This window comes from Aethalodelphis obliquidens, unplaced genomic scaffold, assembly GCF_003676395.1.
Source record: "Aethalodelphis obliquidens isolate GAN/ISIS:26980383/991018 unplaced genomic scaffold, ASM367639v1 scaffold113, whole genome shotgun sequence".
In the NCBI taxonomy this organism is placed as follows: Eukaryota; Metazoa; Chordata; class Mammalia; order Artiodactyla; family Delphinidae; genus Aethalodelphis; species Aethalodelphis obliquidens.
The window spans coordinates 2,458,523-2,568,379 of NW_020838057.1; the positions used below are offsets into that span (position 1 = coordinate 2,458,523).

General features: G+C 50.3%; 4 protein-coding genes across 11 annotated transcripts in view; 1 reads left to right on the forward strand and 3 right to left on the reverse strand.

The window, feature by feature from the left end:
• Positions 1-5,204: 5,204 nt before the first annotated feature.
• Positions 5,205-22,582, reverse strand: ZNF444 (zinc finger protein 444). Of its 3 annotated transcripts, none has more exons than XM_027097314.1 (4): positions 22,477-22,582; positions 15,184-15,517; positions 10,667-10,751; positions 5,205-9,172 (listed from the first exon to the last, which is right to left on the reverse strand). In XM_027097314.1, the coding sequence occupies exons 1-4, from the start codon at positions 22,500-22,502 to the stop codon at positions 8,589-8,591; spliced, it is 1,029 nt and encodes a 342-aa protein (XP_026953115.1). In that variant the 5' UTR covers positions 22,503-22,582; the 3' UTR covers positions 5,205-8,588. The 3 variants fall into 3 exon arrangements, with proteins under 3 accessions (XP_026953115.1, XP_026953116.1, XP_026953117.1); XM_027097315.1 differs by lacking the exon at positions 22,477-22,582 and adding an exon at positions 22,305-22,446; XM_027097316.1 differs by lacking the exon at positions 22,477-22,582 and adding an exon at positions 16,118-16,895.
• A 14,474-nt stretch (positions 22,583-37,056) lies between these two features.
• ZNF787 (zinc finger protein 787) lies at positions 37,057-60,617 on the forward strand. 6 transcript variants are annotated; one of them, XR_003430921.1, is made up of 4 exons: positions 37,099-37,255; positions 50,506-50,594; positions 51,925-52,022; positions 57,329-58,004. XR_003430921.1 is itself a non-coding variant. In XM_027097313.1 (4 exons), coding segments are annotated over exons 3-4 (1,074 nt in total). In that variant the 5' UTR covers positions 37,107-37,255; positions 50,506-50,594; positions 51,925-52,021; the 3' UTR covers positions 59,925-60,617. The 6 variants fall into 6 exon arrangements, 4 of the variants coding, with proteins under 4 accessions (XP_026953111.1, XP_026953114.1, XP_026953112.1 ...); XR_003430922.1 differs by lacking the exon at positions 57,329-58,004 and adding an exon at positions 55,962-57,322; XM_027097313.1 differs by lacking the exon at positions 57,329-58,004 and adding an exon at positions 58,852-60,617 and having other exon boundaries at positions 37,107-37,255.
• A 3,662-nt stretch (positions 60,618-64,279) lies between these two features.
• NLRP5 (NLR family pyrin domain containing 5) lies at positions 64,280-93,156 on the reverse strand. The gene is made up of 11 exons (XM_027097335.1): positions 92,853-93,156; positions 89,912-89,989; positions 84,901-86,497; positions 83,708-83,875; positions 80,058-80,222; positions 78,151-78,321; positions 75,460-75,630; positions 72,774-72,944; positions 70,107-70,274; positions 66,788-66,958; positions 64,280-64,730 (listed from the first exon to the last, which is right to left on the reverse strand). The coding sequence occupies exons 1-11, from the start codon at positions 93,139-93,141 to the stop codon at positions 64,598-64,600; spliced, it is 3,282 nt and encodes a 1,093-aa protein (XP_026953136.1). The 5' UTR covers positions 93,142-93,156; the 3' UTR covers positions 64,280-64,597.
• Positions 93,157-103,697: 10,541 nt separating this feature from the next.
• The window catches only part of NLRP8 (NLR family pyrin domain containing 8), a 19,532-nt gene continuing 13,372 nt past the window's right edge, over positions 103,698-109,857 (reverse strand). The window contains exons 8-10 of the mRNA XM_027097228.1: positions 108,824-108,994; positions 106,966-107,136; positions 103,698-103,872 (exon numbers count right to left, since the gene is read on the reverse strand). Coding sequence (XP_026953029.1) covers positions 103,698-103,872; positions 106,966-107,136; positions 108,824-108,994 — 517 coding nt within the window. The remainder of the gene's footprint in view (positions 103,873-106,965; positions 107,137-108,823; positions 108,995-109,857) is intronic.

Below are 109,857 nucleotides of genomic sequence, written 5' to 3' on the forward strand. Positions count from 1 at the left end.
GTGTGTGTGTGTGTGTGTGTGTGTGTGTGTGTGTGTGTGTGTGTGTGTGAAGAACACCGGCATTATATGTGGAATTAAAAAAATGTTACAAATGAATCTATTTACAAAACAGAAATAGAGACATAGATGTAGAAAACAAACTAATGGTTATGGGGGTGGGGGAAGAGGGCGAGGATAAATTGGAAGATTGGGATTGACATATACACATTACTATATATAAAACAGATAACTAATAAGGACCTACTGTATAGCACAGGGAACTCTACTCAATACTCTGTAATGACCTGTATGGGAAAAGAATCTAAAAAAGAGTGGATATATGTAAATGTATAACTGATTCACTTTGCTGAACAGCAGAAACTAACAATTGTAAATCAACTATAATCAATTGATTTTTATTAATTAAAAAATTAATTTAAAAAAGCACTTCTCATGAGATCTTCCCTCTTGAAGAATCTTGAGGTGCCCAGTCTGTGGTTATGCAGATCTCTGGAGCATATTCATCGAGCATAACTGAGTACCTTTCCTGGCCACAACCAACATGAAACGAGAAATCAGCAACAGAGGAAAATTGTAAAGTTCACAAACACGTGGAAATTAAACAGCACATTCCTAAGAACCAAGGGATCAAAGAAGAGATGGAGAGGAAAGTCAGGAAATACCCTGAGTTAGGCTAGATGACAGATTTTTGTAACTTGCCCTGAAGGCTTCCTGAGAGATTACACCTCCCCACCCCCACTGTTACACCTAAATTTTCATGGGGCAGGCCGGGGGGCTTTTAAGGCCAAGGTATCAACAGCGACTGGTCCTCAATGTGCTCGTCCAAAGGGTGAAAGAATATGCCACCCCAAAATATGCCATATTCGCATCTTGATTACTCTGAGCAGTGGGCACCTGACACGAACAGCAAATGCAGGGAGAGACTTCCTCCCCCACCCCCCTCCCTCCACAAACACATTCTACTTCTGCTGGGAACACTCATTAACATCCAAAGGGACTGATTATCCACTGCATTTATTTACTATCTAGTACTTGAAGAAATGAGGTGGGAGGATTTAGCCTGCTCCCAACAAACAATATATTTAAGCATCTACCTTAGGATGAAGGTTGTAAATTGAAAGACACAGCAGAAACTTGGAGCAGGAAGCAGAAGGAACTGGGTTTTCTGTCTGCTGTCTCCTTCTATAGAATCCTGAGGAAAAAATAGGGAAGTAGAGATGGGGTGGATAGAGATAGGTAGGTAGGTAGGTAGGTGGATGATTGATAGATTATAGACAGATAATTGATAGTTGCTATATACCTGAAAGATATAGAGAGTGATGACGGATAGATGATAGATTGATAGATGATATATAGCTGACAGAGATGATAAATGGTAGATAGGTATAAATGAAAGATAATTGAAAGCTACACAGCTAAACAATAATATAAGACCTTAATTAAAACTGCTTCACAGACTTTTGTGAAGATTGAATGACTTAATGTTTAAAGCATTTAGAACCGTGCCAGCTACTTATGGAGTACTCAAAAATAGGAGATATGGTTAGGTAGCTACACAGCTAGATATCTGCATGGATGGATGGAAGGAAAAAACAGACAAAAAGAGAGAGGAAAAGACACAGAGTGTCAGAGAGAATATCTGCACCTAAGATTCATGCTGCTTCTAAGAGTCAAGGGAACAGAACAAATATTTCCAGAGCAATGCTAAGTGAATGATAAAACGATAGCTTCTGTATTGGACTTCTACTCTATGCCACGCACTGTGCTAACGTCTTTATTTAGGCTATCTCGTTCAATCTGAAAATAGCCCCATAAAATGGGTACTATTATGATCTCATTTTACAGAGGGGAAGTGCAGGTTCTAGAGTTGGAATAGTGTCACTCTCCCAGGGGTCAGAGACAAGATTCAGCCACAGCTCAGGTGCTCTTTGGCCAGCACTCCCAGCCAGTACATTGGACTGCATCTTGGGTTCCACTGTCAGCCACGTGAAGCAGGCAATGAGCGTCTCAGTACATCAACATCCCTATGAGTTTCTGATTAATTCTTTACTCGCAAATCCTAGAAGAAAGGTAACTCAGACAAAAGTTATACATATTCTGAGGTTCTTTTTGTTTTTAATTAATTTACTAATTAATTTATTTTTGGCTGCGTTGGGTCTTCGTCGCTACGTGTGGGCTTTCTCTAGTTGTGGCGAGTGGGAGGCTACTCTTCGTTGCGGTGCACAGGCTTCTCCCTGTGGTGGCTTCTCTCGTTGCAGAGCACGGCCTCTAGGCACGTGGGCTTCAGTAGTTGAGGCACGAGGGCTCAGTAGTTGTGGCTCACGGGCTCTAGAGCACAGGCTCAGTAGTTGTGGCACATGGGCTTAGTTGCTCCGCGGCATGTGGGATCTTCCCGGACCAGGGTTCGAACCTGTGTCCCCTGCATTGGCAGGCGGATTCTTAACCACTACGCCACCAGGGAAGCCCAGAGGTTCTTAATATATATTTACAAACTGTCTTTCAACAATAGGGTGCCAGTTTGCAGTTCCACCAACACTACAGACAGGTACCCATTGCACCTGGGAAGGTTACAATTTTGAGGGAAGGTTAGTGAGAGGAGTTGGGAAGGACCCAAGCATTGTTGGTGCAGAAGAAAGACCTAATTGAATTACTGAACCAGAAGGGAGAGAATTCTTAGATTTTTTAAAGAGGGATGGGTTGGTGAGGCTGCAAATCATGATATCAGAAGGGTCAAGATATCCAAGAGGTGACAGGATAGGAGCCCATGGTCAGGAAGAGAAATTTCAGGGTTGACCCTCCTAAGAACATTTCTGTGTGAATCTGGTGAATCAGAATGGAGTGGAGCCAAGGAGGCGTAAGAATGTTGAGGACAGCATGTGGAAAGCATCGCTGGTGCTGACGGTGCGTTCATGCCGGGGACTCAAGTGGAGTGATGCGGCGAGGAGTGTGCTGATTCGTGCTGGAGCTTGCGAAGGTGGGAGAGCTTCCTGCAGTTCGGAAGATGAAAACAGCCATGATGGGGAGTCAATGGAATAGTATGGCTTAGCCTTTAACAGGCAGTGGGCAGCAAGATGTGGAAATTTTTTACTTTAATTTTTTAATTAAAGTATAGTTGATTTACAATGTGTTAATTTCTGCTGTACAGCAAAGTGATTCAGATTATATATATGTATCAGTTCTTCTGAATATTCTTTTCCATTATGGTTTATCACAGGATTTTTTTTGGGGGGTGGGGCATATTTATTTATTTATTTGGTTGTGCCAGGTCTTAGTTGCGGCAGGCAGGCTCCTTAGTCGTGGCACGCAAACTCTTAGTTGCGGCATGCATGTGGGATCTAGTTCCCTGAGCAGGATCGAACCTGGGCCCCCTGTATTGGGGCGTGGAGTCTTATCCACTGCGCCACCAGGGAAGTTCCCCTATCACAGGATTTTGAATATAGTTCCCTGTGCTATACAGTAGGATCTTGTTGTTTATCCATTCTATATATGAAAGCTTACATCTGCTCACCCCAACCTCCCACTCCATCCCTCCTCAGCTCCTCCCCCTTGGCAACCACCAGTCTGTTCTCTATGTCCATGATTCTGTTTCTATTTCATACATAGATTCATCTGTGTCATATTTTAGATTCCACATATATGTGATATCATATGGTATTTGTCTTTCTCTTTCTAAGTTCACTTAGTTTGATAATGTCTAGTTGCATCCATATTGCTGCAAGTGGCATCATTTCATTCATTTTTATTGCTGAGTAATATTCCATTTTGTGTGTGTGTGTGTGTTTGTGTGTGTATATGTGTATGTATACATATCTTCTTTATCCATTCATCTGTTTATGGACATTTAGGTTGTTTCCATGGCTTGGCTATTGTGAATAGTGCTGCTATGAACATAAGGGTGCATGTATCTTTTTGAATTATAGCTTTGTCTGGATATATGCCCAGGAGTAGGATTTCTGGATCATATGGTAATTCTATTTTTAGTTCTCTGAGGAACCTCCATACTGTTTTCCACAGCAGCTGCACCTACATACATTCCCACCAACAGTGTAGGAGGGTTCCCTTTTCTTCACACCATTTCCAGCATTTATTATTTGTAGACTTTTTGATGACGGCCATTCTGACTCGTATGAGGTGATCCCTCATTGCAGTTTTGTTTTGCATTACTCTAATAATTAGCGATGTTGAGCCTTTTTATGTGCCTGTTTACCATCTGTATTTCTTCTCTGGAGAAATGTTTCTTTAGGTCTTCTGACCATTTTTTGATTGGGTGGTTTGTTTTTTTGTTGTTAAGTTGTGAAAAGGTTTTGTTTTGTTTTTTTTTGCGGTACGCGGGCCTCTCACTGTTGTGGCCCCTCCAGTTACGGAGCACAGGCTCCAGACGCGCAGGCTCAGTGGCCATGGCTCACGGGCCCAGCTGCTCCGCGGCAGGTGGGATCTTCCCGGACCGGCACACGAACCCGTGTCCCCTTCATCGGCAGGCGGACTCTCAAACACTGCGCCACCAGGGAAGCCCAAGTTGTGAAAAGTTTTAAAAGAGAGAAGAACACAAGGCAAGCTCTCGATGTTGAGTCAATGGTACAGAGATGCTTGTGGGGGAGATGACTCCTTCAAGAGAAGAGATGCAGAGAGTGGCTGCATCTCTCCAGCTTTGGCCTCCCTTGTAGGTGCACAGATACTATTAGTGGAATGGAAAAGGGGGTAGAATCTTGAAAAGTGTGGGAAAGGAGAGAGCATTCTGCTATTGGCTCTGCCGGGAATGCTCCTGTCAGATATGGCACAAGTGACTCTGTTCCTTCAGAGTCTGCAAAACCGTACAGTGAAAAGAAAATTTTTTTAATAGTAAAATAAAATGAGCTAAAATATCATAATAAAAAGATGGGGCCAGACCTTGTCATGACCCTGGCAGGCCGTGTACTTCTTGTTAACAACTCTGGTTACCATGACGGTTTGAGGAGGGCTGTTAAATGTTTTGATGGGAAAGCGGGGTTCTCTCTAAACAGACACGTGAATGATTTTGAATTTTACGTCTTCTGAGTTAGGCAGTTCTAAAAAACCGCTGCCCACGTGATGTGTGGTCCAGCCACTTGGCATTTGTAAAAATCTGCTCAGATTGAAAGTTGTAGACCCATACTTGTCTTTTCAGTCTTACCAGAGAATTCCCCTCACACACACACAATGAAGCAACAAACAGGACGTCCTTGTGCAGTTGGAAAACCATTTGCATGAAAGCTTTATTTCTCTTTCCTGCCTGAGAAAGGAGGTAAGAGAGATTTCCGGGGCGTCAGGAGACAGGCATCCTTCTTTCCCGTGGCTCAGCTTCGAGCAAGCACCTCTGTCCATTGTGCTGAATATTCCTGCATCTCCCTCAATCAGTTCCTCCTCATCTTGGACCAAAATCAGGGGATTACAATGAACCCTCTAAAGGACATGGGTGTGTTATTGTTGGGGCTGCGGGTCTGGATTAGGATTAAGACCCCTCTCCCTCTCCTGCCCGTAAATAACCCAGAGGTCAGTGTCATCCCAGTGCCCCCCACTTCCCCACTCCTGTTTTCACCACTTCACGCCCCAAAAAGAAGGGATTTGGGGAGTCAAGCTTCAGTCGTTGCCCTGACTCGAGAGGGGCCGTGAGGAGGCATCTCTGCATCTCACTGGCCGACTGTGGGATTGTGGTAGATTCCCTGCGGGTCTGTGGACCTCCATCTCCTCACTGGTTACCCGGGGAACCCATTGTATCTTGGTTTTTTTCCTGCGTTTATGGAATGTGTTGTGCCATTTTGTGAGTGGGGTGGGGGTGGTGCAAGAGATCTGATTATCTTTCTTTCATTCTCCCTGCTGTCACCGCCTGGAATGTTTCGAAGAGAGAAGGTCATGCTTCTGCGGATACTTCTAGTTCATTGCCTCCAGCTTTGGGTAGTATTCAGTAAAGTCATAATTATTGATTAAAAAAAAAATCTCATACCAATAGTTACCAGTGCTGGGTTGATGACTTATTGGGCTTCTTTACGACAGACCAGCAGGATGCAGCGCTTGCTGGATTAGGACTGGTTGAACCAGGGCTGTGTGGTTGGTGGGGAGGGATGCCGAAGCGGGGCTGCTGCTTAAAACTGGTTCATGCCGCACCAGACGGTCAACCTCCACACCTGGCTGCTCCTCTGCCAGACAGAATAAACCTGGTCCCCACACCCACCTCGCTGTGTTCGGGTTAACCTCTGACTTGGCAGGAGTGGTGAACCAACCCCTCTCCAAACAACTGTTAGCCCGACACAGTTTCATTTGCAAGGAGTTACAGGAAACTCGGGGAGGGGGGTGTTGTTGTTGTTGTTGTTGTTAACACTCTAGCATGATTTTATAAGGTTGTAGAGCTGAATTCTCACCCTATTTCTGGGTTTTGGACAACTTTTCCTGAACAGCGTGCGTGCACCTCCTCTGCCCCCTCTCCCAGGGTGGACGTCCGAACAGCCTTGCGAGGCACAGGGCTACACAAGTGCTCCTGTGTGTGGCCGGGCACGGGAGTTCATCGGGGTGGGGCGGGGGCCAGGGCGTGAGTCCACCACGGACGATGCTGACACGCTACAGAATCTGGAGTCCTGCCAGCTGGTTCTGCTTGCGCCCGCCTGCACTGTCAGCAGCAGGGCACATGCTTCCTACCGCCGTGCAGAGGGTCTTTCTGTTCCATTTCAGCCTCCCAGCTTCTCCTTCCCACCCTGACCCCGGCCACTGTGTGAGCCTTGGAGGAAGGCATGGCCCATCACCAGGTGTGGGAGCCAAGGTGGGACCAGCGCTCCCCAGCAGGCAGAAAGGGGGTGCCTGCCTGCACCAGATGGGGGTGGTACCTGCGTGGAAACAGGCGAACCTCCAGCTGTCAGAGCTCTTCATCTTCCCAGCTGTCTTCATCTTCCCAGCTGTCGGAGGTGTTTTCTCCCCCTCCAACCCCTACCATGCCTGAGGCTCATCCAGCACTGTGATCCCCAGTGACACAAAGGTGGAGGGGGTGGGACATCTCGAGGGACCGTCCACACTGATGGATGCAGTGTGTTGGGGTAGGAGGTCCCCAGACGGAGGTCAGGGTTGGAGGCTTAACAAGCCCAAGCCACGGTTGTGCTGGCGGCAGAGGCTGGGGCGCCTGAGCGACGGTAGGAGCTGGACTAAGTATTATTGCTGGGTGATGAGCAGACGTCAGGACGCCGGGGCCAGACACCCAGCTCAGATCTGTGACTGCGGCCCAACCACGCAGCCTTTCGATAACTTGGGCCCCTCATCTGCATGATGGGAGTAACCACAGTGCTTGCCTCCTTGGGTTATGACGATTAAAAGACCTGATGGCTTTAAGTGCTTGAAAGAGGGGCTGGCGCATGGCACGCTCTTGTCAGACCCAGTCTTCAGCCCCCAGCCCCGTGGCCTGACACCTCCACTCTCCTGCCTTGTGCTCCTGCCAGCTCCCTTGTGAGGTCCTGCAGCAGATGACGTGGCCTCTTGAAGCCGGCTTCCTCTGCTATAGACATGGCCACATGGACCTCGAGTGTGGAAGGACAGCCCTGCCACTAAAGGTGCCCTCGGTGCTCACTGCTTCTGCTGGCCTGGCAGTGCAAGCGTTTGCTGTCATTCCGTCATTTAGTTTCCAGAATGGGCCCCTTCTCAGGGGCCTGAGATCATGGAGCCTGGGAGCTGTTAAGGCCAAGACTCCAACCCAAGCCGTTGGGTGCTGGGCTGAGTCCGGCCTGTGTGCAGTGGAAGCAGGGAGACCTGCTCCTGGGGCAGTGAGTGGGCTCCATAAGGTGGCGTGTGCCTGCGTTTCCCCCACAGTGCAGACCCCCACGAGAACTCACCTCTGTCACCTCTCACGGGGTTCATCTCATCTCTAGGCTCAAGGACAAGGAACCAGCCCCCTGGGCCCAGGGCCCTGCCAGCTGGGAAGGTCTGAGGTGGGGCCCACAATGCCCCTCCCATCCTGGGCAGCTTGGGGAGGGCGGCCCCCAGGACAGAACGCAGGGCACTTGGGGTCTGCACAACTTATCAGTGGCTTTATTACTCTCCAGATGCTGGTGAACTGTCGTCTCCGACACGCTTCCCACGGGCAGGCATCTCTGTCCATCCCATGCCTTCTGGCTCGCAGAGAGACAAGCCAGACCAGGGAGCCCACTGCCAGAACCCAGGTCTGTCCTGGCGGAGCCGTCCCCGACTCCGCCCTGGGGGGTGTCTCCTGGGGGGGGTGCCTCCTGGGGGGAGTGTCCTGTCAGAGCCGTCCTCCACTCCGTCCTGGGGGGTGTCTCCTGGGAACAAGACCCAGTCCCCTTCCTCCAGCCTCCTCTAGACCAGGGGCCCCGCCTGCTGCTCCTGGCCAGTCCTGCCCCCCACCCGGGAGAGGGAAGGACTGCGGAGTCTCCTTCTATAGGCGGGAGAGACTGCGAGGACGAGGACGGCGTGAGATCCGAACAGGAGTGAGGTTTGGGACATAAAGTGAGAGTTGGTAAGGAACAGAAAGCTCTAGGGCACCAGGAGGTTCGGACAAAGGAGGGGCCGGTGGAGGAGAGAGACAGGGGGCAGAGGAGCCGGTGAGGGACGGGAGGGGTTGCACGGCGGGGCGGGGGCTACCCCAGCGGCCAGGGCGGGAAGGGACCCCCGCCTTCGGGGCCCGGCGCCGCCGCCCCGCCCGCGCCCGCCGCGCGCCCGTGGATGCGCTGGTGGCGCAGCACGTGCTCGCGGCGCCCGAAGCCCTTGCCGCACTCCCAGCAAGCGAACGGCCGCGCGCCCGAGTGCGTCTTGCGGTGGCGCACCAGGTGCTCGCGCCAGTAGAAGGTCTTGCCGCACTCGCAGCAGGCGTGTGGCTTCTCGCGCGCAGGCAGCGGGCGCAGGGCCGGACCCGGGCCGCCGGGGTGCGTGCCGCGGTGGCGCCGCAGGTGCTCCTTGCGCCGGAAGGCCTTGCCGCACTCGGGGCAGGCGTGCGGCTTCTCGCCCGAGTGGCTCTGCCGATGGCGCAGCAGGTGCGCCGGCTTCAGCGAGGCCTTGCCGCACTCGGGGCAGGACGCAGAGCCCGGGGCCGCCAGGAAGGCGGGCAGGCCGGGCGCCGGTGGGGGCGGTGGCGCTGGCTGGGGGCTGCCCGGCTCCTGCTTGTAAGGGCGCGCGGCCTGGGCGTCCCCCGTCGCCAGTTCCTCAGCCCCGGGGGCCGCGTCTCCTGCAGGCAAAGGTGCAGTCAGGGCGGGCGCAGGGCACAGCCGGGCGCAGGGCACAGCCGGGCAAGGGAAGGCCGCAAGGGCGGCCCGTGTCCTGCCTAGAGGGGTGGTCCCGGGGCAGGAGGGGAACACTTAATGCCAGTGAGCCCTCCGGGAGGGAAGAGCGTTGTCCGCCAGCTTCTGATTCATCCCTGGGTCCCCGTACCGCACAGGGCCTGGTGCAGAGTAAGTGCCCAATAAACGAATGGATGGGTGGATGGACGGGAGGAGGAAATCGATAGGTAGGTAAGTGGTAAATGAGAGTGTGTAGACGGATGTTGGAGTGGATGGATTGGGTGATGGATGGATGCGTGGGTGCACGGGTGGGTAAGTGGGGATGGATAAGTCGGGTGGGTGGATGAACCACACATTTCCTTTCTTCAGGTTTCCAAACTGCTCTATGGAATTCCAAGGAGATAAGCAACCTTTAGGTGTCACACGAGGACGGGTGTGATAAAAACCTGTTAGTCTCTCCCTCTGTGCCGGCACAGTGCCGAGCACGTTGGTGTGCCGTCTCATTCCACCCCCGCTGTGGTCCCCGTTGAGGGGCATAAGAGGGCACTGCCTCGGGTTCCCAGTCACCGTCCCAGCGCTGCTCCCTCTCCGACCCACGCCCCTCTGGAGGTCCACAGGCACCCCACCCGCCCCCTCCGACCCGGGCTCTACAGGTCCTGATGATGTCATCAGAAGGGCCCCCATCCTGACACCTCTACACGTGGCCTCAGAGATGATCCTCAGCTCCTCCGTCCTCTCCAGCCACAGCCCTGGCACAAGGTGAGCGCCACCCTCCCCCACCGGGTCTCGAGGCGCCTGAGTCCAGGCCGGCTACCAGAGTCACCTTTCTGCCTCTGGTGGGCATCCTCGGGTTTTGCCTCCCGGGTCTGTTCCCCGCTTTGACGAGATTCAATCTGATTCTCCCTTCCTCACCCTAATGCCTGTGGTCGGGGTGGAGCCAGCACCTTCCCCAGCTCCCGGCCGGGGCTTCGGCTCCAGGCTGGCCAATGAGAAGAGAGTCCTGCACAGTGGCTGGGTCAGGAGGAGCATGACTGCAGGAGGTCTCGCCACGCGAAGAACTGGGGCTCAAAGGCTCTGGGGTCAGGCTGCCGGGGTGCAACCCTGGCTTGGCCGGCACCCGAACCTGGGTGAGTTATTTCACTGCTCTGGGTCTGGGTTCCTGCAGCTACAAAAGGTAGCTGATGACGCCGGGGATCTCAAGGGCGGGCGCGGGATTCTGGCGAGCTGGCAGGACCACGCCTGGCGCATCATGGGCGCTCGCTGTCCTGTCTGACCCCCCACTCGCCGTGCCCTCCAGAGCACGGCGTGTCTGATTCAGCTCCCGTCCTGGTGCCAGCACGGGGCCTGGCTCACAGCAGGGATGTTCACTGGACAAATAAAGGGCGGACAGGAGAGGGCCCCCCGGGGCTGGGAGCGCTGTGGGGAAGGAGTGAGCTGCTCACCTGAGGGCGTTACCCCACCGTCTTCCTTTCCCACGCCGACCCCGGAGCCTTCTGCCGCATCCCGAGGTGCCCTCATTGCTGGTCCCTGAAACCAGAGATACCACAACCCCAACTGAGCAACCTGAGCCACAGCCTCTACTTCTCTCCCTCTCAGTCCTACCGCTCGCTCCGGGGGAAGCCGGCTGCCAAGCTGGAGGGTGCTCGGCCACCCCACGGAGAGGCCCATGTGGCGGGGACGGAGGCCTCCAGCTGACCACCGCGTGCGGGAGCCGCCTCAGGATCAGATCCTCCAGCCCTGGGCCAGCCTCCAGGTGAGGACAGCCCCAGTCGGTCTTAAATGCAACCTCGTGAGAGACCTTCAGCCAGCACTGCCCCAAACTCCTGACCCACAGAAGCTGCCTGAGATGACAAATGTTTACTGTTCTGAGCCACTAAGTTTGGTGCGATTTGTTACACAGCAGATAACTGATGCACCTGCTTTGAATCTTATTTTAGCTTTATAATGCCTTTTGCAAACTCCTCGACAAAATGCAGAAGGAAAACAGAGAAGCTACTTTTAACTCAGCAAAAAATAAAGGAAGTTGAGAAGGGAACTTCTCCCAGCTCAGCCGGTGGACAGCTCCAAGCAGCATGGCGCCAGCCAGACCAGTGGTTTAAAAAGCAGCTTCACACTACTCTGGTTCCCTTATACTCTTTCTCATTGTTCCTCGAGCCCATGCCTCCAGGAAAAGACCAGAATTCTCCTGGTGCTGATGAGGAAGAGCTGTCAGGGGTTACAGGCACCCAACCCCGCTTCTCACGTTTCACTTGTTTCAGTGCTTTTGGACCCAAGCAGCTATTAGGCTGCAGATGCCGACAATTCTGCCAGCTGGCGAGCAGATGGTAGGAAGCTTCCAGGGCCTTTTATGAAAGCTCGTCGTTAGGAATCCCTAAGTGCCCACCTTGTCTGGTGGTGGCGGGAGAATCCACGCGGTCACCTTGCTACTGCAGCACACTAATGTGGCTCAGGGCGTTACGGCAACGCAGGTGCTGCCACGTCACTCGCGTCTGCTGTGGCCTGGTCACTGCCACGTGCTCAGCTCCTACCTCTGCCCGGGGCCCCACCTGCACCTCCAAGCCCAGGCAACAGCAAAGGGCCAATGGTGTCCTGGGTGTGCCAGGCGCTCAGAGCCCCACGCTTCTGCACGCGCTCTTCCCTCTGCCTGGAGCCCCATTCCCACCCGTGCCCGGCCTGCCCTCCTACACACCCTGCAGGCCCTGGCCAAGCGCCGGCTCTGCCACCTCCCGCAGGCTCAAGGGCGCCCCCATCCTGGTACCCTCCACACTGCACTCCCAGCAGCTTCACCAAAGCGTGACACGCGTACAGTGAATGCACATGGTTCACGGCACACGACCCGAGTTCCACGTGCGTATGTGCTCGTGGCTTCGTGAGCTTCCCTGTGCACATCCGTAACCTCCCCCCTTCCCTCCAGCAGGGCAACCACTGATGGGCTTCCCGGCACGATACAGTGGTCTCTGTCTTCTAGGACTTCATGTTCATAGAGCCATACAGTAAATCGGTACTTCTTCGGGGGGGAGGGTTTAGTTTCTTTCACTCAACATCATTATTTTGAGATTAAGGAAGAAGGCCTACAGTTGTCTTCCCTTGGTTTTGGTACCAGGAAAACGCTGGCCCTGTAGAATGAGCTGGGACGTTCCTTCCTCTTCAGATGTCGGGAAGAGTTGGTATGGTCATTTCCCCCGCAAAAGGCCTGGTCGGCCTCCCATTGGAGCTGCCTGGCTCGCACGCTCCAGGAGGGCGGGGACTGGCCTGTCCCACTTCTGTGCTGACCCTGGCACCAATCTTTTTATAAACAGCAGCTTTATCGCGACATGACTCATGCCAGAAAACTCACCCACTTAAATTGCAATTCCCCGGTTTTTGGTACATTCCGTTGTGCAACCATTACCACAATGGATTCGAGAATATTTTTATCACCCCCAGCCCCCGTACCCCGTCCCTATCAGCAGTCACTCCCCATTTCCTCCCCGCCAGCCTCCGGGAACCGCTAATCTGCTCCCCGCCTCTATGGACCTGCCTCTTCTGCGAATCTCACGGCAACGGAATCATGCAACGGAAAGCCCTTGTGACCGGCTTCTTTCATGTTTTCCTCGTGTTTTTGATGTTCGCCCACGGTGTAGCCCGTCAGGGCTTCACTCCTCTATGGCTGAGTGGTGTCCTGCTGCGTGGACAGGCCGCGTTCTGTCGATCCACTCACCAGCCGGTGGATGTGAGGGTTGTTTTCACTTTTTGGCTGTTACAAGTGACGCTGACTTGCTACCACTCAGGTCGTATCGCATGCGAGGTACGTGTGGACGTGTTTTCACTTCTCTGGGTTCACACACAGGAGTGGGGCTGCTGGCCCACGTGGCCGCTCCACGTTCAACCCGAGAAACTGCCAGACTGCCCCCCACCGCGGCTGCACCATTTTACATCCCCACCACCTCAGAGGGTCCCGACCCCCGGAGCCTCTCACCGCAGCCCTCAATGGACACTGAGCAAGTGCACAGACAGAGGGATGGAGGTGTCCAGCCACCTGCCTTTGCTCCAATGGCTCAGGACATGCTCCTCGAGGAAGAGGGTCAAGACAAGGGCGTGCCGAGGTGTGGGGTGGGGTTGGCACGGGGCCACCTGGGTCCTGGGCGCCTCCAGCCACAGACCTGCTTGGGGGGCCCAAGCGAGTTACTTCCCACGGGGGGGTCAGTTGTGGGGGGAGGTGGGCAGCACATGGTCTCACCAGGAGACCCCGCTCAGACTGATGGACGCCAAGCTCCCAGCTCCCTGGCCTCAGTGGGGCCCAGTAACCCCAGGTGACGCCTGCCGGTGTGCAGGCAGGGGGGGAGCAGGACGCGGGCTGGCTTGCCCCGGAGTGGAGCCTGGGAAGCTGCACTGACCGGCCACCCTGCGATTCCCAAGCACACAAGCCTGGGAACTTTCTACTGCTGGGGGGGGGGGGGGGCCTGCAGGTGGCCTGCGGGCTCTCTGGTTCCGGGTCACAGGCACAGGATGTTGGACTGTGCCAAGGCTGAGCCCCATCCCCAGGAAGATGCTGGGCCAGGTGTTGGCACCCAGCAGGGGACAGAGGCAGGGATCTCAGGCCACAGGACATGGGTTCTGTCCCTCTCACCCCCCCCCCAACTGGCTGTGTGACCTTGGGCAAGTCACTTGACTTCTCTGAGCCTCATACCTTCATCTCTGAAATGGAGAGGAGGATAGCCTCCAGTGCCCACCCCTCAGGACTGCATGGGGACAGGCAGGCCATGCTGATAGTGCGATCTGGGGGAGGCTTGGCCCTGCTGTATCAGCTTGACCTTCAGACGGACCTGCGATTAAGGGCAGCCTCCCCGATTGGGAAGCCACGTCTACAGAGGCTGGGGAGGCCCCCTGGCTGGCAATACTCATGCTGTCCAAGTGACCCGCTGCGAGGGAGCTCCGTGAGGGTCTCCCTGCCCCATCCGCCTGCTCCCTCGGCCGATTTTAATCTGTGTCCTTTCACTGTGATGAACAGCAGCTTTCCTCGAGCTCTGAGTACTTCCCATGAACGACGGAACCCGGGGGTGGTCCTGGGACCCCCGAACTCTGCACACGCGAATCACCTGGTACCTGCCCAGTGCCCAGGCTTTTCCCTGAAAGGGCCAGGGGGCAAACGTTTTCGGCTCTGCGGGCCCTCTGGTCCCTGTCGCGACTGCTCAGCTCTGCCCCCGGGAGAGTGGATGGTGAGGCCGTGGCCCCGTGAGGCTGTGTCACACCACAGCCCCAGAGGCTGGCAGATGTGGCCCTCAGGCTGCAGTCCGCTGACCCCTGGGGTGCAGCCGAGGGCTGACCTTACCCAGAGAGAGGTCTGGCCTTTGCCCTCACACTGGGAGGGGAACCGCTGAGCCCTCACTCAGCACATCCTCCTGCCAGTGGCCTTGGTCCAACAGCGTAACTCATGTGAAGGCTCTGGGCCACACGGTATCCGCTCAGCCTTTCGCAGGGGCTGGAGCCCCAACACCTCCAGGCGCGGAGGTGCGGGGAGCACCCTGGTTGGTGATGCTTCCCTGTGTCTTGCACACGTTGTCGCCAGGAGTTGGCACCGCCCACGAATCCCCTGGGAGGAACCCTCCTGGACCCTGCCCTGCTGCCCCCTCCTTGGCTGATTTAATCTGTGTCCTTCCGCTGTGACCAGCCACAGCTGTGCGCAGGATGGAGCTCTGAGTCCTTCCACTGAGCTGTGAGACCTGAGGGTGGTCCCGGGGACCCCGAACTTGCACTGAGCATCAGGAGGGTGGGCTTGTGTACAGTCCCTCTAAATGTCCTCGCTGGCCTGACTTTCCCACCCGACTTGACCACACCCTGGACCTCAGGGTCCCACGGAGCCTGTTGTGTTTGTCTCAGTGTGGAGCTGAGGACCCCCGGCCCTGGGGAAGGCAGACGGCAGGCCCGGGGTGGGGGGACGCGGCGGTGCAGGCCCCTCCCGCCAGCCGCCTCCGCTCACCCAGAGCTCCTCCAGCAGGGCCACGGCCTCCTCCCCGCTCTGGGGCCGCCGGCTGCACACCCAGGCCTGGAGGTCAGCGGGCAGGGCGCTCAGGAACTGCTCCAGCACCAGTAGCTCCAGCATCTGCTCCTTGGTGTGCACCTCGGGCCGCAGCCAGTCCCGGCACAAGGCGCGCAGCAGGCCCAGCGCCTCGCGGGGGCCCGGGGCGTCGCCCAGGTGGAAGTGACGGAAGCGGTGCCACGGCGAGTCCAGGGTCAGGCCCTCGGCGGCCCGGCACTCCTGCTTCACAGGCTGGGCGGCCGGGGCCTCCATGGGGCCGGCGGGACGGCAGCGCCTGTCGGGGGGGGAAGGGTAGCGGTGAGAACCCAACTCCGACCATCCCCCGGAAGCCCCTGCCTCTGCCATGGGCATGGGGTCGAAAACCACGCTCCGTGCGCGCATGCGTGCGCGCCGCCCACGCCCACCCAGGAGCGGCGGCGGCGCCGCGCTCGCCGGCCTCGTGTGGCCTCCCTGTCCTCCCTCTAGCCCCGCAGCCTCCCCGCGCACCAAGATCTTAGAACGGATCCCGGCACGTAGCACATGCTCAAGAAAATGTGAGTTGTCACCACCACCATCGATGCCTGGTTACGTCCCAACCCACGTCCCCGAGGCAGACACCCTAGGATGCTTGCTCCAAAGCCCCCCCAATCTCTTCCTTACTAGCCAGTGTGCACAGAACTATGTCCGTCCGTACCCCCCACCAGGTTCATATGTGGAAGCTCTAACCCCAAATGTATTTAGAGATGGGGCTTTTAGGAGGAAATTAAGACTAAATGAAGTCATCAGACCGGGCTCCTACAGGACTAGCGTCTTCGTAGGAAGCGGAGATCTGTCTCCCCTGAGTGTGAGGACACCGCAGGAAGCAGCCGTCTGCAAGCCGGGAAGAGGCCCTCACCAGACACCGAGCCTGGCTGCACCTGATCCCGGACGCCCAACCTCCAGAACTGCGAGGAATAAACGTCTGTTGTTAAAGCTGCCTGGTCGGTGGTGGTGTCACGGCCGCCCAGCAGGCCACGACGCTCAGGGGCCCCCAATCACGTCTGCGTACAGGGAAACGCGAGAGACTGCAAGAGGCCCCCCTTATCCGTTCTCCCCATTCTCCTTTTCTAAGACCTGCGCCCCGGCGCCCCCAGGAAGCCGTGTGCCCTCCACTTCCTCCTCCCCTTCCTGAAGGAGGAAACAGACGTGCAGCGGCTTCAGTCGCGGGGTGACGCAAAGCAGTGGCTCTCGACCAGGGGTGACGTTACCCCGGGGAGGCACCTAGAAAGGTCTCGTTGTATGGGGGTGGCGGTGCTGCTGGCATCTGGTGGGTGGAGGCTGGGGGTGCTGCTAAGGACCCTACAGTGCACAGGACGGCCCCCCAGCAGAGAAAGACCCAGCCCCTAAGAAACCCCGGCCTAGAACTGTGGTCCTCGAATGGGCTGGGGACCCCTGGGATCCCCAAGATCCTTCCGGGGGGTACCTCGAGGTCAGAACTATTTTCCTAACACAGGTTCCCAGCCTCTTTCACTGTCATTCTCTCCTGAGTGTATGCTGGGGCCTTCCAGAGGCCACAGGCTGCGAGCAGAGGCAGATGGGAGAACCCAGCTGTTCAAGTCAGACACTGAGATGTGCAAGACAATGATGCCATGTTTCCAGCTTTTCGTTTGGGGAAACATGGTTATTTTTCATTTAAAAAGTGTTATTTTTAAAAAATAAATAAAATAAACTGTCATTTGCTGGGGGGGATAAATCAGGAGATTGGGACTGACATATACACACTACTATATATAGAATATATAAGTAATAAGAACCTACTGTATAGCACAGGGAACTCTACTCAATACTCTGTAATGACCTATATGGGACTAGAATTTGAAAAAGAGTGGCTATATATGCATGTATAATGGACTCACCTTGCTGTACACCTGAAACTAACACAACATTGTAAATCAACTACACACAAATAAAAAAAAATTAAGAAAAAAAGTGTAATTTAAATCTTAACATACGGAAAGTTGATTACTGCAATTTCTAAATGCATTAATATTTTGAAATTTTCTCAGCTTTAGTTTCTAACATGACACATACCAATAAATGTAATTCCTGTAAGCAAAAGTGCTTTGGGGGGGTCTTCAAAAAAATTTTAAAGTATAAAGGGGTCCTGAGTTTAAAACCTTCAGGAGCTACTGGCCTGCAGCCTGGGTTTTGCTTTGTCTTTTCTTGTTTGCTTGTTTGTTTTTTCCCACACTGTGTGGTATGTGGGATCTTAGTTCCCCGACCAGGGATTGAACCTGCACCCCCTGCATTGGAAGGGCAGAGTCCTAACCACTGGATCACCGGCGAAGTCCCTGCAGCCTGTTTGTTTAAGTCAAGTTTTACTGGCGCACAGCCATGCCTGTCTGCCACACACTGATGATCTTCTAAGACTCAAGGCTGGCCCAACCTCAGGGCCTTGGTACTGCCATTCTCTACCTCCATCTTTGCTCCGCTGGCTCCTTCTCACCTCTGAGAACCAGATGCCATCCTTCCCTCCTTGGACAGCCTCCCTGAATCACCTACACACCCTCCCCTGCAGTTACTGTCATGTCACCGTATTAATTTCATCTCAGCGTTTAATAAGATCTGGTCTTCCCATGTCTGGGCGCTGATTTCCCTTGCTAGAATTTGAGCGTTGCAAGAGGCCACATACACAGAGCCCAGCATGCTGGTTGGCACTGACAGAAAATTTATAGGATGACCGGTCCTGTGTAATCAGCATTATTGCCCCCATTTTGCAGATGGAGAATGTGAAGGCCTTGCCCCAAATCACCCAGCTAATAAGTGGCAGGGGCTGAACTCACACTGGCGTCTGTCTGGCCCTGGAGCTGGTCACAGCATCACCTTCCACCCACCCATCCTTCCATTTAAGGACTGACTAGCCCAGCAGCGGCAGGAAAGATTTCCCAGAAGACCTGGGCCAGAGCCAAGTCTCAAAAGAGGCAGAGAAGCCTGCTCTGTTGTGAGAAAGGTCCCTCCGGGACAGGAGTGGAGTCTCACCTGATTGAGTGAGGCCCTGGGAATCACGCTGAAGGGCCTTGTGACCTCAGGGACCCACGCTCTCAGCTGTCCAAGGTTAGCCCCTGAGGCAGGGCCAGACGGACTCTTCCCTGGGTCCCAGGGTCACCAAGCTCAGGGGCTGCTCCTGAGAAAGCACATACTGACTGATAAATAAGGTCACCCCATGCAGCCACTATGGAGGTTCCTCAAAAAATTAAAAATAGAACTACTGGGGACTTCCCTGGTGGCGCAGTGGTTAAGAATCCGCCTGCCAATGCAGGGGACACAGGTTCGATCCCTGGTCTGGGAAGATCCCATGTGCCACGGAACAACTAAGCCTGTGTGCCACAACTACAGAGCCTGCACTCTAGAGCCCACGAGCCACAGCTACCAAGCCCGTGTGCCACAACTACTGAAGCCCATGCGCCTAGAGCCCGTGCTCTGCAACACGAGAAGCCACCGCAATGAGAAGCCCGCGCACTGCAACAGAGAGTAGTCCCCGCTCGCTGCAACTAGAGAAAGGCCGCGCGCAGCAACAAAGACCCGACAAAAAAAAAAAAAAAAAAAAAAAAAAGAAGAAGTAATTAATTTAAAAAAAAATAGGTTAAAAAAAAATAGAACTACCGTTTGATCCAGCAATTCTACTTCTGGGTATGTATTCAAAGAAAACAAAAGTACTAATCTGAAAAAACACACGCACCCCGACGTTCATAGCAGCATTATTTACAATAACCGCCAAGACATGGAAGCAACCTAAGTGTCGTTGATGGATAAATGGACAGAGAAGATGCAATATATATATATATGTGTGTGTGTATATATATATATAAAGCGGAATATACAAATATAAATACATATATAAATAAATATAATGGAATATTATTCAGCCATAAAAAAGAATGAAATCCTACTATTTGTGAAAACATGGATGGACCTCGAGGGTATTGTGCTAAGACAAAATAAATCAGATAGAGAAAGGCAAATGTATAATTCCCCTTACATGTGCAATCCAAAAAAAACAAAAATAAAGCAAACTCATAGATACACTGAACAGATTGGTGGTTCCCAGAAGCAGGGGTGGGGGCGCTGGTAGGCAAAATGGGTGAAATGAATCAAAACTTACAAACTCCCAGTTACAAAAGAACTAATTCCTGGGGATGTAAAGTACCACTTGGCCACTATAGTTAATAATACTCTGTTGTATATTTGAAAGTTGGGCTTCCCTGGTGGCGCAGTGGTTAAGAATCCGCCTGCCAATGCAGGGGACATGGGTTCGAGCCCTGGCCCGGGAAGATCCCACATGCCGTGGAGCAATTAAGCCTGTGAGCCACAACTACTGAGCCCGTGTGCCGCAACTAATGAAGCCCACGCGCCTAGAGCCCGTGCTCTGCAACAAGAGAAGCCACCGCAATGAGAAGCCCACACACCTCAATGAAGAGCAGCCCCTGCTCGCCGCAACTACAGAAAGGCCGCGCGTGCCAACGAAGACCCAAAACAGCCAAAAATAAATAAATAAAATAATTTTTTTTTTAAAAAGCATTAAAAAATATGTATCTTAAAAAAAAAGAAAGTTGCTGAGAGAACAGCTCTTAAAAGTTCTCATCATCGGGCTTCCCTGGTGGCGCAGTGGTTGAGAGTCCGCCTGCCGATGCAGGGGACACGGGTTCGTACCCCGGTTCGGGAAGATCCCACATGCCGTGGATCTGCTGGGCCCGTGAGCCATGGCCGCTGAGTATGCGCATCTGGAGCCTGTGCTCTGCAATGGGAGAGGCCACAACAGTGAGAGGCCCGTGTACCGCAAAAAAAAAAAAAAAGTTCTCATCATGGAAAAAAAATTCTATAACTCTGTATAGCGATAGATATTAACTAGACTTATTGTGGTCATCCTTTTGCAATACATACAAATATCAAACCGTTATGTTGTATACTTGAAATGAATGTATGTCAATTATAGCTTGACAAAAAACAAGAAGAAACAAAGCAAAATACATCCACACACACAAAAGGCCCCTCTGCTGTGGAAAGCAACTCCTCTTATTCAGTGAGGGCCAGTGGCTCCAGCAGCTGCCACAGTGCTCTGTGCTGCCTCCATGAAAGCAACTGTAACACGCCTTTGTGTGTCCCGGTAGCATCATCCAGCCCCACCAGGCACCCTGGAGGCCTCAGGAGACCACCACGAGGCCTGTGTCTTACTCTGCCCCACCCGTCCCTCCCAACAGCCCTGCGACTTGGGGAGATGAGCCCCACTGTAAAGGAGGAGAGAAATGGACATGCAGAGAGTGACAGAGAGGCAGGATTCGAATCCAGAGCCCACGCCTGCTGCATTAACTTAATGGTTAAGAGGCAGGGCTCTGGAAGAACAGACTGGTGGTTGCCAAGGGAGTGGGGGAGGGATGGAGTGGGAGTTTGGGATTAGCAGTTGCACACTATTATATATAGGACGGATAAACAATAAGGTCCTATTGTAGAGCATAGAGACTATATTCAATACCCTGTGATAAACCATAATGGAAAACAAAATAAAAAAGAATGTATATATGTGTATAACTGAATCACTTTGTTGTACAGCAGAAATTAACACAACATTGTAAATCAACTAAACTGTAATAAGTTTTAAAAAACGCAAAAAAAAAATGGAAAAAACAAAGAGACACAGCTTCTGGAGCTTGCCTGCCCAGCTTCCGCTTTTAATTCAGCCATTTATCGGTGGTGTGACCTTGGGCCCTCTCTGGACTTAAATTCCCCACCTGTAGTACAGATCTAAGAGTAACTCCTTCCCCACAGGAGTTGCTAGGAGCATGAATTAGAAGAAGCCCCCATCCCACACAGAGTAAGCGTTCAGTGAAGACCTGCTGACCCACGCCTGGGCTTCCCACCCCTGCACTAGTGACATTTAGCGCTGGACAATTCTGTGTGGCAGACATCCTATGCAACCTACAGTGTTTAGCAGCATCCCTGGCCTCCTTCCACAGTATGCCAGCAGTATCTCCCCAACTGTGACAATCAAAAATGTCTCCAGAGAGTGCCTCGAGGTGGGAGGGGGGCAGGCACAGTTGACCCTGGTGGAGAACCACCGGTCCACTGAACAAATATTTACTCAGAGCAAAGGGCCCTGGAGCAAATCCCAGCCCTGCCCTCTCCCAGCTAGTCGTCCCAGGACAAGGTATAGAACCTTTTACACACTAAATCTCCCTTCCTGGGTTGTAAAATGGGGAGAGAAGTCATACCCAAGAGTAGCAGTAAGAATTCAAGATGTAAGAAAAACAAAGATGCTGAGAAGAGCACCCAGCTGTGCTAAGCAAGCCTTCAACCAGAGTTAACCTTTACTATTACTGTTACTTGGTGAGATGCTAGGGATATAGCTTCGATCAGAAGCACACACATTCAATCCAAGTATGAGGAAGAGCAGGGGTTAAAACAGCAAATAAAAGAGGGTGATGGGGGCTGACGGGGAGGAGGGCAGCCTCACACGTTAACAAGAGCAAACACAGCCTTGAAGCACTGCACGCCCACGAAATTAGTCCCTTGCAACAAGCTAGTGGGGGGGGGAGGGCACCCGAAAGAAAGAAAGAAAGAAAGAGGACAATTCAGCTCATCCTCGGGAATCTCACAACTCCACAAAAGTGAGACCCAACTTGTAAAGACATGCACGACGTGAACCACCTGCACCCCACCCACGTCTGGACCACGACCCTCCCCCAGAGCCCCTTCCAGCAAACCTCTTCGACCCGGTCCTTCCGGCGCCCCCGGACTCCTCGGCAGGGCCCAGCCCACCCGCTGCTGGAGTCCCCTCCCCCTCCCCCCACTTCCCGACCCTCCCCCACTACCCCTCCTCAGTTTCCAACTCTCCCCCGCGTTCTCCGCCTCCGGGACCCACAACCCCCTCCCACTTCCCGACCCTCCCCCTCCCGTTCAGGCTCCCCTCCCCCTCCCCTTCTTCTCGGGCCCCCTTTTCACTCCCTCCCCCAACCCTCCCGTTCCTTCCTCCTCCGGCCTCCAGCCCCCCTCTCCCCAAAGCTCGTCCAACCGGCCCCCTCCAATTCCTCCTTGCCCCCCTCGCTCACCTCACTCTCCCGGGCGAGGCCCCCCAAGCCCCCTCGCCACCTCGCACATGCGCACAAAGCTCACCAGGACTCCATGCCCCGGCAGGCTTTGCGCCAAACTCATCTGTCCCCCTCCCCCCAACACTCCCAGAAACCCAGTGGTCCTTTCCCCCAACTACCCCGCCGGCTTCACCCAGAACTACATCTCCCACGAAGCATCGCGGCAAAAGTGGATTCCCATTGGCTCTCGCCGTGGCGACCCACTCACTCCCGTCCCCGAATGGCTCCGCCAGAGCAGGAACTACATTTCCCAAGATGCATCGAAGGGCTGCCAGCGGCCTATGGGTCCTCGCAAACATGGCCTTTCAGAGCGCCAGGGTTTGGACTACATTTCCGAGAATGCACGAGTAGGTCTTCCCATTGGCCCGCGCGCGGGCGGGCCCCGGGCATGCGCAGACGTGCCGAAGGTGGGAGCCGGTGGGCGAAGGGAGAAGGAGGAGCCATGGCGGCGTTGCCGTGGAAACTGGAGGAGGCTAGAGGCTCCTGGCCCCCAGGAAATGGGGCCTCTGTACCCTAGGAGCGGGCGGCCCGGGCCTGAGTTCTACGCCAATCAGGGCCTGCGGGGTGCGTCTCCTTGACAACGGGTCGCGTTTCACCCCACCCCCACCCGGGCAGAAGCAGTGATGTCCGAGGTTGATGCGCGGTCTGAGGTTGATGCGCGATCCGAACGTAAGCCGGCTGCCGGCCTCAGGGGAGTGTGGGCCGGGGGCCGACCCAGGCGCCCTGATCTTTTCTGTGAGTCCGGCACGCGGTGTCTGGCCTCAGTTTACCCCCCTTTGAGTCGGGGAGGGAACTGCCTGAAAGTCCTCGACGTGCCCCCGTTGGACAGGGCCTCAGTCTCCCCATTTCAGCAACGGGAAGATGAGTTGGAGCTCCGTGCACAGACGGTTCCAGGCCGGAGGACGACCCAGGAGCCGCGTGGACCCAGGGCTAGTCAACGCCTGATCCACACCTCGTTTCCTCGGTGCAGGAAGGGTGAGAAGGACACTCCCCTCGCCCCCACCTCCACCGTCCGGACTGGTGTGCAGACAGGGTGTGACAGTGGCTGGCGCGTAACCATCATTCATTAGATGGACAATCACTTTTCCCCTGGTTTCACAAGCGGTCAGTGGCTGAGTCACAACCTCCTGTCCGAGAGCGGGTGAAAACCAACCTCCTCACTGATCTAACCAACCCTGGCCCACCTCTCTGCCCACTTCTCCCCTCTTGCCCAATGTGTTCCAGCCACAGGCATCTTTTCTGCTCCAGGAAAACACTGATCTTTGTTCCCACTCACTTCTGATTGACCACTTGACGTCTCCACTTGGATTTTTTTTTTTTTTTTTTTTTTTTTTTTTTTTTTTTTGCGGTACGCGGGCCTCTCACCGCTGTGGCCTCTCCCGCCGCGGAGCACAGGCTCCGGACGCGAAGGCTCAGCGGCTATGGCCCACGGGCTCAGCCGCTCCGCGGCATGCGGGATCCTCCCGGACCGGGCCACGAACCCGCGCCCCCTGCATTGGCAGGCGGACTCTCAACCACTGCGCCACCAGGGAAGCCCTCCACTTGGATTTTTTAAGGGACATCTCAAACCTTAAGGTGGGCAGAGGAGAATGTTTTGCCCCTCCCCCAGCAAAGAAGCTTGCTTTCCCCCCAGTTTTCTCCCCTCTTAGAAAATGAATCCAGGGGACTTCCCTAGCGGGCCAGTGGTTAAGACTCTGCGCTTCCACTGCAGGGCCACGGGTTTGATCCCTGGTCGGAGAACTAAGATCCCACAAGCGGCGCGGCACAGCCAAAAAAAAAAAAAAAGAATACAGTTCCATGGCATTGAGTACATTCACATAGTTGTGCAACCATCACCACCATCCATCTCCAAAACGCGATTCGTCTTGCAAAACTGAAACTGTCCACACTGACTCCCCATTCCCCCTGCCACCAGCCCCTGGCAGCCACCATTCTACTTTCTCCCTATGAATTTGACTATTCTAGACACTTCAAGTAAGTACGTGGAATTATACAGTACTTGTCTCTTGTGACTCTGGCTTATTTCACTTAGCATAATGTCCTCAAGTTTCATCCATGTCGTCATGGCAGGTGTCACAACTTCCTTCCTTTTTAAGGCTGAATAATATTCCATTGCATAGATAGACCACATTTTGTGTGTCCATTCCTCAGAAGGCGCCTCTTAAAACTTAAACCCTTGGATTTCCCTGGCAGTCCAGTGGTTAAGACTCCGAGCTTCCACTGCAGGAGACATGGGTTCGATCCTAGTCGGGGAACTAAGATACCGCATGCCGAACGGTGCAGCCAAAAACAAAAAAAACTTAAACCCTTGACTCAATCGGACCCTTTCAGACCCAGGATTCCTCTAGCTTATGTGGTGCCTTTGTGCAAATTACAAGAGGGCACCCCGCAGAAGGAATGCAGGGGCTTGGCAAGCAAATGTTCCTCTAACAGTGGTTCTCAAAGTCCGGTCCCCCAAACAGCTGCAAAGCATCCCTTAGCAGCCCGTTAGAAATGCAAATTCTGGGATTTCACTGGTGGTGCAGTGGATAAGGCTCTGTGCTCCCGATTCAGGGTGCGTGGGTTCTATCCCCGGTCGGGGGAACTAGATCCTACATGCATGCAACTAAGAGTTCGCATGCTGCAACTAAAGATCCCACGTGCCACAACTAAGACCCCAGCGCAGCCTAAATAAATAAATAAGAAATGCAAATTCTCGGCCCCCAACTCAGAACCTCAGGGGGCAGGCCAGCACTTTGTTTTAACAAGCCCTCCAGGGCATTCTTATGCTCCTCACGTGCATCCACGCCTCAGCCACACGCTAGAATAGTAACCACTCCTCAGGGTTCCTGTCGGGATTCACGAGTGAATACATGCGAAGCACTTAGGACACTGCCTGGCAGAGAGTAAGGCGTCAGTCGATAAACATTAGCTATTTTTCACTTTACCTATCATTGAGTCACTAATGAAGGCAAGCCCAACCTGGATGCAAAGTTGACCCCACCCTACCCCCAGCCCACCACCATGTAACGAACGAAACAGCTTATTTCACCACAGACTATCCTCTACTCATCACTTGTCCGATTCCTGTGTACTGGGCACTTATCATAAAGACAGCTCCTGGGCAGGCTCAGAGAATACAGGGGCAGACGGCAAACATAATCCGGGTCCATTCCGAGCTTCAGCATCACACAGTGGGTGTGTCCAGGTTCAGAACGCCCCCCAGCACCCCTCCGCGGAGATGCAACACCCTGGGTGGACCAGTTCATCAGTGTCTTCATCCGAGTTGGAAGTGACCTGGCACACAGAGTCCTGTGGGAATGATGAGGGCCCAATAAAGGGCAGTGCTTATTGGCCTAAGCCAATCAGACGCTCCCGTTCTCCTTGCCAGTAATTGGGGGAGGCTCAGATGTGTGACACCCTCTGACCAATGAGGCGTGAAGGCAGGTTTGTGGGGCACCTCAGGGAGAGGTTTCCCCAACTCTCAAACAGGAGGTAAGCAGTCAGAGTGGTCCTGCATTGTCTGGTCTGTGGGTGACACTTTAAGCGGCGGCGGCCGCCCTGAGGGGTGACAGTCGGAGATCCCACTTAGGATGGGAGGAGAGAGGGGGGAACCTGGTCCTTTTTTTCCCCTCTATTTTTGGTTTTTTGAGGAACCTCCATACTGTTTCTTCATAGTGGCTGAACCAACTGACATTTCCACCAACAGTGTAGGATGGTCCCTTTTCTCCACACCCTCACGGCATTTGTTAAATTGTAGTTTTGATTTGCATTTCTCTAGCAATTAGTGATGATGAGCTTCTCTTCATTTGTTTATTGCCCATTTGTATGTCTTCTTTGGAGAAATGTCTATTTAGATCTCCTGCCCATGAACCTGGTCCTTCTTAGCATGGTTGAATTAACCGACCAGACTCCTCTTTACCATCACATCCCCTCAAGCCTTTTCATGCCAAGCTGTCTGCTCTCGAAAGCAAAGGTGACAAAAGTCACACACACATCCAGGGCCAGTTCCCTGGAATTGCAACCTGTATGGTTGCCCAGGGCCCCACGCTCGGTTTAATGCTCTCCTGTGGCCATCTTCAAATTCTTTTTTTTAAAAAAATATTTATTTATTTATTTGGCTGTTCTGGGTCTTAGTTGTGGTATGCGGGATCTAGTTCCCTGACCAGGGATCGAACCCGGGCCCCCCTGCATTGAGAGCATGGAGTTTTAACCACTGGATGACCAAGGAAGTCCCCATCTTCAAATTCTAAATGCTTTTTTTTTTTTTTAACATGAGGCTCTGCATTTTCACTCTTCATTGGGTCCGCAAATTAAGTAGCCATTCATGTAACATCACCTGATGGTTTATGCAGTATCCACACACCACGGCTGTTTCTCCAGCATTAAAGTATACCATAGTTATTGGTGAGGAATAGAATGAAAGAAGGACTCCCTGGATGTCCTCCCTCCATTTCTTCACCTGGTAACATCGTACATCCCTCAGTGATCAATTCAGATGCTGCCTTCTCCAGGAAGTCCTCCCTGACTATGCCCACCGCAATAAACCTGGATGAAGGGCCTCATCTGAGCTTCCACGGTGCCCCTTCTCTCTCCACCTCATGCTTCAACTATGTGTGTGTGTGTGTGTGTGTGTGTGTGTCTGCCCTGCCGACCCTCTGGTGAGGAACTCAATAACACAGACCCAGTTGTTGCCAGCTCCCAGCTTGGGGCCTGCTCCTGAATGAGTAAATAAGCATGGGAGGAAAGTGGTTGTCACCCTTCTTCCCAGGCCCGAGGGCGAGAATTCCTTTGGCAGCAAACTTAGCCATACCCTATAGAAGCTCCTCGGCTCCTTTGTAGCACCAATGTAATTATTACTCAAAATAATAATTAACGTTTTCTCTTTGTATGGTGTTTAAAGCGGGGAGATCCTCCAGGGCCGGGAGGGCGTTGGGTTCACGTCTGGGTCTCCAGCCCAGAGCACCCGGGAGGCTCCCGTAACGTTTACTGGATAAACAGGTGATGGATGAGCCTGTGAACAAAGGAGGGGAAGAGTCCTGGGATGAATGGGTGGTGTGTCTGTGTAAGACTGCACCCCCCAGTGAGGGCTCCCGGGGCGGGGGGGCGTGGTGGGGGGCTGGATTTGAGAGTGAATCATCTTCACCAGGCCGCAGGTACCAGTCAAGGGTGAACAATGAAATTGTGAATGAATTGCTTAATGATGGGGTCACACTGCCCCCTTTATGTTAGCTCACCGGCACGCTCACCCAGTGAGAAGGCAGAGCAGATCAAAGCATCAGCCCATTTTACAGTCGGGATAAGTGAGGCTCTACGAGGTAAGTGCACTTTCCCCAAGTGACACAGCAGGAGAGAGGCAGGGGTGGGGCTGGACTCAGGCTTTAGGACCAGCAGTGGGTGTGGTGAGCCTCATCTGAGGCCATGGCCCAGCCCAGGGTGGGGGGCAGGTTCTCCACTGGCCTGAATACCCCCTTCCCTGGGCATGCCGACAGTGAGCAGGGCCTACAGTAGGAGGGAGTCAAACAGGCGTTTATTTTCTCACCGTTCTGGAGGCTGGAGGTCCGAGATCAGGGTGTCAGCAGGGCTGGTTTCTTGTGAGTACTGATTTTGGGTACTGGTTGGGGGGTAGCGCACTTTAGTGAGTCGGCGAGTTCACAGGTATGGAATCCACATGCAGTGAGGATCAACTCTTTTTCAAAAAATAATTTTTAGTTTCATTTGTCAAGAGAGAATCCCCACAAAAACAGGAAATAACATTCTTGTAAATATGAGATACAGGTCCCTGTGTTAAGCAGCCTTTTCCCAGTGCCACTTATTCTGGGATGCTGACTCCCCAGAGGGGACCACCGGAGAAGCGGGCTGTCTTTGTGAAGGTGAAGGGCCCGACCCTGGACTTAGATTGCCAGGTGGTAATTCTCAGCTCCTCTCTCCTGCGGCACAGGGTAGGAGGGGGGACACGGGGGCGGAGTCAGGGAGATGGGAATGAGAACAGATGCAGAGCCAGCAACCCAAAACATCTCATGTCCTGTGATATTGTCAGGAAAAACTGCCAGACAGAAATAAACGTTTATTTTTAAACGAACTCCTTCAGCAGCAAGAGAGCGTTCCTCATAACCTCATAACCATTTGAATTTATGCTGAACTTTTTATAGCTCCGGGAAACAACTCACCCCCTGAAGAGGAAAGTTTAATGGGTTTTATAGTTTGTTTACACCAACCAACGCCTCCTCCAACTCACATTAACTTTCTCCTGACGTTTTGTAATTGCCAAAGCAGGCTTCCCGTGAACTGAAATCTACAGGATCTTAATATAATTGTCCTATTCCGTAATAAGAATCATAGTATATTTCATAATTAAATGTAGTAAAAGCTCATTAGCTTTATACTTAAGGAGGTCTTTGGGGTTTTGCTTTATTTCTTTCTCTGGTCAACCTTTTTCTCCTTGGGTGTCAAGAGTTTTAGGAAGCGTGTGTATAGTCAATGTAGTCTCACTCGGGAATTTTTTTAAAATGTTTTATTTATTTATTTATTTATTTATTTTTGGCTGCGTTGGGTCTTCGTTGCTGCACGCGGGCTTTCTCTAGCTGCGGAGAGCGCGGGCTACTCTTCGTTGTGGTGCGAGGGCTTCACATTGTGGTGGTTTCTCTTGTTGCCGAGCATGGGCTCTAGGCACGCAGGCTTCAGTAGTTTTGGTGCACAGGCTCAGTAGATGTGGCTCGCGGGCTCTAGAGCGCAGGCTCAGTAGTTGTGGCACTCGGGCTTAGTTGCTCCGCGGCATGCGGGATCTTCCCGGACTACGGATCGAACCTGTGTCCCCTGCATTGGTAGGCGGGTTCTTAACCACTGCGCCACCAGGGAAGTCCCTTAATGTTTTATGATTCTTTTATTATTTTATTATGTTTTGGCCTAGCGTCATGCTGGGATCTTAGTTCTCTGACCAGGGATCGAACCCATGCCCCCTGCATTGGAAGCTGAAGTCCTAACCGCTGGACCACCAGGGAATTCCCCCGTCATTTGGATATTTTTATTTTTTAACAGATGTAGTTAGAAAAGCCTTTTAATGAGACACACATTTCATTCTCAAAGAAGAAATACACAGTTATGCTTTCACACTTCCTTTACAGAGGGAGTTGCCATGGTCTGAATATCCGCGTCGCCCCAACATTCATGTTGAAATCCTAATGCTTCGTGCCTTGGCGCTGGGAGGTGGGGCCCCTCAGAGGTAATTAGGTCATGAGGGTGGTGCCCTCAGATGTGGGATCAGTGCTTTTATAAAAGCGACCCCAGAGAGCTTGCTAGCCCCTTACACCGTGTGAGGCCACATCGGGAAGGTGCTGGCTATAAACCAGGAAGAGCGGGGCCCTCACCAAGAGGCAATCATGCTGCGGCCTTGATCTTGGACTTGTAGCTTTCAGAACTGTGAACAAGAAATTTCTGTTGTTGATAAGCCACCCAGCCTGCTGTGTTCTGTGATAGCAGGCAGAATGTACTGAAACAAGAGTGATACATTTATGTGTGTGTCCATATCTCTGTTTATCTTCCACATCTAGCACCCGCTTCGTGGGATTATTGTGAGGATTAGTTGAGATCACGTAAGTGAAGAGCACACCCGTGTCCCCCTGGATAAATTTTAGTTGATGTTGTCAACTCCTAGTGTTACCAACCAGGGTTCTAGGCCTACTTAATCAATAGAAACTGATCAGAGGCCAGACAAGAAATTCAGGCAAGGCTTTATTGGGGCCCCTGCTGCAGCAAGGGGGAGCGACAACAAACAACAGCTTCCCTTGCTGGCTGGCTTGCTGCGGGGGGAATTGTGGAAGCTTGTTCCTTATCTGGGGTGAGGGTAGGGGCGTGTCCAGGGGTCAGGCCAGAGGAGTGACTTAGGTGGTTTGCCCACCCCTCTGGTAGTGTTGTGTACAGGGGGCATGCTCAATACCTGCTTTGGGTCCCAACACCCTGTTTTTGCTCCTGGCTCTTCAGAAATGGCAGTTGGGTTTTTCGGTCTCTTTGTATCTTTTGTCCATAATTCTACCCTAACTGCACTTTCTTGCAGTTATTTTTAGTCCCATACAGTTTGATGTTTGTCCAGGTGTAAGCATTGCAGCACTGCAGCAAAGGGTCCCGGGTCCCAGCCTGTCTCACTTGCACAGTGATGAAGGTAACACGAGGAAATGCCTGTAAAGTACCCAGCACGCCCACCTGTTGCCAGCCCGGACCCTTCCTTGAGACCATCTTTATTCTCCTGGTACCCACTCCGTTGTCTCTGATAACTGCACCCAGTTTTCCTGGGGAGTTGAGTGGGCCATTTCTCCCCCACTCCCCTTCCCCCTGGTTTTGGGGAAGCTGGCTCCATTACCAGCTCTAGGAGTGATCATGTGACTCACCCCCTCCCCGGCCACTGTGATTGGTTCAGGCCACCCAGTCAGATTCAACAAAACAGAATGGAACGTTTGCCAGAACAAGTGAGAGAAAGGCAGGCACCAACTTTCCCACCTAACTTTTAGGGAAGTAAGTGTAGCTTGGAAACTGCTGGAGGCTACCTTGCCACCATGTGGATGCCTAGAGTGAAACAAAAGGGAGGGTAGCAGAGCCAAAAGTTAGATGGCAAGAGACTAGGCCTTGGTGACACTCTTTGAGCTCCTGGATCAAACCATACCTGAAGGTGTCTATATATATGGTTTTTTGTTTTTTGTTTTTTGTTTTTTTTGTGGTTCACGGGACTCTCACTGTTGTGGCCTCTCCCATTGCGGAGCACAGGCTCTGGACGCGCAGGCTCAGTGGCCATGGCTCACGGGCCCAGCCGCTCCACGTCATGTGGGATCTTCCCAGACCGGGGCACGAACCCGTGTCCCCTGCATCGGCAGGCGGACTCTCAACCACTGCGCCACCAGGGAAGCCCCTATATGGGGTTTTTTTGATGTTATACAAGCCAACACAATTTTCTCCTTTTTTTTGCCTTAAATCTGTTTGAACTGTGTTTCAATTTCATGCAACCTGAGCCCTAACTGTCATAGTCCTCCTAGTTTATGATCCGATTCCTGGGGATTGGAATCCTTGAGATCTGTGCAGATTGCATGGAGCAGCCACACACCTGGATCATAGAATTCTAAAGTGTTAGGGCCACAAGGGGCCTTCAAGGAAACCCCAAGCAATGACCAGAGTTTCAGAGCCTGATGGGTGTGGGATCGAATCTCAGTTCTGCCCTTGCTCACTGTGGGTTCTGGACAAAAAGGGGTCATTGTAATAATGGGGATGGCACAGGGAGGTGGTGGCGGGTGGCACAGGGGAGGTACCTAACCTGGTTGAGTCGTGAAGGACGAGAAGGAATTATCGAGACAAAATGAGGGAGGGCAACAGAGGTAGAGGGAACAGCTAGAACAAACATGTAGAAGTGGAGAGATGGCAGCACAGCTGGGAAATTTTCCAGTAGCTCTCTGTGGCTATAGTTTACTGTTCCCTTGGGGGTTGGGGGCGGCTGTCAGATGTGACTCTGGACGAGTGGGCCGGAGCCACACAATGAAGGGTCTTGGAGCTCAGCCAGCTCTGACTTCCTCCGGAGGGCGTTGGGGAGCTGTAGGAGGGCTTCAGACAGGGAAGAAATCGTCATTTCGGGGTGATAGAAAGCTGTTTCTGAGGCTGATATGGGGAGAGGCCGGAGGCAGGGAGGACAGGACAGAGCCAGGGGTGGGATTGTCCCCTCCCTCCCATGCACCCCTCAGCACCTGGGATGCACGGAGTAGGTGTGGAAATCTGGGGACGGCAGTGAAGCAAAGAGGGTGGATGGATGTTATAGGAGCACCCACCGTGTCTGCTACATGGGGCTGTCAGATTTAGCAAATAAAATTAAAGCATGCACAGTTCCATTTGCATTTCAAATAAATGACAAATAATTTTTTAGAAGTATCGAGACATTTTCTACTAAAACATTTCTCATCCAAATCTGACCGGGCATCCTGTAGTTTATGTGGCACTGGCCCGTTTCAGATTTTTACGTGGGTGAGAATCAACTGAGGATCAGGTTAAAAGGCTGATTCTGCCTCGGTAGGTCAGAGTGGGGCCTGGGATCCTGCACTTCTCAAAGGCTCCCGGGTGGGGCCGATGCTGCAGGTTGGAGACCCGCACTTTGAGGAAGTGTCCACACTACCTTGTGGGGGTGGAGAAGAGGATGACACTGTTAATCGAAACAAAGCCCTCAGCACTGTGTCCAGCCCATGACGAAACCCCAAGAGATGGTTCTCCTCAGCATGATAATTTGAATAGTGTGTGTGTGTCTCTCTGTGTGGTCTTTCTCTGTATCTCAGGGGACTTCTCAGCAGCTGTGCTGCAAACTCTCCACCTCCGGTCTGCCCAGGGCAGCTGCTCCTGTCACTTGGAGGAGAAGATATAATCAGGAGGACGTAGGAAGGGGGTTTGTAAAGGGCTCCAGCATGGGAGTGTTCCTTGAGCCCCTGCACCCAGGAATCCCTCTGGGTACAGCCCTGGGGGTTTACGTATCACTTCATTCAACACTGACCGATGCTTGCAATGCACAGAGTGCTGTGGGGGACTCGGGGCTCTTTTGGTTACAGTGACAGACACTCAAGTGGAAATTGCTGAGGTCACAAAGGGGATTTCCTGGGAGAAACTCACTGGAGGGAAGGCAGAGCTGAACAAACCAACCTCAGGAAGGTTAGGGGGTGTGGGGGGGGCACCTGAACTCAGCCAAGTCATCCTCTCTCTCCCCTCTTGCTTCTCCGTGCAGCTTCATTTTCTCCTCCTGCAGCCTGGCTTCCTGCACACGATGACAAGGCTGCCATCAGCTCCCAAGTCTCCCATACCCCACAGAGATAGACAAAAGCTTTTCTCAATTCCAAAGGGGAAAAATCCCAGGGAAGGCTGCTGATTGGCTGGCCTTGGGTCAGGTGACCACTGCTTGCTTCTTTCTTCGATCTCAGACTCCATTCTCTTCCCAGCCCCCGTGATCTTATCTGGTCCCACGGCTTTCATTTCCATCTAGATGCTGACGAATCCCTGAAGGGGAGCATTGGAACTGTTTTTTGAGCCTAGCATCCAAAAACCCTGAATTAGTTAGGGTGCGGGAAGCTTCCATAACTAGGAAACCCACACTTCTTAATCCATTAGGGCTGCTATACTAAAATACCACAGACTGGGAGGTTTATGAACAACAGAAGTTTATTTCTCACGGTTCTGGAAGCTGGAAGTCCAAGATTAAGGTGCCAGCATGGTTGTGTTCTGGTGAATGCCGTCTTCAGGGGTGTAAATGGTGGGCTTCTTGCTGTGTCCTCACATGGTGGAAGGGGCAAGGAAGCTCTCTGGGTCTCTTTTATAAGGGCACTAGTTACAATTATGAGGGCTTCACCCTCTTGACCAAAGACCCTCACCTTGTCTTGTTCCAAAGACCCTCACCTTCTAATACTATCACCTTAGGGTCTAGGTTTCAACACATGAATTCTGTGGGGACACATATGCAGACCACAATACCATACATTATAATGGTAAATCACAAGCTTTTTTCTCTTAAAACTTTTAATGATTGTAAATACACATAACATAAAACTTACCACCTTAACCATTTTAAAGTGTGCAGTTCAGTAGCATTAAGTACATTCACATTGTTGTGTGACCATCACCACCATCCATCTCCAGAGCTGTTTTCATCTTGCAAAACTGAAACTCTGTCCCCATTAAACTTTAACTCTCCATTCCCCCTCCCCTAACTCCTGGAAATCTCCATTCTACTTGACCTGTGAACTTGTCTCTGTGAGTGTGACTACTCTAAGTACCTCGTATAAATGGAATCATACAGTATTTGTCTTTTTGTGGCTTATTTCACTGAGTATAATATCCTCAAGGCTCATCCATGCCATAGCATGTGTCAGAATAGTCTTCCTTTTTTTAAGGCTGAATAGGGACTTCCCTGGTGGTCCAGCGGTTAAGACTCCTCGCTTTCAGTGCAGGGGGTGAGGATTTGATCCCTGGTCAGGGAACGAAGGTCCCACATGCCACATGGCAAAAAAAAAAGGCTGAATAATATTTCATTATATGTATATACCACATTTTGTTTATTCATTCATCAATGGACACTTAAGTGGTTTCCATCTTTTGGACTAATGCTGCTGTAACATGGGTGTACAAATTAGAGATTTATTTATTTATTGATCATGTAACAATTTGGATGGATATTGGGTATTGGGTGATGGAGATTGTCTCCATGAGATGGTTGTTAAAGGACCCTGAGTTTTGGGGCTACACCATTGCCTAGGGTTTTGTTATCCTCTCTATCCAGCTAACAAGAGGGGAAAGAATATGGAGCAGCCATGCTTGTTTTTTTTTTTTTTTGTCTTGTTTTGTTTTTGCCGTACGCGGGCCTCTCACTGTTGTGGCCTCTCCCGTTGCGGAGCACAGGCTCCGGACGTGCAGGCTCAGCGGCCATGGCTCACGGGCCCAGCCAGCCGCTCCGCAGCATGTGGGATCTTCCCGAACCGGGGCACGAACTCGAGTCCCCTGCATCAACAGGCGGATTCTCAACCACTGCGCCACCAGGGAAGCCCGGGATGCTTGTTTTTAAGCACCTTGGTGTGCAAATGGCCACTGTCACTTCCATTCCAGTCCTATTGGTGGTAACCGCTCACAAGTCCACACTTAGATGCCAAGAGGACTAGTAAATATAGTCCCTGTATGGGAAGGCACATTCCAGGAATAATTCCATACATTGGAAGGGAAGAGCAGGTTTTGTGGTGAATTAGCCATCTCTACTGCAACTCCATCCTGTGTTTGGGAAATAGCTCAATACTATTGCTTTGGCTGTCTTAAGAGAGACTCATAATTACCAATAGTTTAAATCAGATAGAAAGCAATTTCTCTCCTGTAACATCTCAGCCAGCACAGAGCTTCTTTTCCACAAAGCCATCAAGTGTCTGTCTTACCCGTTCTAGCTTGTTGCTCCACTATCCTCCATTTATGGCTTCCATCTGGTGATGCAAAAGAGCTGCTCTGGATCTTGCCATTGGGTCCTTAATTTAGTCAGCTGTTTCCCCCACCAACCAGAGAAGTTCCGAATGATCTGATTCAGAGGAGCACAAACGTGTGACCTTTCTTATACACAGGTATCGTGGGGGTGAAGTTCATACCCATATAAATAATTTGCATTATTGTTAATGTCATAGCCCTTTCCCTCCATTCTAGGATGCATTCAAAATTTTACCTATGTAGTATTTCTGAAGGTGAGACACAGGCATACCTTACTATTTACACTTAATACAGGACTTTGTTTTGTTTTTTCCTGAAAGGATATTATTAAATCAACAATGAACATTTTATGATTGATGCTGGCTGAGCCTTGAAGGCATACAGCAGCCACAGTAGTAGAAATAATACTACTAGTAAGTAATATTAATCACTACCATTTCCATTGAGAGCTTACTATGAGCCAGGTATTGAATTAAGCAAATGTACACAGATCATCTCGTTAAATTGAGGCTGTGAAAGGTGTTATTCAACAAGCTAATGACTTCCAAGCTTATGACTGTTTTGGTGATGACGATAAGAAAATAATTATAAATAACATCGATAAATCATCTGTTGCTTAGGTGACAACCAGCCAACTACAGACCCGGGAAAGGACGAGAGGGTCCCAGCCTGCAAGGACACTGTGGTGTAAATAGGAATTTGAAAAGCATATATTTACTAACAGAAACAGCTAACTAAGCTTACAAAGCACCCTCCTCACAAGAGGGGAGGTGGATCCCTAGCTGCTATGATTAATATTCTGTGACAGATACACTATTGATACTATGTATAAAATAGATAACTAATGAGAACCTACTGTATAGCTCAGGAAACTCTACTCAATGCTCTGTGGTGACCTAAATGGGAAGGAAATCCAAAAAAGAGGGTATATATCTATACGTATAGCTGATTTACTTTGCGGTACAGCAGAAACTAACACAACATTGTAAAGCAACTATACTCCAGCAAAAATTAATTAAAAAAAAATTCTGTTACAGGAGGCAGTTTGCACAGGCACGGGTCAATGCAAGTATTTGGAGCCAGCCCCACGGGTTCGAGCCCAGGCTCTGCATTCTCGGTTGTGTGACTTTCGCCAAGAGCCTTGATCTCTCTGTTCCTCGTATCCGCAAAACTGGACTGGGTACTCAATAGGACTTAATGTAACTAAAAGCCCTTGGAGGCAGGCGTGCAATGTTACTTTAGAAAGGAGGACACAGGCTCAAGAGATGGACGTCGACGCCGGGCGGCGCCTGAAGTGCTCAGTCCAGTAAAGAAAGGACCAGGGTGGCAGACGAGGGACCCCTCCGGGCACGCGGGCTCCAGCCGCTGAGAGCGGCGTCGGCAGGGAAGGGGTTACAACGATAGAGACGACAGGAGGACCATGGGTGGCATGAGCCGCCCTAGCTGCCGTCCTCACGAACGCCTCCCGTCCCGGGCTAGCGCCGGGAGCCGAATGCGCAGGCGCGAGAGCCCGGCGTGGGGGCGGGGGGCACCTCCCTAGACACCCGGAAGTCTCCGCCTAACGGGCCGAGCCCGGGCCTCCTGTCCTGGAAGGGGGCGGGGCCCGAAGCCCCTCAGAGCGCGGCGCCATAGAGCGTGGACGGAGGACCCTTGTCCTAGACGCATCCGGAAGTGGCTCCCTGGGGCGCCCGCTTCGCACCATTTAGTTGGGGGGGGGGGGGGTCGGCAGCTAGGGGGTTGCCGGGCTCGCCTTCCTAGAGCGGCGAGGACGGGGTGGAGGCTGGAGGTGGGGTGGGAAGGGGAGGGGGGAGCGGCGCGGGCGGAAGCGGCCAGGAAGGTCACTTCCGGCCTGGGCGCCCGTCCCCCTGACCCCAGGGTCTGAGTCGCCGCTGCCGCCGCTGCCACCATCCGCGAGGGAGGAGAGAGGAGGAGGAGTGCGGCGCGGCGGCCCCGGGACCGAGGAGGTGAGGGGAGGGCGCGGGGGCGGGGGGCATGCGCCGGGGGCCGGGTGGGCGCGCGCCTCAGGGCGCCGGGCTGCGGCCGGGGGGGCGGGCGGGGAGGCGGGAGGCGAGCGCGACTGGGCGGGCGAGTGCGCGTGCGCGCCGCTGGGGGGGCGTGAGTGGGCGCGCGGCCGGTGACGCGGGGCGGGGCGGGGGCACCGGGAGGGGCTGCGGGGAACGCGCTTGGGGAGTGCGAGTGCGCCGCTCCCGGGAGCGCGCCTGAGGCGGGAGCGCGCGCCGGGCCGGAGGCTCAGGCGAACGCGTCCTCCCTAGCTTCCCTGGCCGGTCGTGGCCGGAAGCGGTGGCGACTCCCGGGGGAAGTTGAGGCCCCGGTGGGGGAGGAGGCCGCGCGGGCCCAGCCTGCCTGACCGGAAACGGCGGCCCCGGGGGGCCCGTCGTAGACCCCGGCCTGCCCCCATTCCTTCCCACTTTCAAAGGAACTCGGTCCCGCTGTCGTCCCGGGCGGGCTGCGTGCGGCCTTTGATCCGGCCGATAATTACGGGCATTCCGGCCGGCGGGAGGCTCATTCATTCGCCCCTGCGCGGGCGGCGGGCAGGAAGCGCGTGCGCCAGAGGGGAAGTGATGGGCCAAGGTCAGGCACCGCGTGGCCCGCGGGGCAGGGCAAGGACGGTGGCCAGGCCCGATGGCCATCCCGAGGCCTCCCGGGCGCCGAACCGCGCCCCTGAACCCCAGCTCCCAGTCTCCGCCGTAAAGGGGGACACCCCAGTTCGTGGAAATGAGTGCCCTTCGGTCCCGCGGGGTCGGGCAAGCTTGGGATGGCGTGATCAGTCGGAAAAGTGAGCCACAGCGAGTGTGGACAGAGGCTGTTACAGAGCCGTTACCAATGCTTGGCACCAAGGACAGGGAGATGAACAAGGTCCCTGAGGGAGCGGGTAGAGACCTGGACAGAGGTCCGTGCCCCTCTCCTCCCCTCTCCACCCCCGTCCTCATCCAGGGGGCCGAGGGAGCCAGGGAAGACACCCAACCCAGCCCAATCCAGAGGGGCAGTCAGCGTTTTAGGAAAGGACTGACTTGGTTTGGGTTTTCCGTGTGGTTCCTGGTGCCCGGCCCTGCGTTGGGCAATGCTGAGGATCCAGCTAGGAGCTGGGTCTGGCCTCGCTTCTGGGGAAGCACAGTTGCTGTTGATCCTGGCTTACCTCCTAAGACTGTAAGCCTCTTTGGCTAAATGCAGCTGGCATTCACCTACCTGTCTCTGCTGTAGTCTCCTTTGTCCTCCTGCCTCAGCCACAGAGAACATTGAGATCAGATTCCTTCTAATGTTATCTCTTGTATTAGCCCTTTTCCTCCTGGAAGTCATCCAGGTCTGACCACCACCCAGCAGAGCTAGAGAACAGGGAGGGCTTAGCACCATGCTGGGCCCAGGAGCAGCACTGCAGTGTGTTAGCCCGGGGCTCTGGGGTCAGACTGACTTGCTTTCAAGTCCCAGCTTCACCGTTCATCACCTTTGTGACCTTGCGGCACAAGTAATTTCTCAGTTTCTACTTGAGTGAAACAGGGATAATAATAATAGTATTGATCTTGGCAGGAAGGTTCTTAATGCTTTCCTCTTAGAGCCAAAGCAGATCTCATGAAAGTGGGTGTAAAGCATGTGGACAGGCCTCTGGGGCCAGGCATTCCTAGGCCAGGCTCTGGCTCCATCTCTTCCAGCCCTGTGACCTTGGACATGCCACTTCCCCTTTCCCAGGCTCAGTTTCCTCCTCAGTCCCTTAAGATGGAGAGCACAGTCGACAGTTCGCTGGATAAGCCTGGTCGATCAAAGCTGCTGCCCAGGCCCTGCCCTGTGCTGGGCCCTTGGACACAGCGGTGGTCCTGGTGCAGTGCTCTGCGGTGGGGTGAGAGAGGAGGGTCACTCGGCTGGGCAGCACTTCCTGTCCTGGAGCAGCTCAGAGCCCTGGTGGGGAGGCACGTGCATGGAAGCCCAAGGCTCGGGAATTTGCCAGGATAGCCCTGGGAGCTAGAGGAACCCAGAGGGAGGGCATTCTGGTCAGGGAAGGATGTCTGGGGAGATGGCGTGTTCCGAGTCTTGAAAGACAGAGGAATTGGCCAAGAGGACTCTGGGACTTTGGGGAGGAGGATGGTGAGTTCTGGGCAGGCAGAGGTAATCTTGCTCCATGGCCTCCAGCGACTGCCTGGCTGCCCTGTGCTCTTTGGTGGTCACTCCTGGGCACACAGATCTCGGGGCACCTGTGCTCAGATGAGGCCCATAGCCCCCTAACCCTGGCTGGCTGTCCCACAGTGCTGCTTGAGGTCTCCTGCCTGCCGAGGCACGTGCCGGGCACTGCCCCCAGGGACTCAGCTCTGGCCCTGGCCTCCTGGTGGAGACAGACTGCAGATCTGACGACACTCTGGCTGAGCCCTAGGCAGGCGGCTGGCCCTGTGCCCGGTACTCAGTGTCCTGAGCCCTCGGAGGCCCTGGGATGGGGTGGTCACCCCACTCTGGGGGGGACTGAGTCCCAGGCGCCACGGCAGCACCGGAGCATGGGTCTGTGTGAATCCAGAGCCTGGCCCTTTCCCATGATGCCGCCGCCTGCGTCAGCTTCTTTTGGCCAGGCTTGGGGCCTGGGGGAGACAAAGGCTGTTCTGAAGGAGGTCTCTTAGGTGTCATTAGTTGGTTTGGGGACTCGGGGATCCCCTTCCGGTGGGGCAGCTATCGTGAAGATTCGTACAGGCGGGGCTGCTGGCTCAGGGGATTCTGAGACCCAGCCCCTCGTTTCAGGTGTGCCTTTCACAGGTGGTGAGGACACGGGCAGTGTGTGCTGAGATGCAGGTGTCAGGAGGCCTCACTAACCTATGAGGCAAGTAGGGGAGTTCTTTTGTCATGCTAGTAGGGTCAGCAGCCCTGTCGTAGGAGCAGAGAGAGCCGTTGCCTCACCCCACTGTACAGCCAGCCAGCAGAGCTTGGGGTGAGGGGCTGGCGGGGAGGGCCCTGGGCTGCTCCTGGGCCCGCCTTGGCGGGCTTTCCCTGGCTCTGTCTGCCTGGTCTCTGGGCTCTCTCATGCCGAATGAGGAGTCCCGTGTGGGCAGCCTGGTAATGAATATTGCTGGGGACCCAAAGACGCATCAGACGTGGCCCCAGCCTTGAGGCTCAGGGTCAGGCCGGCCAGAAAGTTGTGGCCCCGTGGGGCTCTGTGTGCAGGGTCTGCTGGGAGGTCGCAGTCCTCCAGGGCTGCGTGGGGCACACGCAGGGGTAAGCCAGGGAGATCCTCCCAGGGACATAGGCTGCATCTGTACTCGTGGAAATAAGGGGAGCAGGTGCCCCTGTCCTCGGTGGAAGGGGAAGAAGTGCCTTGGAGTCTGGCCCACTGGTTTCACCTTGGCCCTTCTGCCCTGTGGCTCTGTGGCGTTGGGTCAGCCAGTGAACTTGTCTGAACTGGGCTTTAGACTCCTGGTTCACACTTAGTAGGCAGTACTGGGCACCTGGCTCCTTGTGGAGCGCGTCATCTCATCTGATCTTGACGCCAAGCCCACGAAGAGGAGACACGGGGTGAAGCACCTGCCCTAGGCGGTGGGTGGTGAGGCCGATCCCGACCCCGGCAGCCTGCCCTCCTGCCCGGAGAGGACGGCCTCTCGTCTCTTGGTGGTGGTGGGGGATCAAGATTATGTTCCTGCTGCACCCTGTGCGCGGTCTGCAGTGTGTAGCCTGTGCTTGATGAATGCGAGCTGGCCATTTTTTTAAAAAAATTAATTATTTATTTTTTGGCTGCATTGGGTCTTTGTTGCTGCGCGCGGGCCTTCTCTAGTTGCGGTGAGCAGAGGTTACTCTTCGTTGTGGTGCGCGGGCTTCTCATTGTGGTGGCTTCTCTTGTTGCAGAGCACAGGCTCTAGGCACACGGGCTTCAGTAGTTGTGCCACGTGGGCTCAATAGTTGTGGCTCACGGGCTCTAGAGTGCAGGCTCAGTAGTTGTCGCGCACGGGCTTAGTTGCTCCGCGGCATGTGGGATCTTCCTGGACCAGGGCTTGAACCTGTGTCCCCTGCACTGGCAGGCAGATTCTTAACCACTGTGCCACCAGGGAAGTCCTGCGAATTGGTCTTATTTGATAAGAGGGGACAGTTGAGCTGAGGGAAGGGAGAAGTCTGGGAAGGATTTCCGGAGGAGGTGCTGTTTTTGCTGGGCTCTGGTAGCAGATCTACAGGGGGAAGGCGGGTGGGCAAGGTGGAAGGAAGCACCGTGCAGATCGCACAGATGGCCAGGTTGGGGGAGTCCGTGCTCACCCGGAGGATGGGGAGTCTGGCCCGTTGGCCTGATTGAGGGGTGACAGAACATGAGATGCCCCATAGGTGCAGTTCTGGTTTTTGTTTTTTGTTTTTTTGTTTTTGTCCTGAAGAGTATTTTGTTTGTTTAAACAATTTTCAGTTGCTCACCAACATTTAAGAATCAGGAGTGGTCACAAATGTTTCGGAAGCTCTAGAAGCACTAGGTGGTGGCCGGTGGCTGGGACGGGGCAGAGGCTGCAGTGCTCCCTTCTACTCCTGGGTGGGCCTGCGGCCGTAACAGTAGGTCAGGGTTCTAGGAGTTCCAGAAACTTCTGTCTCTCGTGGAGCAGATGGGGAGTGGTGACTGGGGCTGTGCGTGTCTACCCTGAGCTTACTCTTTTCTGAGCCAGCCCGGCCCTGCTGGGCCCCTGGGAAGGGCTTCAAAGGACCTGAGAGAGGCCAGGTGTGGGAAATAAAGCAGTGTAATAGACTTAGCAGGAGGCAGCCTAATTGAAGGAAAGGGGGAGGAAGCAGAGAGACAGAAGGAAACTGGAGGGGGAGCCTCAGGACCTCGCTCAACCCTGTGTGTCTAAGCATGCTGGAATCCTTGTAGGGAAGAGTGGTCTGCCCAGCTGGCCCCAGACCAGACAGAAAACATCTAAATGGTCAATCCATGGAGGAAACACGGACAGTTGCCACCCAAAAAGGAGTGCAAGATCCTGATGGCATCACAGAGACATTCCCCCAACATTCAAACCACAGGTCTGACGTGGGGAGGGCTCCCGGATCACCTTGGGGGCCCGGGGGGCCCAGACAGATGCAGAGGAGGGAACAGACTGGGTCTTCAGGCCTGGAGTGAGGGGTGAAGAAGCCTACAGAACAGGGAAGTGAGGAAGGAGCTGGATGGGAGATGTAGGGGTGTGCCTGCAGCCCTGGGGGTACTGGGGGGCACCTACCATCCAGGGAGGGCTGAAGAGGGGCTGAGGGTCCGAGGCGGCCCTGTTGAGTCGGTGGTCTGAGAGCTCCAGCCCACTCACCTGCAGGGAGCTGGCGTGCACAGGAGCGGATGCTGGAGATGAGGAGGGCCATCCCAAACAGTGGTGGGTGGTGGCAGCCTTGGAGGGAAGTAGGCCCTGCGCTGGGATGTCGGCGGGGCTTGTTGGGCTAGGGATTTGACATTTGAGCAGACCCTTGAAAGGTGAGAAGGGGCCAGGCAGGTGGAGGACTGGGCCAGGCTCTCTGGCGGGAAAGAGGAGGCCTGGGCGGGAGGTGGGAGTGAGGGGCTGGAGGAGGAAGTGAGTTTGCAAGGGTGACTGGGGCCGATGGGGCCCTGCAGGACCTGCAGAGGAGTCTGGATTTTGGACTGAGTGCAGCGGACACATGTTGCAGGTGGTTCAGGCAGGGGAGTGATGTGAACTGAGCTACCTGAAAAAAAAAAAGTAACAGTTTCATTGTGATGTAATTCCCATGTTGTACAGTTCACTTAACTTAAAGTATACAGTTAACGTATTCACAGGGATGTGCAACCATCACCACGCTGATTTTAGGACTTTCTCATCATCCCCTAAAAGGCTGTGTACCCACTCGTGTCCCCCGGCCCAGAGCCTCTGAGAACCACTGGTCTGTGTTCTGACTGGATTTGCCTGTCCTGGACTTTTCACGTGAGTGGAATCACACACCATGTGGTCTGTGTCTGCCGAGGTCCATCTGTGACGCAGCACTGGTCAGTGCTTCCTTTTCCTGGCTGAGTAATACTCAAGCTACAGATGGACCACGTTTGTGCGTCCATTCACCCGGTGATGGGGGTTTGGGTTGTCTCCACTTTCTGGCTGTTGTGATTTATGCTTCTGTGAACACGTGTGTATAAATTTGGGGGCGGACATGTTTTCATTTCTCTTGGGTACGTGGCCAGAAGTGGAGTTGCTGGATTATACTGTAATTCTGTGTTTAACCTTTTGAGGAGCTGCTAATCTCTTTTCCACAGTGGCTGCACCATTTCACAGTCTCAGCAGCAATGCACGAGGGTTCCAACTTCTCCACACCCTCTCCAACACTTGTGTTTTCTGTTTTTATTATGTCCGTCCCAGTGGGTGTACAGTGGGGTCCCTCTGTGGTTTTGATGAGCATTTCCCTGAGGGCTGATGATGTTGAGCATCTTTTCATGTACTTAACAGCATGCTGTCTTTGGAGAAACCTCTCTTCTGATCCTTTGCCCGTTTTTAGTTGCTTATTTGAACTGAGTGCCTTGAAAAGATGAATTGGTCCGTGGTGTGGGGAATGGACTCTGGAGGGGTGTTTGGCAGGAGTGCGGGGGGTGGGGTGGGGGGGTGGGAGTTGGGAGTTGGGAGAGGAGGGTGGTGAGGATGGCAGGCAGGGGAGAGGGAGCGGGGAGGGAGCTCCGGGAAGGGAGGGAGCGTGTGTGCACACAATGGTGCTGCCTACTGCCCCCGGGGTCAAGGCTGAGAAGTAGCCACTGGATTTGGTGACCAGAAGGTTGTGGGAGTGGCGGTTGGAGGATGGCGGGGGAGGAGGTGGGGGTCACAGCTCAGCCTGACAGTGGAGGGAAAGCAGCTGGAGAGGAGAGAGAGGCACGCGGGGTGAGGGGACAAGTGAGTGGGCCCTCGGGAGGGTCTGGGGCGGAGAGCGAGGACAGGGGGAGCAGGGAGCCGCCAGCAAGCAGAGCTGGGGGAGGAGGACGAGGTGAGATTGGCAGCAGAAGAAAGAGCTGGGTAATTGGTGGGCAGGCATCCAGAGGAGGTGGGCGGGATCTAATAACAACAATAATAACGATAATTTGTCTTACACTTAATAGCCAGCGCTAATTGAATCGCTCAAGGCCCCAGCAGCGGCGTGCCTTCGTCTCTGCAGAGCGGGGGTCCGAGCAGGGTGAGGCTGGGCCGGTACTGTTGAGCGTTTGGGGGGCCGGGGGAGAGTAGGACCCTCTGCTTTTGGCCTCCGGGGCTATCAGAGTCCACAGTCAGGCTGGCTGCGGGAATTGCCCCTTCTCCCCCAGAGAGCCGCCCGGGTCCTGAGAGCAGCTAGCTTAGGGGCTGCCTGAGGCCCTCAGCTCTGGCCGCTCCCCTCTGAGGTCCTGGGGCAGGACCCCAAGCCCCCCGGATCAGGACAAGAGGGCCCAACAGCTGCGTGAGTGGATGAGCGCATGAGTGACTGGCTGGACCGGGGAGGGAGGGACCTGGGTAGGATGGTTTAGTGAACGCCCTCGGCTCTTCACCAGGATTGCGGTTGGCCCCCCAGCACACGCTTCCTGACCTCTCACTCAGCTCCAAGGGTACCTGCTGGTCCCTGTTGCACGGGGGCGGCAGCCGAGGCCCAGAGAGGCTGAGCCGCATGTGCAGGGTCACAGAGTGGAGTGGCCGAGGCACCAGGCTCCAGCCTCCGTGCCAGAAGCCAGGGCAGCACCGCCACCGGGGCCTTTTCCGTGGAGACAGAGGAGATGCCGGGGTGTTCTCACCTCGTGGCTGGTTTTCAGTCTCCCTGGTGGGTGGTGTAACCTCCCTCTGCTCAGGGCTGAAACCGAAATGCAGAGCGGACTGTCCCCGAGTCCCCAGGTGTGCCCTGCGCCAGGCACCCCTGACCAGCAGCGCCAGTGGGAGCCCCTGCCGAGCCCCCAGAAGTCAGCGAGAGAAGCTGCATCTTTCTAGGGCCTCGTAGTAAAGCTCTGCCTCGTCAGGGCTTCCTGCCGTGTCTGGAGTACCATGCAGACGCCTGGCTGGGCCTGCACGGCCCTGCTCTGGCCCCTCTGCCTCTAGTGCCTCATCTACTACCCCAGGGCAGGGCTGGCTCCGTCGTTTTCAGGGCCTGGCATGAAATGAAGAGGTGAGCCCCTTGGGCAAAAAGCAAGAAAAAAGCTTTTCCCTTTCTTCCGAGGTCTCTCAGCCTGTCAGGGTGTTTTTAACTTGGTATTTCGTGTCGCACTCCCCCAGGTACAGGGTTGCCCTCGGGGTGCAGGCCTGGCTCCTGCCCGGGCCCCCGTAGGACCTCCTGTGCAAAACGCGGATCCCGAGATAAGATTAGCAGTAGTCTCAGGGCGGCGACCACAGAGTATTGACCCCCATGCGCTGGGCTCCCTCACCACTGGTGGCCCTGCTGTGGCCCCTGCAGGCACCCCACCTGCCCCTTCCCGCCCTCCATTCCACCATCCAGGACTCAGCCTCCCTCAGGCCCACCTATCCTGTCCCCGCCAGGCTTTTCCTGTGTGTCTGCTTGGCCTGGGACGCTTTCCCCTAAATCCTGGCATCCGTCATTCCTTCGCATCTGGGTCGGCAAACTCTCCTTAATGAGCCAGAGAGTAAACGTTTGAGGGCTTACAGACCAAGAGGCCATGTTGAGGGTATATGTTGACACCTACATACCAGTTAACATGTGACCATTTAAACCCCGTGAGAACCGTTCTTGGTTGGAGGGCAGCTCCCAGGAGGGTCATTGTGTACAGACCCTCCCTTACGTTATCCCGTCTTGGCTCCAGTCTGGCCCATGGAGGGGCCTTTGGCAGTCTGTAGGGGGTGTAGGATTTTCCTCTGCCCTCCTAGGGCTTCCGGCTGGACTGACTAAGGTGGATTAACAGGAGAAAAGCATACGAATTTTATTTCCGTGAGCTTGGGAGCCCTCAGGAGAAAATCGCCGGAGTGCTCCTTATACACCAGGGTGAGCAGGTGCCATGGTGGGGAGTAACCGCGGGACCCGGGGGGATGCAGGAAGGAAGGTCATTTTAGCAGGTCTCTCTCGGGATGTTTCTTCTTCCTGGAGCCGGGAGGGCACTTTCACGTGCCCCCTGCTTTCAGGGGAGAAGGTGCGTTCAGAGCGTCCTTGTTGCACCTGCTGTTTTCCGACTGCCCTGAATTCGGGGTCATCAGTGTGGTAAAGCAGCCTATCAAGGTGGAAGTTCTGCATCTCACGTCCTGGTTCAAGAGCAGCCCCTTCCCCTCCATGCCCAGCCTCACTTTCCTGCTGGCTCTTCCCACCATGGAAATCGGGGTGTTGGTTCCCTCACTGCCTTGTTCTGGGCAGCGTGGCTCCCGGTGCTCAGTAAGCACCTCTGGGTGCAGGGAAATCTCTGGTGCAGGGCTGGCCGCTGTCACCTCCCTGTCCTCCGTCCCTTCCCCCAGAGCCTGAGGGTTCCCTGGAAGGAGGATGGAGGCCAGCCCAGGCCTTGTCGCTGCAGGAAGCTGGCCTGAGGTGGACGCTCGAGGCCGGGAAGTCCCTGCTTTATTGACTTATATGTGATTGTTCCAGTGGCAGCACATGATAACCGCCTGGCAAACGAGTTTCAACCCAGAAGCCACAGAGGAGCGGCCTCTGTCCGTCCCACCTCCTCAGCCCCCGAGCCCTTGGCCTCTCTTCCTTTTCTTTCTCTTGTGTGTTTCTGTTGTTGCTGGGGTTTGAATAAGAGGGCCCCGTACGAATTCTTAGGTCTTTTTACTTTTTAATTGAGACATAAGTCACATATTGCAAAGTTCGCCCTCGTAAAGTGTACAGTTTAGTGGTTTTTTAATATAGTCACAGAGTTGTGCAACCATCACCACTGTCTGATTCCAGAACATTTTCATCGCTCCAAAAAACCCCGTGCCAGTGCGCGATCCCTCCCCATCCCACCCCCAGGCTGGCAGCCGCTTATCTCGGCCTGGATGGTTCACATCCCGGAGCCGCGCTCTGAGTGGCCTTGTGTGCTGGCGGCTTCCCCGGGCGTTGGAGTTGTCACCCCTTGTTGGCTGTCACGCACAGCACTGCTGTGAATAACACTTAGGAGTGGGGTCCTGGGGTCACACAGTGACTTCGTCATTATCAGGACGTGCCAGGCTCTCTTCACAGCGGCTGCCCTACTGGCACACCCGCCCGCCGTGCAGTTTTCACGTTTACCTGTGATCTGAGGGCCCGCACAGTTCTCTCTCCCCAACACCCCGATTTCCCTGTTGTGATACATAGGCCTTGTCACCAGAAAGAAGCCAACCTTTAGTCTTTTCCCCTCGTTACACAAGTAATTATCCATTAATGTAAAAAAAATTGAGAAGGTGAAGGTAAAGGAGAAGAAAATGTTAAGATGGCTCTTCCTGTTATAGGCTGGGGGGGCGGGGGCGGGGCGGCCACTTTACAGCGTTGTTTCAGAGGCTGTGAGATGTCCGTAGACCCGCTTCCCATGGTCTGTGATCTTATTGCACTTTCTCCCACCACGGGGCTGGCGGGTTCTTTCCGGTTCTTACCCTGTTCTAAATCTTGCTGTGGCAGACCCTGCAGGAAGCATTTTCCGAGGTTTGGGTTTTCCCCGCAGATTAGCTTATGAAGTGGGCTTCCCCGGGCAGGGGCCGTGAGCTCCACAGCGGCATCACCTGACTGGGCCCTGGTCACCCGATGGGTCCGAGGGCCGGTTTGTCCTTCCGGTATGGGTCTCACCACTTCCTGCAGTGGGTCCTAGAAGGGGGGTGGTCGTGGGGGTCGGATTTGGGGTGCACTGCGTTCCGTCCCTCGAGCCTCTGCTCTGTTAGTTGGCCTGTCACCCACCCGTTGGCAGCACATGTCTGTGCCTGGTGCTGTCGTGGGGCCCCCGGAGGGTCTCGGCAGGGCCCTGGAGGCCGGGTACATCCCCTGCCCCGTGACCTGCAGCGAGGCCGTGGGCCCGGGAGGGAGGCAGGGCAGCGTCCTCCTCTGTCCCCCGGCTGCCAGGGTCCTGGGAGTCGTCTCAGCCCTGAGCCCCGCACCACCAGCGCTGAGTAACTCCTGGCTGCTGTCCAGGTGCTCCCTGCTGTTGCTGCAGGGGACCCGGGATCTGGCCCCGCTGCGTCCCAGATACAGTGACGGGAAGCTGCCTTGGTTTTGTCATCAGCCCTGCCGTGGCCTCCAACCAGAGCTTGTCCGCCTCACCACCGGCCTCACCTCTCGCCACTGGCTCCATTCCCGTGAGCTGCCTGGTTCAGGCTCCCACCTTCTCGTCAGATTTCGGCAATTCTTGCATGCTTGGTGGGGGTGTCTCCCTCTTCGTGTCCCGACGGTCTGCTCACTGCCGGGTCCAGGGGGTGCTTGGGCAGCTCCGCCCAGAGGTGGCCCAGGCCGCGACAGGCCTCTTTGAGGGGCGCCTCCCTCCCTGGCCTCCTGGCTTGTCTTGCCCTTGGATTGCGCCCCTGCTCTTAGAGTCCTTGTGACCATTTGTTGAGTGTCAGGATGGCGGAGCGGGTGAGCCACGCGGCCTGTGTCCCTCCTCTGCTCCTGGGCGCTTCCACCTCTGTGCCCTGACCCGGGGGGTGGGGGTGGTGGTCACGTGGGGCACTTGGGCGCAGGTTAATGTAGGGCTGCGTCTGACTGTGGGACCTGGGCCCGTCTTCCCTCCTGGCCCGCGAGCTCTGCGGCAGGCCTGGCCTCTCCGGTTACTGCCCGTCTCCTGGTCTCAGGACTCCGTGAGTGAGCGCTCGGGAGAGCCAGGCCCAGACCCTGAGCGGCAGCTCCGCTGGTTCTGGGCACAGACTTGGAGCCGGGACAGTCTGCCTTAACGTCCCGGCTCTGCCGCCCCTGCCTCGGAATCCTCACGGCTGGGGGTGACGGTCGCGTCTGCCCAGAGGGTTGCATCAACCACTGAGAACAGTACCTGGGGGCTTGTGAGCGACTTGCTCGGCACAGCCGCGTGTGTTTATTACTTAACTAAACAGGCCGGTTAAACAGGCCAGTTCTCTGAGCTTCTGGCAGATGTCAGCAGAGGTTACTGAGGGGCGGGCCATGGAACGGGCTCCTTTCCGTGCCTGGATGGTGGTGAGCCCCTTGTTACTGGGGGATTCAAGAGAAATGGGTCAGGCTTGTTGTGCCAGGGTGTGTGATGCTTGGGGCTGGATGGCTCCGTTCCCAGATGCCAGTTCCCCCAACTGGAGTGGGGGACAGAAGGACTGTGTGGGGAGAGGTTCTCTGAGCTGTGTGCATGCAGACAGACGGGCCTTGGTTTGCACCTGAAGGGGCCTGAACACGAGAGGAGGAACCGAGGCGCCGCCCCGGGTCCCAGTCGGTGTGCCCCTTCTTGTCAGAAGGCCTGCCTGCCTGCCAGCGTCCTGCTGGAGAGGGATGTCACACCAAGGAGCAGGGCCCAGAGGGGACCGGAATGCCGTGGCCCCAGTACCAGGCTCTGCTGCCGGGGCTGGGTGCCTGCCCACACCCCCCCGCCCTGCACACTGAGTCCAAGATGCAGGCAGACCCCTGCCGGCTCCGCACCTCTGCGCAGCCTGGAGCCCAGACCTGGCAGCTCCTGCCCTGCCCACCCTGCAGGGGCCAGAGCGGGAAGGGGAGGAAGGCTGAGCTGTGAGCCCCAAGGGCCAGATTCTGCTGTGGCATTGCCCCGGGCAGCGGCGGGGAGTGGAAGTGTGGGCTCTGGAGGCAGGCCACACAGTATGTGAGGGACGTGCACGCCAGTGTCCACAGCAGCCGTGCTCACTTTAGCCAAAGGGGAAACACCCAGGCTCTGTCTGTCACCCAAAGAACAGAGAAACAAACAACATGTGGTCTGTCCCTGCAGGGGAGCATTACTCAGCCGTGAAAAGGAAGGAAATTTTGACACGCTGCTCCGTGGGTGAGCCTTGAGAGCGTGCCACTCAGCGAGAGAAGCCAGACGCCAGAGGCCACGTGCTGTGTGATGCCATTCATAAGAAACGTCCAGGGTTAGGGCGAGTGGTGGCCAGGGGCTGGGACCAGAGCGGCCGGCCTCTCTTGCCCCGGCCCCAGCTGGTCAGCGGTGGAGCTGGGATGCTAGCCCCGGCCAGGTGGCCGCAGCCGGAGCACTTCCTCCTCACCCAGGTTGCGTGTGGCCTCGGGCTGGACCCCTGTCCAGTGGGGGAGCAGAGGGCCATCTCTCCCTTGGCCCTTAAGTCCCCGCTGCCACGCACCTCCTGTCTGCTGGGCCTGAGCCGGGCGCTTGGAGCCCACATAGCACCTGTCCCCCCACCCCGGGGCCCTCCGTCCAGTCTGGCGTCCTGTAAACTCTGTCCTCTGTCTCGTCCCCTTCTAACAGGGACCCAGACATGGAGCTGCGGGAAGAGGCGTGGTCTCCGGGGCCGTTGGATTCTGAGGACCAGCAGATGGCCAGCCATGAGAACCCAGGTGAGGCGGCCTTGAGGAGTTCTTCCCAGCTGGTCCCTCACCCTTCCCTGGACCCTCGCTTCCTTTGTCTCCCCTTCCCCTCCCGTGGCTCGGGGCTCACCATCCTTCCTCTGGGGGCTCAGCCAGGCTGCCTCCCGGGCCTGTGTGGAGTCTCCGAGTTCCCTCCCAGCTGGGAGCCCCTGGGGGCTGCCCCCTCCCCTCGCTGGGTGCTCGGCACCGTTTCTAGGTGGCCCCTTGGACCTCCTGGGCGGGATGCTCTTTAGACCAGGGTGGCAGGCCCACATACCGGTGGGCCAGGACGTGGAGAGCTGGGGACAAACTGTGATGTGTGGGAAGCGGCAGGCTCACAGAGCAGGGCCAGTGACCATCCTGGGGGACAGCTGGGTGTCTGGGTTTTTATGGGGCTTGTGTCTTTCTGGGGTTTTATCTGTCACTCTTTAAATGTTGGCCACATGTTTTGTTTGACAAAGCGTTATTTGGGTTGAATAAAACTCATCTTGGAGCCCTCGGGGACTAGGCTTTGCTTGCTGAGACCCCACCTGGCCCCGCTGGCCCCTTCACGGCCTCACCCCTTGCCCTCTGGTGAAGATGTGCTCCCCGTTTCCGGGGGTTTTCATGCAGGGCACCTGAGAAATAAAGTATGAGCTCTTTTTCATGCTGCTTTTGATGCGTCTTCATGCGGGCATCCCGTCCTCGTGCGTTTTGGACGGGGTCAGCCAGCATTTCTTGCTGTGAGGGGGCAGAGGGGAGGTGTTTTCGGCATTGTAGGCCTTGTGCCCCTGCAGCGTGGAAGTGAATGGGCGCGACCACCTTATTTATAGAACAGGTTCTGAGGTCGTGATCCCGGTGCCAGCGTGTCATAGTCGTCCAAGAGAGGTTACGAGGGCCTGGGTGGGCTGGGGATAGATTGCATAAAGCACTCGAGCCCCTTCGCCTGATCTAGTTCTAAGATCCACTGAGGGGGTGAGGGAAGCTCCTTGGGCTGGCTCCGGGCAGCCGTGGTTACACAGGAGGAAACAGATTTCAGGGCACATGGCACGTGGGGCGCAGACCCTCCACCACCCAGCAGGAGGGCGCACGGCCCATCCTTCCCCATTTCATGCTGTCGGGCCTGCCCCTTCCTCCTTTCCCTGTCTTTTAGCCTTTTTAAAATTAATTTACAGTCTGTTTCATGCTGGAAATTGCAAACATCGATAGTGTGGTGATTGCACTTCCCACTGCCTAGCCTTAGCGGTGAGCAGTACTTTGCGGTCTTTTCCCTGGTTGTGCCTGCTTTTTCTTCTGGAGAATTTTAAAGAAAATCCCAGATATTGTATCATTTCACCTACAGATTCTCCAGCAATAACAAACGCTCATCTCACCTGACGAAGCGTTGCCCAGTGTGTGAAGGTGTCCCCAGCTGTCTCCAAAATGCATGTTTGCCTTGAAGTAAGGTGGTTTTAACTTTACACTCCGTCCACTAACTCATTCTCTTGAGGAAACCTCTACAAAGCACAAGTGGGTTCTCATATCCCCTTTGTCCGTCCTGCTGTCCCCGACCCAACCCCCCACCGGAGTCTGTTGCAAGTCTGCTCCGGCTCCTCCCTGCGTGGTACCCCCAACCGCGTGACACCCCTTCGCTCAGCTTGTAAGCCGTGTGGCCCGGATGCCTCCAAGCTGCCGTGCGTCCCCTGGTTCTGGGCCTGCCCTGTTGGGTCCTACCTCTGTGGCAGCCTCCTGTGATGGGACAGGGCCGGACCCCTGCCCTGAGACGCCCCCCGCCAACCCCCAGCTGATGCCTGGACACAGGAGCAGGAGGCTTGGGCTGGCGGTAGCCCCTGTAGGCTGTTTCCCTGTTGGGTCGGGACTAGGGGTCCATGAGCAGGGCTGTGAGCGCTTCCTGTGTGCCCCGAGCTTGAGGCCAGCCACCTCGGGCAGGCCCTCTCATGGAATCCTCACACCCTTCGAGCTCGGGGTGCTGATCAGAGGGTGCTGGGCAGAGAGAGGCCAGGCCACCACCCAGGGTGAGGCAGCCGGGAGCCAGTGGAAGGGGCCTGGGGGCCTGGACTGTCCGTAGGCTGCAGCCAGAGTCTGTTGTGCTGCCTCGCTGGCGCACTGACCCCGGCCCACCGCCTGCAGGTGCGAGAGCTGTCCAGGCTCGGCCTGGGGCCTTAGCTACAGGGTGTTCAGAAAGAGAAGCCATCCAAAAATGAATAATAAAGAGACATCCCAATTCTGAGGTGGGAAAGAGTCTTCAGCTGATGTGTTGGAAATCACCCACCAGGGACAGGGTCCCGGCCTCCCGCTCTCACGCCCGCCTCTCACGTCTCACTCAGTGCCCTCCAGAATGACCCCGCAGAGTTCACCGCAAATGCCACGTCTGAGCCGGATGACAGCAGACCCACGTAAAAACACAGCAACTGCCTGTGGGCAAAACCCATGTTCCCGGGTCACACTGGCAGCACACCTTAGGTGCAAAGCCCCAAAATACAGCTGGATGGGGACAAGCCAGCAGCCGGGGCAGTGTGGTGTTAGCAGGGGCAGGAGGGGAGGACGCCCCAGGTAACCCTCGGGGGTTCACCGGAGGACTTGGGGCTGGTCACGCTGCGGCCAGCAACTGAAGCTGGAGGGGTTCTGTCCAGACCAGGAGCAGGGAGCGCGGGGCTGCTGGGGCCCATGGCTTCCTTTACCCAGGTAAAGTGCCCTGCCCTGGCAGGACCCACGCAGAGCAGAGCCCGTCAGGAGGGGGTTCAGGATCGAGTGGGACCCCTGTCATTGGCCACAAGGGAGAAGGGAAGGTCCAGATAAAATCAGGGGTGGCCGCAGAGCAGGCAGCCCTGCACTCGGAAGAGGGAGCCCTGAGGAGCCAGAAACGCTGTCCAGAGTGTAGCCTCCCAGAAGTTCAGGGAGACTGACCACAGAAATGAGCAAAACTGGAAAATGGTGAGTTCAGTCCTCTTGCTTCCACCCCCCAGGAAGCTATTAGAATAAAAAAGAAGAGGGGCAAATAGTATCTCCACAGACAGGGAGGGTGGTCAGAGATACACCTGCAGACAGGTCAGGATTGTTCAGAGTGGCCAGGAGATGACGGCCCCTGGAAGTGCAAGATCAGAACAGCTCATCCCAGGGGGCAGAACTAAGCAGAGAATTAGAAACAGAGTCAAATTAATTTCAAAGTGAAGTAGGAGGAATTCGAGACTGAATAAAAATAACACATTGTTCCTTAAGAAAAATCGAAGGTGAAAAAGAGGGCCATTTTAAAATCAAAAAGAAATGAGTAAAGATTAAGGCAGAGTAAAAAAAAAAACAGGTACTGAAGTTAGGTAAAGAAAGCCCTTTGAAGAAGAAATCCAAAGGAATATAATGGTAAAAACTACGAGTCCAGAAAACATTCCTGAAATGTCAGAGTTAGGTATTGAAGGAGCAAATCACAGATCTGAGAATATCAACTCGGATGAACAAGGCATATTCTATTCAAGTCACTGGGCTTTAAAGGAAGAAGCAAATCCTTTGGGGCATCTAGGCAAAAAGAGCAAATGACTTACAAGGCAAAGTAGATGGGATTGCTGTCAGACTTCGCCAGCAGTGCTTTATGCCAGGAGAAAATGGAGTCATATTTATGATTCTCAGGGGAAGGAAAGGTAGAGCTAAGAATCGTATTCAGGAAGACTGCCTTCCACGTTGGAAGGGCGCAGATGACCTCAGCCAGCAGGAGCTGAGCAAACAGGGTTGTCGTGGGGCCTTCCCGAGGAGTCTGCGGGCAAGTGAGCCTTGCGCAGCCCCCGTGGCCAGAGAGATGGGCGCTGAGCCGGGGCAGGCTCCACGAGGGCTCAGGCGGTGGAGGTCTGGCAGTGAAATCAGTGAGGGGAACAGGAATAGTTCACCTGATTTCTCAGGAATGGTACTTGGCAGTGGTGGGGGTGATTCTAACCGTTCAAGTTAGAATGCTTATCGTGAAGCTGTGTGATGTGGGTTCAGCAAATAAGCAGTTATGGGCTAGTCAAGTCCTCTCCTCCCCTAGTGAGGAACAGAGATGCAGATGTCCTAGAAACGACCGCATAAAAGCCTTTTGGCCTGAATTTGTATGGGAAGTATCAGAAGTCACAGGAATTTTATCTTAAAAAAAAAAAAAAGTGAAGATCATTTCCACGTTTTGGTTTTGAAATTGTTTCCCACGAAAAGAAACCAGAGTCCCTTGGAGAAACGGCCAGTTGCAGGTTTGGGGTGGGAAGTATGGATGAACCTGTAGCCCCTTGTTAGGCTGGATGGCAGAGAATCTGTCAAAGACCACTGGGTCCCGTCCAGAGGACTCGGAGCTCACTTGAGGCTCCCACGCGCTGAAGATGGCAGGCAGTGCAGCCTACCGGATATATTTAAATCCGTGATCTCCTAATGATGTTAAGAAAGGAAAGACTATGTGGTTACCTTGGAGGGTGGTAGGGAACCAGTTCGTAACCTGGAAAACTGGGCAGGTAAGGGGAAATGAGATTCATCCTGCCATAACCACATGAAATTTACCACTGGATACCAACCAACAGATGATGTAGAGTCTCTAAAAGCTATTCCAGCTCCTAAACGCAGGAGAAACCACAGAGCAGCCCCATTTTGCACCCCTCGACGAATCAGCAGACCTAAGCGTTGAGCATCGGTGGCCCTTGATATCACAAAAAGAGAAACACGAGATATCGGGTGCCTTCAGTGAAAGAACAGGATTGCACCTTCAGAATGACTTCAGGGGCCGGCGGGGCTGGGTGAGCCAGCTGCTAACCGGCAGCAGATGCAGGGCACCAGGAGCATGCAGTCAGCAAGGGTCCAACTGGCCTTAGGGCTCCACTTCTTAAAAGGAAAATCGTAAGGAAAAGCAAGAGATGGAGGAAGTCGTGTCTTACAGGAGACTTAAAGACATACTGAAGTAGGGCTTCCCTGGTGGCGCAGTGGTTGAGAGTCCGCCTGCCGATGCAGGGGACATGGGTTCATGCCCCGGTCCGGGAGGATCCCACATGCCGCGGAGCGGCTGGGCCCGTGAGCCATGGCCGCTGAGCCTGCGCGTCCGGAGCCTGTGCTCCGCGCAACGAGAGAGGCCGCGGCGGTGAGAGGCCCGCATACCGCAAAAAAAAAAAAAAAAAGACATACTGAAAAAGTAACGGACCGAACTGTAATGTCTGGGATGTTGCACTTGGGTGACAACCGTACAGAGATGCAAGGGAACGATTACTGCACAGGTCAGGATGGTGGTTATATTTGGGGTTGAGAGGGGGTGAGCTTGGGAAGGGCACGGAGGGACTCCCGGTGGGTGGCCAAGACCTGTATCTTGACGGGGCATTTGTCTTTCTGCATTGATTGTGGTCAGCTCTGCATTCCGGGCTCTCTGCATGTCGTGTGTTTTAGGGGAAAAAGGTTAACATCCGGTAAAGCCGCAGGTCCTGCCCTTCCCCAGAAGGTCTGCTTGGGAGGATCCACCCTGGGGCGGGAAGCTGCGTGGGCGGCAGGACCCTGCCTGGGCCCAGAGCGCAGGAGCCGGAGCTGAGCCCTCCTTCAGCGAGAGAAGGACAATGACAGTTGCTGTGGGATGACGGGACCTGGAGCCTGGGACACCCCTCCCCTTCCCTTCGGGAATGGCGATCACTCGTCATTTCTGTGCTTTTGATTGAGTGAGCCCTTTGTGCTGGTCGCTGTCCTCTCCGCTTTCCGGGAATTCTTGCATCCTTTTAAAGATGACGTTTGTGAGGCAGTGAAGTTGCCCCCATGAGGAAGGCGGCCCAGAGGGAAGCCGCTGACTTCCAGCCTGACCTGGAGGGGTGCAGACTCAGACTCTGGTGTGCGTGAGAGCCGCCCGCTGCTTGGAGAGCGCCGGTCCCTGCACCCACTCGCAGGGGGAGCCAGGAATCCGAAGGTTGAGAGAGAACCCCGCCTCCCGAAATGATTAGACCCTTTTCCATTCAACAGCTTAACACCTGCTTAAAAAGTAGTGAGTGGGGGAAACAGAACGCAGCAGCGGAGAGAAGGGTCAGGTAGCCCAAGGCTACAGAGGAAGCCTGCACCCGCTGCACGCACCTCACTGCCCAGCCGGCTCCTCGGGCCTTCTCTCCCTGTTTCTGGACCTGGACGGGTGGTCGGCCCCTCGCCAACCGCCCCCCCCACCCGCATCCAGGGCCCCGGATTGAGTTACAGGTGTTTCACAAGTTCAGATGGGCTGTGTTCAGTTCCTGTCATCATGATTGTAAATACTCTTCATCGCTGAGTCAGGCGGCATATTGTTAAACTTTCTTGACAACTTTGAAAACAAGACGTTTATTTCAATCAAAGGAGTGCAGAATACTTGCTATGGGTCAGGTGGTGCGGCTCATTTCCCGCAAAGAGCAAGTCTCCTTTCCAGCCCAGCCCAGTCCACCCCTGCTGCCCGGACACACTGCTCAGAGGCAGACAGCTCCCCAAGGTTCAGTTTTTTATTCTTGAATATCTCCACATAATGTGCTTATGACTCTATTGCTTTTTCTTTCTTTTGGCTGTGCCTGATGGCTTGCGGGATGTTAGTTCCCTAACCAGGGATCGAACTGGGGCCCGTGGCAGTGGACGCCTGGAGTCCTAACCACTGGACGGCCAGGGAATCCCCATGATGCCACTTCTTGATGTTGACACCAAAGTGGGCCCTGTGTCATCTCTTGAAAAGCGGCCCCCACCCGGCCCAGACTTCCTACCTGGATTTTTTTTTTTCCTGCTCCATATATGATTCTATATCCCATTACCCTTTCCAGTACAGGCGGTCTTGGGACCCAGACTACCCGTGCAGATACTGCTTTGCTGCTCCCAGGCCGTGTAGCCTTGGGCGGTGGTTCATCTTCCTGGTGCCTTGGTGTTCTCACCTGTAAAGACCCGAGTTCCATGGAGCCCACCTTACAAGACTTAAACGCATGGATGCTTATGAAGTGCATGGGACCACTGTCTCAGGACAGTTGGAGCACTTTGTTCCCGGCCAGGTGCTGGAACACAGGGATCGGGCCGCTGTCCTTGTGGGCTTGCAGGCTAGTGAGAGGGAGAGGGAAAACAATGTTTGGTAGGTTATAATAGGATTCACCTTTGAAAGACACCTTCGCGTTGCACCTAGGGGCGGGGCCAGGGGCGGGAGGGCGGGGCTGTGATCAGGGGGCGGGGCCGGAACCCAGGCACGAGTCCGCGCTCGAGCACGTGCCCCACCTCCATTCTGTAACTCAGGCCCAAGCCGGACAGGGAAAGCAAATGTCGCCAAGGGTGCACACAGAGCAGGCCAAGCGTGCACACAGAACAGTCTCGGAGAGCTGGGCAGGCTGCGGGGAGGGGGCAGGCTCTCGTCTCTCCCGGGAGGCCGGCCGCTCAGGCCAGGCGCGGCGTAATTGTGTTAGAGGCTTTGTTGGGCAGATGGCCCGTGGTGGTGTCCTCAGTTTGCAGACGCCAGGACCAAGGCCCCACGCTCCTTTCTTGTTTGCACTGGGCATACAGTACCTACAAACCCAGGGACCAGGGTGAGGAAGTCTGTAATAGAGGCTGCGGTGTTCGGAGGTTGCACTCCCAGTTAATGGAGGGTCAGGACTTCCGTGCGGCCTGTGATCCCATTAACCAGTCCGGTGACCCCTTGCTCTTCTCTCTTCTCCACCCGCAGCCAGGATTATCTTCCGAGAGCCCAGATGTGACACCATCGTTTCCCGCTTGTACACCCACAGGGTGCTGCAAGCCCTTGTCCCTGGGCTAAGGTGGAAACCGCGCTGCGGCTGCCTTCCGGTCTGGCGGGGACGCGCTCTGCTGGCCCCCAGCCTGGGGCCTGGGCTTCGGGAGGCATTCTTTACTAGGAGCCTTCCCTAGACCTCCATCCCGTACCCCCGTTGGTTTCTGTTGTTTCCTTTAGCAGACATTTCTGGCGTCCCTACTAAGTCCCGGGCATTGTTCTAGATGCTGGGGAAACGGCCGTGAAGGAAGGAAGAGTCCTAAGGGATGGGTAATGAATGTTTAGTAAAATGCCGGGGCGTGTTCGATGCCCTGAGGACAGACACTAGGAGGGGTGAGGGGAAGGGGACCGATGGGAGGGACGTCTGACCAGGGCCAGGTCCGTGAGGAGGGCTCCGCACTGGCAGGGCCCAATTGCCCTCTGAGGGAGGTTCTGCCACCGCCCCCGTTATAGGGAAGCCTGGGAGGGCGCACAGGTGAGCGAGGTTCCCGGGGGCACGCAGAGCAGCAGGTGGAGGGGCCCCAGGCCGCCCTCGCACGTAGGCTCTCTGACTCCCTCCTCTCCCCTCTTGCCTTCCAGTGGACATCCTCATCATGGATGACGACGACGTCCCCAGCTGGCCCCCAACCAAGCTGTCCCCGCCCCAGTCGGCGCCCCCGGCTGGTCCCCCGCCCCGGCCGCGGCCGCCCGCCCCCTACATCTGCAACGAATGCGGCAAGAGCTTCAGCCACTGGTCCAAGCTGACGCGGCACCAGCGCACACACACGGGCGAGCGGCCCAACGCCTGCAGCGACTGCGGCAAGACCTTCTCGCAGAGCTCGCACCTGGTGCAGCACCGGCGCATCCACACGGGCGAGAAGCCCTACGCCTGCTCCGAGTGCGGCAAGCGCTTCAGCTGGAGCTCCAACCTCATGCAGCACCAGCGCATCCACACGGGCGAGAAGCCCTACGCCTGCCCCGACTGCGGCCGCAGCTTCACGCAGAGCAAGAGCCTGGCCAAGCACCGGCGCTCGCACAGCGGCCTCAAGCCCTTCGTGTGCCCGCGCTGCGGCCGCGGCTTCAGCCAGCCCAAGAGCCTGGCGCGCCACCTGCGGCTGCACCCGGAGCTGTCGGGGCCTGGCGTGGCGGCCAAGGTGCTGGCGGCCAGCGTGCGCCGGGCCAAGGCACCCGAGGAGGCGGCGGCGGCGGACGGCGAGATCGCCATCCCGGTGGGCGACGGCGAGGGGATCATCGTGGTGGGAGCGCCGGGCGAGGGGGCCGCGGCGGCCGCAGCCATGGCGGGCACGGGGACCAAGGCGCCGGGACCCCGCTCGCGGCGCGCCCCGGCCCCCAAGCCGTACGTGTGCGTGGAGTGCGGGAAGGGCTTCGGGCACGGGGCCGGGCTTCTGGCCCACCAGCGCGCCCAGCACGGGGACGGGCTCGGGGCGGCGGGGGGCGAGGAGCCCGCGCACATCTGCGTGGAGTGCGGCGAGGGCTTCGTGCAGGGCGCGGCGCTGCGGAGACACAAGAAGGTCCACGCCGTGGGCGCGCCCTCCGTCTGCAGCCGCTGCGGACAGAGCTACTACCGGGCAGGCGGGGAGGACGACGACGACGACGACGACGAAGCGGCGGGCGGGCGGTGCAGCGAGTGCCGTGGCGGGGAGGGCCGGTAGGGGCGGGGGCCCGGGGGGGCAGGGCCCCTCGGGCTTGGCGGGGACGACGGCGCAGGACCCAGAGACCCGGGGAGAAACGGACAGAGGGCTGCCCCGGACCGGCGGCGCGCTCTACCCCCTCCCCTCCCGCGGCCTGTGCGGCCTGAGAGGTGCGGCGGGCCTGGGGCGGGACACTGGGGACGCTCACCGGGCCGCCCGGCCCCTCCCCGCGCCCGGCCCTCGGCCTGGCCTGACCCTTGTAGGTTCTCGGCCGAGCCCGAATCAAGACGTGTGAGAACTAGAGAGACCAAGATACGACAAAACCCACGAGCGAAAGACCATTTTCCCTCTTTCTCTTCCCCACCAACGGGGGGTGTTGAGAAGATGCCGAACATTGGGACCTTTCCACTCGGAGGGGCCCCAGAGAGGGAAGGGAAAGAGGGGTCCTTTTCCCTTTTAGAATTTTCTTTATAATCATATCCCCTTCCTGACCCCGCCTACCTATTATTTTCTCTCTTCTTCGCGGGTCCCATCCTTTTTCCTCGCCCTAGTCCTTCCTTCCCCTCCTGGATCTGGGGTAGCAGAGAAGTGCTGGAGCGGAACTAGCCCCTGTCCCAGGCGCACCCCGCAGAAAACGGGTTCCCGTCTCATCCCAGGCCTGGGCACGGTTGGAGGAGGGGTGCGGGGGGCAATAAATCGCACTATCCAATTGTCCCTGCTGTGCGTGTTTCTTGAGTTCGGGTAAACGGAGGGCTCTGCACCGGGCAGTTGCTGCTGAGGGGGTACTGACCACGGGCCAGGCCCGTGGAGAGAGGCTGCCGGCTCGGCCCGCACTCGCGCCCGGGTGCAGACTGGGCGGTTGTCCTGGAAGAGTGACCGGCCAGGTCACCGGCAGCGGGTTCTGGGCCCCAGCGGAGTGGCCGTCAAGTATCCAGGCTGGAGGATGGGCAGGCCTGTGAGGAACTGGGGCGGTTGTTCAGAGTAAGGCCCACCCACTGCTGCTTTTGAAAGGAATCTCACCGTCTGGAGCTGCAGGTGGGAGTTGCACAGGCCGTGCCTCACCTCACAGTGGAGGGCAGCCTCCCCCCACGCAGTAAATGAGCCCATGCTCCCGTCTGGGCGTCCTCCCCCAGCCCCTGCAGCCCCTTCCTGCATCCAGCTCTTGGAAGACTTGGCCTGGATGTTGCACCTGTGTCCGCCTGCCTGCTCAGATCCCATCGGGGGAGCAGGGGACAGTCACGGGGTCACATGTCACTGCAGAGGAGGCTGGAAGTGTCCCTGGCCTGCCACTGCTTCCTAGCAACAAAACTATCCTAGAGGCGGGAGATGGACTCTGGTGAGTGGGTGGATACCTGCCTGCCCCCAGGGCCCCACTGGAGGAGCCAGCCAGGGGTCTGGCGGGAAGACAAGGGTGGGCAGTTGCTTTCTGGTGTTTCTTGTGTTCTAGGCGCTGTGCTACTTGGCAGATGGACCTGGTCCTGCAGCATCATCGCAGCAGTCCTGGGACGTTGAGGACTGCTAGCAGGTCAGTCCTCAGGGTGGGGCCCAATGATGCCAATTCCAGTGTCCTGGGACCCTCAGCTGGAGTCCTGGGGACCACGTCCCCGGGATCTTCAGGGGTTATTTCCAGCCTGGCCAAATGCCGTGGCTGGACTCAACGTTCCTTTTACCTCTGCAGAAAGAGAGAGGAGTTTACCAGCAGAAGGGGAGCTAAAGGAGGAAGGAGGGTTTCTACCTTGAGCCCTGAATCTCCCCCTGGTGCTTTGCTGCCCTTGAGCAGATCCTGCCCCCACCCACCTCAGGGCCTCAGGTTCTCACCTGGTGAACCAGGGGCTCAAAACTGAGGTCACGCATGGCCATCTGGTGGGCAGAGACGTGACTCCCCAGGAGGATATATTAGAACATCTTGGGTGCGATCGTAGGTCAGAGAACCCTGTTCTCAAGTGGCCATCGCCTCGCTTGGAAGTTGGTTGAGGCGGTTCAGTTTGAGATCTCAGACCCCTCCAAAGGAGGGAGGGGTGACGCTGTTGTTTGTCCAGAGCGGGCTTGGGTAAACAAAGGCTGAGAACACATTGCCCATTGCCCGCAGTCCCTTCCCTCTCATCCAGCGCTGCCCTTGGGCGCTTCCGGAGGTGGGGGAGGGAGGGAGGGAGGAGTCGTGCCTGGTGGGTGGAAGGGACGTGCCCCGTCACTTGGGTTGAAGTAAGGGCTTGGGTTGAGTCATTCTCTCCCTACCCCTGGGGCAAGAAAGATTCTGGGCCAGTTTCCACGGTGTCGCATATAGGCTGTGTGACTCTGGGCAAGTGAGCTAGTCCCTCTCACCCTCGGCTTCCTCCTCTGTGCAGAGAAGATCTTGCCTGTCTCGACTGTCTCAAGGGATCCCTGGGAGTGTCTGTAAGTGCCTGGTCCTTGGTCACTGATAGCTAATTCCTGTCCCGGGAAGGCACCTAATGCAGGGGTGAGGAACCAGGGTTCAAATCCCTGTTCTGCCAACAGGTGCCGCTTACCCTCTCCAGGCCTTGTATGCACTCACCTCCTGAAGGACATCTTGGTTGCTTCCAAGTTTTGGCAGCTATACCTTTGGGTCTAGGAAACAGCTGTCCTCCTACGAGGGAAACGAGAAGTGGCCACACCCTCAGCATTACACGCCGATGTGGGCTTGCCAGGGAAGCAGTTCTGTCCCGCGGGGTGTGGCGGTGCTTCCGAGGGAGGTTTCTCTGTTTAACGTAGAGTGGCAGTTCTCGGGTGGTGGTGAGTGTGCCCCAAAGGTAGCGTCTGGCGATGTCTGGAGCCGTTTTTAGTTCTCAGGACCGGAGGTGGGTTGCACCTGGCATCTAGTTGGTAAACGCCAGGGATGCTGCTCGATGCCCTACCGTGCACAGGACAGCCCCCTTGCCCACCACAAAGGATTATCCTGCCCCAAAGTTCGACAGTGCTGAGGATGAAACACCTGCCCTGGGGACGTGTGAGCCTCCTTTCTGGGTGACGCTCTACCGCCACCTAGTGAGCTCCAGGGGAGGTTCAAGGGAATGGCAGGGAGGTGGGTTGAGATCCTGCCCTCCCGGTGCTGCTGAATTCACTAAACTCACCAGTTGGGGAACTTCTACTCAGTGACCTCAGGTCAGGAATTCTGTGACTTGTAGCTTAGAGGATCAAACCTGACGTGGCTTCACACCACACACCCCCCCAACATTACCCACCTGCAGAGTGTGAGGAGTGGGTAGAAGGGAGTGCTCCATCACATGACACGGGGAAAGGATCCAACTGGAGAAAATGACAACGGAAGAGCCCAGAGTCATCCAGGAGGCAGCATGTGCCCACCCTGGGTCCCCACCCCGTGGCCAGACGTACTAGGTCAGGGCGACGTCCCTGGATTTGCCAACGGTCGCCTTCCAGGAGATGCTCCCTGTCCTCTTGCTCTGCCTTCCGGGGGGCGCAAATATAAAAAGAAATGTGCATGCAACTGTGCATCATACTTTAGATCCCACATATAAGTGATGCCACATGGTATTTGTCTTTCTCCTGATTTACTTCATTTAGTATGATAACCCATGTAGCTGCAAATGACATTATTTCATTCTTTCTTATGGCTGAGTAATACTCCAGTGTATACGTGTACCACATCTTTATCCTCTCCTCTGTTGATGGACATTTAGATTGTTTCCCTGTCTTGGCTATTGTTAATAGTGCTGCTGTGAACATTGGGGTGCACATGTCTTTTCCAATTAGAGTTTTCTCTGGATTACTAATTGACTTTGTGACACCAGACAGACAAATGTCAACATCCATCGGCCTCTGTTTCCTTATCTGTGAAATAGGGAAACTATTACCTACCTCTTGGGGTTGGTTTGAGGGAGAGACTGTGGTAGACCAGTTGTTCTTTACTACACTAAGCAATAAACTCAGCTTTGTGTTTATATCTCAGATGTTGAATGATAGTCACATCCTACTTTGAAATTCAGATATGTGCTTTAAAAAACCAGCAGATCTGTGTTATCAAAATTTGGGGGCACTTTTAAGGACCTAAGTCCTCCCTCCTCTGCTCTGGAATCACACCCACATTGATCAAGAAGGCCACCGGAGGGACTTCCCTGGCGGTGCAGTATTTAAGAATCCGCCTGTCAACGCAGGGGACGTGGGTTCGATCTGTGGTCCAGGAATATCCCACATGCAGTGGAGCAATTAAGTCCGTGTGCCACAACTACTGAGCCCACGTGCCACAACTACTGAGCCCACGTGCCACAACTACTGAAGCCTGCACGCCTAGAGCCCGTGCTCTGCAGCAAGAGAAGCCACCACAATGAGAAGCCCGCGCACCACAATGAAGAGTAGCCCCCGCTCGCCACAAGAGAAACCCCACATGCAGCAATGAAGACCCAACGCAGCCAAAAAAAAAAAAAGAAGGCCACTGGATGCTTTTTCCAAATGCTCAGTGTTTATTTGATTCTCTCTCCATGCCCTCTGGTAGGACAGACATTTCACAGATACTGAGGTCCTATGACATGAAGTTTACAAGCCTACCTCAGGCAAATGCAATGACCAAGTTAAAGTGGACACACAAGAATCACTACCTATGAGGGCTTTATGAGAATCAGAAATCATTATCCATCTTTGAAAAGGAACCCCCGGGCACAGCTGGACCCTAGAAGTTTCCTCCGTCAGAGTGAGTGTGGGTGGGGAGGGTTTTTACGTCTTCAGTTTTTCCACCAGTACCGGTCATCTTCTGCAAAAGAATACCAACCGTCACCAATTACAATGTGCGGCTTGAGTCGCTCTAGCTCCTCCAGAAGCCTTCTTATTCGAGCAGGGTATTGCCGTTTCCACAGCCTGGGGAGCAAAAAGGGGACTTACTACTCTGAGAATTTGCTTCTGACGCTTCTCCCTTCCTCAGAATTCCTGGACACCCCACCAAGGGTCTGAAACCTCCTCTTGCACTTTTTTTTTAATTTTTTCACACGGCATGTGGGATATTAGTTCCCTGGCCAGATATCAAACCCCCATCCCCAGCACTGGAAGCACGGAGTCTTAACCACTGGATCGCCAGGGAAGTCCCTCCTCTTGTATTCTTGAGGAGAAACAGTGTGTTCCCCATAGAATGAAAGTCAGTCCCTCCTTGTAAAGGAACTCTTTACCAGGCAGACACTACACTGAGTTTTTACAGGCACCTGTCCCTCATAGCTATCTGAAGAGACAGACATGGTTATTCATCCATTCACGAACTCCTTCCTGAGAACTGACTTTGTGCCAGGTCCTGTTACAGGGTTTAGAGGCACAGTGATGAACAAGGCAAAATCCCCACCATCATGAAGCTTATATTCTGGGAGAGAGAAACAGGTATCCAAATAGACACATGGTATTGTCCCCATTTGACAGATGAGGAAACAGCCTCCTGAAAGGTCCATTAGTAAAATCTAGGTCTGCCTCTTCTCATCTTTACCTGCTAAGTCCCCTAAGTCACAAGCTTATCTCATCAAAGGCTCCATTGCCTCGTGAGTCACCGACACAAATATGCCCCTTTTCAACACAGCCTTCTGCCTTTTCAGCTCACTCACTGAAGTGATCACTGAAACCGTTCTCTTTGGCTGCATCAAGATCTCCAAATCCACTGAGCCATGCTTTCCAATCCACCCTCCCCCTCAGATTTCACACCACAACCATCGTGTTCTTTCTGGTGACGTCCATCAGTCAAAACTTGACCCCTGGATAAATCCACCTGCTGTACGCTGGACCATACAGGAGAAACCAGTTAGTCAACCGGGAAGTTTGCTACTGATATAAATACATCACAATCGACCACAAGGGGCCTTCTGTGCTGCCACAAGTTTTATGTTTCTCCAGTCAGGTCTTTACTTCCCTCAATCACAGCTGCACTTCTTCACCTCCAGGGGTGCCCTGAGCTTCTATTTTGTCTACAAACATGAGGTGCTAAGCAGCAAATACTTTTTCTATCGTCAAAATTAATTCCACACCGGGTCACTCTCTCTTACTCTTTTGTTTCCTTCTTGGTGTTTACCACCTGCAGTAATCCTGAACATTAAAAACATTTAGTGGTGGGAAAATACACATAACCTTTACCATCTGAACCATTTTTCATCGTACAGGTCAGTGGCACTCAGTCCATCCACACTATTGAGCAACCATCAGCACTGTCCATCCTTACAACTCTTTTCATCTCCACCAGCTGAAACTCTGTCCCCGTTAAACGCTAACTCCCCGTCTCCCGCTCCCCAGGCCCCCACCATTCCACTTTCTGTCTCTGTGGATCTGATGAGTCTAGGGACCTCACCTAAGTAGTATCATGTAGTATTTGTCTTTCTGTTACTGGCTTATTTCACCAAGCATAATGTCCTCAAGGTTCTTCCACATTGTAGCATGTATCAATTTCCTTCCTTTTTAGGCCGAATAATATTTTATGGTATGGACAGACCACACATCATTTATCCATTCACCCATCAGTAGATACCTGGGTTGCTTCCACCTCTTGGCTATTGTGAATAATGCTGCTATGGACACAGATGTGCAAATATCTCTTCGAAAACCTGCTTTCAATTTTGTTGGGTGTATACCCACAAGTGGGATGGCTGGATCCTATGGTAATCCCAGTTTTAGGGTTTTTTTTGAAGATAAACATTTTATTTGTATGTCATCCCTCCACGCTCCCCAAACCCATCCCCAGAGGAAACCCCATGGTACCCAGGCACTGTACCCACCCTGTATCCACAGCACCCCAGGCGGTGCCTGGAACACGGTGGGCACTTAGCGGTTGGATAAAGATCTGGTTGATGAGACAAGGTCTCAACTTCTCAGATCCACTGCTTCTCCGCCAATTAGTGTGCCTTAGCAGAAGGAGGTTCGTATTTCAGAAGACATCGCCGGGGACTTACCCGATGGTTTGTAGATTAGATGTGGGTTGTGCAAAGGCCAAACACAGCTTTGTCATCCCTCTGGGACCGAAATTGTTCTGCATCAGGTTTAGGCTGGTCAGGTGCTGATTGCAGGAGAGGGCAGAGGAGAGGGCCTCACAGCCATTGGAGGTCAGTCCACATGTCTCCAACCTTTAGAGAGCACAGCACAGCCAAGGAATGACCCCAAGATCCGGATCCCTCCTTCAACACGTTTGACTTCTACCACAACTTTAAAATCACAGCGGGGGGCTTCCCTGGTGGCACAGTGGTTGAGAATCCGCCAGCCAATACAGGGGACATGGGTTCGAGCCCTAGTCCAGGAAGATCCCACATGCCATGGAGCAACTAAGCCCGTGCACCACAACTACTGAGCCTGTGCTCTAGAGCCCGCGAGCCACAACTACTGAAACCCGCGAGCCACAACTACTGAGCCCGCGTGCCTAGAGCCCATGCTCCGCAACAAAAGAAGCCACCGCAATGAGAAGCCTGCACACCACAATGAAGAGTAGCCCCCACTTGCCACAACTAGAGAAAGCCTGCACACAGCAACAAAGACCCAATGCAGCCAAAAATAAATACCACAACGGAATACTACTCAGCCATGAAAAAGAACAAAATCTTGCCACTTGCAGCAACATGGGTGGACCTGGAGTGTATTATGCATAGTGAAGTAAGTCAGACAGAGAAAGACAAACACTGTATGTTTTCACTTAAATGTTGAATCTAAAAAATAAAATGAATGAATGAAGAAAACAGAAATAGGGTCATAGACACAGAGAAAAAAACCAGTGGTGGGGGAGGGGCAATAGAGAAGTAGGGGATTAAGAGGTACAAACAACTAGGTATAAAATAAATCAGCAGCAGGACTTCCCTGGTGGTCCCCTGGTTAAGAATCTACCTTCCCAATTTTTTCAGATTCCACATATATGCATTAATATATGATATTTGGTTTTCTCTTTATGACTTACTTCAGTCTGTAGGACAGTCTCTAGGTCCATCCACATCTCTACAAATGACCCAATTTCATTTCTTTTTATGGCTGAGTAATATTCCATTGTATATATGTGCCACGTCTTCTTTATCCATTCATCTGTTGATGGACACTTAGGTTGCTTCCACGTCCTGGCTATTGTAAATAGTGCTGCAATGAACATTGGGGTGCATGTGTCTTTGAATTACAGTTTTCTCTGGGTATATGCCCGGGAGTGGGATTGCTGGGTCATATGGTAGCTCTATTTTTAGTTTTTTAAGGAACCTCCATACTGTTCTCCATACTGGCTGTATCAATTTACATTCCCATCAGAAGTGCAAGAGGGTTCATTTTACTCCACATCCTCTCCAGCATTTATTGTTTGTAGAAACAATGTAGTTTTTAAAAAATATTTATTTATTTATTTATTTTTGGCTGCATTGTGTCTTCGTTGCTATGCGTGGGCTTCCTCTAGTTGCGGTGAGCGGGGGCTGCTCTTTGTTGCCGTGCGTGTGCTTCTCATTGTGGTGGCTTCTCTTATTGCAGAGCATGGGCTCTAGGTGCGCGGGCTTCAGTAGTTGTGGCATGCAGGCTTAGGTGCTCCACGGCATGTGGGATCTTCCCGGACCAGGGATTGAACCCATGTCTCCTGCGTTGGCAGGCAGATTCTTAACCACTGCACCACCAGGGAAGTCCCAAAACAGTGTACTTTAATTAAAAAATACTTTATTGCTAAAAAATGTTAATCTTCTGAGCCTTCATCAAGTCATCAAAGTTCACCAATCTGGAATTAACAGATACAAGCTACTGTATATAAAATAGGTAACCAACAAGGACCTACTGTATGGCGCAGGGAATATGCTCAATATCCTGTAATAACCTATAAGGGAAAAGAATCTGAAAAATAATTATATGTATAATGTATAACTGAATCACTTTGCTGTATACCTGAAACTAACACAACATTGTAAATGAACTATATTTCAGTTAAAAAAAATTAGAAAGTAAAAAAAAGCTCATTGCTCACAGATCACCATCACAAATATAATAAAAGTGAAAAAGTTTGAAACATTGGGAGAATCACCAAAATGTGACAGAGACACAAAGTGAGAAAATGTTGGAAAAATGGCACTGATAGACTTGCTTCATGCAGGGTTGCCACAAACCTTCCATTTGTGAAAAACACGGTATCTGGGAAGAACAATAAGATGAGGTCTGCCTGGAATCTACTTTGTCTTTATGGATTTGCCCATTCTGGATATTTCATAGCAATGGAATCATACAACACGTGACCTTTTGTATTTCGCTTATTTCACTTTAGCCTAATGTCTTCAACGTTCATCCACATTGTAGCATGTGTCAGTGCTTCAGTTCTTTTTTTTAAAAATTTTTTATTTTACGTTATATTGTTGATTTATTGACACAATGTTGTGTTAGTTTCAGGTGTACAGCAGTGATTCAATTGTGTATATATATATATATATATATATATATATAAAATATATATATATATACATTCTTTTTCAGATTCTTTTCCCATATAGGTTATTACAGAATATTGAGTAGCATTCCCTGTGCTGTACAGTAGGTCCTTGTTGGTTATTTTATATATACATATTAGTGTGTATATGTTAATCCCAAACTCGTAATTTATCCCTGCCCGCCATGTTTCCCCTTTAGTAACGATGTTTGTTTTCTATGTGAGTCTGTTTCTTTTTCATAAGTTCATGTGTATCCTTTTTTTTAGATTCCACATATAAGCCATATCATATGGTATTTGTCTGTCTCTGTCTGAATTCCTTCACTTAGTATGACCATCTCTAGGTCCATCCATGTTGCAGCAAATGGCACTATTTCATTCTTGTTTTATGGCTGAGTAATATTCCATTGTATGTACTGGCACACTGTTTTAAACAAGCCTCTGGGGTGATTCTGATGCTTACTAGGGTTTGAGAACCAGCCATGTCATCATTTGCTCTTTGGTCCACCTTTCTCACTAGACCATAAATGCACCACTCCATGGTCCATATATGTCCATACCTCCACCATTTGGCACTGTGCTCAGCACACATGGGTTTTCCAGTAAACATGCATCTATTTAGTTCTCACTACCTCCAGACCCTGTTCTCAAGCGTTGGCTATTTAATTCATCCACATAAAGGAGCCCAGCTGGAATTTGTGCCTCAGTCTGTTACTCTGCCATGGTTGTATGCTGTCTAATTTGATGGAATTGTGAAAATCAGAACACGGTCTTTGTTCAAGCGACTTAACGTTTGGGTCCCCTTCACTCTGTGCCCAGCCCTCAAAGAGGTGATCCCAGGAACGTACCCAAGTCTCCTCAGAGAATTCTTCTGTTTCAATCCCTCACACAGCACTGCAATCCCGTGGTCACCCAGGGCATTGGCGGCTAGATCCAGGCTCTTCAGGTGTTGATTTCTTGTGATGACATAGGACAGATTCTTGCAGCAAGCAGCAGTGAGACAGCACTTTACCAATCTGCAAGAGGAGGGAAGTGGGGGTCGGTGGGGGAGAGAGAGCGTGAGAGAGAGAGAGATGGAGAGAGAGAGAGAGAGAGATGAAGAGAGAGAGATGAAGACAGAAAGAGAGATGAATAGATATAGAGAGATGGAGAGAGAGAGGGAGAGAGAGAGAGGTTGAGATGAAGAGGAGAGAGATGGAGATTATTGAGCGAGATTTAGAGAGAGAGACAATATCTGTACCTTTTGAGGAGAGCGCCACAGTGGGATAAGGTTCAGAAACGTTAGTAGAGATTCCCCTTGTTCCTTCCTAACTGGGGATCTTTCTGTCCATCCCTGTGAACAGCTTAGGACAGTTTATCATCTCAAGAGACAGATAAAAGCAGAGGGCGGGGAAAGTTTTTGAAGAGACTGGAGGTGTCTTCAGACAAAGAAATGAGCTATCAGAGCATTCTTTTCACCTGAAAATGAGATAAACATTCTCCCTGGTGGAGGGCAGGGAGAGAGATGGAAAAAAACACCAGTAGAAATTGGTAGAGCCTCTGACAAAGGGACAGAGTCCTGAGAGGGACAGAAAAGATGATAGAAGTCACTGAAACACTAGGTAGGGTTTGGGATCCAAAAGGAGAAGGGGTCTTGTGTGTCTGTTCCCAGGAGGAGTGGGAGAGGGTGGAAATGGCCCCTTCAGTAGTGACTATATGAGTCATCTGAGTAGACATGACAGAAACAGCTCCGGAGTCTCACATCATCAACTTAGTGTGCTCAGCACAGAATGATCCCACTGGGTCCATCTCCATGAGGCATTCACATCAAGAACGAGGAAGGAGGGCTTCCCTGGTGGTGCAAGTGGTTAAGAATCCACCTGTCAATGCAGGGGACACGGGTTTGATCCCTGGTCTGGGAGGATCCCACATGCCGTGGAGCAACTAATCCTATGAGCCACAACTACTGAAGCCTGCACGCCACAACTGCTGAAGCCCGTGCACCACGACTACTGAAGCCCATGTACCTAGAGCCTGTGTTCCGCAACAAGAGAAGCCACCGCAATGAGAAGCCTGCACAAAGCAAAGAAGAGTAGCCCCCACTCGCAACAACTAGAGGAAGCCCGCATGCGGCAACGAAGACCCAACGCAGCCAAAAATAAATTTAAAAAAAGAAAAAAGAACGAGAAAGGACTCACTTGTGAAGACCAGGTGGGAATGAACAAGTCTTAGAGGCCAGTATGGACCAATGGTGATGGTGAGGACCAGAAAATCTCCTGGCACTTAAGTGCAACCCCAAAGAAATGGCATCTCCAATGGACTAAGCTGAATTTTCTATACCATGCAGCATTAGGGCTCAAAATGCCAATTCCATGAAAAGAAATAGAAGAATTAATACTTGGGGGCTACTCAGAGGTTTGTGTACTATGATCTCTATCCAATTCCTTTCGTTTACTTATTTTTGGGGAGGGAGAGCTCTCAAAGTGGTCCCACGTTTTGGTCCACTAACTCTACCTTTGTAATCGATCATAGGAAAAGGCTATCAAGCACACAGAGTTTGATAAGGGACACATGACTAAAACACTGGACATAAGCCCAGTGTCCAGCTTTTGGGGATTTTATTTATTAAAATTTTATTTTTTGGCCACACCACTTGGCATGTGGGATCCTACTTCCCTGACCAGGGATTGAACCCGTACCCCCTGCAGTGGAAGCACAAAGTCGTAACCACTGGATCGCCAGGGAAGTCCCAGCTCTGGGGGGTTTTAAAAGTTATTATGCACCATTAAATGGAATACCATATCATGCTTCATTTATTATGATTTGCTTATCCTCAAGGACAGAACGTGAGACCCAAGCAAGGTTTATGGTCCTTGGGAGTTTTAGTTCCCCCTGGTGTATGATTGGTGGGGGAACTGCAGAAATATTGAGAACCACATGCCTGCCACATGGTAAGAATACCTGAAGTGGAAACTGCTAGGATCCTTTCTTTGTGACACATTCAATACTGCTTATGCATCCGGGAGACATTAACTGAAATATTGAGTGATTATTGCTTGGTTTCAAGCTTAGAGATTTATTTCTGTTCGTTGAGGTCCTTTAATTTTTTCTAGTTGGTTTAGTGATGGAATACTCCTAGTATATAAAAATGTTCCAATAGGGGTGAAGAAATTTGAGCCCCAGAGAGAAAAGGGATTGAGAGATAGACAGCTGCCCCCCTCCCCCTCCACCCCACAAACAGAATGAATAGCTGAAGATTAACCTGGTGCAAGATGTTCTGAAAAGTAAAGAGGTTTTAGAGATCAAGCATGTCCTAGAATCCCACAGATCCTTCCACGGGGCTCCCGTTCAGAATACTTTCTCTTTCCTTCCCATACTCACTGCAGTGTCAACACATCAACTTACGCAGAGTGTCCACTGGAAACAATGAGCCTCAGTCGACCCTAGAACTCATTTGTGGTACCATTGCTCTTGACATTCTAGAACCTCAGGCCCCCCCATGGTAGAGTTGATCCCCAACAACCCGGGAAACTTACTCAAGGTCCTGGAGGAGACAAGACGGCTCCATCATGACCTCACACAGAAGGTTCATCCCGTCATCTTCCAAGGGGTTCATGCTAAGGCTCAGATGCGTCAGATGTCTGTTGCCCATGAGTGCAAACGCAAGAAAGCCACAGCCAGCCACATCCAGGTTGCACGCGTTTAATCTGCAGGGCACACACAGGGAAAGAGGACGGTCATACATGTTCCTCAGTGTGACCTCACGTGAGCAACTCCCCTCGGCCTCAGTTTTCTCCTCCTGTGGGTGTCAGGGATGGGATGACCTTGGAACACCTGGGACAGTGCACGTGCTGGATGCTACTCAAAATCCATCTTTTTAAAATTTTCCTCCATACTCAATGCATTCGCTTCCTGTGGCTGCTGTAACAAACGGCCACAAACTTAGTGTTTTAAAAACACACCTATGTTATCTCACGGTTTTGGAGGTCAGGGTCTCACTGGTCTGGAAATCAAGGTGTCAGCAGGGCTGTGTTCCTTCTGGGGAGAATCTGTTCCCTTGCCTTTTCCAGCTGTTAGAAGCTGCCCCCATGCCTTAGATCTCGATCTCCAGCCAGCAACTGTATCACTCTGTTATCACCCCTCCACCTGTGAGTCTCCTACCTCCTTCTTTCCTCTGAAGGACATGTGTGATTACATGGGGACCACCCAGATAATCTAGGAGAATCTTCCCATCTCAAGATTATTTTTAAAATTTTTTTCTTCTGCTCTTTTATTCTATTTTATTTTTACTTTGGCTGCACCGCACGTCTTGAGGGATCTTAGTTCCCTGACCGGGGATCAAACCTCCGCCCCCTGCAGTGGAAGCATGGAGTCCTGACCACTGGACTGCCAGGGAAGTCCCTCAGGATTCTTAACTTAATCACACTGCAAAGTCCTTTTTACCACGTAAGGTAACATATTCATAGGTTCCGGGGATTAGGACACGGACATCTTGGCGAGGGGGTGGTGCCCACTAGTCTCTCTACACTGCTATCTCCCCATACTTACTCACTGGGGAACCTTAGAACTCGTCGTAAGGTAGACATATGAATCAAAGTTATATGCTTCAACAGAATTTCTGGCTACAGGTACACCATTAATGCACGAATATTTTCCCCTCACGTGACGTTGTTGGTGGACTAATGGGTCAAAGAGGTGAAACGGCAGAGCTGGTTGTCGGCCCTGAGCAGGGCTGACAGTCTCACATTCTTACCGTCAAACCAAAGATTTCTGATGGAAGAGTCTGGCAACACGAGGGGGCAGTATTTAAAACAGTGACAGGGACACCTACACCTACTGTAAAATAGCTAGGGTACGCAGCACCCCAAGATATGTGTGGGTGTCACACACACTTTCTGGCTAATAATCCTACATCACCAGTACCCTCGTCTAAAAATCTCATCTCTCTCTTTTTTTTTTTTGGCCACACGTCACGTGGGATCTTAGTTCCTTGACTGGGGATCAAACCAGTGCACCCTGCATTGGAAGTACAGAGTCTTAACCACTGGACCGCCAGGGAAGTACTGAAAAATCTCATTATTCATGGACTCTGCATTCCTGAATCCGCCTCCTTGCGAACACTGGTGTCCCCAAAAACCGATATTTTCAAATCAATAATGTGCAGAGCAGAGAAAAATTTGAGTTGTCGGTTGCACATGCTCCTAGCTGAGGTTGGAATTTTTCAGCTGTCCCACCATAAACAGGCATCCTTTTCACGGTCCAGTTAACGCCATGATTTTTTGCATTTTTGTGTTTTTTTTGGTTGTTGGTGGTGACTTCATTGTTTAAAATGGCCCCCAAGGGTAGTGCTAAGGTGCTGTCTAGTGTCCTAAGGGTAAGAAGGCTGGGATGTGCTTTATGGAGAAAACATATGTATCACATAAGCTTCCTTCAGGGAGGAGATCTAGTGCTGTGGGCTGTGAGTTCAATGTTAATGAATCAATAACATGCATTAAATAAAGTGTCTTTAAAAAGAAACACACAAAACAAGGTTATGTATTGATTGGTTGAAGAAAATGTGACACAAGTGAACTTACCTATGAAACAGAGACAGACACACAGACATAGAGAACAGACTTGTGCTTGCCAAGGGGGAGGGAGGCTGGGGGAGGGATGGATTGGGAGCTTGGGATTAGCAGATGTAAGCTATTATCTGTAGGATGGATAAACAACAAGGTCCTACTGTATAGCACAGGGAACTATATTCAGTATCCTGTGATAAACCATAATGAAAAAGAATATATATATGTATAAATGAATCACTTTGCTATACAGCAGATATTAACACAACAATATAAATCAACTATACTTGAATAAAATAAATTTAAAAAAATGTGACCAGCGGCTCCCAGGAACCTAACCCTGTATTCCCCCCAGGAGCAATGGTTCAGTATTCGCTAATTCAGCATTTGCTAATTCAGTATTCACGGCAACTTTACAGAACACAACTGCCACCAGTAATGAGAATCGGCTGTATTTGGATAAATGAGGACTTCCCACTGTAAGAGAACACAGAGGCAGAGGTGGAATTTTCCACGGAAGGATGAAATATAGACACTCTCAGGAGGAGCAGGATGTGGCACTTATCAGGTCCCTTCGTCCTGACAATTTCCACGTTCCCCACTGCTTTCTGCTCTTTGTAATAAAGCTACGAATCCTCGCAGGGCAGCGAGTTGGACTCACATCAGCCTCTGTAGACCACAGTTGGGAAGTTTCACGGCTCGACACAGCAGATTCATGCCTTCACTCCCCAGGCTGTTTCCTGACAGGTACAGGTGTGTCAAGCTCTGGTTCTTGGTGAGAGCCGAGGCCAGATGCTGGCAGTCAGTGGCTGTGAGGCCGCAGTTCCCCAGTCTGCAAGGAGAGAGTCCCAGAAAGGCAATGATATCTATTCTTAGATTTCCATCTCTCCCTCCCTTGCAAGGAAGGGAGAGAAAGGTCACCCCCATAGCCGACACGCCCTGGCAGATATCTGGTGATGTCACATCATGTCCGTGTTTAACTTGCAAGCTCAACTCCAGTGATTCAGTCCCCAAATTGCACTCTGAAAGAATGAAATAATGCCATTTGCAGCAACAAGGATGGACCTAGAGATGGTCATACTGAGTGAAGTAAGACAGAGAGAGACAAATATCATATGATATTGCTTATATGTGGAATCTTAAAAGAAAAGATACAAATGAATTTACAAAACAGAAATATGACTCACAGACATAGAAAACAAACTTATGGTTACCAAAGGGGAAAGGTGGCGGAGAGGGATAAATTAGGAGTTTGGGATTAACAGATACGGACTACTGTATATAAAATAGATAACAAATAAGGACCTACTGTACAGCACAGGGAACTCTACTCAATGTCTTGTAATAATCTACAAGGGAAAAGAATCTGAAAAAGAATATACATATGTGTATATACATACGTATATATACCTACACATATATATACATACATACATGTACATTTTTATCTGAATCACTTTGTTGTACACCCAAAACTAACACAACATTGTAAATCAACTATACTTCAAATCAAAACAAAACAGAACAAAGTAAAACAAAAATACTACTCTAAATATCGTGGGTGATTAAATCTTCCATCAACCACCATGGGCAGCACCTGGGCAAAGCAAATCTCTCTATCTGGCTGTTTTACTGTGGTGTGAGGTTTTGCAGAGATGGGTGACTTCCCTATTTAGAAGGACTTAACATTTAATACACCATGACCCATAGATATAAACTAGATAGTCCACCACTTTAGCAAAGCTTAAGAAGCAACAGTACTTGAAAATGAGAGTTTAATAGTACTTCTCTCATGGGATTGTGACAAAATTAGATGAATTGACACATCTGACGTGCTTAGAGCAGTGCAATGCCCATAGCAAGCACTTCCGCTGTATTATTGGTGGTGGTTCCTTTTGATGAAGGAAGAAATGCTTGCTGGGTTGGACTTGAAAGGGATCAGGACAGGCCACCTCAAAAATATGCTACTTTGACTTAAACAGTATTTTGAGCTGGAGGCAATTAAGAAAAACCAGACACAGGAGGAGCTCTCTGCCCTCCACCTATCTGCCTGAAAGCAGGGCACACATTTCCCCCACTTCCTGTACCAGGGAAAGAACAACCTTTATCACAGAGATAGAGGTGGCACTGAGGCAAGTCTTCCTATAACCCTTATTTTCTATTAGTTTCCCCCATTTACTTCCTAGTCACCTTCCCATAATTTATCAGCCCATAGAAGCCCCAAACCCCTTTCCTTTGTCTAGTCACTTCTCCGCAATTCATTACCTTTTGTTAAAATGGTATATAAGCTCCTGAGTCTAACTGCTTCTTCGGGATTTTCACTTTCTTTCCGTGAAAGCCCCATGCACGTTAAAAAAAATTAACATCAATAAAATTTGTACGCCTTTTCTCCTGCAAATCTGTCCATTGTCTGTTTAATTTGCAGGCCCCAGATACTGACCATAAGAGTGTAGAGTAAAGTTCTTCTCCCCAACCCCTCCACAGGTTGATGGCTAGAAGGTATGTTGGCTTCCACTGTGATTTTTTTTCCCCCTTCTGGGCTTGAAAGGGTAATTAGTGTCACTTGGTTTTCAACTTTTGCTCTGATTCCGAACCAAACTCCCACTGAAGGAGGATGCTCCTGCCATGGCACGCTTTGGGAATGGTGGGGAGAAACAACCTTATCCGAATTGTGGGATGTCAAGGAGGAAATTCCCAGGTAACAGAGCAGTTCCCTAGGTATCAAACGGGAGCTCAGAGTTTAGTTGTGCCTTTTATTCCCTGTGTGACCTGAGACAAGAGACTTCCCTTCTTCTGGATTCTGTTTTCCTTATCAGCAAGTGGGAGGGAAAAATTCCCAGCTGGTAGGTTGCTTGTGAAGATGATGTTAACGGGAGAGAACAATTAGCACAGAGCCTGGTGTTTAAGGATGCCATAGACGGCAGCTGAACCACAATCCTACGTCTCTTTGGGATTTTGGCATTGGAGAGAGTTTCAAGTATATAGTACAGTGTTGCTAACTATAATCTGAATGCTGTATGTTAGATCCCCAGAACTTATTCCTCTTATAACTGGAAGTTTATACCCTTTGACACATAGCTCCCCATTTCCCCAACTCCCAGCCTCTGGCAACCTCCATTCTACTCTGTTTCTTCAAGTTCAGCTTCTGCTCTGGTCTTTTATATCTGTTTGGAGTCAGTAGCAAAGACATAGATGTTAGTTTTTGGGTCTTTCTCCAACCTCCACATTGGGCTCTCCCACGAGGTCCCATCTCCCATTCTAACCCTCGGCTTACTCAGCCAATTCCCCTCCCTTTTCCCACAGACTTGGATCATCTCAAGAGAAGATAACTGGTGAACAGAGTTCAACTCACATAAGCTTCTGCAGGGTGCACTGTGTGACCTTCAAGGCATCACAGAGAGACTTTATGCTCTGGTCCGTCACCTTATTTCCTGCCAGGCTCAGGGATTTCAGGCTGATGGACGTAACAAGCATTTGGGCGATCACCTGAAAACAGGTGTGGGTTAATTCACAGTGATCCAACCTGCAGAGACAGGCAACGGGAGACACATCCTCACCTCTTCCCAGAAGCAAGCCATTTCCCCTCCTTCCCCGCACGGCAGCCACTCTGTCCATTTGGCCGGTTCCTGGATGCTGTCTGCTCCGGCCTGAGGGTCTGAGCATTTGCTGTTTCTGTTTGCAACACCCCTTCTCATCCCAGCCCCAGGTCTTTTTGTGGTTCAATTTTCCATTCACTCTCCGGAGTGTCATTTCTTCTGAGTAAGTGAGTCTCACTACCTTCCTTAACTATGCCTGCCCTTCCCTACCCAACCCCATCCTCTTGCTTCAGTATTATTTTATTCATAGCAATTATCAAAAGCTGACATCTCATATATTTATCTGACATGTAACATTGTGTATCAGGTGTAACTTGATATATTTATACATTGCAATGTGTATACATTGATTTGATACATTCCTATATTGCAATATGATTGCCAATGTAGCAGTAGCTATAACCTTTATCACATCACGCGTTATCATTTCTTTTTTTTTGTTTTTGGTGGGAATAATTAAGATCTAGTCTCCTAGCAATTTTGATGTTTATAATACAATACTGGGGCATCTATAATCATTATACTGTGCATTAGATCTCCAGGACCTATTTATCTATTGGCAAGTTGGTACCCTTAAATAGTATATCCTCTAGGCCTGATGTGTCACGTAATCTGCCGTTTTGCAAGTAGCTTTACCATCTGAAACATGGAGATAACCGCTACCAATCACAGTGGTGCTTGTGAGGATTAAAAGAGTAAATACCGCAGCCAGGCATTGCTCTAATTGTGCAAACCTGTTCTTGCTTTTACCTGGATGCAGAGTTGGACTACATTTCACAGCCTGCCTTGCAGTGAGTATGATCACAGAACTGAGTTCCTGCTAAGAGAAATATGAGGGGAAGTGATTTGAACCACTTCTGGGTCAGGTCCATAAGACCTCCAGGTTTCCCCAAGCTCCCTCTGCTTCTATAAGCAGACTGCCTGTGCCCAGCAGGGTCTTGGAAGCTGCATGTTAACAGTAGGACCTGGGCTTCCCTGGTGGCGCAGTGGTTAGGAATCCGCCTGCCAATGCAGGGGACACAGGTTTGAGCCCTGGTCCACGAAGATCCCACATGCCGCAGAGCAACTAAGCCCGTGCACCACAACTACTGAGCCTGCACTCTAGAGCCCGAGAGCCACAACTACTGAGCCCGTGTGCCACAACTACTGAAGCTCGCACGCCTAGAGCCCGTGCTCCACAACAAGAGAAGCCACCTCAAGAAGCCTATGCACCGCAGCAAAGAGTAGCCCCCGCTCGCCGCAACTAGAGAAAGCCTATGCGCAGCAAAGAGGACCCAACACAGCCAAAAATTAATTAATTAATTAATCAAAAAGAAATATAATGTTATGTAAGTTTCATATATACAAGTCAATGTACCACAATAAAAAAATGTTTTAACAGCCTAAATAAAATTGGTTTTTGCCAGAAAAAAAAAATTGAAAGTTACTTTTTTCTTGTGGTGAAATATACATAACACAAAATTTACCATCTTAACTTTTCAGTGTACAATTCAGTGGCATTAATTATATACACACTGTTGTGCAGCCATTGCCACCAACTTTATCCAGACTCCTGATTCTCTATAATATTTTAGCAGCTTTCTGTGAATGATTATTTCAAAATAAAAAGTAAAAACAATAAAGCCCTGAAATCCGCCAAGCAAAAACCATACCCAGGACTTACCTCAGAGACTCCAGCAAACAGTTTGGGTGCTTTACTGCTTCACATGCCATCATAACATCTCTATCCTTCAGGTGAGTGCTTTCCAAGTCCAGGTATTTAATATTTCTGTTGATAAGCGTTAGCCAGAGGTGACGGAGACCAGGGGTAATCTGGGCACCTGTAAATCTACAGAAGAGAAAAGAAAACACTAGTTAGACATTTGGGTGACATTTGGTTGTATCCTAATGTTTCCTTCTTGCTCTTTCTTCCATTTCAACTCTGATCTCTCATTATTTGCATTTACAATTGCCCCTCAAATAACATGGATTTAAACTGCACAAGTCCACTTATACATGGATTTTTTTTCAATAAAAATATATATGTAGAACATTGTGTGCAAAACTTGTATTGAAGTAGATAGCCTATCATTACACAGGAATAAGGTGAGTGATATTCAGTATAAAATTAATGTGTTTGTTTTCTCACTGTTTTAAAACTTTGCTTTCAAAGAATTGCATTACTGTACAGTCTGCCTTTCTCTCTCATAATTGTAGACACTGTATCAGCTGATCGTCACAGGTAAGTGTTTTTTTAAAAAATGTAACAATGTTTCCAATACTGTATTATGAGTATGACTGTAATATGGATGCCATAAAAACTTTATAATGGGGCTTCCCTGGTGGCGCAGTGGTTGAGAGTCTGCCTGACGATGCAGGGGACACGCGTTCGTGCCCCGGTCCGGGAAGATCCCACATGCTGCGGAGCAGCTGGGCCCGTGAGCCATGGCCGCTGAGCCTGCGTGTCCGGAGCCTGTGCTCTACAACGGGAGAGGCCACAACAGTGAGAGGCCTGCATACCGCAAAAAAAAAAAAAAATTTATAATGATTCATTCATTAGTGTACAGGCTAGGCTACCATAAAGCAATCTTATTGCTGCTTCCTCATTATCTATGCATGAATCATTACACCTGTAAATAAATATGAATTTCTTTCACATTATATTTTCATTTTTGATGTCCACTGTAACACGTATGTATCTACACATATGTATGTTATACATATAACATCTAAAGTATTTTGTATCATATAATATTGATGGAGATACTGACAAATGATTCCCCTTATAAACAGACAACATCAATTTATGGTATCAATACAGTACTGTAAAAATGTACTTTCTCTTCCTTATGATTTTCTTAATAACATCTTTTCTCTAGCTTACTTTATTGTAAGACTAAGTATATAATACATATATAAATATGTATTAATTGACTATGTTATTGGTAAGGCCTCTGGTCAACAGTAGACTACTAGTGGTTAAGTTTTTGGGGAGTCAAAAGTTATGTTTGGATTTTTGACTGCATGGGGCCAGGGCTTGGCATTGTTCAAGGGTCAAAACAATTCCTGCATTGTTCAAAGGTCAAAAGTATTTTATTTTAAAGCAGCAAACACTTGAGTACCTGTGATGCATCAGGCACTGGGAAGAGTGTATTAAACAAATGCTAATATTCTGTGCCTTATGGAGCTTAACCTATCAGGGAAGACATTCAACAGAGGCAAAAGAGTTATGCATAAGAAAGCTAAAAATAGAGCTACTATAGGATCCAGCAATCCCACTCCTGGGCATATATCCAGAGAAAGCCATAATTCAAAAAGATACATGTACCCCGATGTTCACTGCAGCACTACTTACAATAGCCAGGACATGGAAGCAACCTAAGTGTCCATCAACAGATGAATGGATAAAGAAGACATGGTACATATATACAATGGAATACTACTCGGCCATATAAAGAACAAACGAATGCCATTTTCAGCAATATGGATGGACCTAGAGATTATCATCCTAAGTGAAGTAAGTCAGACAGAGAAAGACAAATATATGATATCACTATGTGGAATCTAAAAAAAAATGGTACAAATGAACCTATCTACAAAACAGAAATAGAATCACAGATGTAGAAAACAAACTTATGGTTACCAAGGGGGAAAGGGTGGGGGAGCGCTAAATTGGGAGATTGGGATTGACATATACACACTACTATGTATAAAATAGATAACTAACAAGGACCTACTGTATAGCACAGAGAACTCTACTCAATACTCTGTAATGACCTATATGGGAATAGAATCTCATAAAGAGTGGATGTATGTATATGTATAGCTAATTCACTTTGCTATGCAGCAGAAACTAACACAACATTGTAAATCAACTATATTCCAAAAAAATTATAAAAAAAGAATGAAATATGTTATAGTTCATTAAGAATAGATATCTAGCCAAGTTCAAGTTGAAGAAAAAAGTCAAATGTCAGACTGTGCAATGTGATATCATTTGGATTAAAAACTTCATATGCCACTAAATATTTATAATTGCATGGAAAATTTATGAGAATATGTGAAAGTAATTAGGCAAACAGGAAGCTGAAGAGGCATCAGGGGACTTACTGAAAATCCTTTGGACTTCCTGAATCTCTTTACGATTATCATGTATTAGGGTTGAATGACAAATAGTGATGACATGGATTTTTTTTTTTTTAGAGTTACTGTTTTTCCTTTTAACATCTTTATTGGAGTACAGTTGCTCTACAATGGTGTGTTAGTTTCTGCTGTATAACAAAGTGAATCAGCTATGCATATACATATATCCCCATATCTCCTCCCTCTTGCATCTCCCTCCCACCCTCCCTATCCCACCCCTCTACGTGGTCACAAAGCACCGAGCTGACCTCCCTGTGCTATGCGGCTGCTTCCCACTAGCTATCTATTTTACACTTGGTAGTGTATATATGGATGGCACGGATTAAAAGCAAGTGACAGGGTGTAACAAGAGCTTAACATAGGGGCGGCTAGTGGGGAGGGATTCCCAAGGGAAAAACAGTTAAGATAACAGCTGACAGAGCAATCAAGTTTGGTGTAGGACTTAAGGTGAACAAGGCATTATTCCTTATTCTGGGATCACCAAGTTCCTTGGCTCAGCCCAGTTTAAGGAAACTAATTCGGGAAGAGATAGAAGTGGCCACAGGAGAGGAAAATGTTTGCAGCCAAGAACTTGACTTGGTCTAGTCTTGAGTGTCACATGTGCTTCACTTGGTCCTGGAGGGAAAAGTAGAAATAGAACCTTTGTTGAAGTAGAACAAGCCCTTCATTTCCTGTTCTAGGTATCTGGTAAGTACCCTGGCAGCTCCAACAGACCCAGGAACTTATTGGGTTGGCCCAAAAAGTTCATTTGGGTTTTTCCATAAGATGTTATGGACAAACCCAAATGAACTTTTTGGGCCAACCCAATATATTGGATATTTAAATATGTGTTACCTTATTAGCCTAAAAGCATTAAGGACTGAGTTAAAGGCTCTCACAGATCATGCACTTTGATCTAGCTATTGCCTCATGCTCTACCATTTATTGAAATGAGCCTCCCTCACTTTTCCCTCACTAACAAACTCCTATTCATCCTTCAAGACCCCGAGTAAATGAACCCACCTTAGTAATCCCTTCACAAGGTCTTTAGTCATTCCCCATCCTGTGCTTTTGGGAACTTGGTTCCTACACCTTCCATGGCACTTATTCCCTCCAAATACATTTTATAGATTGGTCTTCCTCAGTAGGTGGGAGAGGAGAGCCATGACACAGCCAGGCAAAGGGGCATGTACAAGGGCTGGGAAGCCTTACATCAGATTCTGTATTTTACAGGTTGGCTGCCTCAGCTTGATGCAGAGGGTCTTCATGGCCTCTTCACTCAAGATGCTGCCACTCAGGTCGAGCTGTCGTAGGTTTGGGTGGGTGCTGAGCACAGAGCAGAGGTGTTCCCAATGCTCATCATGGGTCTTGATCTGCAGGCTATGTTGGAGAAGGAAATAAGCATTTGCTTCCACAGGATGGATTTTGACATGAACAACTGCCCCAGAAATGCCCGGGGAGAGAAACCAGTGTATTAGGGCGGGACAGGGATGGATTTAGAGACTCTGAGGCTAGTGTAGCAGATCTCGCCTCATGCGCTGGAGAAGTGCTCTCATAACCACCTGCCTCCTGAATATTTCGACACCCACGGGGCACACCTCCAGCTCTCGAGTAAGATTTGTGCTTAAATTCTAGCTCCCCCTTGAATGTCAGAGGGTGCAGCCACTACTGAAAACAGTATGGAGTTTCCCCCCCAGATTAAAAATAGAACTACCACATGATCCAGCAATCCCACTTCTGGGGGTATATCAGAGAATTGAAATCAGGATCCCAAAGAGATATTTGTACTCTATTATTCACAATAGCCAAGACATGGAAACAACCTAAGTGTCCGTCAGTGGATAAGTGGATAAAGAAACTGTGGTATACACACAAAATGGAATATCATTCAGCCTTAAAAGAGAAGGAAGTCCTGCCATTTGCAACAACTGGGATGAAGCTAGAGGGTATTATGCTAAGGGAAAAAAGCAGTAACAGAGAGACACGCATGATCTCACTTACATGGAGATTCTAAAAGAGTCGAACTCATAGAAGCAGAATGTAGAGTGGTGGTTGCCTGGGGCTGGGGGTGGGGGAAATGGGGAGATGTTGGCCAAAGGGTACAAAGTTTCAGTTGTGCAGGATAAATACATGCTGGAGAGCTAATGTACAACGATGTGCCTAGGGATAGTAGGTAGTCTTAAGTGTTTTCACCACACACACGCTGGCTCTCACACACACACACAAAGAAAATGATAACTATAAGAGGTAATGGGTATGTTAATTCGCTTGACGGTGATGATTATTTCAGGTATATCAAAACACCAAGGCATACATCTTAAATATATGCAATTTTCATTTGTCAATTATAGCCCCCCTCCCAAAGATGGAAAGAAAAAAACGAATTGCAGAGATAAGGTACTCACCCTTGGGGAATGCTGGGCCATGACTCAGCAAATTCATGCTTTGGGACCTCTCTGACATCCAACCGAATTTTCCGTAAATACTGGCAATGCCGGAAACAGAAAGAAGACACTATTAAGTCCATTGGCCGGTTCAGTGGAAGCCACACTTCTTGGAAGCTGTTCAATGCCGAGCGAACAAACTCGTCATCCTGTGTCTCAAAAAGACAGTAGAAGGCGTCAAGGAAGTCTAGAGGGGCAGTGGTGTTGGTGTGTTGACCCAACAAAGAGATCCAGTGCAGAAGCCTCTGCTTTGCCACCAGGGGCACAGGAGATCCCAGGAGGGTTCCCAGCGCCCCCATCACCTCTTTGCTCATGAGGCCAAACAAGAACCTCTTCATCTGGACCAAGTGGACGTTGAAGTCGATTTGCTTGAGTTCCATCAAACTCTTTACATTCTCAGTGAACAGAGGGTAGGGGTCCCCCTCTCCTTCCCATCCTTCCAGGACATAGTACAAGGCAGCAAAGAACTCCTGGAGGCTGAGGTGTAAGAACATGTAACACTCTTCACAGCGGCTGCCTTGGAGAAGGATGCTTGTGTGAAACAGAGCGGAGAGCTCAGGTTCCTTCAGTCCGTGAATGCCCAGGTCATCGCTGTAAAACACGAACTTCGTATTCCACACGCCTTCCACAGCCATCTGGCACAAGCCCTTCAAGGTGACTCTTTCCTCCTGACGCAGACAGCTCCTGACTGCATCTTTTGGAGCGAGCTGATGGAACACGAATGAGGCATACAAGCCCGTGAGAGTCTGGCAAGTGATGGAAAGGCTCTTTCCTGGTGCCTCTTGCAGGTTGAGAGCCTCACAGACCAGGGAGCACACGACGGACACCTGGCACTTGTCAAACACCTCATGGTTGCCCACTACTGAACGCAAGGTTTGCATCTTTTGATGTTCATGCTTCATATGCTCAAGAAGCAACTGCAACCTTTTTTCCACTGAGAGTCCCCCAACCAACAGGTAATGGGGAGACAGGAGCACGGACTGGAGCTTTTCTATGCCCGAGTCTCGGACGGTGATGATCAGGGAAGACTCGGGAAGCAAGACTTTCTTCAGAAGACTGTGCATCAAGACGGACACGGGCTGCTTCTCCGCCCAGTCTCCAGAGAGATTTGAGTCATCGTCTTTGAAGGCGAGGTCCAGGTCCTCAAATCCGTCAACCACAAACAAGAGCCTTTCTGGTTGGGACAGGATCTCCTCCACCTGGACCTGGGTGTCTGGCCACTGCCTGGAGATTAACTCTGCAAAGCTGCACTCCCTCGTCCGCTGTACCTCTCTGGCGTGGAGGAAAAAGACATAGGAGAACATGCCCTGGTAGAGCTCACCTTGTGCCCAGAACAGCAGGATCCTTCTGGCCAGAGCTGATTTCCCGATCCCCGCCTTTCCGTGTAGAACCACAGTGAGAGGCCGGAAGCCCCCCTGGTCTGGATTAAAAGCCCCCAACAACACGTGCACATCTGGACAGTCAGAGGCAAATTTTTCAAAGCTGTGGTGTGCATCCAGCTTCGTGGAGAATTTCCTCATCACGTGACTCTTATAGTCTTGTTGGTCATCTCTGTGGCCTGAGTCGGACAGGAGAGAAGAAGAACGAGATAGAGAGTTTGAAGAAAGTCTGGATTTCAGTAAAAAAAACTAGCAGAAAAGCAAAACAAAAACCGCAGACCGAGTGGATCCTAAGCCACACAGCCTACAGCTGTGGGTCTTTTGTTTCTTCCTAGCAACGTACATATAACAAGCTCTGTCCCTGTATGAAGATCACTTCCTCAAAGTTTACTGATGCTCTGCAAAATAGCTCTGTGTCCCTTTAACCTGATTTCTCTTTCCAGGACTTCATACCTGATAGGTTACATTTTTGTTTGCTTATTGTCTGTCTCCGGCAATGGATTCTGTGCAGGGACTTTGCTACTTGCTACTGTTTCTTCAGTATTGTAACAGCGCCTGGTGCCCTGTGGACACACAACTACGTATTCACTGAATAGTCTACATTGAACATGCCTATGTGGTCTCTGAAAGACAGAGAAGCTTGGGGGAGCTGAGGATGCGTGCCTGGCCCTGCGTTCCAGACCTCGGGGTGGGCGTGCACATTCAGTTCCAGCCCAGGAATCCCGGGCTACTGTGGAGAAACAGCTCCATGTGACGGGATACTGCTGTTTACGGGGAGGTAAGCACAGCCTTTGAAGTTAGACCGGTACTGCCTGCAACTCGAAGCTCTATAGTGTCTGTGATTTGGAACAAGTTGCCTCATTTTCTGGACCTCCATTTCCTCACCCATAAGATGAGATGGACATCCTCTTCAAGGGCTGCGACAAATATTTAAGGAACAGAAAGTGCATTCGATATTTATCGGCACGGGGCTTGGCAAAGATGAGCAATGGCCAGTATTAGCATTAAAAAGTGTAATTCTTTCAACCTTACCCTCTTTATTTTATTCCCAACACTTGTCATAAATGGCAATTCTTTTATGTGTTTAATCATCTAGCTCCCAGCTTCCAAGGTGAGCTCCATGAGAAAAATTCCTTGTCATTTTACCTCCATCCCTGTAGCCTCTTTAACCGTCTCTGACATCCAATAGGTATGCACTAACATAAAAAATTAGATGATCATACTACGTGAAGTAAGTGGGACAGAGAAAGACAAGTATCATAGATATCACTTATAGGTGGAATCGAAGAATGGATACAAATGAACTTCCTTACAAAACAGGAGACTCACAGACCTAGAAAAGAAACTTATGGTTACCAAAATGGGAAATGGTGGGGGGGGGAGGGAGAAAAGTATACACACTACTATATATAAAATAGGTAACTGATAAGGACCTACTGTATAGCACAGGGAACACAATATTCTGTGTTGGGAAAAGAATATGAAAAAGAAGAGATATATATGTGTTACTGAATCACTTTGCTCTAAACCTGAAACGAACACAACACTGTAAATCGACCATACACCAATATAAAATAAAAATTAAAAAAAATTTAAAAATTCCTATCCGGTCCCTTACATTTGCTGGTACTACCATTATCTTTAAAAAAAAGAGAGAGAGAGTAAGACTCTCTCTATACAAGTGCATGAGACAGTGACTAGCCCTACATAAAATCTCTACACAAAAGTTCCAAATCTTAAACTTCATTGTTCTGCATCAGGAAGGTCATGAACAGATCTGTATTGAACCCACAAGCAGCAGACCCTCTGAGATCTGAACAAGGTCCATTTGCTGAGGTCACACTGATGTATTATCTTCCGTCAAAAGGACAGACTGTGCTCCTGGGTTGTAGGTTTTTGCAGAGGTAGAGGAACCCCAGAAAGAGAGGCTGCAGTTGAATTCAACCCTTCTTTGCCTCTTCCTCAGCCGCTTTTTCTTTTTCTTCTTTTTTTTTTAAATTGAAGTACAGTTAATTTACAATGTTGTGTTATTTTCAACTATATAGCAATGTGATTCAGTTTATATATATTTATATTAATATTTGTATATATATTTATTTATATATATTTATGAGTATATATAAACACATATTCTTTTTCAGATTATTTTCCATTATGGTTTATTATAAGATATTGAATATAGTTCCCTGTGCTATACGGTAGGTACCTGTTTTATATATGTTTTAAATATACCTATTTTATATACAGTGTTGTGTATATTGTGGAATATTACTCAGCCATAAAAAATGAAATAATGCCATTTGCAGCAACATGAATGGACCTAGAGTTTATCATATTAAGTGAGGTAAGTCAAAGACAAATATCATATGATATCACTTATATGTGGGATCTAAAAAATGATACAAATGAACTTATTTACAAAACGAACAGACTCACAGACATAGACAACAAACTTAGGGTTACCAAAGGGGATACTAGGGGTCGGGGGGAGACACCTTTTCTTCTTCCATGGATTTAATGATCATGTCTGTACTTAAGAGTTCCAAATATTGCTCTCTAGTGCTGATTTCTTCCCTAAAAATCCAGGATCATATGTCTAACTCACTACCTTAAAGGGACCTCAAATTCAATGCACCAAAAACTCATTTCAGCTTTTACCTCTAACCAAAAACTTACTCCTTCTGGTAAGTGTCCCGTAAATGATAATTAGAAAGAAGCTTCTCTTTCTGAACTTACCTTGGAACAGATATTTGGCTCATTCCCTTATACAGAAATCTAATTTTAGCCCCACACCATCACTCTATGGTAGTTTTTCATCAATAAAATGGGGATATTAATACCTCCCTTATGAGACAGGTGTAGGATCCCACAACATAATCCCAAAATGTGAGAACAGCGCCCGGCCCACGGCAAGTATTCTAGAAATGTCGTCATTGTTGGTATTTGTTACTACCCATTCCAACTGAAAACGGACAATACTGGCCGCTATTAGGTTTTCAAGTATTTGTCCAAGGAATGATTAAAGTAACCCACACCTGCCAACATACGTTATGTTGTACAGATGGAATAAAAGCCCAGCTTGAAGTGATTTCAGAGTTTGAAATTTACTTCATGGACTTTCGGGACTTCCCTGGTGGTCCAATGGCTGAGACTCCGCGCTCCCAAATGCAGGGGGCCCAGGTTCAATCCCTGGTCCGGGAACTAAGATGCCACATGCCATGCCACAATGAAGAGTTCACAGGCTGCAACTAAGATCCTGAATGTGGCAACGAAGATCCCGTGTGCCACAACTAAGACCCTGTGTAGCCAAATCGGTCAATCCATCAATCAATATTTTTGAAAAAAATCATTGACTTTCCACATCACCATCCACCAGGTTGTCTGAACAGAAAGGTGGGAGCAATTTCTGAACCTCTGTTTTTCTGAAACCCTCAACGCCAAATTCTACTAGATATATCTACCCCATATCTTACTGAGATATTACTATCTTAGATCGCAATAAATATTTTTCTGTGATAATTTCCTTATACATAAATGTTAATAGCAGCATCATTCATACACATCCATTTTCCACCCCCCTCTCCCCCACTAACTTGGTACTTCTTCCATGCTTAGACCTTGGTCCGTCTTTGTTGGTGTAGAATGTTCTGGTATTTCAGCCAGTAAATATTCTGCAATAGAGAGTAGATGAGATAATGTCTCAATAAAGTCATGGCAATTCCCCAAATCAGGGATGAGCACATCCTCTGCCCAAATTACTGAGGGCAACAAAGACTAGTCTCAGGATCTCACAGTTTATTCCATGACTAGTCTGAAATGAGAAAAATGGAGACAGACCCTCAAATACCACCAGCACGGTGAAGCAGCAGAGATTTATAGTAAAGACTGTCTAATTTTGAGCACGTAAATGTACATTTCAGTCCCATTTTTGCTGTGTGATCCTGGGTAGGTCATATAATAAGACAGTATATTATGGTTATTAAGAGTTAATTGTCAAGGGCTTCCCTGGTGGCTCAGTGGTTAAGAATCCGCCTGCCAATGCAGGGACACGGGTTCGAGCCCTGGTCCAGGAAAATCCCACATGCCGCGGAGCAACTAAGCCCATGTGCCACAACTACTGAGCCTGCGCTCTAGAGCCTGCGAGCCACAACTACTGAGCCCACGTGCCACAACTACTGAAGCCCACGTGCCTAGAGCCCGTGCTCTGCAACAAGAGAAGCCACTGTGATGAGAAGCCCGCACACCACAACAAAGAGTGGCCCCCACTCGCTGAAACTAGAGAAAGCCCGCGTGCAGCAATGAAAACCCAAGGCAGCCAAAATAAATTAATTAATTAATAAATTTAAAAAAAGAGTTAATCGTCAAGAGTCATCTTAAACACCTCTCTCGAACATCAGAATAGTTCGTTAACTACTCAGATGCCTGTGAGTTCTCCAAATAGAGGTACCTTCAACTCATAAGCTCTAACATTGACCAATCCTCCCTCCCCCTCCCGTTCCCTCATCTACTTGCTGCAAAAATCTCTTCCAGTATTTCCTGGGATGAGGCAATGGAACCCCATCCACCCCGTAACTCATGCCAGAAACCTGGGTACCATGCTTGATTCCATATTCTCCATCTGCATTTAGTCCTCAAAAACTGTTGTGTCTGTTTCCAAAATATCTTCCAATTCCATTTCTACTTTTTCTTTAACTGCCATCATCACCCTAGTCCAAGCCGCCTTTATTTCTCCCATGGGATGCTAGAATGGACCCCTAACTGGTCTCCCCATATCCACTCATGACTCTTTCCAGACCACTCATGACTTCAGCAACAATGGTGAAATGCCAGTTTGATTATTTCTACCCCTACCCCTTTAAAACTATTTAATTGCTTGTGCTTTGCTATTAAAATTATTTTCAAGATGCTGTCTGACTTCTAGACCATCTTTTTTTTTTTTGCGGTACGCAGGCCTCTCACCGTTGTGGCCTCTCCCGTTGCGGAGCACAGGCTCCGGACGTGCAGGCTCAACGGCCATGGCTCACGGGCCCAGCCGCTCCGCGGCATGTGGGATCCTCCCAGACCAGGGCATGAACCCGTGTCCCCTGCATCGGCAGGCGGACCCTCAACCACTGCGCCGCCAGGGAAGCCCCTAGACCATCTTTTTATCTTCATCTCCTGCCATATTCTCTCCAATGCTTCATGGTCTATCCAACCTCTTTCTTTGTTAAAGACTTCATAATGTTGCTCTCTTTTGCTCAGAATGTTCTCCTCTACCCAATTAGCTCGGCTAATTCCTTTTCTTCATTTTTGTCTCAGTCTAAACCTTACTTCTTCTAGGAAGTGATTCTAGTCTTCACATATTTTTCTACACCATTTAAAAAATTGCCCATTTATCCCTCTTCCCTATTGCATTGCAAGCTATAAATCTCTGGCACACGATACACGAGAGTATGCAAAATGAATGTTAAAGATACGCAAAATGAATGTTAAGTAATTTTTGTCACATATTAGGTCATGAACCTGGTCAACTTGTGTAACTTGGTAGAATCTCTATTTTAGCTTCTGTCATGGGGAACCTATTTTTTGGGTGAGTTTGAAAATCAATAGCAGAGCACATGACAACTTCAACATGGTATTTAGACTGGGGTACTGACTGGTAAACACCAACAATTATTTTAATTTTATAACCCTTATTTCCTGTGAATAATACTAATATGTTTTCCACCCAGAGCTTTTTTGAGGCTCCGAAGTAATAGCTTCTGTTCAAGTCCTTTGCAGCTACAGCTGATGAGCTACATATAGGCATGTAATACCTGTAAGTCTTTAGGGCCAATCTGATTGCTTACACTTGGGGCTCTTCGTTAAGTTTTTGTCCACAGTTGAGGAGACAATTCCTCCTGATGAAGGAGAGCTATTATTTTTTTCTACTACCTTTCTCCTAAATACCTTAAGATAACTACACAACTTGATCTAAGTACGTTGCTATAATATGGGCACCAACATTCTGAGGAAGGTCAGTCCTTAGAGAAGTTCCTTGAACCTTAGTCCCTCAGTCTGGGGCAAGAAATAAGGGAGATGCCCATTGTACAGCCATTAGTGTTCTCAAAAAATGAGTGAAGCTTTGTTAAGCACTCTCTATACATTATCTTATGGAACCTCTGCAACAGCACAGATAAGCATCACAGTTACTGTTCCCAGTTGTGGAATCCAAGGGTCAGAGTAGGAGAAAATTTGCCAGAAGTCATACTTGTGGTGGCACCAGAGCTACGCACTTCTGACTACAAATCCCATCTACTAACTTTGACCAAATTCTGTCCAGATAGAGGGTTTATCTACCCCTGTCTTCTCCTTCATTGTTTCACAAGCTGGAGATGACTCTAGCTTCCAGCCAGGGAGGTTGACCAATGAGTGAGTTAGCTCTCCTAGTTCAGACTCATGCTGTAGAGGTGGACTCCCTGAGAGAACAATGATACCTTTCCCATTCCCACGGGAACTTGAGGTCACCTCCCTTTTCTCCTACCCCTAGATCTGCCCCAAATCTGTCCTACTCACTTTTCATCTCATCCCTGGCCATCTCTGAGAGGGCCGACAGGCTCATCTTTTCAAAGATGTCAATGGATGTCTTCCAGGCAAAAGGTTCTTTATAATGCTCATGCAAGAGGGAGGTGAGCTGTTCCGAATCGGCATTATCCACTTCAACCAGTGGAAAAGAGCAGGCTGCTGGTTCCGAAGCGCTTTCCTTTAGTAATGCCTTAAATATCTGAAACTCTTCTTTGTGTAGCTGCTTGAAACACCATTGCAGTCCATAGCTGGAAAAGGAGGATAATTTGGCTTCTCCCATCTTAACGCAAGGCTGAGAGCTCAGGTTTTGTTGGAGAAGTAGATTCTTTGGTAAACGAAGCAAATGGGACCTGTTGGAAAAGTGACACGATTCAAAAGAGAACCTTGCATCCAATTCTCAAGTTTGTACTACCAGCCTCAGTGGACTCACCAGATGGAATGACATTCTCTATTCCTTTTGTGAAAGATACTGAGAGAAGCCCCATTAACAGGTAACAACTCTTCATAGACTTAGAATTACTTGACGCCGTATCTATCTTGTTACCAGAATCTAAGCTCTGGGAATATTTTACTGCCTGTATCCCTAGTTCCTGAAATAGCATCTGGCACAGAGTAAGACTGAAAACACTTGCCAGTGAATGATCTTGGCTCACAGGCCAGACTCAGGGAATTGGCACATAGGTTCCCACCACTTACTGAAAATCAGTCACACAGTTTTTAGATCAGTTGATTCCGGTTGTGCCTGTTAATATAACATTCAGTTATACAAACACAGTAAAGATTTTTGGTATAAAAGTATACTGATAGGGCTTCCCTGGTGGCACAGTGGTTAAGAATCCACCTGGCAATGCAGGGGACACGGGTTCAAGCCCTGGTCCGGGAAGATCCCACATGCTGCAGAGCAACTGAGTCCATGTGCCACAACCACTGAGCCTGAGCTCTAGAGCCAGCGAGCCACAACTACTGAGCCCACGTGCTGCAACTACTGAAGCCTGCGTGCCTAGAGCCCCTGCTCCACAACAAGAGAAGCCACCGCAATGAGAAGCCCGTGCACCGCAACAAAGAGTAGCCCCTGTTCATCGCAACTAGAGAAAGCCCACGTGCAGCAACAAAGACCCAACACAGCCAAAAATAAATAAAATAAATAAATTTAAAGGTAGATGAAGGAAGGTACTACTTAAAAAAAAAAGTATACTTATAAGTATCTGAAAATATCTGATCTGGAACTTGTATCTAGAAAATATAAAACTGCTCTCAAGTCCAAGCTCGCTCTGCTCGCCAAACGACAGGCCAATAAATTGGAGACGAGGTGTTCAGAAAGCCAGCAGACTGAGAAGGTGGCAAACTAAAGTCTCCAAATAACCATCTTATCAGGGTTTGGATGCCCCCTTCTTTTATAGAACAGAGAGGGGGAGGAGATGAGGAAGTAAAGTAAAAAAGGCCGTAAGATTTGCAAATATCTCCTGGAATGGCCAGCCTCCGGGAGGGGATGTGTTAATTTCTTCTTTCTTGCAGCCATTCACAGGTCGAACAGGGTCGGGATGTTTCCCTGAACAAAGGCACTTTGGTTTAACCTTCAGGCAGAGGGCAGGTTTCCCCAAGGCAGGCCACTATGTATAGACAGTATCCTTTTAGTGAACAAAGGCAACAGGAAGCAAAGGTTAAAGTAAAAGAAACAGATCCAACACGTAGTCAGTTTTGGCTCTTCCCTGTAAAAAAACCTCCTAATAAAAGGATAAATAGGGCTTCCCTGGTGGCGCAGTGGTTGGGAGTCCGCCTGCCGATGCGGGGGACGCGGATTCGTGCCCCGGTCCGCGAGGATCCCACATACCGCGGAGCAGCTGGGCCCGTGAGCCATGGCCGCTGGCAACGGGAGAGACCACACAGTGAGAGGCCCGTGTACCGCAAAAAAACAAAAACAAAAATTAAATGAGTACTTATCTAAATCCCTTCTTAGGAGATTTGCAGCATCTCAGGTAAACTTTCTGTAAACAGTATCAATATATAACGATTACTGTATTATTACTATAATAATAATATTATTATTGTCCTCACTTTACAGAGTTGAAATCAGAGGTTCTGTAAAGTTCTGTAAAGTGGAAGAGCTTGCTCTCTTTTAGAAAAGAGCATTGTCCTGTGCATCTGATTCTAACACTCCACCTCTTCCAATACATCCCAGACTGGGAACTGATACATCAAACACAAAAGACAGGTGAGTTGATGGGAGGAGAGCCCAGGTGGAAGGATTAACGTGGGATAGGCTGACGGACACCTTCTGCTGTAAAATCGAGGCAGGATTGGTGAGAAGGCAAAGACATTATTCCAATAGAAGCAGGACTGTAGGTTGTAGGGATGTAAGTTAAGACTGGTGGTCAGGGACTTCCCTGGTGGCGCAGTGATTAAGAATCTGCCTGCCAATGCAGGGGACATGGGTTCGAGCCCTGTCTGGGAAGATCCCACATGCTGCAGAGCAACTTTAAGTCTGTGCACCACAACTACTGAAGCCTGTGCGCCCCGTGCTCTGCAACAAGAGAAGCCACTGCAGTGAGAAACCCACACACCTCAACGAAGAGTAGCCCCTGCTCACCACAACTAGAGAAAGCCCGTGCATGCACAGCAACAAAGACCCAACACAGCCAAAAAGAAAAAAAGACTGGTGGTCAAAGCTATTTTCTGGGAACAAATGACTCACCAAAACTGTGTTTGTCTCTATCCTTTATCTATACTCTTTCCTGAAACACCTTTCTGCACAGGTATCTTAAAAAATTTTTTTTATTGAAGTATAGTTGATTCACAATGTTGTGTTAATTTCTGCTGTACAGCAAAGTGATTCAGCTATACACATATATACTTTTTTTATATTGTTTCCCATTATGGTTTGTCCCAGGGTGTAGACTATAGTTCCCCAAGCTATACAGTAGGACCTTGTTGTTTATCCAGTCTATATGTAATAGTTTGCACCTGCTAACCCCAAACTCCCAACCCACCCCTTCCCCTTCCCCTTCCCCCTCGGCAAGGGGAAGTCTGTGAGTTTGCAAGTCTGTGAGTTTGCTTCTGTTTTGTAGTAGATAGGTTCATTTGCTGCACAGGTGTCTTGAATGATTCCACAGAAGCAGTTAAGATTACAGGGCTTGACATAAGTTAGACCGCGTTTCAAATATTGAGTCACTTCTTAGCGCCCCAGGCAAACACATTTAACTCACCTGTAACTCAGTTTCCTCCCTTGACAAAGAACACCCTCAGGACCATATAGCACTTTGATGGCTGTAAGCCATAGTGAACATATTATTAGCAGAATTAATAAAGGAGTCTTGTAAGATGTGGACCAGACATCAGCTGGTCTCGACCCTTTGAGTCAGAGCACCCCAATTCTGTCCTGCACTTTAGACCTAGAGATTAGGAAGAATTGAGAGCTGTACCGAAACACCCCAAACAGATATGTTTTGTGGGTAGATCTTTTCAGCAAAGCGGGGAAATGGGACACTTCCTTCTGTCTAAGGGTATCTTTGGTCTCTGGGCTCTGACTAGTCTAAATGGAGAGAGAGGGAGCACAGAGCAGGGCGCAACGAACAGTTCCAACCAGGAATGTAGAAAAACGGGGAGAGAAAGGTACCAGGAAAAAGACAGGAGAAACTACTCACCAAGTTCACTCCTCGCCTCCAAGACCAGATCCCAACTGGCAACCACGTGGTGATGGGTCTTTGGGGAATCTTGGGCCGGTGACGTTGCTGCCGTCCATTGGCTGCCACGGCTCTAAATGGCCAGACCCAGGGTAGATGTGGAGCCGCTGCTTTCTGCACCTGCATGCCCCGCCCCCTTCCCACCTAACAGGTGAGGATGCTGCAGCACCCTTAGCACACCTGTGCCCAGGACCTCTACAGCCCTCACCTGGTTGTCCCAGAGCAATGATGTGTGTGTGTGTCCTCATTTTACCAGACCTGGCATTTACTGACTGCTCTCTAATGATGCTGCTGTTGTTTGTTCAATTGACTTTCTCCATAAAACTCTCTCACCTGGAGTCCTGTGAACTCATAATATATATACCTGTTTGTTATCAAATGAATCTTTTCCAACATTCTAAAGTGCCCCTCCTCTCACCATTGCTAATCACCAGGGAAATGCAAATTAAAAATGCAATGAGATATCCCCTCACATCTGCCAAAATGGCCATCACCAGAAAGACCACAAGTAACAACTGCTGGACAGGGTGTGGAGGAAAGGGAACCCTCGTTCACTGTTGTGGGAATGTAAATTGGGGCAGCCCCTATGGAGAACAGTATGCAAGTTTCTCAAAAAACTAAAAATAAAACTACCATATGACCCAACAAGTCCACTCCTGGGTATATATCAGGAAAAAAACAAAAACTCTAATTCGAAAAGATACCTGCACCTCAACGGTCATAGCAGCACTATTCACAATAACCAAGATACGGAGGCAACATAAGTGTCCACCAACAGAGGAATGGATAAAGAAGATGTGGTACATATATACAATGGAATATTACTCAGCCATAAAAGGAACATTTTGCCAGTTGCAGCAACATGAATGGACTTGGAGGCATTATGCTAAGTGAAATAAGTCAGAGAAAGACAAATACTGTATTTTATCACTTATATGCAGAATCTTAAAAAGATGCAACAAACTAGTGAATATAACAAAAAAGAAGCAGACTCACAGATATAGGCAACAAGCCACTGGTTACCAGTGGGGAGGGGGAGGGGTAATAGAGTGGTGGGGGAGTAGGAGGTACAAACTATTGGGTGTAAGACAGGCTACAAGGAGGTAGTGCACAGCATGGGGGAATTTAGCCAATATTTTGTAATAAGTGTAAGTGGAAAGTAACCTTTGAAAATTGTGTAAAAAATAAAAAGTGCCCATCTCGGTTAATAGCAACACCAGCTACCTTGTGCCTCAAGCCTCCACATTAATGGTTACCTCCCAAAGCAGTTCTTTCTTTTTTTCCGGCTTTTTTGAGGGAATCATCAACGCTGTGTAGGCTTAAGGTGTATAACATGTTGATTTCATAGACATATATTGCAAAATGGTTACCACAGTAACAATATCTCCTACTTCAGTGGTTCCCAAACTTCACAGCAGGTTGGAATCACCTGGGGGAACTTTTGCTTTTTACATCTTTATTGGAGTATAATTGCTTTACAATGGTGTGTTAGTTTCTGCTTTATAACAAAGTGAATGAGTTATACATATACATTTGTTCCCATATCTCTTCCCTCTGGGGGAACTTTTAAAATCCCTCATACTCAGGCCGCACCCATTCCAATTAAGTCAGGATGTCTGGAGCTGGGAGCTAGGCTGCAGCATCTTTAAGGATTCCGTGTTAATAAAGTGTGCCACGAAGATGGGAAACCTCGATCATACTTTCAGCCTTGCTCATCTCAAGGCATATTCCCTCCCTGCTTTCGCAAAGTGGGGGTCTCCTAGGTCCTTCTGGGGAACGTGTCAGTTGTGGGGGTCTCTGGCTTTACATTGCCCACCTCCGAGCCTGCCCACCCCCGGCAAAGCATTTTGGGCAGCCTCACCTCAGTCACTGTGAATCCTTTTAGCAATGCATGACATGTGAAATTCTGGGCTCTGGAGAACAAATTAAAGCAAATTTTCGAGTCCGACTTTGGATGGACACTTATTTCTGTCCACCCCTGAATAATGGACTGGGGGTGGGGTTGAGGGTCTCAACTGCTCTGACTTTTGCAACAAAACCCCTTTAGAGAGTTGAGAAACCAATGTAGGTAATACTCGGTCATCACTTTGTGTAGAAAAAGAGGACTGTTTCAAAAGAAAATACTTGTATGACTGCTTTCTAGATCTTTGAGTTCTAAATGCTGCCCTAATACTTTAGTCCTGTGCTAGATAGCTAGGACCTGAAAAACTGCAGTCTGAGGAATTCCCTGCTGGTCCAGAGGGCCTGGGTTCAATCCCTGGTTGGGGAAATAAATCCCACAAGCCACATGGTGTGGCCGAAAGAAAAAAAAAGTGCAGAGTCTGCCCTGTGATATGCAGTCTATTCCACGACGTTGCACAGGAGGCCACCTGCACATTCTAAAGCTTCTCAAGGTCCTGTGATGGTCACTAGGGAGAGAGAATTCAGGAAACCACCCTCTAGACCTTCCAAACTGGGTCCAGATTCAGCCTAGTACACATCCAAGAGAAATTCGCTTTAATTTGTTTATTAATGGACTAAACTCCTTCAAAAAAAAGTTGAGTCATACTTCACTTTTTATTTTTATTTATTTATTTTTAATTAATTTATTTATTTTTGGCTGCATGGGGTCTTCATTGCTGTACGCGGGCTTTCTCTAGTTGCAGAGACCTGGGGCTACTCTTTGTTGCGGTGCGCGGGCTTCTAATTGTGGTGGCTTCTCTTGTTGCAGAGCATGGGCTCTAGGTGCACGGGCTTCAGTAGTTGTGGCACACGGGCTCAGTTGTTCCGTGGCATGTGGGATCTTCCCGGAGCAGGGCTCAAACCCGTGTCCCCTGCATTGGCAGGCAGATTCCCAACCACTGCGCCACCAGGGAAGTCCCACACTTCACTTTTTAAAAAAGAGTTCCTTAAACATGAGGTGATTTCCCTGTTCCATCACTTGCTATATTATCTCCCTCAGAAATTTTCTCTGGACACTTTTTTTTCCTATTTTTTATTATTATTTTAAAACCTTTTTATTTTGTATTGGATTGGAGTATAGCCAATTAACAATGTTGTGATAGTTTCAGGTGCACAGCAAAAGGATTCAGCCCTACATATACATGTATCCATTCTCCCCCAAAGTCTCCTCCCATCCAGCCTGCCACATAACATTGAGCAGAGTTCCCTGTGCTATATAGTAGTGGACCCTCTTTCGAGGCAAGATGTTTTCCTTCGTAACAGTTGATGTACAAGTCTATTTGTAAATAAACAACACTTGACAGTTTTTGAATTGCATTCATGCACATTTTTAATTCAATTCTCACAATACTCCAGTAGGTGAGTCAGATATTTCCCAGAGACAATGTTAACATGACATATTCAATGACTTCCAGAAGCCAGGAGTAGAAGTGAGCTGGAATGCTGCTTACCATGGTGCCCCCAATTCCGTGACTAATCTATGTCTGACACGTGACCTTCAGTATCTCCGAGGGAGCTATTTGGAGGTCACGCGTTACACCATTTCCCAGAACTAACTGAGCCATTGTAGACTCAGAAGGGCCCACAGAATAGGAAACCATTGCCCAATTTTTCATCAGGAAAAAATTATCCAGGGCGTCACCGGATCAATTCGTCCACTCTGCCTTATCACAGCACTCATCTTTCCAATCCTGAACTATCTTCAGGATTTTGTTGTTCACTACTGGGCCCTCCAGTCTTCTCATCATATCCACTCCATCGCTCTGTTTCTTCTCCCTGAGAAGGATAAGAATCAGGTTTGGTTCTCCTATGCTCAGTTTTCTTTTGCAGTGCTGGAAAATATGTAAAACCTCTAGGACAGAAATTTACCACCCATGAGATTGATATAGTAAGTCCCCTACATACGAACACATTCCGTTCTGAGAGTGCGTTTGTAAGTCCAATTTGTTCATAAGTCCAACAAAGTTAGCCTAGGTACCCAACTAACACAATCAGCTATATAGTACTGTACTATAATAGGTTTATAATACTTTTCACGCAAATAATACATAAAAGCAAAGAAAACATTTTTAATCTTACAGAACAGTACCTTGAAAAGTACAGTAGTACAGTATAACAGCTGGCATACAGGGGCTGCATTGAGTGAACAGGCAAGAAGAGTTACTGACTGGAGGAGGGAGAGGAGGTGGGAGATGGCAGAGCTGAAGGATCCTCAGCTATAGGAGACTGAGGGCGAGATGCACAACCAGTAGAGGACGCACGCACGAGACAATGTATGCCAGACAGGCATACACAGATGTGAATGCACGTTCACATCTCTGAAAGCTCGCAACTTGAAGGTTCATACGTAGGGGACTTACTGTAAATGGAATATTGCCTGCCGTATCAGTAAACAAAGGATGTCACAGTCATCAGTGATTGCAACCCAGTGGTGAGCTGGTGAGCACCGAGGGAACTCAGGAAGGAAACAAAGAACACCTGCCATCTAGCAGCCATCAGACTGCAGCCACTCCCCACGGTGAGCCCTGAGGGAACTCAGGATGAGAAAACACAGGATACTGGCCCCAAGTAGCTGAGATACATACCAAAGGAATGATTTCAGTGAGCCCAGACTCTTGCATCTTCCCATACATAGAAAAGTGCTATATGCCTTAACTCGAGGTATCTGCTTTTCTTTTATTAAGAGTAATCTTTTGTTCCTACCACCTGCCCTTTGTTGCAAAACTCCTATATATCCTAGCTCTCCCCTCACCTCCTCAGACCAGTTTCCTCAGGGTTACTTGAGACTCTGACTCCTGGGCTTGAAGTCCTAAAAATTCCTACTGGATAAAACCTACCTCTCAACTTTTAGGCTATGAATATATTTTTCAAGTCAACAAGCTCAAGATCAATGGTGCAGCTCTCAAGAGCTCAGGGATGAAGCCCAGGTGCCTTGGATCCACCAATTACAAGGTGTGGCAGGTGACTCCAAGTGGCCCCAAAGATCCTTCTTCCTGTTATTCACACTATCATGTAGCCCCCTCTCTCACTGGGCTATAGTGGGTCTGTGTGACCGTTAGAGTAAAGCAGAAGGGATGGGTCTTTCAAGATTCAGTAATAAAGGACTGTGGCTCTGTTTTGGGCACTTTTGCCCCCCCTCTTCCCCCTTCTTCCCTCTCCCATCACTTGTTCAGGAGGGAGCTAGCTGCAACATTAGAAGCAGCCTTGCAGAGGGCAACTGAGGCCTCCTGCCAACAGCCACATGGGTGAGCTTGGAGGTTGGTCCTCCAGCCTCATCACCTTCCAGTCAACACCTTAACTCAGCTCGTAAAAGAGCCTGAGTAGAACCATCCAGTTAAACTGCTCCTGTATTTCTGACCTTCAGAAATTTTACAACAGATGTGTGTTGCCTTATTAAGCATTGAGATAATTTGTTCCAGGGCAATAGATAATGAATACACCAGCTGTTTCCTATGACCTATACCCAGAATCCATCGATAATTGAGATCATGATGGTCTCAGGCACTGACCTTAGTGCCTTATAGATGCACTTTCTTCCAATCCTCATAGTGTCTCCTGGAGGAGGATGCCAACCCCAAATTACAGATGGAGAAACAGAAAGATCCACTAAGCCCTTCACAGCCGCAGATCTGGTAAGTGATGATAACACATTCATTTGTTTAAGACAGGAGAGAAGATGAAGAAACAAACAGTTTAAGAGCAGATGGCTACGTTTTTACTTTTTTTTTTTACAGTTGGCCAAGAGGCACATGAAAAGATGTTCAACATCGCTAATTATTAGAGAAATGCGAATCCAAACTACAATGAGGGGACCTCCCTGGCGGTCCAGTGGTTAAGACTCTGCACTTCCAATGCAGGGGGTGCGGATTTGATCCCTGGTCGGGGAGCTAAGATCCCACAAGCTGTGAGGCATAGCCAAAAATAAATAAATAAAAATTAAAAAAAAACTGCAATGAGCTACCATCTCATACCAGTCAGAACGGCCATCATCAAAAAATCTAGAAACAATAAATGCTGGAGAGGGTGTGGAGAAAAGGGAACCCTCCTACATTGTTGGTGGGAGTATAAATTGGTACAGCCACTATGGAGAACAGTGTGGAGTTTCCTTAAGAAACTAAAAATAGAGCTACCATAAGATCCAGCAATCCCATTCCTGGGCATATATCCAGAGAAAACCATAACCTGAAAGAAAACATGCCTCCCAGTGTTCACTGTAGCACTGTTTCTGATAGCCAAGACATGAAGCAACTTAAATGTCCATCAACAGAGGAATGGGTAAAGAAGATGTGCTACATATATACAATGGAATATTAATTACTCAGCCATAAAAAAGAACGAAATAATGCAATTTGCAGCAACATGCATGGGCTGGAGATTATCATACTGAGTGAAGTAAGTCAGACAGAGAAAGACAAATACCATATGATATTGCTTATATGCGGAATCTAAAAGAAATGATACAAATGAACTGATTTACAAAACAGACTCACAGACTTAGAGAATGAACTTATGGTTACGGGGCTGGGGGGAAGAGTGGGGAGGAGGGGTAGATTGGGAGTCTGGGATTGATATGTACACACTATACTTAAAATAGATAACCAGCAAAGACCTACTGTAAAAAACAAACAAATATTTTTAAAATGCAAAAAAAAAAAAAAAAGAGCAGACAGTAGAATCCAGGTTTATTTTCTCATTTCACACGCAGGAGTTGTCGTTTGTCAGCCACATGAAGGAAACTATAAATCCCCAGGAGGGCTTCCCTGGTGGCGCAGTGGTTAAGAAGCCACCTGCCAATGCAAGGGACACGGGTTCGAGCCCTGGTCCGGGAAGATCACACATGCCGCGGAGCAACTAAGCCCGTGCGCCACAACTACTGAGCCTGCGCTCTAGAGCCCGCGAGCCACAACTACCGAAGCCCACGCACCTAGAGCCCGTGCTCCGCAACAAGAGAAGCCACTGCAATGAGAAGCCCACGCACCGCAACGAAGAGTAGCCCCCACTCGATGCAACTAGAGAAAGCCCATGCGCAGCAACGAAGACCCAATGCCACCAAAAATAAATAAATAAAATAAAAAATTTATTAAAATAAAAATCCCCAGGAAAGGAACAAAGGTCGTTAGCAACATCTGCCGACAGCATTTGGGGTCCAGAATCTCACTGCTGCTGAGGAGGTTTCCTAGGGCTATGCATCCTGCACAGGGAACCCAGCGGAGACTTACAGAGAGACCTCAGATCCCCACTTCCTCTTCCTGACGGCCTCACGCAGGTGGAGGATGCCTCCGAACCCGATGTCGTTCTTGCTCAAGTCCAGGTATCTCAGAGTTTGGTTGTTGAGGAGCACAGAAGCCATGGCCTGGCAGCAGACGGAGGTGAACAGGCACTTGTCCAGCCTGTGGGAGAGAAACAGGCAGCAGAAAAGTCACCACATCCCTCCCCTGAGAGCTGAGCCAGCCTAGCTGCTCACAGCCTGGAAATCACACTCTGACCGGAATGAGTCATTTCATTCCAAGGAGCTTATTTTTCTTTTCAAAAATGTTATTTTATTTTGGAGTATAGTTGATTAACAATGTTGTGTTAGTTTCAGACATACAGCAAAGGGATTCAGTTGTACATATACATGTACCTATTCTTTTTCAAATTCTTTTCCCATTTAGGTTATTACAGAATATTAAGCAGAGTTCTCTGTACTAAGTCCTTGTTGATTATTTTAAATATAGTAGTAGGACTTCCCTGGTGGCACAGTGGTTAAGAACCCACCTGCCAATGCAGGGGACAGGGATTCGATCCCTGGTCAGGGAAGATCCCACATGCTGTGGAGCAACTAAGCCCGTGCGCCACAACTACTGAGCCTGTGCTCTAGAGCCCATGAGCCACAACTACTGAAGCCATGCACCTAGAGCCCGTGCTCTGCAACAAGAGAAGCCACCGCAATGAGAAGCCTGCACACCGCAACAAAGAGTAGCCACTGCTCTCCGCAACTAGAGAAAGCCCGCGGGCAGCAATGAAGACCCGACGCAGCCAAAATAAAATAAATAAAAAAATAATTAAAAAAAAACCCAACCCAAGACTAACTTTCTGGAGTAAAAGAATTGTGACCTCCAGAACTCTCTTCGAGTAATTATCAACAAAAATGAAATCCATTATCAGGACTAATCCTAGAAATTAAGGATGTAACCTACTGTGATTTAAATGCTCTAGAGTTATGTGATATCACTTATATGTGCAATATTAAAAAGAACACAAATGAGTATATATGCAAAATAAAAGGGAGGCAGGAGATAGATGGGCTCCAGGCTAGACATTTACAACTGGCCTCCTGTTTACACTTCCTTGGGTGAGAAGAAGGTGGGTTCCAGGCCAGACATTCATTATCAGCCCCCCGTTTACATTTCCTGAAGCAAGAGACAAATGGACTCCAGGACTACATATTTATGACTGGATTCCTGTCTATATTTCAAGATCTGCACCTCGATATAAAAACCAGTAACAGAAATAGGGTAAATAACTAGACACTGGACGTTTTTACGGCAGGGACAGAGTGGGACAAACTCTGTTGAAAGATCAAGAGGTTACGTATTTCCCATCCTTGGGGCAAGGGAGACATTGCACATGTGCAGAAAGGCTCCTTGGGGGTCAAAAAGGAGGGGCACCAGCCCATAACATGTGATGCTAAGGCCCTCCCATAGGCCTCTGGGCTGAAATCCATCTTGGAAAAAAGTTGCACACGCAAGTTGGGGAAGGTCCTAGGGAAGGTCAGGTGTGGAAAAAGAAATCAGATAACTGGCCAAAGGTAAACAGAGACCCGGAAGAACTGCCGTATATGAATGACTTAACAGCCTCTTTACAGCTCTCCTCCTCATTAGGGAGGACACCCACACCCTTGCTCTCCGGGTGTGCGTCTCTGCCCTGCTTCTATCTTAACTAAGCAAACTGTTTCTGTGTGCTCTCCCACTTGTTGTTGTGCTATGTCTCTAATAATAAACTTTGTACCTGTTTTACAGGTTTCTTTTTTTGCCTCCGTGAGAAATGCATTTTTCACTGGGGCAAGAGCCAGCGGGTGTGGTGGCTGGGATTCCTGGTTTTCATCCAGGCTCCCCAGGTTCAATCCCTGGGCAGGGAATTAAGATCTCGCTTCACGCCACCGCTCACTGCTGCCTCTCCTAGATCAGAAGCAGTCTCAGAGACATAGAAAACAAACTGGTGGTTACCAAAGGGGAGAGGGAAGACAGGAGGGACAAATTAGGTATACTGGATTAAGAGATACAAACTATTATGTATAAAATAGATAAGCAACAGAACATATTGTACAGCATAGGGGATTGTAACCATTATCTTATAATAATGTTTAATGGGGGTATAATCTATCAAAATACAGAATCACTATGCTGTACACCTAAAACTAATATAATATTATAAATCAACTATACTTCAATAAAAAATAAAAGCTAACATTTCTGAAAGAAAAAAGTGATCTAGACTTAGAACCCAGATCATACCAATAGTGAACAGAAAATGCAGGTAGGAAAGAGGCAAAAAAAAGTTGTATATGTATAACTGAATCACTTTGCTGTACATCTGAAACTAACACAACATTGTTAATCAACTATACGCCAATAAAAAAAAATAACTAAAAAAAAAGTTTCAACCTTTGTCATCAGAGATGTCTATAAATCTTTTCTAAATATTTAGGGTAACCACTAAAACAATTAAAAATAGGATGAATTCTTTCGAATCACTTGGCTAGTATGCATGTTAGCATAGAGACCTTTAGGAGAAGGAAAAAATATACACACAAAAAAGATTCCCTAAGCATAAACATTGATTTTGGAAGACTCGCCATCTAAGGTATTAGTCTAAGATTAACAAATTCTTCTTTATCTTTCATTGAATGGAAGAATTTAACAATGGTCCTTAAACTCTAACATTCACAGGAATCATGGGAGGTGTTTGTGAAGCACAGACTGGGGTGTCCCCCACCCTCAGGGCACCACAAGATCCAGCAACCCCACTTCTGGGAATGGACCCAAAGGAATCAAAACCAGGGTATGGAAGAGATGCCTGCACCCTCATGTTCATAGCAGCACTATTCACAATAGCCAAGACACGGAAGCAACCTCTATTCCCATCGACAGATGAATGGGTAAAGAAGATGTGGCATATATGTACAATGGAATACTACTCAGCCGATAAAAAGAATGAAATTCTGTTTGTGACAACATGGGTGGACCTTGAGGGCATTATGCCCAGTGACATAAACCAGACACAGAGAGACAAATGATGCAAGAATTTGCCTTTCTAACAACTTCCCTGATGAAAAGGTTCCTAGTCTGAGGACTGTACTTTGAGAACCACTGCTCTGAAGTTTCCAAGTCCTCCAACCAAATGGAGGGAACACCCCAGAAGTGCAAAACACACTCCCACATTCTACCCCAAGAGAATTTTACAGACACTCGGTCTCAAAGAAGGAAACGGGGACAACTTACTCAAGAATCTGTAGGCCAGAGTCAGGGTTCATCAGGGCCTGACAGAGCAGGATAAGCCCGTCGTCCTTCAGGCTGTTAAAACCAAGGTCCAGACTTCTCAGGTTTTTATTTTTATCAAGAGCAGAAGCCATATCCGGACAGCACTCAGAGGTCAAGGCACAATTTCTCAGCCTGCAGAGAAACACCAACCAAAACACCCTTAGCTTTCTTTCCCACCTTTTTTTTTTTTGGTATAACAGCTTTATCAAGATATAATTAACGTGCCATATAGTTCACCCATTGGGAGTGTACACACCATTGGTTTTCAGTATATTTCCAGAGTTGCACAACATTTACCATGATTCTAGACCATTTTCATCACCCCAAAAAGGAAAACGGTGTACCTTGTAGCAGTCATTCCCAATTTCTTCCCCCACCCACCCCAGCTCTAGCAACCACTAATCTGATTTCTCTTCCTGTCAATTTGCCTCTTCTAGACATTTAAGATAAATAGAATCATACTATATGTGGTCTTTTGTGATTGGCTTCTTTCATTTAGCATAATATTTTCAAGATTCATCCACTTGGCATGTATTAATATATAGTTTGTTGCTTTTTATGGTTGAATAATATTCCATCATATGGAGAGACCACACCTTATCCATTCATCAGCTTTTGGACACTTGGATTTTTTCCCACTTTTTTGTTACTACAAATAATGCTGCTACGGAAACCCGTGTACAATTTTTTGTGCAGATTTTGTTTTTATTTCTCTTGCATGTATACCAAGGAGTACAATTGCTGACTCATGTTACGTTTCTGTTTAACCTTTTGAGGAGATACCCGTCTGTCTTCTGAAGCAGCTGCACAATTTCCTGCTTCTTTTTGGGATCCTGAACGCTTCAATGGGTTCAGGGGATATTGCGTGTCAGTTCGGCATTTCTGGTTTTACCAGCCAGCAAATTTCTTTACGGTTTAAGACAGTCTGAGTTTCATTTCTGTCAATGACAGCCAATGTGCCCTGATACCTAGGGGAAGTCATTTAAAGAATTCAGGATAGAGTGAGACAAACACCAAACAGGATATCACTTAGTATGTATGCTGGTCCATATCACTGAGATTGATACACGACTCACTTCTGAGCAGAAAGCCAGGTCACATTACATTATTCTGATCTCAGAGGTATAACACTCACTCCCAAACTCTGGGAGTTAGAGGAATGCATTGGATCAGAGGTTCCCAAACTTTCTCCATTTATGCCCTCCTTAGCATCTCATTTTTTTCACATCACCCCTGTACTTCATTAAATTTTGCTCTGTGGAATTCCCTGGGGGTCCACGGGTTAGGACTCCAGGCTTTCACTGCCGAGGGCCTGGGGTTCAATCCCTGGTCAGGGAACTAAGATCCCACAAGCCGTACGGCATGGCCAAAAAAAAAAAAATCTGTTAAAAAACATTCTTGCAATGCACTTGCTCTCGTGATCGCAATTGCTAAAGACAGAGCTTTGCAAAGATATGACATCATTGAAAGGAAAGTAGCACAACCTGATGTTAGAACAGAACTACCTCAAGCTAATAGTTCTTGCGGCGATGATGTCAGTATCTCTTACATTTAAAATACCCTGCAGCGCCTCTGTGAGTTCACCCCTGGGTACCTCGGCACACAGTTTGAGAACTCTGCCGCTAGGTAATTTATCTCTGAGACTGAAATCATAACCACCTTCCTCTTCATTATGCTTTCTTCCAGTATCAGCACAATGCCTAATATGCAGTAGGCGCTTAAAAAGTATGTTGCATAAATGGACACACATATCACAGTGGCTCTCCATTGCCCTATTCTACTCCAGGGAGTTCCAAAAAGAGGACATTTGGGGACTTACACCAGCCTCTGCAGAGGATACTGAGAGCATTGCAAGGCATTCCAAAGCTGTTTCGCCCCATCGTCCTTCAAGGCATTTTTTGCCAAGCTCAAATGGGTCAGATTCTTGTTACTCGCAAGAGAAGAGATAAGACTTTTGCAGGAAAGTGACGTGAGGTCACAATTCTCCAACCTGTGGGACAGACACACACAGACAGGGTGCAATTTAATTCACGCCTGCGACAGGATTTTCCTTGTCTCGTGCTGAGAGATGAAGATTTCAATCAGGGCTTTCCTTCTAAATGCAAACGCCTCATCCTACTTCTGTTACCAGCTCTTAGGGCTTCTCAGATCTAAGGGGGAGGACAGAACTTTGATGTGAGAAGCAATTGGGGATCAGGAAAACAGTTACAGAGCGGGATGAAGAGGGAAGAGAAAGGGACCAGCAATGACTAAACAGTAAATAACATATACAGAGGTGACCTGGGAAGAGACACCATCTCACAAGGTAAAGAAAGATAGAAACACGCACTGAAGACAGAAGCGGGCACTCGTATTAGAGAAACTAAGATGTATAGGAAGGTCCTGAAAACGTTTTCATGTGTGGTGAGGGAAGGGCAAACGTAAACAAGAAAGTATCTAATGTTGTAATAACTTTGTATGGTGACAGATGATAACTAGACTTATCATGGAGATCATTTTGTAACGTAGAAAAATATCAGGTCGTACACCTGAAACTCATATAATATTGTAAGTCAATTATACTTCAATTAAAAAATAATAAAGTGGTACTTGAGTCATAAATAAACAATAACATGTTATTTTCTGCTCAACAGATTGGCAAAAGCAGTAACAGTAACAAGAGTCGGATGAGAATTTGGAGTTGGGGGAACTTTCATACACACCGTTGGTGGGACTGCAAATTGGTACCAACTGTCTGGAAACAAGCCTGGTAGAACTGAAGATGAATGCTCTCCATGACGTGGCAACTCTACTAGCGTGTGTCGGGGTGTGTGTGTGTGTGTGTGTGTGTGTGTGTGTGTGTGTGTGTGTGTG

What these genes read in the sequence shown, in the direction of transcription:
- ZNF444 (XM_027097314.1), bottom strand. Translation starts at nt 22,502, where the DNA reads ATGCTTCGTGGGAGATGTAGTTCTGG. An exon ending in CGTGGGAGATGTAGTTCTGG is followed by an intron (nt 15,518 to 22,476) that starts GTGAAGCCGGCG and finishes CCCCCCCGACAG; the next exon opens with GCGCTGCCGTCCCGCCGGCC. An exon ending in CCCTGCTGGAGGAGCTCTGG is followed by an intron (nt 10,752 to 15,183) that starts GTGAGCGGAGGC and finishes CTCTGGTTTCAG; the next exon opens with GGACCAGCAATGAGGGCACC.
- ZNF787 (XM_027097310.1), top strand. Translation starts at nt 50,516, where the DNA reads ATGGAGCTGCGGGAAGAGGCGTGGTCTCCGGGGCCGTTGGATTCTGAG. An exon ending in GGCCAGCCATGAGAACCCAG is followed by an intron (nt 50,595 to 58,851) that starts GTGAGGCGGCCT and finishes CTTGCCTTCCAG; the next exon opens with TGGACATCCTCATCATGGAT.
- NLRP5 (XM_027097335.1), bottom strand. Translation starts at nt 93,141, where the DNA reads ATGGGAGAAGCCAAATTATCCTCCTTTTCCAGCTATGGACTGCAATGG. An exon ending in AAGCATGGAAGAAGTACCAA is followed by an intron (nt 86,498 to 89,911) that starts GTTAGTGGGGGA and finishes TGTCCGACTCAG; the next exon opens with GCCACAGAGATGACCAACAA. An exon ending in TGTGGTCTACAGAGGCTGAT is followed by an intron (nt 72,945 to 75,459) that starts GTGAGTCCAACT and finishes TGTGCCCTGCAG; the next exon opens with ATTAAACGCGTGCAACCTGG.